Source organism: Amborella trichopoda, chromosome 13, assembly GCF_054954075.1.
Source record: "Amborella trichopoda isolate Santa Cruz 75 chromosome 13, AtrichopodaSantaCruz75HAP2 v2.0, whole genome shotgun sequence".
Lineage (NCBI taxonomy): Eukaryota > Viridiplantae > Streptophyta > Magnoliopsida > Amborellales > Amborellaceae > Amborella > Amborella trichopoda.
This window is the reverse complement of record NC_142348.1, coordinates 7895311-7998740: the sequence shown is the minus strand read 5'-3', so window position 1 is coordinate 7998740 and position 103430 is coordinate 7895311. Positions and strand designations below refer to the sequence as shown.

Genomic DNA, 103430 nt, shown 5'->3' with positions numbered 1-103430 from the left:
CAGTGCTTATGAGTATGGTTACTTGTTCTTCAACTGACACATATATTTTGCAGTGTGGTCCTGTCTCTTATAAGCCTACAAAGTTCAATGATGTTCCATACACAATAGAGCAAAGCAATTCCACTCATGTCCATATAATATACGGGCAATAAACTCCGGACCTGTGAATGGAGCATTGTGAACTCTCTTCTTCATTAAATATGTATTGTAGTACCAAAAGGTCACACGGCATATAAACCACATAGTAATGCATTGAATCTAAGCTGCTCGAAATGATCCATATCATCCATAACTAGAAATTAAAGTTGAGAGGACATATATAAGTTCAAAGATGAAAATTTCACTTTCTACAAAATAGAAAAACACAAACACACATGTCAATCATTTGTCATCAAATAGATAATATCACATTTTATACAAACGAAAAAATAAAATAGTAATATCATATTTTCACCAAATAGAATTACCTATGTATATACACCACACATAAACATAATGTCAAGCATTTTCATTAAAAGGACGTTTCATTTCATCAATAGAAAAATTACTCCAAGACATGAAGTTCATTTCATCCATTCATAAATAGTTCAAGACAAAAAAAAGAAAGAAAAAAAAGAGTGCTTAAACTGCCAAAAGTAAGCTTTTATGAGTCCAAATAAAAAAAAAAAAAGCCCAAATAAAAATTTCACACCAAAACATTAATTTGCCATTTGCTTTATCTCCTCCTCTAGAAACGCCCCTTGGTATCCGAACGGCAAGGCTAGGAACATATGAACCTTAGATTTATTTTGGAAAATACAGGTAGCCTTCAACATAAATGGAATGTAACGACATAAGGATCCATAATAGCTATTTACATATGTTCGACCCTTCCCATAACAAATTGTACATAACCCTATTTCTTCCGGCCTGGTCTGGTATGGAATGAACTAATAATCTGATGATCGAGAGCTTCTATTCGATTTATGAACTCCTTGCTTACCTTATCCTTTTTTGTTCATTTGTAGAAACCCAATGACTGTTGTTGAGCAATTTTTGGATATCAAACGACCACCCTAGATGGTATTTTTAATTCACATTTCTTATATAGCTCATCAAAAACATCCAAGTATTAAACTTTATCTCAGGCTAAACGGGAGCTTCGAGATTCATCATCTCTGTCATAGTTTCCACTAATTTAGTTCAACTTTGAGCCACTTGTTTCCACTAATTTAGTTAAACTTTGAGCCACTTGTTCAGTAGGAGCACCTTGCCTTTTTTATTTTGAGACACCTCAAAGAGAGTATTAGGGTGGGGCTTCTTATATTGCCTAGATTCCAACATCGACTATGAAATTTTGAAAATAAAAAAGTTAAAAATATTAAAATGAAATACTTATTTTTACGTTGAATGGACAGTTTAAATAATGTGTTACAATATAATAGTTAATACCGATGATTTTTCGGACACCTTAGTTACAATTTTCTAGTCTTGAAGTGAGGCTTTACTTATTTTGATATGGCTGCAGCCAAACCATTTTTCTTTTATAAATTGAAAGTTGTTTCATGCGTCGTTGACTTACAAACGTGATGAATCTAAAGTGTACTAAAAAAAGTTATGGATGGTGCAGAAAAAAAATACTAAAAAGTTATATATTTAATTTTAAAAGGTTTATTTTTATATTCATTTATCATCTTGGCCTAGATGATAGATCTACAAAAAAAAAATAGAAAAAAATAATCTAAAATGAATTTTAGTATGGGGTCGCATATGTACATGTGAGTCGGCCGACTGATCCCCCCAGCTCTATAAATAAATCGAAAGGGACTTTCATCTCTTTGCATAACTTCATAACCAAGATTACACGCCCTCTTGTAGAGAAAGAACATAAAACGCCCCTCTCTCTCTCACTGCAACTCTCCTCTCCCTCTCTACTCGGGAACTCAGAATTTGCAGTAGCAACGAGCTATGAGTCGAGGAACAGGAGCTGGATATGATCGCCATATCACTATTTTCTCCCCTGAAGGTCGACTTTATCAAGTTGGTATGTATCCTTTCCCATAACTGCAACTGATCAGGAGATATGGCCTTGGAAATTAGGTTTCGTGAACTGGGGCTTGGAAAATTAGGGCTTATGGAATAGAACATTCCCTTCAAGAACAATTTTTTGACACGAAATTCCCATGAAGTATTTGTTCTTATATTCACAAAAAAGGTGTATGCGTTTCATGTTTGCTTGTATGAAGAGATTGTGCTATTGACATTCTTAGGTGTAGCTACACGCAAAAAAATAGTGTTTCCAGGGAGAAACCTTTGTTTTAATTGTTTTACCCTTTATGGATCTGTATAGGGAGTCAGTTTCTTATTATTGGTATGAAGTGACTTAACTTTGAAATTTGATATTCATTGAGGGTTTTAGTATGGATCATGCAAGAATTAGGGTTTAATGAAATCAAGGTTTCTCGTGGAAAGCATATATTTTTTCCTTGGGTTCTGTGGTAATTTTATACCGATATTCGGTGCTCTCGTGATTTGTCACTTATGATATACCCTCAGGGCTGTAATTGCGGCATCTATACTGTTTCATTTTTTTGGGAATAAGAATGCATCTATATTGTACCTTTAAAAGTAATGCAGTTATATCAATTTTGACCTCCTAGCAGCTGAAAGTGAAGTACGAGTTCCTAAGTACTAGGCTCCTTTTACTTTCTTTTCTTGATGGTTTAATTAGTGCGATTTCTCTGACATGAAATTTGTCTTTATGGTTATAATGTGTTTATTTATGTGTTCACTGTTGGTGAATTTATGTGTTCTCCAATGATTCATGAAACTGGAGGGGAAGTTTTATAGGACGGCTGTAGGACCAGCCATACTTAATGGGACTGAATGTAGGAGAAACATCATATCTATAGGATAAGTCACAAGTGTAACTGAGATAAGGATGCTGAGTTGGATGAGTGGCAAGACAAAAAAATATAGAATTCGAAATGAATACATATGAAGGAATTTAGGGGTGGCTCCAATTGGCGATAAGATAGGAGAAAGTAGACTTAGGTGGGCTGGCTATGTGCGGTGTAGACCTAATACAACACTGGTTGGGAGGGGCGATTTGGTTCAAATGGAAGGCTCTAAAAGGGCAAGGAGAAGGTCCAAAAGGACATAGATAGAAGTAGCGAAAATAGATATGGTGACTTATGGCCTGACTGAGGGTATGACCTTAGATAGAGTATACTGACAAAAAAGGATTCGTGTAGCCGACCCCAAATAGTTGGGATAAGGCTCAGGTGATGATGTGTTTACCATTGATGGTTTCCTGATTTTATTGTGAAATGATTCATCTAACATATAACATACTTCTACAACCATGGAGTATGGATGTGTGCATAATACAGTATGGCTGCATAAACTTAGGATTTCCTGATTGTTAATATAATGCTATTTGTGTACATAATTGATGGTTATGTTGCACTTTGGCTAATACATGGTAAGTGCGAACTCTTGTATATGGAGATCAGGTTATGATGATTGCTAATATGAAGTGATTCTGGTGCAGAGTATGCCTTCAAGGCTGTAAAGGCAGCTGGCATTACCTCAATTGGAGTTCGGGGCAAGGATTCTATCTGTGTTGTTACTCAGAAGAAGGTCCCAGTAAGTGATCTATCATCATATTTTTCTTTGCATGTTTGTTGTTATTTAAAACTGAATATGATTGAGGTTTCGTTTTTTCTTCATTTGATTGGTAACTAATTGTGTTTGAGTTTATTGTCCCAATTATGCATATCAGGACAAGCTCTTGGATCAGACCAGTGTAACCCACTTGTTTCCCATTACAAAGTATCTTGGATTGTTGGCCACTGGAATGACAGGTTTGCTTTAATAAGATGCCATACTGTTATGCTTATCAAATAAAAAGATGGCTTATGTAAGATGAATGGTTTTCTTTTTTTTCCTTTTTTAATAATAAAAATGAATGGGTTTTGAATGGACCCTCCGGTTTAATTCCACTGTAGATCTGTTCTGGATCTGGAACCTATACCTCCTGACCCCAGCAATGCTGGCCACTCTGGGCTAGTCATCCATACACTTTAATAGAAATGTTTTATTTTCAATCATGAAATGATCTGTGAAGATATTCTGAACATGAATAGCTTATATGTCTATTGCAATCTACTAACAAAGTGAAAGTTGCAGTTTTCAAATGAAATGAGAAGAAAGACTTTACTTATTAATATTCCAATTTGTTTCATCAAAGTGTCATCTTTATGCTTATGATCCACCACGGATATAATTCTGGAGATGGCTACAAGATCAGTTTTTTTTAAGGTTTTACATATATTTGTGAAGTATCCTACATGGGTACTTCACAAACATCAATTCTTCTAAGGTTTTACATATGTTTGTGAAGTATCCCACAAGGATACAACCTCTATTTTGAAGTATCCATGCATCATAACTTCATATAATTGGACTTAGAAGGTACTTCATGATTTTTGTTAGGTCCCATGTCTTCCATATGTGTCGTGTCATTTCCTGTCATGTATTTGGAAATCACTATGTTTCGCTATTATAATCATGAAGAAAGAACCTCAGTGTGATCTGGAAGCGAAGTGAGATTCTTTGCTTTCAAGAAAACAGCCATTGATTTCAATGTTAAAGTTTTGGTGACTGTATCCCAGGGTGTACTATTTGGGCATGGATTGAACCCGCGGTGTTTAATTAATTATTTGTTGGTTTCTTCTTCCAGCTGATGCACGGTCATTGGTCCAGCAAGCAAGGCATGAAGCAGCTGAGTTTCGTTTTAAATGGGGTTATGAAATGCCTGTTGATGTGCTCGCCAAATGGTATGCTACTTTTGGTTCAACTGATGATTTGCCAAATTTCTTCTTGTTTATAAACATTCTTTCTTATATACAATATGCTAGGATTGCTATTCTTAGGTGTAAAACTTCTGTCCCTATTTTGTCTGGGACTTGGTGGTTATAAATTTTTTCTAGCACTGTCTTCGTATCAGTTTCTGGGGATAATATGTGTGAGCGAACTTGTTATTAGCTGGCCAAATTTCCCAAAAAAAAACTTGTTATTAGCTGGCCAATCATCTTCAATGTATTATACTCATTGTGATCTACCGATTACAATCCTCTAGCGAAAACCACACAAATCTGTCTGGAAACTATTAGTGTACTTTCTTACAAACATTTAATAGATCATGCTTGGGCATTTGATGTGCCTTTTGTGCACCCATACATATATACATGCATTCAAGCAAATGTGCGTCCAGACATACATGTTTTTATAGAGGCTCCCGCATATGCATATGCAAGGCAACATACATAACTACAAAGTCCAAGTACATTATCCATATATTTTTTCCTTTTCTTATAAATGAGTGTGTATTTTTTCTTCTCTGTAAAAAAAGTGTTCTTTTTAGTAATAAGTATCCTTGTTTTCCTTTCAAATAATAATTTTTTAGTACTTACAGATATCAAATCACGGTTTGGTTTTAAGGGGTCTATTAATGATATTGAATACCTTTTAAGATCTTGCAGATATCAATCATTTAATCTGGCATAGCTAGTCTCTTAGGAAAAGAGATGAAATTAACCATTAGCTTGCTGGTCGCATTTACAGACATGCATGTGCATTCAAATTCGATTAGCATCTTTTGCTTTTCAAGAATCCGTTAGAGCTTTAATGCCTTCTTCATTTCCTTTCAATGCTGACTTCTTTAGAATTTGACCTTTCTTCATTTCCTTTCAATGCTGACTTCTCTAGAATTTGACCTTTCTTTAGCGTCTTATTTAGATCAATTATAGTATCAACTCTCGCCATGCTGAGATTTCATACTTTTCTCTTGATGAGATCCTGAGATATTTACTCTTTTTCAAAGCAGAACAAGAAATGCTTCTTCCCTTGTCCCATTTTTGTTGGCAGTCTTTCAACATATACACCCAAAGTTCCTCAGCCTCCCTTTTCTTGTTGGATTGCTATTATTTTCTACCTTAATACTTCCAATTTATTTTTTCATTATTTTAAAGATCCTTACCTGAGATTGGACATTGGACCATGCCAGCTTATGATTCATAGCTATTTTATAGGTATATCTGTTGTTCCACTGAGGCAATTTGTAGTATATGTAGTTTATTCATGCTAGTTACCAGTGCAAATATCGTGTTTCTTGAATGGGATTTGGCTCACCCTATCCCATAAATTGAAGACCATCTTCCCCCCCTCTCAAAACACACTAACAAAACAAAAAGGTTGACTCATTGTATTAAGCATAGAAGATAAGTGTACAGCTTTTACAAAATTTAAGCCTCTTTAATCAAGGTGACTGAGCTAATTACAAAAATTTTGTTGGATGGCACCTCTTTGGCGAAGGCATCCGCAGCTGCGTGGGTTTCACACCATATATGTTCAAATGAAACATGCAATGGTCTACATAACTCGAAAATACAGCCAAATTGATTCCAGTCTGATGCATTGGGTTTTTTTATTTTTATTTTTTAATTTTACTATTTTTTAATTTTACTATTTTTTAATTTTACTATTTTTTAATTTTACTATTTTTAGATTTAGGTTGGGTTTTTAGTTTTCTTTAAGGATATTAGTGTATTTTTTTGAGGGGTATACATGATATTTAATTTAGAATTTTAGGTTATTTGTTTTGTTTTTGGGAAGCTTATCATGTGTTTAAGGATGTGGGATTGATAGTAGGAGTTGTCTTAGTTAGAGAGAAAGAGTAACGTTAGCTTAAAAGGAAAAGTCCTATTTTTATGGACTTGAAAAGTCGGAGTTATCTTTTAGTTAGAGAGAAAGACCTATTTTTATGGACTTTAGAAATTTAGAAAAGATTCCCATGGAGAGATCGATGTTGGATTGAGGAGAGAGAAGATAGGAAGAACTAGAGATTCATGTGAGGAGAGAGAAGATAGGGAGAGCAAATAATAGGAGAGAGAGTTGTTTTTTTGTGGGTTTCTATTTATTTATTGTTTCTTTTAAAGTGTATTCAAAGGGAAGATGTCCCTTCTTTGTTAACAGAGTGATTGGTTATTTAGTAAAGAGTTTGATCTCGTGAAAAGATCTTATGGTGGAATCCCTTACAGACCCAAAGAGGGTATAATCTCTCAATATTTTTAATTTTATTTTAACTTCTGGTCTATTATTATTTTTTTACCTCCATCAATTGGTATCAAAGCCTTGAGATCAAAGATCCATATACCATATGGAGCGTTTGGATCAATTTGATCAAATATTTGAGCAATTGGATCAACAATTCTATAGACACATGGAATACTTTCGCATATCAATACAACAATATCTACAAGATCAACTTTGTACGTTGCAAAAAGAGGAACAAGAAAAGATAGATCTCTATACAAAAGATGATATCGATAACCCAAACATGCAAGAAATTTTGAAAATCAATTGTAAAGAAAAAGATAAGTGTGTTGCAACTTATGAAATACCACCCTATGAGCCTGAAGGAGAAATCAAGATTCAGTTTGGTATTCTAGAGCTCGGTGTTTCAGACTTCTGCTACAAATAGTGTTAGATCATTTGTTTATTTGAAGAAGAAAAAATACCTAGAAGAATTGCATCATCAACTTTTGGGAAGGCTTCTAAAAGATTTGAGTTCAACAAGCTCGAGGTCGAGTTTCTTCCAACCCTTGGAGATGATGTAGTGGGTTTTTTATTTTATTTTTTTAATTTTACTATTTTTGTATTTGTAGATTTAGGTTGGGTTTTTAGTTTTCTTTAGGGTTATTTTTGTATTTTTTGTTGTAGAGATTTGAGAGGTATACAAGATATTTAATTTAAAATTTTAGGTTACTTGTTTTGTTTTTGGGAAGCTTATCATGTGGGGGATGTGGGGATTCATAGTAGGAGTTATCTTTTAGTTAGAGAGAAAGAGTGACGTGAGCTTAAAAGGAAAAGTCCTATTTTTATGGACTTGAGAAGTAAGAGTTATCTTTTAGTTGGAGAGAAAGACCTACTTTTATGGACATGAGAAATTTAGAAAATATTCCCATGGAGATATTGACATTGGACTGAGGAGAGAGAATATAGGAAGAAATAGAGATTCAAAGAGTGAGATAGAGTTATATTTTTGTGGACTGTTTTTTATCTATTTATTTATTGATTCTTCTAAGTGTATTTAAACGGAAGATGTTCTTTCTTTGTAAACAGAGTGCTTGGTGATTCAATAAAGAGTTTGTTCTTGTGAAAAGATCTTGGGGTGGACTCCCTTGCAAACCCAGAGAGCGATAGAATCTCTCAATCCTTTTAATTTTATTTTGATTTCTGGTTTATTATTATTATTTTCCCTGCATCAGAGTCTCCAAAGTCCAGACATGGGGATGCTCTAGTTGCCCACATAGTTACGAGTTTTTAATCCCTTCAACTAGAAGGGCTCGACCCAACTAGTGTTGAACCTTTTTAGGCCCTCATGAGGTCTTGTGCCTCAACCATCTTGGAATTTGGTGCCGATAGAAGTGAAATAAGACAGTAGCAGTTGTGCGGAGTCATATCTAGAAACACTAGCTATACCCGGTGGTTCTGGATATTCAAGTGAGCAAACATCAAAGTTGAGTTTGATGGTCCCTTTCTTTCATGGCCTCCAGTGGCTTAATCTTGGGATAAATAATTATCCAGATCCAGTTACTTTCAAAGTCAGTTGATGAGAAAGCTCAGAATTGTTTATGTTTACACGCACAAAAACCAACATTGCCGTGATTTTCCTTCCTTAGTGCTTCTATTCAGGTTTCTCGATCCTCAAAAATACGGATGGCCCATGTCTTGGCAAGACTGAGGCTCGCCGCAATAATAAACAAAAAGAAGGGTAAGGGGGTGAAAAGAGCTCTGTGAAGTGCTTTTGTACCAATTGTGGGGTCACCCAGACTCATTCAAAGCTTTGGATCATGCTAGATGGCAACTGGCTAGCCTCCAAACAGTGGATGAAAGATGACTGATGGTTTCCTCTGAAACTTTGCACATAACACATTGATTGGATGGGTGAATCCCTCGTTGCTGTAATTGGTCAACTGTGAGGACTCCGTTGGATATAACTAGCTGATCAAAGGCCTGGATTTTAACACGCTAAACCATGCCTTATTAGCTGCAACCAGGGAATTAGAACGGGTTGATAAAAGAATTAAGAACCACCCAGACGAGGCAGGTTGATCCCTTCCAACTCGAGAATTATATTCTGACTTGAAAAGCTCCAGCGATGCCATTATTCGTGGTATCTCCGACTCTGCTAGGTAATTTGGCATCCAAACTACCTTGTTACGATTGGGCTACAGTGGCATTCTGGTCTATGGCTAAAGGGTATAATCCTGGTAAATTTTGTTCCAGGGCACACTCACCCACAAATGGATCCCACAACAGCCGGACCCTATCCCTTGTTTCACCGTAAACCAAGGTTTTAGAACGGTAGGTCAAACTTGAATTGCCCTGTCTGATCCAGGGCAATCTGGATCTAGGGAAGCCCAGAACAGCCTGCTTACCAACAGTTTTCAGATTTTGTTTTTGAAATTTTTAGTTGTATCCGTACACCGATTTGAATCAGTGAATAGCCGATCAAAGAAGGGCAGGATGACATTGTTCTTTTCCATGCTTTAGAAGCCTGAGCATTTGCAACATCCTTGGGTAGCCAGCCGATCTCGTCAAGACCATGGTTATTCTGGAATGGATAACTTGCTGCCACATGACCATTTGATTTCGCAAAATGCATAGTTTTCGAATGCGATTGCATCACAAATTCTGTAGCTGCATTGAAACGGATGCTCCCATGGGCGTACGCATCCCGCCTATGCAGAATTTCTTGATGTGCCTCCATAATGGGCACATCGACTGGATATGCAGGGCCATTGCATGATGTGTTATGCACATGCATGTGCAGGTGGCTGCTCATGGGAAGAAAAATACCCCGGACTATAGGCATTTTGGTCATTCCCCCATGAAAAGGAAAAAAAAAAACGAAAAAAGAAAGTGGGGGGGAGTTTGGAAGGGATACCCCCAAGAACCTTTTCTATTTTTACATGGATTAAAGGGGACTAAATTGTGGAAATTGCAAATCATAATTTTTTTTTATCAAAACTCAAAGAATAAGATAAAATTTGGGCATTTTTTGGGGGACCATTTGAGTTTGTCTTTTGCATTTGTTTGAGGATCTCGGGCAAAGAATTACCAAGTAATTGAGGTGTCAAGGGGCCAAAAGATTAAGACCTAGAAATTGAAATCTCTTTCCATTTTGGGTTGATAATCAAATTTTATTTTATCTTTCATGGACTTTTGGTCTTTGGAGTTTGGATGTTATGTACTTATGTAGTACTTTCGGTCTTCGGATATTGTATCAGGCTATTTACCATTTTGGGTTTTGGTTTTATGCTACAGCCTACAGTGTAACAGCTTGGTTGCTCGATGCTACTAGATTTGTGTGGTTGGTCACTTGGTGTATATTTTATTTAATAATAGATACAGCAAGCTGTATTACTCCTGGTCATGCTATCAGCGACTTAGACGATGGATGTATTACAGACATTCTAAATTTAGAGTTTCTACCATCACATAAATCATATATATTATCCTTTGCATCAAACCCCCCTACTGAATCGAGTCTGCATCTTGCATTTGATGACACTGGCAGAGTGCCACCACCATTCCGAGCAACACTGTGTGACAATTCCTGGGATTTATAATGCCCATGCCTCTGAATTTTTTGGTTTAGAACAGTGTTAGCAGACTCAGGTGAATTGACTCGGGCTCGCCTAAGTGACTTGGGCTTTGCGGGCTGCCAAGCCCACAACACCATCCAACTCAAGGGTCTATAAGCTTTTTAATTAATTATAATTAATTATAATTGGTGTATAGTTGATTTAATCTTTGACTATAATTACAATTTATTTATATTATGTATATGTTTTTATGATTTTTAATGATTTTTTCTTTGTTTTCTCTGTTCTTGAGAAAATGATCTTTGACTAGTTTTGTATTTCATCTATATTTTTAGAACTTTTTCTAATCTTTATATGGTTATGTTGTTTATCATTTTGTTTGTTCCCACGATCTCTACTGATTTTCAGGATTTTTGTCAATGTTTTTGGGTTTTTTTGCTATTTGGGCAACTTGGTGCGGATTCGGGTGAGTACTCGGACTCGCTGTCACTTGGACCACCAAGGTCCAAATTTCACAGCCGAGCTGTGTTTTCCTACACTAGTTTACACTCTGTCTCATCTGCGGAACTTATGTGATTGAACACCGGATGACAAAAAATCCCTCATCAATGTCTCTAATCTGTTCATTGTGTACATCATCATGCTGAACAAAGATATCTGAAACACTCGTGTGTTCAAGAAAGTGGCTTTTATAAGAGTAACTTTTCATCCTAGCTACAGGTATCTGCCTCTCCATGCACACAGCATCCCATTGTTATTTTCCGGGGTGCCACGAGGGAGGCCCAAATACTTGGTAGGTGGGGAGTCGGTTCCACATGTTTGTCAGCTCCAATTCAGTCTGTGGCCTGACTCATACCTGTGGAGACTTCAAACCATCTTAGGAACAACCAAAGGTCACTATTTGCTGAAGGTTTTTATCGCAAAGGACTAGAGTGTCATCTCCATATTCTAGATGAGAGATAGAAGGCCCCCCAGAGGAAAAGCGACTTCAGAGATGCACAGTAGATTAAACATAATATAAGTCAAGGTTCCTATACTTCTAAAACAATTATAGTCGTTAAATTTTGTTCCTTTGAATAAGTAATTGGTATTTGAAGGTTTTTTTTTTTTTTCTGAAAGTGAAATGGTATTTGAAGGTAGTGTCATTTATTGTTGTGTGAATGTTTGTATTGCATGATCTCTTTCACTGACACTAGTTGTCCTTTTTGTTTGTATAATTAACCCCACTGTATGTATATGTAGGATTGCGGACAAATCCCAGATCTATACACAGCATGCATATATGAGACCCCTTGGAATAGGTATGCTACTTCCGCTTCTATTGTGGATTCTTTTTTTTGCATTTCTTAATTTAAAACTCTGGGTTGTGAACTTGATGTTTTCCTTTGGTTTGGTGGTACTGTGATTGAACTTCATTTGTTTGTTCTTGTTTTTATTTTTAATTTGTCCAGCTGCTATGGTTTTGGGTATTGACGAAGAAAAGGGGCCTCAACTTTTCAAATGTGATCCAGCTGGCCACTTTTTCGGCCATAAGGTATTTGAGTACATCATTGTTCTCTGATTGAGATACAGTTTTTCCATGTCTGAAATTTGCTGTTTCTTTTTCATTGGCACCTTTAGGGACTAAATTCCCTAATAGGCACCAAGGATAGTAGATTCATCTTTATTGACTTTGTCACCATCATTCTTGTTGCCTTCAGTATGAGAATGTTATTGCACATTTTTTCTCATGTCTTCTTTTTCTTGTAAAAGCTATGGGCAATTCTAAGGATGAGATGGTTCCTTGGGATTCACTGGGTCATGGTTTTATTGAGAACCATAATCAGTTATTAAATATTTCTTCTTTTCACTTCCGAGCTGCTTTAAGATTGTTAGAATCCTTTGTGCCTTGTTATAGTTTTGTGCCTATTTTTCTTATTGTTGCTCATGTGACCCAATACATACATTTGTATGATGTCTTGATGTCTTTCTTTGTCATCTTTCAGAGCTGAGCTTTATTTTTCTTTCCCCGTTTTTTGTTGCCTTTTAAGTAGGTCCTTCACCAGTTTTGAAATTTAATAATGGATGGTATCTGCAGTTCCATGGGGAAAATTGTGGTTTCATGATTACCTGTAGCTTTTTAAATGATCTGAGTTTCCATTCATAAGTAGTTGATCGAAGTTATCTGACTTATAATCCTTTCCCTTTCCATTTTGAAACTTAGATTTGTGCCTAGCCTATGGGATTTCATTCTAGAGTTTGATTCCTTGGTATATGCTTTAGGATAAGTTCTAATTTGTTATTTGCTTCATTTTTCAAGGCAACAAGTGCCGGCTTGAAAGAACAAGAAGCAATTAACTTTTTGGAGAAAAAAATGAAGAATGATCCTGCCTTCTCCTATGAGGAGACTGTACAGGTAAGGCTATGTTTCCTTGCTGACTTCTCTGGATTGTTTTGAAGTTTTAACAAGTGTTCTGGTACCTTTCAACTTGAAATCACAATCTATGCTTGTTTTTGTAATCAATGAATAAAAACGAGAAAAATATGTACATTGTTTGTTATTATTTTACATTTATTGAAAACTTGATGGTGTTTAAGTTTATATTATGTCAATTAACATTAGGCGGTCCACATATCACTGCAACCAAAAGTGCTTGTGCATAAGATAGTGAATCAGATCATTCATGTTATGAAATAGCTAAATAAATTGTAACAAGGGGACGGATTGTGACTTATAATGTCTATTCTTTTAGGAAATTTAATTGATTGTATTTTTCAGTGATAGTCATGCTTTAGAAGTAGAGAGATTGTCGTGAAGAAGTTTAAGGCCTTTTGCCGAAAGGGTCATAGGGGTTTGATATATCATTGAGATGCTTTAATAATGTAGGATATATTCTAGAATCAAGATTAAACATAAAGGTGGCATATTTCAAGCCTTCAACTTGTTTTTCTCTCAGAATCTTTTTAAAAAATAGAAAAGCTCATTCAGAATGGGTTGATAGGTACTTATGAAAGTATATGAAACAAATTTTCTTCACTTGGCAGTTGGCCTTATTTTGGCACTAATCTGGGTTCAAATTGTCATTGTCAACAGGCTTCATAGCTCAGATTTGATGGTCTGGTTTGAGGAAAGAAAACTAAATTTTCGTACACTATCATTTCGTTGTTATTATTGTTGTAGATTTTTCCTTGCAAAGCAATAACCCTTTACTGTATTGATAACACAATTTCATTAATAAAGGAACCTTTGAAGATAAGAGCAAAAAAAAGTGAAGCAAATTCCGGGGTGGCAATGGCATCACAATGAAGGGCTACCCATCCTCAATATCCATCTTTACAAATGAAGACTCCATTCCCTGCCTGTTATCTGCCAAGGCAACCAACTTCCACATTTCCCCAACATAAAATCAAAGCAGGTTAAAAATTACATTTTGAGACTCTGTGTGTCAAAATTTCTTCCATTGAAGCTGTCAAATGCCAAGGAGGAGGAACTTCCTTCTTAGCCCACTTAAGGCAGTAACTGTCAACGGTGATAGACTGCCCGAACTGATTAACACATCCTTAATCCTATAAACAACTCTTTTACTTCTGCAACCATGGAATTACAATCAGAAAGGCCCCAAATACCTTGGGTTTCCTCACCTCTGCATCTCTAAAGATATCTGATGTAGTTGGCCCTTGGTGCCATGTGAACATTCTTCAAAAGAACCAATAAAAAAACTACATCCTTCAAAGTAAGCAAGATCCTTCAGATACAGATCGGACCAAGTCTTTGATGGATGAGCACCCTCTTAGGTTCCAATTTTTCGATAAATCCACTGCCCTTGCCCATCTTGAATCCTCTCTCTTAGAACATCGACTACAGTGCATTCTTTTTACACTTCAACTAATATTTAGGAAGGAAAACCTGTTGGATACCCTGGTGTTGGGTGGTTTTTTGAATCATCCTAGAGTTCTAAAGAACTTAAAAGGAGCTTAAAGAGCCTTTGCTCAAGTCCAAATGTTGAAATTACTCTATATCATCACAAGTGCAGGTCTAAAACCTTGAGACAAGCGGATGTTTGATCAATAAGGATTGAGACTGTAACTTGAATGGCAGTCTCACACAATGTATCAGATTCAGACCGGATTTGGCTTCAAACTCTCTAACCGCCTTCAAAATGTGAAAGATGGCTCGAGTCAAATGGTTTTCAGAGCGCAATGAACTCTAAAGTTGATCCAATTTGGATCAAATACGTCATAAAGATCAAAATGCACAAAGTTGAATGACTTATTTAGATGTTCTGGATTAAAATTGCCAAGTCGAGGCAAATATCGTGGGGAATTTATATATGATTTCATCCATTTGATTTGCAAGGTAATAATTTTTTAAATTGATGGAAATATGATCACAATAATCAATATTATGTTCGAAATACTATCTGTTTGGATCAAAATCACATCATATGCTATGCTTATCCACGTATTGGGTATCTTTTATGGCATTGTCTACAAAGGGCCCATTTATTTTTTGTACATGGGGGTCACGATTATTCTTGTCCCATAAATTTCAAAATGAGTGGTTGTAAGAGTGCCATTGAATAGACACAAAATTCCAAAAAAATAATTTCTCAGACTTTGTGACTCATCCCAAGCCATCCAATTTGACATCTAATGAGTGGGAATGATTGTGTGATTGTGACCTCTATGTATAAAAGAAACATGGTCTCTTTGTAGACAATCCAATTTTTTATCTACCAAATCTGATATCAGTTTTTGATAAGATAAACTCAAATATAGAGAAATCCAATCCCTTGCATGCAAATGCGCTATTGCAATCTCTTATGCAGTACACAATATATTTGGAGAAAAAGCTCATAAATATACGGATATGTGAGCAGAAAACTCATGAATATGCATCATACCATAAATAGACTCAAACTTTGTCCTACCGCAGTCAAAAGTTGCGAAAGGACATTGTCATAAAATCCCAAGTATAGGCATGAATATGGCATATGAATATCCTGAATATGGCATATGAATATGTCCTAGGGAATTTTTGTTATATTTTGGACACTCTTTGACAAGCGTCAACATGGGGTTAATCCATTTAATCGGGGAGCGCTATTCCATTTGGCGGGTGCTTATAGTTGGAAGTTTATCTTGTTTCCCAATGAAGGAAATCTAGTGTTGGACATTTCAATGTAAGCACATGTTGAATAGTGATTTACCACATTCATTGGACTATTGGTGCCAGACAGTTGCGGCAGTTTGTAGGCCATTCTCTTTTATGAAGCAAAATTTTCAGTAAATTTCCCACTGGTATCTTGTCTTATTGAAATGATAAAAAAAAATCTCCAGTTCTCATTTAAGTTTTCAAATATTTAGACGTGTTGGTTGATATAACTTGTTTGATCTGCACCATGCAATGTTCTATACTGGTTGAAATATGTTGTTTCTTAGGATATGACTTCAGCTATTCTTTGGCTACTTCAAGCTGGTAATGAATCTTTGTATTGAGTGTTTATCCCTTTTATCTGGCAGAGAGAGCATCTTCAATTTCATTGTCAAATAATTGGGGTTTGTACAAATTGTGATATGCATCTCAGAACATGTGTCGCTAGGTTAACATCATGATATTATGTAATATGCTCACTTGATAGTTTATGATATGCATTTGAGTTTTAGCAAATGGTATGTTATCTACGCAACTTTTCAACTGCCTGCTTCCCATGATATTGCAGTACGTACTTCTCTGACTGCATCAAATCTTTTAGTGATTTATTTGAAGATTCTTAGCTCTATACATGCTTGTATCTTGCAGACTACGATTTCTGCCCTGCAATCAGTTCTCCAAGAAGATTTCAAGGCCACTGAGATTGAGGTATCACCCTTCACCTTATCTTCATTTGTCCAATCGTTCTTTCCTGTACTGATATATAAGTGTTGAAAAATGAGTGATGGTACACATGTGACTGATGAGTGATTGCTTACTGTGTCCATCTCTTTATGTTGTTCAATGTATTAGTATGAGAGGCAACATGAATTTTACATACAAATGGAGACATCTCACACCTGTGATGCACAGATATATGGTTTCCATGCAGCTAAAACACCATAATTAGCTGTTTTTTCATACAGTTTCGAAACATCTAACAAAAATGTGGAGCTCAATTTGAAGTATTCTTGCATCTTAGTCCTACACACTCAAGCCATTGTATGCAGGGTGTTTTGCAAATCAGGATAGCACTTTTTCTTTTATGAAAATGCAAACTCACTGAAACCATCCTAAAGACTGTCTGATATATTGTTTTAAATAATAACAATAGTAATCATCAAAGCCTTTTCCCAACTATTTGGGGTCTGCTATATGAATCTTAGTCTGTCATTTTGCCCCATACCCTTAATAAGGCCATAAGTCCCTAATAATAATAATAATTATTATTATTATAATAATTATAATAATAATAGCAACAACAGCAACAACAACAACAACAACAACAACAACAACAACAACAATGGTAGTAGTAGTAGTAATAATAGTAATAAAGCATCCTAGAGCTCTATTGCTCTAACAAGTCAGCGACTTAGTCCTTTTATAAATTGTTGAACTAGATTTTAAATTGCAAGATAGATTGGGTCTAATAAAAAATAACTGCCATCCTCCATGGTCCTATTATGATGGTGTTCCTTTGAGGAATTTTATCCCCTATCTGCACATGTTTGTACTCAACCCACCTGCGAATGGTTGGTACCAAAGAATTTCTTTTTTCCCCTTTATGGGTGTTTGAATGTTATTAGAGTCCCTGAGCAGTGCGTTGTGACCCTTCCACTCTTTTAAAGCAATAAACAACATGGCCTTTGATGCCTTGAGCCTCAAAATCTCAAACTTTAGGATTCCACACTACGTGTTTCGTCCACAAGTGTTTCCTGCAGCCCTCTCACACCCTTACCTAATACCCTTGTGACGATCCTATTCATGAAATATATTGTGCCCTCGAAGTCCTATTTAATGTCCTATCCCCCCTTATTTCAACAACCTCCTATGCCCTAGGTATACTTATTTACTATAGTCCTATTCCTACTCTGAAGAGAAGCCCCAAACTTCATCATCATCATCAACATCATCATAACCTTTTTCCAATTAATTGGGGTCGGCTGCACGAATCCTGGTCCACCATTCTGCTCTATTAAAGGTCATACACTCAGCGAAGCCATAAGTCTCCATATTTTTCCGAACTATTTCCAACCACATCCTTTTGGGCTTACCCCTTACCCTTTTAAGTCCTTCCACTTGAACTAACTCGCACCTCGTAACTTAACATGTGTTTTACTTGGTTGGCGACACATGACCAGCCCACCTAAGTTAACTCTCTTTCATCTTATTGCCTATTGGTGCCACACCTAAATTCTCCCCAATGAATACATTTCAAATTCTATCTCTTCTTGTCTTGCTACTCCTCATTTCCGCTGCACTCGTTCTATGTGTATATTGTTTTTTGTCCACCCTACATTCAGCCCCATAGAGTTATTCCCTATGCTTAACTCCCCTTTAGCTTACAAGCATCCCAACTAAGTGAGTTATTATGAGAACGAGAACCCTCTCTAATCTAGGGCAATATTCTGCATAGTCTATCCAGCTTCCTTAGAATCAACTCATCAAGATAGTTCTATTGATAACACTGTCTGTCCGCATTGGGTCTTTATCCTGTGTTTTAGAATTGATGAAAGTTAATGAGAAAACTAATGTTTTGAAGATATGTGAGCTGAGCCACTTCACCACTATCTTGTGGTTCCTGGAGGTAGCCTTTATATGGTTGGTGCCTTGTCAGGATATCCTAGAGAGGCCCACCGGCTACACATGCAGGCTTGCTTGGACGCATAGTGGTGGATACATCTTTGTACTGCCTGGTCTGGAAAATCAGAATTGTTGCATATATATGAACTTTTAAATGGTTGTGCCATATGATTGCTTGATTCATGTTTCATTTTGTCAGGATCTAGAAGTTCTTTTTTCCTTATGGAAAAGTGTTCGGTGTGTTAGGAGATGCAGTTATGAACTGCCTCCCCTGACATATGAACCGTCTAGTTCCAATGGGTGGTGCAGATTGCATGCGAATCTTGATTTTTGGGCATGATCTGCACCATTAGATTTAGGGTTCAGTCCAATCGTGCTGCATCCCCTGACACACCAAAAGCGGATCTTTTTCTTATTAGGCCCACATTTGTTTTTTTTTGAAAGATTTATTAGGCCCACACATGTACATAACAATGCATCTTCATCTCTATTTTGACTATATGTGGACTTGGCATTATAAAATTTGAGGTTTAGGGAACTATTTGAGCAACTAATAATTTTCTGGTCTTGGGCAAGTGCTTGGGCTTTAAGGTATTTAAGTATTTTGCATTTTAGGTCTAAGGACCATGCACATGAGGAAGTGCAATAATGCATGAGTGGTTTTAATATTAGAATATGATGGTGTAATTCAATTTTATGCTCAGCAGGAAAAGAGGTTTTCATGTGTGTGTGTGTGTGTTGTTTTTTGTCCAACACCCCTTTAATAGTTAGCTTTGCAATGTGTGCTCCAAAAAACGCATAGGTTGTTTTGTTTTTGGGACAAACTTCAAGGGCATGAGTCCTTGACCGCCCTATCCCAAAGAGGTAAGTCTACCTCTCAAAAAGGGACTGCAACATGTGCTCCAAAATCTTTGAAAGATGTATTATTGTGTATTTTTGTAAAACTATTTTAGGTACGGGCACTCTTTCATTAAGAAAGATAAAAAATGGCTGAGATTTAGGCAATGTTGGCTTGCAGAATAACTTGCAACCTTCCCCACTAGAAGATTGCACGAATCGTTTCAAGTAAAGATATTTAGTCAGTGAAATGCATTGAGGGTTGCTACATGTAAACAGAACAAATTATCAATGATTGTTTCCCAATATGTTGCGCAGGTAGGAGTCGTGAGAAGGGAAAATCCAGTTTTCAGAGTGTTGTCCACAGAGGAGATTGATGAACATTTGACAGCCATAAGTGAACGTGACTAAATTTGCTGGTGGCCCAATACTTATGGGACCAATGGTACTCCATTTCTCCTTCTAGTTTTTGTTTTTGCCTTTGACAAGTGATCTTGGTACTTTTCGATTCAATGGCCAGTGGCCCTTTCAAACTTGATTCAGGTTGAAGAGCTTCAGATTGATATATACATGATCAGGCATTATGATAGTTGTATTTTTAGTGCAATTATGATCTCATCAAGATCTCCCAAAACAGACTCATTGTTGAAACTAAAATTTCATCGTTTCAGTTATTTATTTCTCTGATCAATGAAATAGCTGTCTTGTGTTTCTTTTGGTTAAAAGAAATCTAAATTACAGGCAAACCAATTTGGTGCAGAGGGAGAATTTCCTTTGATTAATGTTTTAGGAATATGTTTCATATAATGGATTATATTTTTACAAAGCTTCAATTACTCCCGACAATCCATTATTTAGGGTAAAGTTAAGAAATTATTGCCGTTTAAAAGATTTATGGTGGGCAAATGTGGTGTTCTTTGTTTGATATCATGAGATAGTTTAACACAGGCTGGAGAATATTCTGATTTTGGCCCCCAAAGGTTCTCTCATTTGGGGCATGTAGTCCTCAAGTATTGACACAGCTATTCTGTGAATTCCAACTGTCCATGTTAGGTCTCTTACCCATACTAAGCCCGTTCATTTCTCAAGGCACCAATTGTGTATGGTCAGGGAAACACTCCAATTCATTTTGGCATTTTATGACTTTTTCATATTCTATTAACTCATTTGCAAAGTGGCATATACGGAAAAGAATTAAAGCTGCATTTGAAAACCATGTCAAAAAATGCATTTACTGAAAACTTCAATTGGCAGAAATAGATTTTAAGACCACAAATTTGTGTAGCTGAAATTGCATTTTCTAGTGGGGTTGAGGCTGGGCTGTACTTTTGAGGTAATTCGTGGGCCTTGTGCGAGATACACCCTCCATTTTATAGGCCTGAAGCCATTCAACGTCGCATGTCAATATGTGTTAACACACACTTCTATATATATATATATATATATATATATATATATATATATATATATGATTAAGGTGTAGTTTGTATAAGGTTGCAACCTCAAACAATCCAATTAAGACACGCATCTAAATTATATCATAAATAAAATTTTGATATAAAAAATTATAATGATGGCTTGAGGATCCATTTTCATCAATAATTGTAAAATTTTAAACTCCAAAAATGGTTCAAACCAAGTAGATCTATGAAAACATGAAAATATTGAAATTGGGTGGTCCAGATAATGTATTGTAGGATACACAATTTTACGGACTTTGAAATGTTTATTTCTTCACATATTCATACATCTTGATGTCAAAATGATCAATTAGAGGGTTTTTGAACATCAAAATAATCTAATAGTTTCCGATGGATTTTTCCTTTATGCAGCACCGTAAACTTCAATGCTGAAGTGGGGCTTCCATGAGCTTTTGTTAGTGTGGTCGCGCACTGTCATGAGCTTTTTGGTAGCTTCGGTGTAACACAACAAACCATAAACAACTACAACAACGTCTCCGAGGGTTGTGAACCTGGGACTTTTCTCGAACGTCTTAAAATGACGACCCCAACCATCTAAATCTCCGGTAACAATCCGCAAGTGATTCAATTACTTACAACAAAATTAGTAGTACACTTCTTCCCAATACTATTACTACTCGTGAAAAGGGAAAATGTAAAAATTACGAGCCCAAGTGAGACTTCCTCCTTCCCCATACTATTCGTGAAAGGGAAAATGTAAAAATCACCGGCCTAAGTGAGACTTACCATATCTATGTGCATCCCCAATTTATTTGAAGGAATTATTCTTTTATTGATGGCTAATAATAGTGGAATCAATTATGCAGAGTCAAAATGAGATTATGTTCTATTGATGAATAGATCCAATGAATCCACTTGGAAAAAAAATTGTAATTTTGAGTGAAATCAGAATGTATCAAGCTTGTACCAAAGATTCAAAGTTACCACATTGGATGGTATCAATGGGTCTGTTGCTCATATGGATATAGTAAGAGCCATTGTTTTGTAGCGTTTTATAACACATTAAGGATGTACGATCAAAAGATAACCATCGATCACATACCTTTCTCCTTATTTGATCTAAGCCATAGAGTGAAACAATTAGAAGACACTCTATTACAGACATCCATAAAACTTGAAAATAGTTGTACAACTATTTTTTACCTTCCATATTAGACATTCTAGACATGCGAACGTGTTGACATGAATGATGAAGATGTCAACAGGCACGCAGCCTCGGATTCTAAGCATGTGAGAAGTAAGTGTCTGCATGGTCTTCGCAACGGGCATTCATTTTTGTAACACTGTCCGATCTTGAACCCTGCTTAAGGCTGTAAACGGGTCTCGTCAAATCATCCGTGCGGTTTAGATACCCCATGGGTCGCCTGCTCTACCATAGTTAAATAAGTAAAACCATTGATTTTAAAAATGGATCAGTGATACAGATCAGACACCCTAAAAACCAGTTCAAATCGATGAATCGACGGTCTGGATTACTATTTTACTGTGCAAAAAAAACAGTGAATTGACAAAAAAAATGTCAAAAAACAATGAAGCAACCAAAAACTAGTTTGGATCGATGAATCGGAATCCAGATCATCATTTTACTATAGAAAATCGTTGTTTTACTATGTGGAACTGCCAATCATTTTCCTATATATACAAAGAACCCAAATGAGGTGGACGATTCTCAGGTCAAACCAGATTATTCCATGCCGACCCAATGTTTTTTAAATCACTAAAAATACGATTTTTCAAAAAAAAAATTGATATTTGAAAATCCATTAAGAACTCTTTTAAGTCTCATGAGTCGAGCTATTGTTCTCTTGTTCCCTCGAATCCATGGAGTAAGACATTGATTTCTCAATAAGATCAATTATGCATGATGAACTCCCCTTAAAAAGCATTGGCACGTATGTAAACGAGGTGCTCATTCTTCAAAAGATTTTCACAAACTTGTCTTTTGAAGAGAACAGATATAAATTATATTTTATCTTTTTCCAAAACATCTTTTTAAAAAACTACTTCCCCATCCATTATTTTCAATGAGTTGATAATTTGAATTTTAGTTTTTAGGTAACCACATTAAAAATGGGATTTGGTTGTTATAAACATTTATTTCTAGAAAAAACCTCTTTACATAACCCACAAAAGGCCTCTCTCGCTTCGACTCTCTCCAACCTCTCCTCTCTCCTGCAAAACATGGTGCCCCGACTCACTCCATCTCCTTTTTTAGCATTCCCCTCTCTCTATTTGGCTCACCAAGAAACGGATATACTCTCCCCCCTCCACTCTGTCGAGAGAGACTCGAATCAAAATATAAACTGGAACTTCAAACCACCATCAAAATGGTGTTTTTATTGCAAATAATTCACATAATGTGAATACAAAATTCGCCTCACGTCTTAGAATACAGCCTCAACAATTGGCATTTTAAATTGTACATAAATGTTTGGTATGCCGGGGCAGTCACTTGTTTAACAACTCTAGAATGCAAAACATCTCTCTCTCTCTCTCTCAGCCAAAAAATTATCATTGTAAATATACACCTTAGAAATGCATTCCACCCATGCCGCTGGCGCCCATGGCTGGGCTCGCACTCTCATTCTTTGGAAATTCAGCAACAACTGCCTCAGTCATTGTCATCAATGATGAGACACTGCATCCACGGTGAAGAAGAAAAATCAAGGAATAGGATCACTCAAAACTACTTCATTCAAAGCATCTTTTGGGGTAAGAGGCTCGATTTCTCGACCTCAGGAACAACACACTTTAAGCTATGAGACCTAAATAAGATGTTCTTTAAAAGGAAAATGTGAGCACATAGAAGGGGGTGATAAATGTTCCTTCGGCTTCAGCTTTGTGGTAGACATCACAGCTTGGGGGATGGAGGTGAAAGGTTCCAACAATTTCATCTTTTGTGCCAAAACATCAAATAAAATTGACCTATCTTGTCCTAAAGGAAAAAGTTTATATAGAGCCGAGGCTCTAAACAATCAAATTAAAGCCCACCTCAAAAATTTCACTAGAGGAGAAGAGGTTGATTTGATGCCCAAATATCCATAGACATGAGAGAAAAAAAATAGATTTCAAGTTTTGGAAATAGTGCATCTTGTAATGCATTTATGGACCGTCAGTTTTCAAGTTTTCATAGATCTGACCAACCTTCACTATTTTTTAAGCTTTAAATTTTATAATTAAAGATGAAAATATGAAAATATATTTTAAGGCTATTACAAAGATTTTCAGTATTGAAACCACCTTTCTCGACACTATTTGAAGGTGCGCTTTACTTTGATTGTTTAGATCCTCGGCTCTATACAAACCGAACCCTTTCCTAAATACTGCTTAATTACCCAAAAAAGCTGAAAATCCTAAAAACCATAAATTGAGAAAGGGCGAAAAGCCTGTTCCTCAAATATGAAGGACAATTCTTCATTACAAATTTCAACATATATCTATTCTAAAATAAAATAGATTGACAACCAAAAACTATAAAAATAGTAACAACTATCATAATCATCATCAAATACTAAAAAGTGGAATTTACCTTGCCGCATCCACCAAGGCAGTTCTGATGACCTTCAATGGATCAATTATTCCAGCCTTCACCATGTCCACATATTCCCCTGAGTTATATAAATTTTTGGTTTGTAAAGGTTAATCATACGAGAGAACTAAATGGCGAAAATTCAAACTACATTTGAAAGCAAAAAGACAAAAATTCCCTTTAGCAAATAATGGATAAGCATATATACCTTTGGCTGCATCATAGCCGAGGTCGGGGTTATCCTGCTCAAGTAATTTGCCCACAACCACAGCACCTTCCACACCAGCATTCGCTGCAATAGTCAGTGCAGGTGTCTGCAAGAAGCCAACAATTTCGTACATTAGGACCAAGAAATCATAAAAAGGAATAAAGGAAAGGGGCCTAGATGCCGACAAAATGACTAACACACATTTAGCTTAATACTCTCTCTCTCTCTCTCTCTCTCTCTCTCTCTCATGCTTATACGCTCATGTGCGTTCATATATGAGATATCAACTCAACCACCACTGTCACAATAATCAGTATCAGAAATTCATCAGAAAGACTTTGGAGGCATGGAAATTATTAACTACGCATTTCAAAAGGCAAAAAAGTCATAGAAATTCCTTGTTTTAACCAATCTAGCTCATATATATGTCTCAGATAATTTTCCACTTTTTATTTTTATTTTTTTACGAGTGAGTAGATTTTGAACTTTTTTTGTTTCTTTTTTCTTATCAGTGAATTGATGTTCTTCAAACCAATTTATTGGGCCTCCTGATTAATTATTAATTATTCATATATCAGGTTTTTTCAAAGGGTGAGCTTGGTATAAGTTGCCCACCTTATACTATACAACTAAAGCACACTTCTGAATTTTCCCAAAAGATGTGGTTCCAGTTTCAGAGCCTTTAAGATGGCTTAAAAATCCTTGTCCAACATTAATTCTAAAATTTACAATTCTAAAAATGGCGCAGATTGAACAGAACTATAATAACTTGTTACAAGATGCACCATTTTTATGACGTGAAATTCTTTTCTTTTCTTTATATTTTACAGATTTCAACATTAAGATGATCTATTGGAAGGCTTTCCAACTTCAAAACACTCTTTTCCAATGAATTTTTGAAGTGCGCCTTACTTCTATAGTATAAGGTTGCAACTTCACAAAAACTTTTTGCTATCCCTAATGTCATAATTTAGGCAATTTAAACAAAGCAGAAAATTATAATAGGAAAACTATCTTCTAACACCCTATTTTGAAGTTTCGTTTCCCAATAGACCCAGGGTTTGAAAACGTTTCTGGCGGCATAGAGATCCCACAAAATATATATTCTAACACTTTGGACAACTTTACCCTTTTTGACCACATATTTTTAGCCCAAACAATATTAAGAAAGATGCTCGCGTCTATTCCTTTTTAAATCCCTCTCTCTCTAAAATGTCCAAGCTTTGTTTCTTTGGAATTGGATTGTAAACTTTTTGAAGTAATTTAAAGTTCAAACAATTTGTGCTGAATGGTTCTAGAGAGAGAGACTTGTTATAGAGAGAGGGATTTAGAAAGGAAGACATGCATCTTTTCTAATATTGTTTGGGGTAAAAAGGGGTAAAGTTGGTCTAGGAGGTTAGAAGATATACTTTGTGAGATCTCTATGCCACCCGAAATGTTTTTAAACCCTGGGCCTATTGGGAAATGGAACCTTCAAATAGGGTGTACAGAAATATTTTCCCAACATAATAACCATATTCCAAAGCAAGAACATTCATTACCTTGAGGGCATTCTGGATGATCTGAACTCCAATCTTCTGGTCAAAATTAGCAGTTTGAAGCTTTTCAAGCTCCTTTGTAGCATAAAGAAGTGCAACGCCACCACCTATAAAAAAATAATTGCCGCAAGCTATGTCACACAGTTTTGGGTATTTCCACAACAGAAGAAAAGAATCTAAGACAAAAGAGAAGGATACTCAGGAAAAGGAGAATAGGAGTGAAAATGGCAATCATAATTACAATTAGATCTCATCAAGAAAGTGAACGAATGAAGCAAAAAATAAATAAAGATAAAGGTAAAGGTAAGTATATTATAATCAAATTGACTATGTTACTCAAAAGACAAATTCCAATCAACTACTGGATCCATAATCCATAAGCATAATTATGGGAACCACAGTTCATCACGATAACCCTGTTCCACGACACACTAGACTGATGGATGCCAGACTCATGTGCCTTACAATTAGGTCCCACTCACCTATCACTGTCCCACTTTCATTTGACAGTGATGACCTGATGGATTATGAGTGTACCATAATCTAACATATTCCAATATACTTGCCTGAAGAGATTGACATGACAAGAAATAAGAAATATGACTGATAACTGTTCATTGGAGAATTGCATGCATTTTCATGGTTTTTGCAATCTCAAGCAACCTGATAAATTAAGATCAGAAAAGCAAATATAGTAATGCCAAATATATAGGTCAATTGGGAAGATAATGTTGCACTAGAATAACCAGAATCCAAACCCATGCACTTAAACCAAAAAAATTCTAGTACCAAGAGGTATGAAGTAGGGGATACAGGAATGTGGCTTGATGGTCGCCATGTAGACAAACAGCACAACATGACAATTAGGATCTCACAGCTAATCTAACACAAAATTATTTTGTTTGTGGGGGGGAAGAAAAAAGAAAAATGTTTAATACAATGGCATACCTGGTACAATGCCTTCCTCTACTGCCGCTTTGGTAGCATTAAGAGCATCTGTAACTCTATCCTTCTTCTCTCCGACTTCTACTTCACTTGCTCCACCAATCTACAAAGCAATAACTAGTTCATTTCAAGCCCTTTTTTTTAAGGATAGTTCAGTGGTAGGAATCGAACTTGAGACGTAATGTTGCAAACATCAGCTGCTCCACTGAAGCCCAAGCCCGATTCCTTCTTCTTTTTTAAGTCCTTCTATGGGGATGAAACACCATAACCTAGGAAATGGGTCTGCTTATTTAGGCTGCAAGATCATATTTCCAGCCAACTGGTACAAAAATGGAAGGAACTAAACTTTGAAAGAAAGGAAATCAACATACAACCCAAAGAAACTATGGAATGTTCTCTCTCTCACACACACACACACAAAAAAAAAACCCTAAAGAGAACCCCCACAACTTCAATAGAGATAGCAGTGGTTCTATTTGCAGTAATGGTTCACAATATGGTGGTTTCTTCTGGAACTAATGACAGGCCAAAAGATTAAGAAATTTATGCAACCTTGAGAACAGCAACTCCTCCTGAAAGCTTTGCCAATCGTTCTTGGAGCTTCTCCCTATCATAATCCGAAGTGCTCACTTCAATAGCAGAACGCAGCTATTACAGACACGAAATGTCAGAATTGCAGTACAACCCACAATTTAAAGAATGAAATTCAATAAAAAATGGCATGCAAAAAATGAAAGAGAACATATAAAAAACTTTTTTTTTTTATAATGTACATATAAAAAACTTTTAAAAAGAAGAATATCAATGGACCTGCTACTTCACTTTTTTAGTACGTTTGAGGAATTTTGAGAAGAACCAACCAACTCAGAAGAAACAAACTAACATAAATTTCATTTAAGATTAAAAAAAAAGGATCAGTCTTAAACAGCTGGGTTGGTTATCCTGGAAAACTGAACATCTAGAAGAAAAAAAATTATAGCATAAATATCTCCGAAACAGTGGAACACAAATTCCTGAGACAACCAGATCTTAAATCTTTCTATTATTTCAGGTTAAACTGATCCAAATAAGTGAACCCACTGGCTAACGAGCGGCTTCAGCCAGTTTAACTGCTACATATCAATGTAGATACTGATCATGAAAACCTCAGCTTAGCATGAGTATGGGACAAACCTGCTCACATCTTTCTTCAATCGCTTTTTTGTCCCCAGCTCCATCAAGAACAACAGTATCATCCTTTGATACAGTTACCTAGTAATAAAAAAAAAATCCACAACAAGTTTATTATTGTGAGCCAATATAGTCAACCTGCACTGAACCAATTTCTTAGATGAAATTAAATACCACAAGCATATATAAAGACGAGCTGAGGATTGAATAGAAATCAAAGTCCCTAACTCGCTTACTCAATCAGTGTGATTCTCAGCAGATTATAAATGCAAGAACCAAACTGGGAAAAAAGGTATTGAAGATTCTCTCGAGGCACTGGATGTACAACTTCATAATAGCAAGCTCAATACAATCTAGTATACCTTTTTAGCGCTGCCAAGCATCTTCAAGTCCACCTTCTCAAGGTTCAAGCCAAGCTCTTCAGTGATGACCTGCAGAAGGAGAAATATACCACATAAGTGAATCATGTCAAAGAAACCCAGCAGCGAAACTTGATTAATAACTTAAAAGACTTAGAGAGAGAGAGAGAGAGAGAGAGAAAGAGAAAGAGAGAGAGAGAAGGTCTAACCTCCCCCCCAGTAAGTGTAGCCAGATCCTGCAGATAAGCTTTTCTGTTCTCTCCAAAACCTGGTGCTTTAATGGCACACACCTGAATAAAGATAAACAAGGAAGCATAATTAGCTCCATGACAAACCTTGAAAATAAAAATGCCAGCAGCATGTGAATTGCACGAAATGAGGAAGAAAAAAAATAAGAAAATAAGAATATAGAGAAACAAATGACATAACTTAATACTGTTTTCTTATGAATAGGTGTGCTACACAATTGTACCTTCACACCTGCACGAAGCTTATTCAGAATAAGGGTGGCTAATGCATCACTTTCTACATCTTCTGCAACAATCAGTAAAGGTCTTTGCTTCTGAAAAAGTAAAACAATAAATGGTTATATGCAGTACATTTCAGATTTTTATGCAATAGATTAAAAGTTATTCACCAATAACATAATCACAAGAACACCATGAACCTCCCATGTAGAAGTACCTTCAAAGCCAGCTCCAATACTTTGACAACTGCATTAATGCTCGATATCTTCTTCTCATGTATCAAAATGAGGGGATCCTCAAGTTCCTGCAAGAATGTCAAAATGAGTAAATTGTACAGCACTAGTGCCTAACATTAGGAAAGCACCAAGGCAATAATTATTTGAAGAGACAAAAAGAGAGGGAGGGAGGTAGATGAGTTGAGAAGAGGTGCTTGACTAATGCATTTGTCTGCTATGATTATGAAATGTGCATTAACGTCACTGCTGTATAGGAAGACAGAGAAATTTAGCAAGATAAGACTGAATTACTAATAGGCTTTGGACTTACACATTTTTGAGTCTTTTGATTGGTTATAAAATATGGTGAAATATAGCCCCTGTCGAGCTTCATTCCTTCAACAACCTCCAATTCGTTAAACAGTGTCTTCCCATCCTGCATTGGTGGGCCAATCATAACTAAGAACTAAAATCTGAACAAAGGACAACACGTAGAAGCCTCTCCAAGCATTAATTGACCCACAAGAAACGCCAGAGAAGCAGATCAACAGTTAGCTTACCTCAATAGTAATGACTCCTTCTTTGCCAACCTTTTCCATTGCCTTTGCAATCAACTCCCCAATTTCCCTTTCACCATTTGCCGATATGGTACCTACCTGTTTAAAATGCATTCACAGGCAAAAAAGGGCAAAATCCAGAAGAAGACAAGTTAGGGAGAAGGATATTCCAAATACTTAGACAATATCCAGAGCTCTTCAAATTTAAAAGGATTGATACCAATTAGTCTCCACAATATGACTTGTTTAAGCCTAAACCGTTGCCAAAATTTGGATGAGGAGAATCGCATGAGCCAAAACAAGAAAGCACTGAAAAATTATTTATGACATCCATTAACCAAAAGTACACACGTAAGGGGAATACAAAAACCAACGGAAAATAGCTCAGGCAATATCACTCAGTTTTTTAGTTTATTAATTTTTCTGTTTAATATTTGAGTCACTTTTATATTAAACAAAATATCAAGAACAAATCATTTTATGCTGTAAATGATTGCTTGAGTACTTAAAGGCATGCAGTGAAATATGGGGAAGTCAAAAAAGTTCAAGTTGTATCCCATCAAGGAAACCAAAGGAAAGTATGACCTACAGTGATTGACTTCAGATCAAGCCGTAATTGCTACAAAGGAGCCTGGATATGTTAATGTTTTTAAAGAAACAACCTCAAAGGAAAGTCTTCATAATAAGGCAATCATGATCGATAATTAATCACTACAACAATAAATCACCATGGCTTGGTATCTTCATGATATATATAACTAATCATAGAATCCAGCATGGTTGTCTGAGCACCTGTGCAATTTCCTCAGATGTGCTGATCATTCTAGCCCTACTCTTTAAGTTGGTTACAACAGCATCTACTGCCATAGAAATCCCACGTCTTAAGTCCATAGCATTCATGCCAGCTGCAACTGATTTACAACCTTCTGAGAATATTGCTCGGGTAAGAATTGTTGCACAAGTGGTACCTGCAGGCCAAAGACATACACATATAAAAAAGCAGTGAGGAACTATACTCTCATTGAAAAGACATCTAATTCAATGTATATGGCAAAAATAAAAAAAGACAGATGGAATATGATATTTATCAGAATTGAATGCAAAGGGCCTCAACCACTAAAAGTGTTCAAATTTATGTAAAGATTGTTATTGAATAACTCAAAAATGAAAAGAATGGAAGAAACATAAGCTTGCCTACGCGCATGCATACACACACAGAGAGGGGCGCCGGAGAGGAAGGGAGGGAGGGAGGGGGGTGGAGAGAGAGAGAGAGAGAGAGAGAGAGAGAGAGAGAGAGGTATATCAGAAATCTAGAATGCAAGGTTAAGGAAAATTCATTCACTAACCATCGCCAGCTACATCATTTGTTGCATTGGCAACTTGCTTGACAAGGCTTGCACCCATGTTCTTAACTCTATCCTTAAACTCAATACTTTTGGCGACAGTGACTCCATCCTTTGTTACTTTTGGTGCCCCAAAACTTTGCTCAATAACAACATTGCGACCCTAATAAATTCAAGTGTTACCAAACACAGATCAAACAGCATAAACAGGAAACAATTTTCTTTAAGGCTCTAGTTTGTAAGCACTTGATTCAATCAGGAATTCCCAGCTTGAACGATTATGTCCCAAAATTTCATTGAAAGAAAAAAGTGTAAATTAATATAAAAGAACAATGACAAAGATAATCCACAAATTATATAGCTAAAATGTGCCAGATTGATTAAAGCATACACTTTAAAAAGAATACCAAGATATCCATAATTTCAGACCAAACAAAGCAGAACAGAGTTCCCCTTTTGAGCACAAGGTACATTCACTTCATTTCGGCTTAAAGACTTACATTTGCTGGTTAATTAACTGATGATGAGAAATTCATTTATCTATTTAGAGACGCATCATTTTATAAAAAACCACCACTCATCCATTCCAATAAAATGATTCATCGAACTATGATACCATAAAGAGGATGATGGGAGTAAACTAGAACATCCTACATACTTTATTCAGTTTTGCACCATCTCCATCAAAAGAAGTACAAATAGCAAGTAAATGAGAGAGAGAGAGAGAGAGATCTTTTGGGAATGGGAATAGATGAGCTACCTTTGGGCCCATGGTTATTCTTACAGCATCAGCTAAGTCTTCAACACCCTTGAGCATTAAAGCTCGAGCATCAATGCCAAACCTGATATCCTTTGCAGCATAATTCCGATTCCAATTGACTCTACTTCCAATCTACCCACACATGAGAACAAAAAAGAATAAAAAAACCCATGAAACACTTACCCAAATTCTAAAATATCCATTGAAAACATACACACAAACAAAATCGAAACCCATGAAACACTAACCCATATTTTAAAATATCTATTGAACACACACACAAACACATACATATGTGTATATGTATATGTGTGTGTGTGTGTGTGTGTATATATAGATACACATATACATATATATGGATATGAGTCACACTATGAAACTGTGGGAGAGAGTGATTAAGCCTAAGGCATGAAACGAGTGCATCAAAAAACCAATTCAATTATGTTAGGGAGGTTAACAACTGAGGCTATTTTCCTCTTTAGCCAATTGATTGAGAAGTTTAGGGCGAAGGGTAAAGACCTACACATGGTCTTATTGACCTAAAGAAAGCTTATGATAGAGTACCAAGATATTTGATTTGGTCGGTATTGGAAAAGAAATGAGTTTCCAGACACTACATCGACTTAATGAGATATATGTACGAGGGAGCACTAACTAGTATATAAACAACTAGTGGAGAAACGAGTGTGTTTTCAGTGACAATAGGTCTACATAAGGGGAAAACATTGAGCCCATACCTCTTTGTCTTAGTTATAAACAACTTCATTAGGCACCTACTAAATGAGATATTGTGGTGAATATTGTTCGTGGATGACATAGTTTTGATTGATAAGACTCGAAATGGCGTCAGCACAAAGTTAGAACTTTGGAGGGATGCTTTAAAGTCTAAAGGTTTTAAAATTAGCCAGACAAAGACAGTTTATGAAATGCAAGTATAGTAATAATAAGAGTAGAGACGAGGATAGAGTTAAGATTGACGTCTAAGAAATACCAAAAAGAGCCCACTTTCAATATCTTGAGTCGATAATCTAAGAAAATGGAGAGATTGAGGAGGATATCACACATAAAATTAGAGTTGGGTGGGTGAAGTGGAGAAGTACAACCAGAATTTTATGTGATCGTCACATACCAATGAAGCTAAAGGGCAAGTTCTATGGGATAGTTGTGAGAACAAGTTTACTTTATGAGGCAGAATGTTGGGCGGTCAAAAAACAGCATACCCGTAGAATAAATGTAGCTAAGATGAGGAAGTTGAAATAGATGAGTGACAAGACAAGAAGGGACAGAATTCAAAATGAATACATTCGAGAGAACTTAGGTGTAGCACCAATAGGCTATAAGATGAGAGAAAATATAATAAGATAGGATGGCCATGCGTGGCACAGACCCAGCATAACATATGTTGGGAGGTGCAAGTTAGTTAAAGTGCAAAACTCAAAAAGGGCAAGGGGCACAAAAGGATATGGCTGGAAGTAGTGAAAAAATATATAAGAACTTATGGCCTCACTGAGAGTATAGCCCTTAATAGAGCATAATGGCGGACCAGGATTCGTGTAGCCAACCCCAATTAATTGGGAAAAGCTTTGATGATTTATATTAATGTATTCATACATATGAGTATTTTCTTATTATAGTCAACATTTTTTTGACACTCAACACCCTTAACCCACCATGTAGTAACCTTTTTGTCTTGACAGAAAGAATAACATTTATTAACTATAGTAACATCATGGAGCAATGATTACTTCTTAACCACTAATAAATGCCCTTTGTTTTTTATAGAAATATCCAGTCTACACCTTTAAGGAAAATACCCTTATTCAATAAAATGTGGACAAAAAAATTGAATACATAACATAACTCATATATATATAGATCTATGCTTCAGCTATAGCATAGAATATCTATGCTTCCCCTATCATCCAGCCGTCAGATTTTGATCAAGAGAGCCACTCACCGTTTGATCTTAGATCTGACGTCTCAAAGTATTTTATGTTTAGTTTTTATATAGAAATTTTATGAATATGAAATTTGGTAGCTGTCATCTTCTCATTGGGGCGCCCCTATAAAAAATATTAAAAAAAAAAATTCGGTAAAATATAATGACCAAAATACCCCTTGAAACTTTCAAGGGTATTTTGGTCATTTTATTCCATTGGAAATATTTTTTATATTTTTTGCTAGTGCCAATTTAATAGAGGATTGGATGTCCAAAATTTGGTGTCAAAATAGTTTATAAAAAAAATTTAAAAATAAAATAGTGTATATATATATATATATATATATATATATATATATATGGGCAAGCTTTATGTGCTACAGCATAGAAGTTCTATCCTCCTCCTTATCCAACTATCCATTCTGAATGGAGGGCCAAGATTGCCCCAATCACAATGTCACATCTCTATACTATTTTTTTTAAAATTTTTTCTATAAACTATGTTGACACCAAATTTTGGACATCCATTCCTCTATTAAACTTGCACTAGTGAAAATATAAAAAAAAAATTATCAATAAATAAATTGACCAAAATACCTCTGAAAGTTTCAAAGAGCATTTTGATCATTATATTTTATCAAAAAATTATTTTTAATATTTTTTATAGATGCGGCCCAATGAGAAGATGGCACGTACCAAATTTCATATTCATACAATTTGTATAAAAAAATTAAAACTAAAATACTTTGAGATGTTGGATCTAAGATCAAACTGTGAGTGACTCTCTCGATCAAAATTGGACGGTTGGATGGTAGGGGGAGGATAGAACTTTTATGATGTAGGGGAAGCATATAAACCTTTCCCATATAATATACACCACATATCCTGAAATACAAACGACTCAATAATATCATTGTTCTTAAACCAAGTTTAAGAAATATGCAAAAATAAAACATAAGAAAATATTTTTCATTTTTTTTTCTCATTGGTTAACCCTGTTTTCATTTTAATTATGAGAAGAGCAAGAAAATAAGCGGTGGTACCTGGCTACTGGTGTTTCTGATTCTGCATAGAGTAAATAAATGAAGAAATTAGGAAAAAAAAGATCGATTTGGGAGCAAAGTGAAACACCAGTAGTTTAAATTTGAAACAAACTAAACTAAAGAAAACGAGTATTTCATAGAAAAATGCAGATAAAATAAAATAAAATCAAAATGAAATATTAAAGAAACGGCGGCCAACCTGGATTTTGCGAGTAAACCAGATGCGAGTCTGTACATTTTGTAGGAGAAACACTAGACTGTGGCTTGTTAAACAAAAGGAAGCTGCCGCTTTTGTGAAGCAGAAAACCAACTGAAAGAGAGAGTGAGAAAGAGAGAGAGAAAGGCTTAAACCCTTTATTAGGGTTTAAGGCGGATACGGTGTCTAGAAACCTCTCTCTCATTCTACCTTTCTCTCTCTAAGCCACTCGCCCGTGTACGTTTTTCTTACCCTCCCTTATCGGCGCCTTTGGGTACGTGATGTCAAGAAAAGCCTTGGCTTTGGTATAAATTACCGAAATGTACCTTTTTTTTTAAAATTAAAATATGGTAAAAGTTTATGTATATAGAGCTCAAACTCTAAACAGCCCAATTAAAGCCTATCTCAAACTTTCAAGAGATTATTTTGATGTCTAAATATCCTCAAATTAATCATCTCGATATCAATGTGTATGTACATGAGAAAAAAAATGGATTTCAAATTTTAAAAATAGTGCATTGTGAGGTATTTTTTTACCATCAATTTTCAAGATTTTCAAATTTTTATAGAATAAAATACACTATTTTTGGAGCTTCAAAATTTATAATTAAATAAACAAATATATTTTAAGGCTATCATAAAGATTTCCAATATTAAAACCATACTTCTTGACATTATTTGAAGGCGCGCCCTAGTTTGATTGTTTTGAGCCTCGGCTCTATACAAACCGCACCCATTTAACAATGAGGTCCCTTTCTCTTAAGTTTGTTTTATTTTCGATTGGCAAAGCTACTATCTTAGGCTCAAGTCATACAAAGGATAGGGGCCCTCTCCCAATGACTCACCCCGAAAACAAAGAATAGTCGTTCAAACCTTTGAGAGAGTCTCCTATTACCAAGCTAGAAGTTAGAGTAACAATTTTTCGCACCAAACCCTTCAAAAACCGGCTTTCATCAATAATCCATATGCTAATTCGATCAAACTAACAAATTGTTAGCACCAGCTTAACCCTTCAAGGGTCGAATTAGGGGTATATTTGAAAACAAATTTTTCTGACAAAAAAAAAAAAAAAAAAAGGGCCTCTATGTCAAACAAAACAACTTCAAAAAAAAATCAATATTAAAAAACAAAGGGATCAATATATTAATTTTCCATATGCATATCAAAGGAAATGTATACAAAGGGATCATTTATTATTAATGCAAGGAGGTCATAGTCACTCTTTTATTAGATTTCAAATCCAGTGGTTGTAAAAGCGTCATTGACTAGATTTAAAGTTCAAATAAAAAGTATAAGATTCATGACACACCCCTAGCCATCTAGTTTGATATCTAATGGCTAAGAGTAATTGTGACCTCCTTGTAAGAAATATAAATTGTCTCATTTATAATCCCGATATAAAAAGTAAATTCACTCTTCTATACTCTGCTAGAAATAGGACTTGGGATGGGCCAAGCTCTAGAGATGGCAACCCTGGTCCAAGCCTAGCTAGGACAGGCAAATGGGCCCTAGGCTAGCCTTGGCCAAGGTTAAGCAAGGCCTAATAAATTCAAAGGCAAAAAAATTGAAACAAAAAGACACAAGACCAGTGCCTAATAAATTGAATGAAAAATTGAAGAAAAAAGGGAAAATACAAGACCGAGTTTGGTCGCCCCTACAGTGAGGGAAACCTACGACCACCCCGGCCCAACCCTTGGGTCATAGTGGCTTGGCCCTTGGCCCATATTTGTGGCCCAGAACCAAGTTTTTAGGACAAGGCCCCTTGGCCCATTCCCAACCCCAACTGGAAATTTGGTACTGATCATATTGACCTACAATTGTAGACCTAAAAAAAATGGGTTTTAATCCATCTAAAACAACGATCTTGATATCATTATAAATTCAAAGGCAGTTTATTCTCAAGTGCTTTTAAATCCATCAGATATGTACCATTTTTTGAGCTTCAAGTTTCATAATTAGGATGATATCATTATAAACTCAAAGGCAGTCTATTCTCAGGTGCTTTTAAATCCATCATATATGTACCATTTTTTGAGCTTCAAGTTTTATAATTAGGATGACAATAGATTTTCAAGTCATTATGGAAGTTCCATATGCTAGAAAAGTACATTTCTATTTTCGAAGCATTCCATTACCTTTCCACATAAAGCCTAAATCTTATGCAAACCACATCCAACCGTTAATGAGCATGATTGGCGTATAAGTTATGTTACAACTTTAAACTTAATTTAAAAAGTATATTATGTTAAAACTTAATTAACAATGTACATTATATACATACTGTGTACAAAAAGGTCCATCCACCGTCCATCTTTAGTGATGAAAGGTCCATCCACCATAAATCGTGACGAATGGTGTATGAACCTTTGTTATACTACACACACTATGGATGGTGTATCCATGATGGAGCTTTCTAAGTATTATTTATATGCATTGTGTATGGTTTCAATTAAAAAGGTAAAATACAAGCCGTTACCCATTTTGGAAATAATCAATTTTTGACACTGTTAGTATGAACGGAGAGCGTGACCTTTGATTGGGGCTCATGTGGTACTACCACCACAACCCCAACCCCATTCGTAAAGAGTATTGAATATTATTAATATAAGAGAATTGCAAAGTCAATCGCATAAAATATTACATGGAGCCATGAACCACCATGGCATCCCCCCAGTTTAGCAATAAGATCCACCTCTCCATTGGCTTCCCCATACACACGATTGAAAGCAACCGCCCAACCATCTAGTAAATCGGGAAGTTGCACCCATATGACCTTAACCTCTGAGGGACTCTTAGCTCATTTGGGCATTAGTGAACCACATTTTGCAAATCCCCTCCCATTAATCGTATGTGCTTACGATTAGACTTGCAAAAAGCCTCAAACCTTGTAATACCATATGCATGTAAGCTTCATTAGCAGTGACAACCACATTGCCTAGGATAAGATAAAATAATGTGCCCCATAAGATCTTTAATTAATATTACTACTCCTATTAGACTAGGGTTCCCTAAAGAAATGCCAACAAATTTTAATTTCAACGTACCATTAAGAGAGGACACCCAAAAAAGTAGGGGTGGTCATTGGCCGAATGCCCTGTTAGCTCGGTCTAGTCAGCCCTATAGGGACTAGGCTAGGGCTGGGCTGGCCCATATCCATCCCTACCAAGAAGGAAGACACATATTTTTCTTTAAACCACTTTCACAACATTCTCAAGATGCAAAAAGATCAACCTTAGAGATACCAATGTATTCCTTCTTGACTGGCATCCAATTAAAGATGTTTTCTATAATTCTATACCTAATGGTAATCTCATTTAAGAATTTTCCCTAAAAAAAATTGGTTCCTTTCTTTCCAAATTTCCTATAAAATAGCAGCTTTGAAAGCTTTGAAAATTATTTTCCCAATTTTTGGTTGACAAGTTTAATTGGTCTAAAATGTTAGAGCACCTCCTTGACATATTTCAAGAAATACCCATCATCCCAAAGGCCAGTTCCGTAGCTCCTGAGAATTAGTGCAATGGAAAAATAGATGATTCCATTTTCTCTGTCATGGATTATGCAAATATTCACCAATATTCTCCATCTTTTTCTCAGTTGATCAATTGTTAACAATTTTCCCATAGCCATAAATCAAATAAAAGTTTGAATCTTGTGAGAAGTTGGCCACTTATAAAATTTTAGCTCTTCTAGGTTCCAACCATCTCAAAAAATGATGGAAGGACAAACTATAGAGAGATGCACTGACAAAAACACCGTCTGTTGCGTGCTCCCAAATTTTGTCCCCAACCCCAGATGACAAATAAATGTTCTTAAATTCTTGCAAAAAAGATGTCAATTGCTCAATTAAAATATCTTGAACACTATTATATTTGCATTAAACATTTCATATGACCCCAAAACCATATCTTAAAGCTCACCAAACACCTTAATAAATTTGTCATTAAAATCATTAAAGACATCCAGCTAGCAAACTTTTAAGGGAGCATCACCTAGCCACTTGTGAAACCAGAATAGTGTTTTCTCACCTCAACCCATGAGCCATCTTGAGTTTCTCACAACTAACCCCTAACATTGAACTATATCTTTCCAAAACATAGAGACAAACTTCTCACTCCTCCCTCCATCGATGAACAACTGATTTCTATCAATCCCATATTTGGCAACAAATACCTCTTCCCAAAATTGTAAGTCTCCTTGACCGTTTCTCCACTACCATTTGGACAAAATAGCTTTATTCATCATCCACGACCTCCTTATATCAAGGCTCTCCTCCATTTTTGGTGTGTAGGCTCTCTCCCAACCTGTGTGCAATCTCATTAGGCATGGTGATTAGAGACATAAGGTATATGGGTAAACTAAAGAGAGTTGATTTAATTATTGATATATGATCACCTAAAGAGAGATATTTGACCTTCCAAAGATCCAATTTCACAATAAACCTTTGCACTATAGATTCCCAAACTAATCTCGGTAGCCTACCAATCAAAATTGGAGTACCTAAGTACTTAATAAGAAAATATTTTAACTTGCATTCCAATAGTACCGCTAGACTTTCAGTAACACCACTTGGGTAAGCAATGCCAGCCAAAACAATTGTCCCAATTTACATTCATATCCAAAACTACCTCGTAGGATATCATAAATCTTCTTAGGGAAATGATTTAACGAGCTTTAACATGATAAAAAAATAATGTATCATCGATGTATTGAAGATAGATAATGCTTGGACCTGACCCTGAAAATTTAAAGCCTTGAAATGAACCCTTATCTTCCACCCTACCAAGTATAAAACTAAATGCATCCACCATTAAAGTGAACAAAAATGGAGACTAAGAATCTCCTTGCCTCAACCCCCTACTAGCTTTATAGAAGCTTTTGGAGCTTCCATTGATCAAAATGGAGAAATAATAATTGGATAGACAACCTTTTGTCCACATCCTCCACTTTAGGCCAATGCTCATAACCCGCATGATTTCACGCAGCACATCCCATTCAACTTTGTCATATGTCTAATCAAGATATAGTTTCCACATAACACCACATTTATTACTAAATTTGCAACAGTGCATGCAATTCTTGTTTAATTAAGATACTATCTTGAATAACGGTTGTTTGAGTACCACCAATAGTCTTAGGCAAAGCAAATTTTAATCTCGTAGCTAATTGTGTAGACTAGTAAGAAGGCTTATTAGGCACATATCATTTAAGCTTTCCATATCGGATTTTTTCAGGATCAAAACAATATAGATGAAATTAAGATTTGTATTTATTACTCCCCTCTTAAAGAACTCCTTAACCATGAGGATGATATCAACCTTCACCACATCCTAAAATTTTTGAAAGAACACCAAGAGAAAACCATTTGGTCAATGAGTCTTATCCCCAACCATTACAAAAACTGCTCTAAAGACTTATCGGTTGGTTTCCAAACTTCTCCAATATTGTTGGAGACACATAGTATGGCATGGGACTATAGGTCCCATGGTTTGGTCTCATATTAAGATGTTTTCGATAGATTTTGAGTAGGTCAACTGTTAAGTTGTGTGGGTGACAAGCTATAGATTTTCAATGTATATTGGGGGGGGGGTTAAGTTGTGTGGGTGACCAACTATAGATTTTCAATGTATATTGGGGCCTTGGATAGCACATCTTGATTATATTACACCCCATGTATGATATCTAAGGTATATCTTATATGCATATCTTGAAATCATATATATTGACCTCTCATAGGGTTCCTTTTTTTGTGAAACCGTTTGATCTTGATCTTCGTAGTTCTTGAATTGATCTCGACAATTGATCTTATGCATTTACTATTACACTTGAGTGTCTCAAAATTACACCCAACAATAGGTAAATTGGTTGATGTAACCACTTAATTGATTTTTTTTGAGGTGGTTTAATCGATTTATAGATATTTGATACCTTCTTAAAGAAAAAATTATATAAGGTGTCAACCTTATACTATACAATTGAAAAGTTCAATAGAAAAGGTTGTCTTGAAGATGGAAAATCCTTTGGTTGAACATTGTCTATGGATATAGAAAAAAAAAAAGGATTTCAAGTCCTAAACCTAGTTAATCTTGTAATATATTATCTAGACCATAGTTAGCAAATCGGGCAATTAATCGTCGATTTTTTCAAAAAATCAGAGGTTTTTTGAAAAACGGTTAAAATGGCATTTTTTTAAAAAGTTGATAAAAAAAACGTGTTTTATTCATAATAACGTTAAAAACACATTTTATTCCTAAAATGAAAATTTTTATCCTCACTGGATTTATGTATTGTTAGGACTTAGGGTTTATTATCTTAGGGTTTATGCTAAAATTATGTTCTTCTTCAAAACCGTATTACAGATTGAAGGTATGATTTTCTTTTCTTTTTCTTTTTCTTTTTAACTTAAACATGTCAATATAGATTTCAGTAGTTATTGTGCAAATAAAATACTGTTTACTTGCAAATCATTGTGTAAACAGAATTATTATATAAGAAATCATATAGATGCAAAAACCAAATTTTTGTGATTATTTGTTGGAAGAATCTATAAGATTGTTGAGAAACATATGGGCGTATTTGTTCAGGGAATAAAACTTTTGAATAGAGCATCACATGCTAATGGACACATAAAGGCCATGTCAAAGGATCATGAGAGATTCTCCTAGGAAACATATACATTAAACCTTGAATAGTTATGGCATTCCTAAATGAATACAAAAACTTAAAAGAAAAAAAGCTTAAAATCAACAAACCTAAATAGATTCTTCTTGCAATCCAGAGTAATTTTAGGGTCTTGCAAATTACAGAGAAAAACCCTATTGAACCACAGTCTTCTTGCTCCTGCAAATTAAAGAGAAAAACTCCATTGTACCACAGTCTTCTTGCTCCTACAAATCAATTTTTGTATCCCCCATTTCATTTTCTCTCTCTAAAACTACAGGTAGAATTTAACAAATAGGTGCTAATTACAGAGAAAACCGTCATTCCATTCTTCTATGAATCTTACAAATGAAAACCCAAGAAAATGAACCGAGCCTTGTTTCTCTCTTTAGAATTAACAGTAAGGAATAGCCTCTAAAGGTGAAGTGTTTTGTTGGATTATCGTAGTTGTCTTTGAAAGCTCATGAGAATAAGGAGCTCTGTTCCGATTGGAAATGGAGCGGGGTTGAATTTCAGTAAGGAACCCTCTTGGTCAAATTATCGATCATTTCCATTATCACTGACGAGTGGCTTTTCATCAATTTCTTTTGAGAAGCTTCTGGCAGGAGTTAAAGGGGCAGGCAAAACTGGATTGGATGATTTGCAGAGGGAAATTAATGGCTTTGAAAAAATTTGGATGAAGCATGTAGGAAATCTTCGTGGAGAACCAGAGGACCCAAGCTACGATCCCCTGTGTTTCTCTCTCTATAAATAGAGGACCCAAACTGCATGTATATAAAATATAAACCCTAATCATTAACCATAATTATAAAGTGACTATACCATAGTTAAAACATCTAATGATAAAAAAAAATTATGCATTTTTTTTGGTATGTAATTAACTAGGTGTGATATTTGCTAAAGTATTTAATGAGAAAAATTATATGGTACATGTTTTTGGCATGTGTTTAAGTAGGTTTGATATTTGTTGAAGTATTTAATGTGAAAATTATATGGTGTACTCTTTTTGGTATGTATTTAAGTAGGTGTGATCTTTGTTAAAGTATTTAATGTGAAAAATTATATGATGTATTTTATTTTTTTATATGTACGAAGTAGGTGTGATGTTTGTTAAAACATTTAATGAAGAAATTCATATGGTGTATTTATCATGAACTTATTACTTTATTTTTTATAAGGAGCATGAACCCCAAATGTGTGTATACTTATATATTCTATTTATTTATTTTTTATTAAAAAACTAGAAAGAAGATACAATGGTTAGGTCAAAAGATCCATTTTGGGATTATTGTGAAGAAAGATGACATAAATTGTATTGCAATTTTGCCGGTGATTTAAATATCACTTGAGAATGATATAAAAGTTGTCTTCAAGTACCGAATGATATACAAGCTTTGGATGTTTCTGTGACACACGAGGTATGTTTTAAGCCTCCAAAGGAAAATAATAAAATTACCTCATATGTTCAAAATGTTTATCAATGTTCGATAAACTTAAGTACCTTTACTACTAGTTCATGTTTGTAATAAAGTTCTTTACTGTTATTGTTGAATAAAAAAAATAAAGATTGCGTTGACAAAGAAGTTGCTCGTACATTTATTATGAATAATATTGCATTTAATGTTAGCAATGCACTATCATTTATCAATATGATAAATACATGTATCAATTTTGGTATTAGTTACACAATGTCAAGTTACCCATCTGTTCGTAATAAATTGGTACATGAACTTAAAACAAATGTCGATTTATATGTAGCTCCAATAAAAGAGTAATGAGTTCAATCAGGATGTACTTTGATGTCAGATATCTGATCGGATATGAAAAATCAGTCATTTGTCATTGTTGTTGCATCTTGTCAGAAGGGATCAATTTTTGTAAATGCATTTGAGGTATCTGAGCGTAGCATAATTGTATTATTTCTTGAAAAGATTTTTGTTCAAGTCATTGAAGAGTTAGTACCACAAAATATCATTCATCTTGTGACTGACAATTGATCAAATTATGTACTTGCTGATGATCTAATAGAATTGAGATTATCTTATAGTCATAAAACATTGTGAGCTTACCAATGGGTTAAATTTGCTCCTAAAAGACAATGATAAAAATATTATTTAGGTGCAAAATGTCATTAAGGATGCTAAGTTTATAGTTGATTTTATGGATTGGCATACCATTGTTTTATATTTAATGAAAAAACATACTAATGGAAGTGAATTGAAAAAGTATGGTAAAACTATATTTACTACTAACTTTTTTATGATTCAATATGTATCACAAGTAGAAGAGAGTTTCTGAGTGATGGTTGCATCATCTGAGTGGAGAGTTATGAATTATCGCAATAGTAAAAATGATACAAAAATCACATAAATAATTAAAATGTCCAAATTTTGGAATGATGCGACAGATGCAATCACTATATTAACGCCTCTTATCAAAGTGCTTCATTTGGGTGATAGTGAGGAGTCATGAAGCAATGGAAAGGGCAAGGGAAGCACTAAAGAGAAACTGTAATGACAATGAATTTAGGTATATTGAATTGGTGAATATGTTTGAAAAGAGACGACAGGGAAATATAATTCACCTTATTCATCCTGCTACTGCATTTCTTAATCAAACTTTAATGTATGGTGGGTTTGTTAAACTTAATAATACTTAAGTGAATAATGGCTTTACCTTGATTTCAAATTCAATGCTCCAAGTAAAACTAAAAACTGCATTTTTTTTTAGAGTTGTTGAAGTATCATATACGGGATTCAAATATATTTGATGGTGTTGCATTGGGATTATTGTCAACAACTCATCCTCATAAGTTTCTTAATTAATTATTAACTTTTTGTATCTTCTTGTATTATTTGTTTTTTCAGTATTTTAAGAAAATAAATTTTATCCCATTTTCAATTGTTTTTTGAGTGTGTGGCTAAAAATTTCTCATTTATGTAGGAGTTTAGTGGGAAGTAGGTGGATAAAGCATTCCACTAGTTCAAATAGTTGCCATTTGGATTTTGAGCCAACCATATAGCTCATCGCGCGTGCGAAAGAAATTGGAATGCTTTTGAAACGACTCAAAGAAAAAAAATGAATAAATTGACACCAACTATGTTTAATCGACTTGATTTACATACGAGTGAATTCGAAGATGATGGCCGCATCACGTGATAATGAAATTCGAGATTGTAATGCAATTAATCTTGAACAACTTTGTTCATTACTATAAGAGGTTTCCAAACATGCGGAAAATGAGGACACATCTTCAGATGATGATGATCATGATGATGATGATACATGGCTACATGACTTGGGGATTACACCTTCCCGATCTCATAACTTTTCTTTGACTCTACCATACCTTATGCTTAATTTTGAATATTTCTAGTTAATCTTGTATTTAATATTGGATGAGAATCATGAGATATCTAAATTAATTGACTTAATTATATTAGTTTAGTAAAGTTTTTATGAATGGATTAGTTATTGATAGTATTGACATAATTTTTATTTTTTAGAATTTCAAAATTTCTAACATTTTAACTTATCTGATTTTTTTACTCCGATTTTTTGAGCCTAATCCAATATATTGGAGATATCTTTACATGAAGTATTTTGCCGATCCATGAATTTTTCATCTGACTTTTAAAATAAAAATGATTTATTTTTTTCGCTTTTATGGTAAGCCGATTTATTGATAGTCCCCGACTTGCTAACTATGATCTAGACAACCCCTTTTGAAGATTTTAAAGTGCATTTAGATCTACTTGATTTGCATTATATTTGGAGTTTTGAATTTCATAATCAAGGCTAGAAATGATTTTTCAGGGTACCATAGGGTTTTTGTGCCAAATATGCATTTTCTTGGAGGATTTGGAGGTACACATTACTTTGATTGTTTATAGCAAATGCTTATATGAACTACACCATTTTAAGTAGGGTGTGATTTGTATAGAGCCTAGGCTCTAAACAATCAAATTAGAGCCTACCTTCAAATAGTATTGATAAATATTGTTTCAATATTGAAAATCTTTGTGATAGCCTTAAAATATATTTTCATCTTTATTTATAAATTTTAAAGTTTCAAAAATAGTATAGATCGATGGATCTATGAAAACTTGGAAATCTTGAAACTTGACGGTAAAAAAATGCATTACACTATTTTCAAAACTTGAAATCCATTTTTCTTTTCATGTCTATGCATCTGGATGTCGAGATGATCAATTTGATGATATTTAGGCATCAAAACAACTTCTACTAGTAAAATTTTTGAGGTAGGCTAAAATTTGATTGTGTAGAGCCTTGGCTTTATAAACTTTTCCTTTTTTAGTAGAAGTTATATATTTGAAGCATCATTCCCTTTAAGTAATATATTTGAAGCATCATTCCCTTTAAGTAATATATTTGAAGCATCATTCCCTTTAAGTAATAGGTGGAAAATTGAATCATTTATCATGTCAACTCTAAGTTGACAATAAAATAAAAATTAAGAATCACAATTGAAACATGTAAAAAAAAAATAAGAAATAGGAGGACTCCCTTTCACCCTTTCCTAAAATTTCAAATCTCTCACTTGAACTGAAATTGATAGTTTTTTTTTATAAGTAATATATTTATTAGAATGATTAAAAAAATACAAGTGTTTTTAATATTGCAGATTGTTTAAAGATAAAAACATGTCCCTTATTTTTCCTATTTTATGCACATGTCCCTTTTTCATTTTTTATTTTCCCCAAAATACCACTAGTTTGGGATGCCAAGTTCGGAACTGATGCTTTTTTTTTTCTCAACCGAGGGATTAGTTTAAAACTTCAAGTTCCGAATCATTTGTTTTGTGAGCCAATTGGTTTGGAAGTTGAAATTCTAAGCTAGTTATTCAACCAAAAAAATTGTGTCACCTTTCGGAACATGAAGTTCCAAATCCCTTTACTTATCATTTTTTGGGGTGAACGAGTGTTTGGAACTTTAATTTTTTTGAACTCTGCATTCACTCAAAGGAAATGAGAAAAAATTAAAAATATGCAATTTTGAAGTTGGAAACTTCTTTGGTTTATGCGATCTTCTTTGGGCCTTCTGTGATCAGTGCTTGGCCTTCTTTGCGATATATGAATTCTCTACGATTTGTGAAATCTTCTATGATCTCTATTTGGTCTTCTGCGACCTACCCGGACATCTCTAATTGGTCTTCTATGACCTACCCGGACTTCTCTGATCTCTGCTGGGTTCTTGCGGAAACCATTGATGTCGTGCTCCCTCCGATGCTAGACCTTTGGTGAGCCGAATTTGAAATTGCCTCTAAATCCACCTCTAAAAATGGCATATGAAAATAGTCGTTCTTCGACTATCTGCCGAGTGGTTATTCAACTATCTACCGAGTCGTTATTCGACTATCCGTCGAGTCGTTCTTCGACTATCTGTCGAGTCCTTCTTTGACCATCTGTTGAGTCCTTCTTCGTCTCTCTACCGAGTCCTTCTTCGACTGTTTGCCAAGTCCTTCTTCAACTCTCTAAAAGAGTCTCTACAAAACAACCTTTGTCTTTGTTCTGAACTGCAAGTTGCTGAATCTGTCTCGGTTCCTTACCGAGTTCTGTTGGCTCTTTCAAGTACCATTCTATACTTGTTCTTCAAGTGAGAGACCACTGCTTCTATTAGTCACACCATGCATGTGAAGACTTAAAGATCCAACTCATTTGTTTATGCAACTTATTGTTTAAACTCCAACTGCTTTGTATAAAAACATATTGAGTTTGAGGGGTAGTATTAGAGTATGTTTTATTGATATACATCATTATGAATATATAATGAGATATGTATATATATGACATACATCTCTTAGTTGTATCTTGATTATGATAAGATTAGTCAGTAGTTATCCATAACCGTTGGTATTTATCTTTTATGGTTACTAACCGTATATTTATACGGATCTTGTATATTCTTGATCAATCAATAAAGAGATAATTCCATGGGGGCTTAAGGTCCAAATATATAGAAATACAATTTCTTATCATAGATCTTGAAGTTTTGAACCAGCTGGTTTAAAATAAAATCAATTTGAAACTTCAAATTCCAAACATTCTCTCAATCAAATAAAGAAATACCTTAGTTGGAATCTTGGAGTTCCAAACTGAGTATTTTCAAAAAATAAGAAAACAAAAGTGGACAAAGTGTAAAATAGGCAAAGCAAAAAAAATCCATTTATATAACAAAAAAGTAATGGATATTTATAGTAACTTTCTAAAATAAAATAAAAACAATAATTATTACAAATAAATGAAAATAGAATAAATTCCATCTATTAGTAGTAGCAAACGTGCCAATCCTTAATCAACTGCAAAACAAAAAAAATCCATTTATATATAAAAAAGTAATGGATATTTATATTGACTTTCTAAAATAAAATAAAAACAATAATTACTGCAAATAAATGAAAATAGGATAAATTCCATCTATTCATTGTAACAAACGTGCGCCTTCCTTAATCAAACCTCAAACAATCCTTCGTAATATTCTAGGATTTGTTCTTTCTTAGCCTGGGCCTTTTACGACAAGTCCAACTCTCAAACTCTCGACAACGTACTCATCCAATCTCCACCGTTTATATATTTTAGATATAATTTAACCCTAATTTTTAGAAAATATAAAATGAAAAAAATAAATTGAAAACTAAACTTCGAAAAACCTTTGGACCACTGGTTACAATTGTTTTTAAATAGGCCACCTTTTTACATCCGTTTTTAAAATGGATGCACACTCCGGACAATATATTGTAGAAAAGAAAAAGTTTATATAAGATTGCAACCTTACCTCTACAGCTATGGATCTACCTCAAAAATCAGTTGGAAAAGATAGTTTTAATGTTGAAAAACCTTTTGATTGATCATCTCAACATCGAGATATATGACCATAAAAAATAAAAAGATTTTAAATCTAAAAAATAGTGCATTTTATAACATATTATTTATACAATCCATGTTCAAGATTTTCATTTGTTTATAGAACTACTTGATTTTAATTATTTTTAAAATTAAAAATTTTATAATTAAATAACAAAATAGATTTTGAGATTAAAAACATTTTACATCAAAATTATACACCATCATAAAATTTGAAGGTGAACCTTACCTCTACACCAACGGATGCATCCGTATGCCAACTGCACCGCTGTAGCCATGCGGTCCAGTCCCGCATGAAACAATTGCTCATTAAATTTTTTAATATTAATTACTTTGCATCACGCTGCAAGCTTCGCCGATTCGCCCCTTCTCTCTCTCTTTCTCGAAATCCCTCCTCTCCTTCTCTTTCTCTCTCTATATCCCGCCTCACGCTCTCTCTAAATCCGTCGAGAAAACCGAGACAAAGGATCCCCTCTCGCTCTCTCTAGTCCCTCAAGAGAAAAGAAACGAAGGATCCTCTCTCTTTATCTCTCGCCCTTTGGCTCACGGATCAATCTTCACAAGAAGGTAAGCAAGAATCCATGGAAAGTCCCATTAATTTTTTTTTTATCTCATTTTATTAGATTTATAACTCTTAATCATATTGTCACAAATGTCACAAATCAGGTCATTTTAGGTGTGGCTCCTCCTTTAAAATTATTCGATGGAGTGATTGGATTTTTGAGTAATTTATTTGATGATATTTTTCCCCTTTTTTTTTTTGGGGTTATCAATATGTGTAAATTGCTGTGAATTTCAGGTTTTTGGGGGTAGAAGTTGTTGCAATTATGGGTGATCGATTAGTTTATGTAGTTTGTTCATGTTTTTGGTTTGGTTTAGGTCTGCGAAGAGTTTGCCTGACTCTGACGATTTCGGTAAACCAAAATATTGTATTAGTTTGGGTATTGGAAACATTCGGCCTGAATATCAGGAATTAGGTCAACTAAATGCTCGATGGTTTATACCTACGGTGTTCAAGCCCGATAGTACAATAATTTATGCTGAATTCTTTTCTTTTTTATTTTTTTGGTTTCTGTTATGTATGCTGAATTCTTTTCCTTTATGGAGAAATGCTCATTTGGTTTGCAGGTTTTTGCTGCAGGATGTGTGGGGGGGGGGCGTAACTTGGTAATCTCTTCAAAAAAAATCAATCCCCAAAGCTAGCAAAACGAACAATATTTTATCAATTCTACATTGAATGTCCATGCAGTTTATAAACCGCCGATGAAGTTCCGATCTTGCAACGAATTTCACAAATTCGGATAAATTTTCTGTGAGTTCATTAATCTGATTCATGGATTTGAATGCTTATCTTTAGTATTTAAGAATTGGATCAGGCTTTGTGCTGATCGACCAAAGAAAAAGAAAAGGTTTAATTCCAACCTTGCATCTGGATTTGGATAAAATTCATCATTTCAGATCAAAGTTTTGTATGAGTCCAACTAATTTATACAATTTTTGTGCCTTCACCAGATTAGCTCTTATTGCAACCGTATAAATAAATATAAAAGGTCTAATCCCCCCCCGCCAAAAACATCTGGTTTAGTATGTAAGGATAGGTCGAACTAAAAGTCGGTTGTCTATGGCGACGGCTACCATGGCTACAGCGGCTGGGGCTGCCGCCCTTCTTTACTATACACTAAGCCGAAGATTAGCCACTGCATCAATGCGAGAAGACAATGAAGATGAGAACTCTGATGCCTCAAGATCTAATCGGTCAGGAAGGATCACGTCTGTGAGGCGCCCTGCACAGGCACCTGCTACATGGTTTGAGGCCATATCGACGCTTTCGGAGACCTTGCGGTTCACTTACTCTGAAACACTGGGGAAATGGCCAATAGGGGACCTGGCTTTTGGCATCACTTTTCTATTGAGGCGACAGGTGCATGCTATGAAACCATGTTTTCTGATTTCCTTGCCTAAAAAACTATGTTTTTCTTTTCCTCTCACTTCGCCTTTTGAGGTGATTATCACTTTCTTAATCTTTTTGTTCTTATTCTTTTCTGTCTTTCTATGTGACAGATAAATGTGTTAGACCCAGATTCTATGTTCTCTCTCTAATTTATAGGGATTATCTGTTGAGTGTTTTTTTTATTGATTCAAGTCCTATACAATATACTAGGTGCAGTGTGAACAAATGCCTAAATAACCAAAGAATGGGTCTTATACTGAACAAAGGATTAAAAGAAAAATAAATGTTTGTTACAATGAAAGTGAAATAAGTAATGTCATTATTACCATCAGTTTTGAAAATTTGCGGAGTCCGACTCAGACTCGGGATGGTCATCCGAACCTCTCACCTTGGCCAATCCGAGTGAAAAACCGTGGGAACTCAGAACTGGAATCCCTGTTTCCCAAGTTTTATTTCACTGTTTCGAAATACTCGAGTTTGACTTGGGCTTGGGTGACTCACTTTGACCTGACAAAGTGCTTGCTCCAAGTGAAACTCCTCGGGGAGTGCCGAATCGTGCCTGCTGCCAAGGTTTATTTGTTATGCTTTTAAATACTTGAGCAAGTCTGACTCACTGACCCTGATCTGGGGCCCACCTGGTCCAGGGCTGAGTCTGAATTGAAAACTACTGTTTACAGTGGCTCCCTTGATGTAACGCATCTTTAAAATACCTCATTGGTACATGAATGTTGGACAATGTCAAATTTCCTAGAATGTGTTGTGATCTACGTTTTAGTCTTTTTAAAAATCAGAACCTACTAGCAAAATTCCACCTTTGAGTTTTTTGCATATCGATTCAGAGAAGATATCTGTGAGCTTGTCTTTGTGTTTTGACATGAGGTATTTTTGCGGTCTTCATCAACAACTTTTAGCATGTTAAGTGACAATCAACTTCATTGTACATGGTAGGTTAATAAAATAATAGGTTGGGAAGTGGAAATATTGCACCTGGTAGATTGATTTTCACAATTTATGCTCATAGAATTAGTGACTGGGTTGCCAACAAACCCCCACTTGTGCAAGTTAAAAAAAGAAAAAGAAAAGAGATAGTGATCTTAATGCTTTGGAGCACTGTTTTAAGCCATGTGTTTGATTTGTGATTCTATGTAACTGATCGCTTGACCGAACAACAATGCTATGTTGCTTACCTGCCACACCTTGTGGTGGATCTTCTATCTGCTGGGTAGCTGACCTAACTGCATTTGAGTATGTTAGAACGATTAGATGATTATGATTTTACACCAGGAGGGCCTTCCACATTGGATGTTTTTAAGTATCTCGAAATCCAAATAAACTATGTTTTTAAGTATCTCGAAATCCAAATAAACTTTGTTCATAATAGTAGCGTGTGGTTCATGCATTTTTCGTTTTAAGTTCTCGGTATCCAAGTAACTGTTCTCATATGAGAAGTGTGTGGTGCATGTATGTTTTGGTTCATATTCATGTCAAGATTGATATTTGGCCTGGTGATGTTGAGGTGAATCAGCAGGCCAGGCAGGTAGTCATTCTTTTACCATGGTCAATTCGCATGGTTAATTGAATTCACATAGCTCCTCATTCATTATTGTGTTGTGAACTTCAATTCCTAGGTTTCCTTAGAGATTATTAGAATGTGGCGAGTGATCCCGTCCATATTTCCACCCTAGTGCAATTGTTGGCATAATTATTGGGGTTTTAGGTCTAAAGTTACTGAACTATCAAACAAGGAAAAAAAAACTGACTATACTGAGTGCTTCTGTTTTATCTTTGCAGGGAAACTTACGTGTTGCAAGTGTATATGCGGGTCCTGATAGTATACAACTCACAGGAGCTGAAATAGTCTCTGAGCTAAGGCAGCTTTTGAAGTTATTGACTCTTTGCTTGCATTTCTCAAAGAAGCCATTTCCGCTATTTTTGGAGGAAACTGGCTATACCCTTGATGATGTGCTTCTTCAAGAGCCTAAAGCAGGGGTATGTTGTATTTCTTATTATTTTGCTTTATTGCATTTGATGTGCAAGACCTCTGATTTACCTTTTTAATCTATATATTGGGGACTTTCTGATAAATAAAATCACAAATAGGGATGGTAGATATCTTTTGGTCTTTGGATTGAAAGCTGATTCTGTTATTCTATACTATTACATTAATTTGGTTTGTTGATTATGTATTATTTTATGCAGCTTTTGAAGCCTGCTTTCACAATTTTGTCTGACAAGAGCTCAAAATGTTTCCTTCTATTGATTCGGGGTACTCATAGCATCAAAGACACTTTGACAGCAGCAACAGGTGGGGTTGTACCTTTCCATCATACAGTTTTACACGAAGGTGGTGTGAGCAATCTAGTTTTAGGTTACGCCCATTGTGGGATGGTTGCTGCTGCACGTTGGATCGCAAAGCTTGCTACTCCTTGTCTCCTTAAAGCTCTTTCTGAACATCGTGATTACAATGTTAAGGTAAACTACATTACTCCATATATCAATAGGCTTTCCTGACAATGTGAGCATTTGCTTTTGTCCATTTGGCCTGAGTAGTGGGGATGGCAGTTGATAAACTGTCTCAAAGGTGGAGCAGTCCAAATGTCTTGCTTTGTCATTCCGTCCAAGAAGTGTGATGGGAAGTATTTTTTTTGCGCTTGTTTGTATATCTTGGTGTCCATATCCAAGTCTTATCTTTAGTTGTCTTTATGGTCAATCATGAAAATACACATTTTCTAATGGTCATAATTAAGTGGAACAATATCCAAGTTTTCAGTGAGAGTGGTAAAAATGGTTTTTTATTTTTTATATGTATTTTCTTTTTAACCTAAAGCCGCCCAAGTGGGGTGTATTGGCAGGGTTTCACGATAAGTGGGCCTCTGTTATTTCATTGCATTGTGAAGAGTGGGGTGCCAAGCTGGCACACCACTCGCTCAGGCGCAACTATAATGCAATTTTATTGCTACGGCTAAAACAGGGGCTATCCAGATGGTCATAGCATACTGCTCATTTGTCTGATACAAATCTTGTTGGTGGCCTTAATGTAAAATTTTAAATCTACTAGCACATGTGGTTCCTCATATTTTATGGATTGGTCATATTTTGCAATAGCTAGAAATATTATAGTCATGAATGTCTATGGGAATCGCAGGATATGAAGACGGGCAAAAGACTCGGTTGAATTATACCATTTTTTGTATGAATAATATTAGATGTTGTTGAAGAAGTTACATGTGATGACTAATCGATTACATTATAACTTTTAAACATCAGCACCAATTGGTTTTATCCCAGCATTTTTGCTGGTTGAGAACTTGAGAGATTTGAGTATGGAGATGGGATTCCTATACACTATCAGGATCAAATATGATTTTTTAAATAACAGAAGATATCTCTATCATGTACCAAAAATGAACTACTGAAAAGAAAGTCCATATAGGTGAACAAAGGGGCTTCTATCAATGCATAATGTTGCTTAGAACTAGAAATGCATATCACAAAATTTTCTGACACATTTCATACCAATGCCAAATACCAATAATAATTCGACTGGTATATTTGACAAGAGGGTTCCTGGTCAGTTATGACTCTGGATCATCTTGAAGCCACCTTTCTCGAGCCCATTTTCAATTTTATAGGTTTGATATATAGGATATTTTCTTGTTGTTTTCATTTTCTTTTTGCCCCAACATTTTAAATGTAGTTCAGAATATTCCAAGTTTCTTTCTTACAGGCTAGATTGAAATCGTGGTTTTCTGTTGGGGTGGAAGTTGAATTTATGGGCATGTCTGGGTCTGATGGAAAGTAGGAATTTCCTAGGAATCACTTTATTTGGGCACAGGAACTCTAAAACTGGAGAAGAATTTGGTGTGCATGGGTCCTTTGAGTCTTCCATTGCTTGATTGAATGTTCTTATTTCATCGAGTAAATAACTGCTTTAACATCCAAGGTTCTGCGAGAATAATTAAGTGGAACTTCCTATGAACCTTTTGGTTGTACTTTAAAATTTAAGAGAATTCCTTAAAAAATTTTGTCATGGACATTCCATTGTCATGTGAGAAGGTTTAAAACTTGTTTGGATCTCGTCTTGTCCAAGTTGTTGCTGATTCTTGCATTGGTTGTTTAATGAAATGGAATTATTTGTTTAATGTTGGGCTGTTAATTTTTTATTGTTATCACCACTTGCAGGAATTGGTAGGTTTCTCTTTAACATTGAAATTAAAATGGATCTAACATGGTCTCCTGAATATATTTAGGTTGTTGGACACTCTTTGGGTGGGGGCACTGCTGCACTCCTAACCTATGTATTGCGGGAGAGGGAGGAGTTCTCTACCTGTACTTGTGTTACATTTGCTCCAGGCATGTATTTCCTTGAGACCTTGACTATTTATTTAATAATCTGATTGGTTAAATATTCTGACTGTTAATGTTCGTCGTTAATGTTTGTTGGGGAACTGGGTTTCCTTTGGATCATGTGTTGGATTTTCTGGCATGCCATCGATGTATTGATTCTTTTTGTTTCTTATTGTCAATATTCAACTCTAATGGTTGAACTAGGTAAATTTCACTATTGCCCACCTTTATTGCACTTCAGATCATATGACATGAAATGTTTAAATATGTGAACAAGCTTTTTGTTTCTCCTGCATCATTCTTTGAATTGTAATGTTTTGAGGGCAGACCTGAAATTGGGGCCTATGTCTGTGCCTTTGAAGGTTCAGCCTTGGGACTTCGGCTCAACTTCATGGCCAACCATCCATTATTGGTGAAGATAATCCTGTCAAGAATGTTTTTCTGTCTTACCTTCTTGTCGCCTTTGATGCTGCTATCATATAGTGTTTCTATTTTTATAATTTATGGGCATATAATTTTGTGCCTTTGTTCGTGTGTACGTCATCTTATCTTATTTTTTGTTTTAAGCAAAGTACATGCGAACGTTTTTGGGGTACATTTCCCTGAGCACTATGTGTTGTACGAGCTCGTGTCTCAGTGCTTCATTGAACTGCAATGCTGAATTAGTAAACTCTGTAGCAAATCAGGTTTCTAAAACTCAATTAATTTTCACTCCCTGAAGTACTTCTTTTTGGGGACAGGTTAGCATTGATGTAGGGCTTTGAACTCCATGCCCTAACTGCTGCAACACAGTATCTAATGTCCGAATCCCACTTCTAGCCTATGCAAAAAAGAAGAAGAAAAAAAAGAAAAAAAGAAAAAAAGAAAAATTAAAGGTTGTGGATTGAAGCTTCCATTTAAACATTAGCCACTAAGGGAATTCATCAAACCTTGTCATCTTCTAGTAAAAGTTTCTGATTGGGATTCAGAGTTACTTTTTGTTTCCCACCAGCATTCTTTTGTTAATCCTAGGGTTTTAAAAATCACCGATCCGGATTTCAATTGCCTAGTCCAGATCGAAAATTGTTGCGGCCGTTCTGTTCCCCATGATATATTGGGAACCGTCTGGTTCTTTGACATAATCAGTTGGTAAAGTCAGTAATTAGCCGGTTTTGTCAGAATAGAACTGACTTGAAATGGTCGCCCCATGTTATTTGCAATATTTGATTTTTTTTGAAAGTTGTGCAATTTTTTAATTTTTTTTTTTATAAACAAAGGGGCGGTGGCCCATCCCATATTTGATTACTTTTTCAAAGTCACTATCTCGTCAGCTGATCATTTCCCGCTCCTGCGTGAGCATAGCTCATCAAGTGGCTTGTGGTTAACGCTTACACCTTGCTGCATATGCCTTAGCCTTTTGTAAAGGCTTTTGCTTCTTTAAATCCCCGATGTGGGACTTTTTTCTTGCTTATTCAATCTACTGCATGAAACGACTTTTCTTGGGACATTTAGCACTATTGCACGGAACAAATAAATTTTGGGGTGTTGAATAGCTCTAGTGGTTCACTCATTTAGCACTATTGCTTGAAACAAATAAATTTTTGGGGTGTTGAATAACACAATTGCATGGGACATTTAAAACGAATAAATTGTTTCAAAAAAACACTGTCAATTTTTTTTTTTTTAGAATAGCAAAAACATGTCTGGTGAGAAAGCAAAAATGGAGGATCATAGCTTTTTCCCTGATTGTCATTTTGGTTTAATAAAAACAGGATAGCTCATTGTGAGGATCAAAGCTTTTTTCTCTCTATTAACTCAAAAGGTCCAAAGCTATTGTAGGATTCCTTTTTATTCACTACGAAAGTTTGAGTAATAGTGATCCATTTTATTGCAATGAGTTGTATTTTAAATCTTATTTTGACCATAAAATAGATGTAATGGATAGCAAACGCCCAGACACGAGACAAGTTCTTAGTATTGATGTAATACTATTTTTTTTAAACCGCAAAAACTAAAATTTTAAGAAACTATAGTATTTTTTGAAAATAATTTAATACTTGATCTTGCTGATCCGGCCAATTCTCCGATCCAGATCACCGATCCATTTATCCGACATGATTTTTGGGGTTGCCGATTCAGGTCACTGATCTGTTTTTTAAAACCTTGGTTGATATGAGTTTCTTGCTTTTGTCGCTTCTCTCACAGGGAGCTGATTAATTGGCTTGCCATTGACTGCAGCCATATCCTTTGGAAGATGTGCTGAATTGTCATCTACGAGAATTCTGGAAATATGGGCAGTGTAGAATCTTTAGAGGAAATTATTATGCTTTGTGACATGCTTAGAAATTGGATAAGGGCTTCCACCATTATTTGAAGCTAGTTATGGGGGAATTATATAATGTTAGGGTGGAGAACTATGCAAAAGATTGGAGAGATGTTTCACATAAGTCATGAGACCTATCCCTCGGTTCAATGATGCTAGATGGTACATTTAAAGGAAATCACAACTGCAGCTGCATTTGGAATGGGCCCTGTAGGAGTGGACTAACTTTCTAGGGACAGTGAAGGTTATGTTATAAAATGTCTTTGCCGGATTGGCTTCAAAGAGGTAGGTCTCTTATTGTGGAGGTGAAAGTCCTACTATCTGTGCCTTAGAGTTTTCTCCAAACAATTGCTGGGTTCTTTGATTATGGATGGTAATTTGTTGAATCTGATCGAATGGGTGTGCCAAAGAAGATAATCACCATCATCCCAGCCTTATCCCAACTGTTAGGGGTTTGACTATGTAGATCCTGTTCGACCGTTCTACTTTATCAAGGGCCATAACTTTAGTCAAACCAGTCACCGTATCTCTTCTCACTTCTTCCATCCATGTCCTTTTGGGCCTTTGCCTTGCTCTTTTAGAGCATTCCTCTTGAACCTTACTCCTCCCAAGCGGTGTTGTTCTAGGTCGATGTTGTTCATCGACTTAAGTTTACTTTCTCTCATCTTATCGCCTAAGTTTATTTTCTCTCATCTTATCGCCTATTGACGCTACCCCTAAGTTCCCTCTGATGTATTATTCCGAATTTTATCTTTTCTTGTCTTGCCACTCATCCATCTCAACATTCCTATCTCAACCACATGCATTTTATGGATATGTTGTTTGTTGATCGCCCAGCATTATATTCCATACAGCATGGCTGGTCTTAAGCCATCTTATAGAACATCCCCTTCAGTTTCATTGGTATGCGACGATCATACAAGACTCTAGAAGCACATCTCCACTTTATCCACCAAAATCTAAATCAATGCACGACATCTTCCTCAATCTCTCCATTCTCGTAGATTATTGACCTTAGATATCAAAAATAATATCTTTTAGGTACTTCTTGTCATCAATATTAACTAATTTTTTGTTTCTAATTCTATTATTACTAAACTTGCATTTTATATATTTTGTCTTAGTCTGGCTAATATAAAACCTTTAGATTCTAGAGCATCTCTTTAAAGTTTAACTTTGCACTGATGCTGTTTCTAGTCTCATCAATCAAAAACTGTCATTCACAAACATACACCACGGTACCTCATCATGTAGAGGCCTAGATAACTCCTCCATAACAAAAATAAAGAGATATGGGTGCAACGCTGACCCCTGATGTAGGCTTACTGTCACCGAAAACTCACTTTTCTCTCCACTAGTTGCCTTTACATTAGTTTGCTCTCCCTCACACATATCCCTCCATGTCAATAATATATTCTCTAGAGACTCGTTTGAACGTTTCTTTTCCAACATCCACCAAATGAAGTCTCTAGGTACCCTGTCGTATGCTTTCTCTAAATCAATAAAGACCGTGTGGAGGTCTTTTCTCTTCTCCTTATAAAGTAGCCTCATTGATTGACATCCCTAGCATAAAACCGAACTGATTTTTTGATACACGTTTCATGTTGTAGTCATTGCTCGATCACTCTCTCCCATAGCTTCAGAGTGTGGCTCATAAGTTTGATCTCTCGATATTGTGCTGCAGAAGATAATAATTTTTTTGCCCACTCTTCTTCCAGTAGTACAATCATTAACTTCACTCAACAAAAAAAAAGATAATAAATTTTTTAATAGATATCTAGAGAGTTTTACATGTCGAAAATTTCCTTTAGCTTTGCTCTCGGGGATGCCATTGAGGTCGCCCTCTCTGACTACAGAGGTGACATACCATTTGGATTGCCCTTCCCCTCCCATGACTTGACAAGTGGACAATGCATTGCTATTCCTAATCGTTATAAGTACCAGATGCTCTCTCGGTCTTATCGGTTGAACCATGAACTTGGCCTCTAACTAGTTTGTTTCTGTTTGAAATGGGTCAAAACTGTGAATTGGTTGGTGGACTGGTTTTGATTTGTTTTATAATTTTTTTTAATATTTTTCCAGATTGGTCTGACTGGTTAACTAGCTGGTCTGAATAGTTTGGATGGCCACCTGTCTGATTCTCAATCATTAGCAACCATTGCGCAAGACTTCTTAAAAATTAATCAGATGTAATTATTAAAAAGAAATATCATTTTTAATGATACATTTTTATGTAAAAAACCGTCATGTTAAAAATGAAAAAAACTATAAAGCCTCAAAATATTTATTCTATAAATTTATATACAGGCAATGATTATTTATTGCCCCATCCCATTGGGTTTCTTATGTTTCCATTGTCAGATCCTGAGACAATCTGATGCTCCTCTGTTGATGGAGAATGGCATACTTTCTGTTCATGGCTACAGATCTTCCCAACTGGTTGCAGTAGACGTCTGAGGTTGCATATGGAGTCCTTTATGAGTTCTTTGTGGCCCCTTTTAGGGGGTCGTTTCACCTATAGTACCAAGATAATTTGAAATTCTTTACGAAGAAGCCTAAAAATTAGTATTGAGGAGTCGTACGAAACGGGTCTTTAAAGTTGGCTTGTATATAGGTCCCTTCAATCCTCAGTTGCTGGTGTTACATTGAGCTTTTTTTGAAGAATCCACGTAAGATTGGAGGGGTTGCTGTAATGAAAAATTTGTGGGTGGTTAACCCTCGTGTAGGATTTTGTCCATACTTATTTGGTGAGGGCCTTTCTTTCGTTTCATGATTTCTTTAAAATGAATATGAGATTAATGCAATGAAAACCCAGTCTATCCCTTCTGAAAGTTTTGATGTAGAAATTAGTGTGGTTGATTCAGCTGGAAAGTATGTGAGGAAAAATTATTGGTTCCTTAGTGCAAATAAGTGATTATGAATCTATCTTATGATTATGGTCTAAGAAGAACTTGACATAAGAATGAACATGTGGAGGAGAGGAACTTGGCCGTTTTTGCAAGATCCATGGTCATGGAGTGATGGAGAAAGTCTTTGTGCCTTTTGATTGCTCACCTAGTTCATTGTAGTTTAGCTTCTAGGTATAGCATGTTCTCCAGTATGTGTCAATGAGCTGGTGGAATTCGTTAGTAACAGATAATATGGTCCAATTATAAATAAATGGAAGCTTATTATACAATATATTTGGAGGGACTCCTTGAAGTGGTGAACCCCTTTACCAACTTGCAAGCTGTGGTAATTGGGAACTGCATGAGTTTTGGGTCAGTGTACAATATTTAATTGGGGCACTGTGGGATTTGAGACCCTTGCATTGGGGCCTTTTAACTTTTTATTAGCTTTTGACGATATACATGTTTTGGGGTCTTGGACTATTCTCCTTGTTACTCTATAAAAATAAAAGAGACCACTTTCTCTTTGTGCTGCAATTTGCTAATTTATTCCTTTGGTGCTCTTCTCTTCATCTCCACCAAATACTACAAAATGTTACTATTATTTGGGTAGGCATGCTGTAAGCCATATGCATGTTTGTCTTCCTATCACTTTTGCTTTGATGGATTTATTCATTCTGGGGTTTTTCTATGTTCCTTACGATTAAGGTTCAAAATACAGGTGGATATAGGTCTGTAGCAGTGGGCTCTCTAACCATATAATATGGTAGTAGCTGATATATATCAGGGTTAAAACAGGAAAATCAAATATTATTATTTTTTAAATCTAAAGGTTTGATAGGATTTATTTGAAAATCATATTATGTAACAGAATTTAGGGAAATCCATCAAAATACACCTAACTTATCAACTATTTAACATTTTACTCATTTTCAACTATTCCAACTCATGATCATGCATTTCTTGGGGGGGCTTTGTGAATTTAAATAAAAAGAAATGGAAAAAATGTTAAAGGGTGCGGTTTGTATTGAGCCTAGGCTCTAAACAATCAAATTAGAGCCTACCTTCAAATAGTGTTGAGAAATGTGGTTTCAATACTGGAAATCTTTGTGATAACCTTAAAATATATTTTCATCTTTATTTATAAAGTTAAAGCTTAAAAAATTGTGTAGATCGACAGATCTATGAAAACTTGAAAATCTTAAAAATTGACGGTCCAAAAATGCGTTACAAAATACACTATTTTCAAACTTGAAATCCATTTTTTTTTCTCATGTCCATGTATCGTGTTGTCAAGATGATCAATTTGAGGGTATTTGGACATCAAAACAACCTCTTCTAGTGAAATTTTGGAGGTATGCTCTAATTTGATTGTTCAGAGCCTCGGCTCTATATAAACTTTTCCTAATGTTAAATAGGTTATCCTTTAGGTGCATTTTGATAAATTTCCCCAGAATTTGCATACGATTTAATGGTGTTGATCTTCTATTCGTTAATACGTTTAAAGAAAAAGTGTATATAACTCTTATTTTCATAGAGAATGGGTTTCACAAAGTCTATATCGCCCTTTTTTTTTTAAATCATAAAAAGAGGTTTATATATTGTTGAATTGATTTATAACAGCGCTCAAAACCTCAAAATCGCCAATATTTGACCATATCAAGTGATATGACTATATGGGGTACACCATCCCATTTCGGTTATGTATTACGGATCTGGTAAGGCCCGGTATGTTAGAAATGACTGCTATTTCTGAAGCCTTTTTCTGAATCACACTTGTGATGATTAATTTCTTATGTAGGGAAGTTTATTTGTTTGGTGAATTATGATTTGTATTTCATGAGGTTTATTTATTAGGTGCATTATGCTTTATATTTCATAAAGTTTATATATTAATGATTTGTATTTGATGAAATTTGTATGCGCAGCTGCTTGTATGACATGGGAGTTAGCAGAATCAGGTGTCTCCTTCATTACTTCCATAATCAATGGTTCGGACTTGGTGCCTACTTTCTCGGCTGCATCTGTGGATGATCTACGCTCAGAGGTGATTCTTGAGTAATTTATTTTATTCAATTCCAATTTGTAACTTGTTGCTAATTTCTAGGCTGTCATGATTCTTGAAAAATGTAAGGGCGGTATCTATAGCATGTTATGGGGCAAGGTTTAAAAAAATGCCGGGCGGGGGGCGGGAGGCAGGGGGCGGGGGGCTGCCTAGTGCCTAGGTGGCTGCTCAGAACCTCAGGTGCTGAGAGGTACGAGATATATACATATATGCATTTATGCGCTGTTGAAACGCACATATATGGCTATATATGTGTTGAATAATGCATATTTATGCATTTATATATATTCTTAACTAACTTTTTTGTACAAATATGCGTGAATGTTGAAGCACGTTCAAATAACTGAAAATTTTGCTACTTTGAATCACTAAAATGGTGAAGGGGGGAAAAAAAAAACACTAGTACTTAGTGTATTGGTGATTAAGTGTCTATACACCATACTCTATATTTTGTATGTCATACAGTCATAGTCAGACTCTATGTCTCCAATGAGACCAAATAACCAATACAAAATGATGTTTTACTTAAGATGCTATACAAATGAAAAGAAAGAGATCTCTAATTGTTCAATGTTTTGGATGTTTTATCCTCAATGTTTTGATTGCACTCAAATCACTGCAAAAGTTTTCTACGAACCCCTCATTTGAACCCTAAAATTGATTGTGAGAAGATATGGTAAGGTTTTGGATGATTCCACGAATTTCTCAAAATTTTTCCCATGTTGAAAAAATCACAAAATCCAATAATTTTGGGTGTTTCTAGGGCATAGGACGAGTTTTCTACTTTAGGCACCCAGGAACTTCTGCCTAGGCCTAGACAGGCGGCCTATGGCCTCTTGGGCACCTAGGTGGCTGCCTAGGTGCTGGGCGACTGTTTTTTGAAACAGTGATATGGGTTACAACCATAGGTTGCATTTGTTTGTGTGCATGCATGGGATTCTGTTTATGTAGACAGGTTAGACACTTGCTTTTCTACGATGTACATGCATCTAACTTGGTTAACAATTGAGTAAGTTGCGCATATCATTCTCATTTTGTTTTTCTCTCTACAGGGTAATATATTTTATTTCTTTCTAGTTTCTATGGTGTTACCTTAGTTTTTCTTCACTATTTGTGCAGTTCTTTACAAAGTGCTCTTGTTGAATGTCACTTTGAAACAGGTGACAGCATCTGCATGGCTAAATGATTTACGAAACCAGATTGAGCACACAAGATTTCTGAGCACTGTGTATCGGTCTGCATCTGCCTTGGGTTCTCGATTGCCATCCATTGCTAGTGCCAGGGCAAGAGTTGCGGGAGCAGGTGCAATTCTACGTCCTGTCTCCAATGGTACACAGGTATGCTTTACATTTTCCTCAAACACCAACAAACAATTTGATGTTCAATCTTATGCATAATAGAATGTCATGATATCTACCATTTTTGAGCCAAAAAAAAAAAAAAGTAGTTCCCTGCACTTCTTTTACGTAGATAACAATTTGAAACGATGAGTTAGTTTTATTCTAAGAAAATAGGACGGTAAAAGAAATGAAATGAATATTACCTCACTTATGCACTGAGGAACTAAAAAAAGGTAAAGTATATTGCTGTAGGACCCACGTTTGGTTCCTACCTGAGTATGGTAAGGCTTTGTGGGCGGATACCAAAGGTTTAGGGTTAGCAAGGTATAAAGGCAGATCATAGTTGTTGGAAATGCCTGAGATTCTGAATCTTTATAGGAATCGAAATCATAGATTCGCGGCTGGTTGGCAGATTCCTGTTTTTGCAATCAACGTCTGTAGGAAAGGAATCACAGGAATGGGATTCCTATTTTACATGCATCAAGTTTCGACCCAGATTCTGACCGCTTTGGAATCGAGTTTCTTAACCTATTGGGAATCGACCCATATAGAAACGAGATGCCTACATTTATGGAATCGTGAATCCAACATCTTTGGAATTAAGTTTTTGATGTATTTGGAGTCAAGATTCATACCAGTTTGGAATTTAGATTCATATTAGTTTGGAATCGAGTTTTGAGCCACATGACAATTGAGATTTGTAACTCTATGGGGTTGAGTTTCAAGCCCTTTTGAATCAAGATCCTTCATCAACTACATCTCGTGCTTTAACAACTTAGAACCTCATCAACCAATTGAGATCAGAGGTCTCTAAGACCTAAATAAGGGTTTTGTAGATATGAAGTCAGCGTATTGAGTTATTGACCATTGAGCTCAGATAGTATCAAAAATAAGGTCAGTTTATAGACAACTCATATTCCTACTGAGGAAACTGTCTACAAAAGATACAAATGACTTTGTGACATGGTGTCAGTTGTGTTGTAGTCCTATGTGAATGTAAAACTATCTTCCAATTGTATTTTTAAAAAGGCATCCAATTCTAGCACTCTTAGAAACATGATTCGAGCCAGTCCTAGCACCATTAGCACTATCATTAATGCTCCAACGGCTAGTTATACTTGCCTTTGTTGCTTGGAAAAGACATTAGAATCATACATGTTGAGAGTACTTGTTAACTATAAACATTTGCACTTAAAGTTGATTCGTGTTACAAATTCTTTATCACTGCGTTCATTGGATTATTATTTGAAGCACTTATAAACCATGGGAAACAACGTTCTCCAATCAAGTTCCCAACTAACTGAAATCAGAATCCATAAATATTTGAGATGAGATTCCATGTTGAACAACACCAATACTTGATTTTGTGGAATCAGGATTTAAACAAAATTTGGTGTGGGATTCTATGAAGGTGGAAGCAAGATTCTATGTTGATTGAATTGCAGTTTCCTGCACCTATGAATCGGGGTACTTGATGTTGTGGATTCTGGATTCAGAAAAGAAAAAAAAAAAGGTCAAATTGAGATTCATTATATGTGGAGTCGGGAATCAACAAATGTAGAATCAAGATTTAATAAATGTTGGAATCGAGATTCCATTGTTGGGATGAGATTCAGAAAAAGTTGGAATTGAGATTCCTTAAATAGGGAATCAAGATTCTTGACTTCAAAGGAAATGGGTTTTGTAAAGATTCTTTGATTTCATCACCGGATCGGGATTCGAAGCGCAATGGCAGCTTGGGCAGAGAGATTCCGTTAACTATGGGGTAGATTAACTCCTTTTGTATTAAGTAGGAGTGGATATTAGGAGGCTTAAAGAGGTAGGACTTGGGCTAGGTCTTTGGTGGAGGTGGAGACTTTGGTGAGATTAAAGTATTGGGTTTGAATAGAGGGTTTAATGGAAGCGAATGCAATGGAGGCTATGTAGGCTATTGTTCTTCTTGTCATCTTCCTAATTTTCTGGATCTATTAAAATTCAGCAATCCTAGAAGGATCTAGGGTTGAATTGGTGCAAATTGAGGGCTTAAACTAAAGTTTGAACGCTACGAATGGCTGAGCATGTGGATGGGCTTTGTAGTACTTGTGGTATTGACTGAATCCAGTGATGATTCTAGCTGTGGGGAGTCTTAGATGGGGTTGTGTTACACAACAGGGCAAAGGAATAGGGTGCAAGCTTACATGAGGAGAACCTCAAATCCACAAGCTAGAGTTTTCAAGGAAGCACGTAACCATATGAAGAAGAGGGGCTCTACCCTTTGGGAGATACTCCCAAGCTTAGGCTAGAGTTGTAGAATCACTATCTTTACAAAGACGGTCGAGGAATCTCTCCTCTAGCTTACATGAGGAGAACGTCTGATCCACATGCTAGAGTTTTCAGGGAAGCACTCTACCATATGAAGAAGAGGGGCTCTACCCTTTGGGGAGACACTCCCATGCTTAGGCTAGAGTTGTAGAATCATTATCTTTACAAAGAGAGTTGAGGAATCTCTCCTCTAGAAGTGTTCTCTCACCACAGTTGAAACCCAACTTTTTTAATTAATCTGATTGTTTTTTGCCATAGGCCTAAATAGGTATATATAGAGGTTCAAATCCCTCTCTATTTCACTTCGACAGGGGCTCAAACTATCTATGGTTTTTTTTTTTTTTTCGAGCAAGTGTTAAATGGTTGTGTTATGCATGGAGTTTTTTCAAAATTCCTTTTCATACATGGAGTTGTGATACAAAAATAAAGAATAGCTACCCACAAGCTGGGCGCTGTGTACATAGCAAAGAATGCTTTGTCAAAAATATCTTTACATCCAAAAAATCTGCAATAAACACGTTACATCCATGTGGAAGTGCAAAACATTCGGGTGCCATTGCTCAAGAAGGTGCTGATAGAGTTGTGGTTGTGTTTCTTGAGCTTCAAAATTTGCCCTGCGTTACGTATGATGAAAAAGTTATTGCATTTGCCCCAAGCTATATAATCCTAGACATTCTTCCTTATTCTTTCAAAATGAGGTTATTGGTTCTTTTATAGTTTTAGAAAATAAGATTTTTACAAAATATGAAGGGAAATAATATTTTATTCAAAATATGAAATGAATCTTCTGGACTCTTTAAGTAAAATTAGTAAACTAACTATTGAAACTAGGGCAAAAACAGCTTACTAAAACTTTAATGAGTCAACTTTCTTGTCTAGGGAGTGCACTATCTTCCAGAAGATTGGTCTTCCTAGAAGATTGCCTAGGTTCCCTCTCAGGGGTTTCATGACTAAGAAACAACTTAATACTCTTGAGAAAATACAATTCGCCACTAATTTTCCCATCACATTTTCAACCATGATTTATCTAGAACGTCTTTGGAAAACCATTGGATAAGGTTGGTAGATCTCAAAGAGATCTTCGATTTAAGCTTTGGATCATCCCAAATGGATATCCTGGTGAAAGGTTGTGTTCTAAGTTGACTGATTCACATATTGTAATTCATTATCATCGTCAGTTCCCAAATAATCGGGTTGGGCTACACAAATCCTGGTCTGCATTTTGCTCTATTGAAGGCCATACCCTCAGTGAGGCTACAAGTCTCCATATCTTTTTGGACTACTCATGTCCTTTTGGGCCTACCCCTTGCCCTTTTCGGTCCTTCCACTTGAACTAACTCCCACCTCTGAACAGGTGCTGTACTTGATTGGCACCACACATGGCTAGCCCACCGAAGTCTACCCGCTCTCTTCTTATTGCCTATTGGTTCTACACCTAAATTCTCCCGAATGGATTCATTTTGAATTCTATCCCTTCTTGTCTTGCCACTCATCAATCTCAACATCCACATCGCCGCTACACTTATTCTATAAGTATATTGCTTTTTTGTCTGCCCAACATTCCGCCCCATAGAGCAAAGCTGGTCTCACAGCTGTCCTATAGAACTTACCTTTTAGTTTCATTGGTATGCGACGATCACATAAATTTCCAGTTGCACATCTCCAGTTCGCACATCCAGCTCTAATTATGTGTGTGACATCTTCTTCAATCTCTCTATTTTCCTGGATTATCGACCCAAGATATCGAAAGTGCGGTCCTTTGTACTTCCTGGTTGTCAATCTTACCTCGTCTCAACTCCCATTATTACTAAACTTGCGTTCCATATACTCTTGTCTTAGTCTGGCTACTTTTACAACCTTTGGATTCTAGAGCATCCTTCAAAAGTTCTAACTTTGGTTGACGCCGTTTTGGGTCTCATCGATCAAAACTGTCATTTGTGAACAATATGCACCACGGTACCCCATCTTGTAGGTGCCTAGTTAAGTCGTCCATAACTAAGACAAAGAGGTACGGGTTCAATGCTGACCCTTGATGTAGACTTATTGTTTGTACACTAGTTAGCGTTCCATCGTACATATCTCTCACCAAGTCGATGTAGTGTCTAGAGACTCTTTCTTTTCCAACACCCGCCAAATCAAATCTCGAGGTACTCTATCATAAGTTTTCTCTGTATCAATAAAGACCTTGTGGAGGTCTTTTCTCTTCACCTGAAACTTCTCAATCAGTGCTCAAGTAGGAAAATAGCCTCAGTTGTTGACTCTCCTGGCATAACATCATGTGGAGGTCTTTTCCCTACGCCCTAAAATTCACATATTGTAATTAAATGGAATATTTTATATGGGACTCAAAAGCTTTCCACGTTGTGTACTCGAGCATTGATTTTTGATCAATTCTATTGGTTGAAGGTCCCTATGCGTATGGGCTTCATTTCTTCACTGTCCTTCACTGGGAACCATTTGTATTGTGTTCTATTTGAGCACTATAGACTATGACTTTGGATTATTGTGCGTTTTTCTCTACATTAGATTTATACACTTTCAGTGCATGGAAAACCTTTATAAATCTTTTTGGATCCGTGATGAGCAAATAAATGCCACTCTTGAAACCAACTTCTAATTTGTGCCCAAAAATCCATAGGTGGTGATGAAGCGTGCGCAGAGTGTGGCGCGAGCAGCATGGGCAGGCCCCACCCTTGGCCTCTCCTCATGGTCATGCATGAGGGCACGGCGAAGGCCCCCACAATCAAGCCCAAAGCCAGATGAAACTCTAACTTTAAATGAAGCCTCAACTGACCTAACTGAGAGCACTGAATCCCTTCTCATCTCCGAAAAAACCGAAACAACGATCATGGAAAACCCAGAATACCCCTGCTCTGACCACGAGATGATGACCCAAGAACATGATGAAGAAGAAGATGATGATATAAGAGGTGAAAATATGACCGAGGATGAGCTTTGGGAGCAGCTTGAAGAGGAGCTGCATAGAAGGTCTGAGATTGATGCCTCGGCTTCTGAAGAGATAGAAAGAGAAGAGGAGAAAGTGGTAGCTGAGAGTATCGGACCTGCTGGATTTTCACCAGAATTATTGTCAGAAAATATTGAGACCCACCGGTTTTTCCCCCCTGGAAAAATCATGCATATAGTGACTTTCGAGATGGAAGACGGTGAGGGGGAAGGAGAGCTTGATGGGGAACACAAGGTCAGGATTTTCAGGACGCCAAGGTCATTGTATAGTAAGCTACGGCTCTCAAAAACAATGATTAATGATCACTATATGCCGATCTACAGAAGGAAAATGGAACAGTTGATCCTTGAGATTGAGGGGGAGATTGAGGCAAATGATGGTTGCTGTGTCAAAGAGATATAGAATTTCGATTTTTTTTTTTAATTATAAAGTAACAGATGTTTGTTGTAACAAAGGAGCCTCGGCAGATGCATTTCTCTTCTTTCTTTTTTTGACTTTTTTTTTTGGTTTGGTGGGGTTTTGGGGATTTGAAATCCTGAATTGTAAATATAGGGGATGGCAAAGGAAAAAAAGGTAGCATTGCTGTACAGTTTCTGTGGGTGATTTATGGTGGACGAGTTTTTCACAGTAAGTTTATTGCCATTTTTATCTCTAGTCTAGTGGATTTTTATCCAACGCAAGTCTCTATTTACCATAGATGGCTTGGGACTGGAGTTTGGTTTAGTTCTGTTTTGGGGCTAAAATGGAGAGTGAAAGACAGAGAGAGCACATAAACCAATGGGAGGTGTTCTACTCTGCTTTGGCAAGGCATCAGATCCACTGCAAGTGATGATTCTGGAGATTTAAGTCGTCGGCCGCACTCTGGTTGATCTTCGCCATCCATCATCACAAATGAACAGTGGATGCCCCTTTGAAATGACAATAGCTGTAGACCATCGGAAAATTGTATGTATTTCTCGGTATATATGTTGTTTTCTCTACTGCAAATTTTCAGATGAATTCACCATATTACTCAAATAATGTCTCCCGAGATACTTCCGTTGTTTCTTAACTAAACCTTGAGAAAGTATGGACCAACTCCTTTGCTAGCAGCCCATGAACCCAGAACAGAACAACGCACTACCTGCGCCTCGGTCTAGGTTTCTATTATTACTAACACATTTGAGAAGTACTAACTATTTTTTTAAAAAAAAGAAGAGTAGGGGTTAGGTTTCCATTCATCATGAATCTTTTTAAAAACAAAAGTCTTCTGTCAATTTGTAGAAAGAAAAATTTGTCCTCTATAGGCAATCAGAATCTCTCTCTATATATGTATATATAGGGAAATGACCTTGTGAGACCATTTCACACCCATGTGCGTAGGATTTTAAAGGATCACCATTAAATTTGGTATGGATCTCTAGAAAAGTTAAGATCCACACCTATGCGATAATTTTTTTAGAGATATGTGTCAAATTTAATGGTGATTCTTTGAGATCCTACACATATGGGTGTGAGAGGGTCTTATAGGATCATTACTTATATATATATATATATATATATATATATATATATATATATATATATATATATATATATATAGCGCGGAGGCTCTAAACGATCAAATTAGAACCCACCTCAAAAATTTCACTGAAGAGGTTGTTTTGATGCCTAAATATCCTCAAATTGGTCATCTCAATATCAAGATGCATGAACATGAGAAAAAAAATTGATTTTGAGTTTTGGAAATAGTGCATCTTGTAACACATTTTTGGACCGTCAATTTTCAAGATTTTCATAGATATGTTCAATCTACACTATTTTTTAAGCTTTAAATTTTATAATTAAAGATAAAAACATATTTCAAGGCTATCACAAAGATTTGCAGCATTGAGATTACATATCTCGATAATATTTGAAGGTGCGATTTATTTTAATTGTTTAGAATCTCGGTTCTATACAAATTGCACCTATATATCATGGAACAGTGTAAGCCCAACGGCCCAGATTGAATCTGGATCGATCCAATGATCACAATTGGTACCATAATTTATTTCTGGTGTCGATCAAGTTGTAATTTTCCGACGAAGTTTGTGTTTAGGCTTCCCAAATAAAGATTGCCATCGAACTCTAGGGCAGAGGTGACAAACGTTATGACTTTTCCTGTTTGATCGTTGAATATATGGGAAATGCTTCCATCTGCCCCAACTTTTACAACAGATGCCCTCTTCTTGAGGTCCACAAACCAATCACATAGCCATGGGAATGTTGCAATGATGTGTTTGGCCACCTTAGATCGATGGATAGTATCTGTACCGTATGACCTCAGCTGAACAAGAAAAAACAGAGAAAAAATAAGAACAAGTTTGTTAGGGACTGTAAGACGTGAGATCAGGAGCTTTGTACCCGTTTTTTTGACCTACTAATTTTATAATTAGTGGTGGAAATAAATTTTAGAGCCATCGTGGGTTCGTATGATGAACTGTTTTTTGAATGAAATTTCAAAATAAGGCTGTACTTTTTTCATAAAGTCTAGGCCTTATAGAAGCAACATCTATTTCCTTTTTTTTTTTTTTTTTGAGGATCACAAGCGCCATGGAATTTTTGGCTCGCCATTTCATTGATTATCGGTTGCTTGTTCGGTAGAGCAGACCGAGTTGGGCCATTTTTTATTCTAAATTGTTGAGGAAACAAATAGCCGAGAAATTGATTTCTCCAAACTAGTCCTAAATATTTTGCAAGCAATATTGGGAAGTAATGGCCATATTTAACCATTGTGCAACCCCGGCTCATGACAAATTTTTATTTGTCATTCCTACTAAAAAAATTCAGGTAAATGATTACTCATACTAAAACCATGTAGTAATAAGAAGTAATTGTAGGTAGTTTCTAAATTCTAGTTGGACTTTGAGGGACAAAGGTAATTAATAAAGAAGCATCTATTTCAAAATGGTTTTTTATTCTTAGGCTTCTTTATTATAAATCATGACAGATTCAGTAATTTATAATATACAAGTATTAGAAATGGACTCAACCCTTAGTTGGTTAGGGTGATGGGTGCTACAACATGAAGTCTTGAGTTTCATGTCTACTATAAGTAGGATAACCCCTTTCTCACTTATATACCAAAAAAAGTTGACATACAAGTATTTCTTTTAGAGAGAATTAGCCTATTTATGGCTGGATGTCACCAATGATGCTTGAAGGAGAGTAGAGATTTGTAGGTTGCTCGAAAATAAGGTCCCAAAGTATGAGCCCTTACTCTGTATCCAACCCATAAGGTGAGACGAAAATGGTTAAACTGCATTTTTATTAATAATAACAACTTGTAATCAAAGCATTACTCATCACAATTACCATTATGGAACGTGTCAAGAATGTGTTGAGAACTGTTGAGTTAGAATAGTGTTTTTGATAGAAGCAATTTGTACAACTTGTTTTCTGATCAACAGGTCTTCCAAGCACTGCTATTGATTACAAGATATGAGAAGAGGTTTGAATAGGTAAATCAAGTGATTATTTTTTCCTTTGTACTTTTGAGTGCGACACATATTGTTAGATTTCAAAGGAGAAGAGATCTAAGCTAGATGCAACATCCAAAAAATGCATTTTTTTGGCTATGTAGATGGTAACAAGGAGTATAGATTGTGGAATCATACTTATTGTAAGATTATAGTTAGCTTAGATATTATTTTCAATGAAAATTCAGTGTAGAGAAAGAAAGGTGAGCCAGATACTAAAATTGTTGAGGTGAAATGCACCATAAGAACTAGCGAGATGGTGATCAGGACCAAGAGCCTGAAATTGTCCAAGAGATAGAAGAATATTTAGTTGCTATCAAATTAAGAAGACATGAAAACCTAGAAAGGCTACGGTAAAGCTTAATAACTATGTCTTGTCATATGCTTACCTATTAAAAAACAAGCCAATTTCTTATTGTCAGGCATATGAGGTTGACGCAGTCGGTCAATGGAGAGCATCCATGGAATAGAAGATGGAGGCCTTGTAGAAAAATAAAATATGGAACCGAGTTGAATTACCAGACGGGCGAAAGCAATTAGTTGCAGTTAGGTCTTTATAAAGAAGAAATGTTCTAATGATATTGCTAAAAGGTACAAAACTCGTTTGGTTGGGAAAACTTGTGCATGTGACTACTATTTGAGTTGTTTTAGCTATGGCGATTGTTCTTAATTTAGAGTTGGAATAATTATACGTGAAAACTACTTTCTTAGATGGTGACTTAAAGAATAAATTTTTATGACCTAACCTAAAGGTTTTATAGATGAAGATAAAGAGAATTTGGTTTGTTTGCTCAATAAATCATTGTATAGATTATAAAAGAATCCAAGGTGTTGGTATAAATCCATAGATATGAACATTGTGCTTATTTTTGCGGTTATTGTTATATAAACTTTAATATATTGTTTTTGTATGTTGATGAGATGATTGTTGTAAGGCCAAATAAAGAGAATGTTGCAACACGTAAGCTTCGTTGGCTAGGAATTTGAGAGGAAAGATTTGAGAGCGGTTAATCAAATTATAGGGTTGAGTGTATTTAGAGACTAGAAACAATAGAAGAATTTGGTTAATTTAGAAGTGTTATGGAGAAAAGATTCTGCTATGCTTCAATATGCATAATGCTAAACCTATTAATACCCTACCTTTTGTGCATATGAGGCTATATTTGAAACAATGTCCTAGCATTGAAGCATAGAATACATAGATGTCTCGAGTGTTGTATCCATTAATTGTAGGGAGCCTTAGTTTGTTATGGTCAGTACTTGGCATGATACAACATAAGCAGTGAGAGTTATGAGCACGTACATAGAAAATCTTGGCCATGATCACTAGACTACTGTGAAGAGAATCCTTAGTTATTAAAAGGGAATTTGTAATGCTAGTATTCATTTTAGTATGAAGGATTTGAGAATTGCAAGTTATGTTGTTGTAGATTTTGCAAGTGAATTAGATAAAAGAAGGTCTACTATCGGGTGTGTTTTTTATGTTTGAGTGGTGGTGCAATTAGTTAGTTATTGAGGTTGCAATTTGTGGTGCATGTCTTCTACAAAAGCTGAGTATATGTTACTTACTCATGCATCTAAAAAACCAATTTGACTAATCAAGTTGGTGAGTTTGGAGTTGTGAAAGAAGGGATACTGCTTCGTTGTGATAACTAGAGTACTTTGGTTTCAGTAAGTAATCCAACTTTGCATGATAGGACTAAGCATATTGATATTTAGTATTAATTTTGTCCATGGTGTGGTAGAAGATGAAATAAATTTACTATAGAAAATTTATACTGACGACAATCTAGTAAATACATTGTCTTTAAGCCCATTTAGTAAGAGGGAGTTCACTTGGAATAAAATTTCATAAGGTCTTGTGGTTATTTGATGATTAGTAAATAGCAGGCAAAGAATTCTTGTAGCAGCCTAGTCAGAATAGAAATAATGCCTTCAAGTGGGAGAATGTTAGTACATGACTCCTGTTTATTAGTTGTAAGGAACTTAATATTTTTAATTATCTAGTGATAGCCTTAGGCTTGAGAAGATCCTATTACATAAGAAAGGTAAATCTTTTTAGATTTGGTTAGTTATTGAGGTTGCAGTTTATGGTGTATGTCTCCTACAAAAGCCGAGTATATGTCACTTATGTATCTAAAGAGTCGATTTGGGTAATCAAGTTGGTGAGTTTTGAGTAATGAAATAAGGGATACTGCTTCATTGTGATAACTACAGTACTTTGATTTTAAAAAGGAATCCAACCTCGTATGATAGGACTAAGTATATTGATGTTCAATATCACTTTGTCGATGATAAAGTAGAAGATGAAAGAAGGGATACTGCTTCATTGTGATAATTACACTACTTTGATTTTAGCAAAGAATACAACTTTGTATGATGGGACTAAGTATATTGATGTTCAGTATCACTTTGTCTATATATAGTAAATGATGGAAAATTTTTATTGTAGACAATTCATATTGACGACAATCTAACAAATATGTTGACTAAGTCCATTTAGGAAGAAGAAGATTACTTGGAGTAGAATTTCTTTGAGTCTTGCAGTTACTTGATGATCAATAAATAATGGGCCGCAATTTCTCGTAGTAGACTAAGTCCGAATAGAAATAATGTCTTCAAGTGGGAGAGTTAGTACATGGCTACATGTTTCCTAGTTGTAAGGGACTTGATATGTTTCATTATCTTGCGATATCCATAGGCTTGGGAAGATCGTATTACATAAGAAAGGTGAATCCTTTTGGATTTAGAAACTCGTGATTTCTATAGGGGAGAAATAGAGACTTTTCTAACTTGTAATAAGTGGGAATGAGATAGTTATAGCTCATGTAGGTATATTCTTGTGTTCCAAACTGTGTAGAGAGAAAGAAATGGTACAAAGATAGAGAGAGAAAAGGGTAAGCTCTTGGGGCCTTGGGTTGGTCTTTTCGAATAAAAAAAAAAAGAAAAAAAAAGAAAAGAAGAAAACAAAAAGAAACAAAAAAAAGAGAGGCTTGTGAGAGAGTTTGAAAACTTTATATTCTCTACACCTACATGTCGTTTTTCTAATTAGTAGATAATAAATTTGTTGCTATGTGGATATAAGCGATTGTCGCACTATGTAAATCTTTGTGTTTCACTCTTTTAATTTTTTGGAGAGTTTTTTTTCCCTTTTGTTTTCCCAAACATTGGTTTTTACTCTTTACAGGGGTGTTGTTTCGTATTATTTGTTAACATAATGTAGCTTTTTAATATAACTATTGATAGTTCAATATATGCTCTTGATAAATTATTATATATTTTATGACACTGGCGGATGCATATTACACTTTTTTTGCGTTTAATGAAAATTTAGAAGAAAATATTTGTCAAGTAGGACCCAGAGTGCTATAAATCATCATATTCGTACGAGTGTTTTAAAAATTGGTGTGGTCCGTATAAGGTTGATGCTCTAAACATTTAAAATAAGGTGTATCTTCAAATAGTGCCGAAATATGTTGTTTTAGTGTTAGAAATTTTTATGATAACCTGAAAATTTATTTTCATTTTAATTATAAAATTTAAATATTAAAAAATAATGTAGATAGAGTAAATCTATAAATACTTAAAAAACTAGAAAATTGACGGCCTAGATAACTCATTATAAGATGCACTATTTCCAAGACTTAAAATTTATTTTTTCTCTTGTCCATAAATCTTGAGGTTTAGATGATCGAATTGCGGATTTTAAAAAACCGGGACAACATCTTCTTATGAATTTTTAAAAGGTGTCTTAATTTGATTGTTTAGAAACTCGCCCTTATATAAACTTTTTCCTTTAAAAATTGGAATTGAGTCGCTAGAGTCAAAATCATTGATCCCAATCCAAATTGGCAATCCCACTAAAATTATAAGAAAAAATAAACAAACTAAAAACAACATAAAAACGTTGGATTAAAAGAAAAGGTGCAGTTTGCGTACGGATGCATCTGTAGATCTAGAGGTAAAGTGTACTTCCAAATTTTATCATGGTATATAATTTTGATGTAAAATGTTCTTAGAATTATCTCAAAATCTATTTTTATTAAATTTTAAATTTAAAAAATGGTTAAAATCAAGTAGATCTATAAACATATGAAAATTTTGAAAACGGACGGTGTAGATAATATGTTGTAAAATGTACTATTTTTAAGACTTAAAATATTTTTATTTTTTATAGTCATACATTTTGATGTCGAGATGATCAATCAAAGGGTTTTTCAACATTAAAACTACCTTTTCTGATGGATTTTTGAGGGGCATCCGTATTTCTACATTATAAGGTAGCATCCTTATATAAACTTTTTCCTAAAAGAAAATGCTTGTTTGATTGAAAAACAATTTCACGACCTCGTCAAAAAAAGGATTTGATTTAAGTATTTTTTCGATTCAAGAAGTTTTTATCGAAAAAACATTTAATATTTGCTAATTGGAATATGGCCAAAATTTTGTTGAAATTAGTTGAAATTTAATTAAAAAATGAAACAATTCAAAATATGATTGATTCGAAAAACATTTTTAGGGCTGATTATTAGCATTTTGGCAAAACAATAACTTTCACCAATATTTTGGGCTGATTTTGACCCCATTTTGGGTAGATCTCCCAATTTTTGGGAAAAAATGGACATTTTGGCATCTATAAACACTTCAAAGTTTGCTTTGATTATAAGCTAGGTTGATTTCCTCCTGATTCAAAATTTCCGTCAAATTGTTAAAACATTCAGATACAATTCAAAAAATCTGATTCAAATGTTCGAATCAATTTTGCCTTACTCAAAATGCGATTTTTTAAATACGATAATTTTAAAATTACTTGAATCAAATTCATTGTGTCTAATTTGAAATGTTTGAATCAAAATGTCTAAATAATAAAATATGGTTTATAATGCTCTAGAAGGGCTTTTGTAAGGGAAAATTTTAGTTTAAGGGATCAAATTACCTTACAAAATCATATGAAAGTATCCTATTTCACATTATTTAACATTAAGGGTATACCTTTTTAAGTTTTATCTCACTGAGATACTTTTAAAATAGGGTGCGCTTTGTATAGACCTTCAAATAGTGTCGAGAAATATGGTTTCAATTATAAAAATCTCTTTGATAGCCTTAAAATATATTTTTATATCTAATTATAAAATTTAAAGCTTTACAAATAATGTAGATCGAGTAGATCTATGAAAACTTGAAAACCATTTTCTCATGTCCATACATCTTGAAGTCGAGATGATCAATTTTGGGATATTTGAACATCAAAACAACTTCCTAGTGAAATATTTGAAGTGCACCCTAATTTGATTGTTTGGAGCCTCGCACTTATATAAACTTTTTCCTTTAAAATATGCTTGCACTCATTGGGAGTGGGAACCTTGAATAACCATGGGTGAGGTTTGTATAAGGTACCCACCCTATACTATAGAAGCAAGGCACATCGCAAAATTTTACTAGGAGATGTAGTTCTAATGTTGAAAACTTTATTATAACTTGAAAATCTATATTCAAGAAATTTAAAATTTTAAAAATAGCACAGTTCGGACAGGTTTATAAGCACTTGAAAATCCAAGAAAATAGATGGTCCGGATGATTTGCTACCAGATAGACTATGTTTAAGACTTAATTTTTTTTTGGTTTATTTCAATACATCTCGAAGTCAAGATGATCAATTGGAAGGTTCTCGAACTTCTAAACGCTCTTTTCCCATTGGATTTTTGAGGTACACTTTAGTTTTATAGTATAAGGCTGCAACATTATATAAAGCTTTTCCTTTTGATAATTTGCCCTCATTTACCTAAAAAAAATGACGAATACCCATGGTTGTTTCGATTTAGCAACATGGAGCCAATGTTTACAGTGACAAATTGTGATATGTATTGCTGACCCTGAACAACCAGGGTATTATCATTATTTGGCGATTCATGTTGTTAACACTGAACAATTAAGGGTATTTTTGACATTTGTTTAAGGCTATTTAATTAGAGAAATTACCAAAATGTGCTTACTTTTTAGTGTTAAAAAAATCGTAATAAAGGCAATTTTGTCAATTTTTTATTATATATTTTTAAGAGCTAGTTGAGTGAATAGAACTTTAAAATAGCACTCCTAGTGTTAATATTTTTAAGAGCTAGTTGAGTGAATAGAACTTTAAAATAGCACTCCTAGTGTTAATCAGGTGGTTCGACACTTCGAATGATTTTGTAAGATAATTTGACCGCCCTTGATACTCTGTCTCTCTGGGTAACTTTGGAAATGACTTGTTCTATTTAGTGATCCAGACAATTCATGCAATTCATGTGAGCTCGGCCAGTTCCCTAGTCCGATAGTAAAAATGGATAGGAGGTGACCATTTTGATCCAATTCAACCGATTCCGAGTTGGATCAATGATTGTTAAACCAATAAAAGGAATTATATTCACTGAATTTATTGTATTGATAATATCATTCCCTCTGCAAATTATACTTCATAGATGTAATCAGTACTTGCCCAAGTTTTTTTACTCCATTTAATATTCATAATTCGCTACCTTATCTAATTTTCCTCTAGTTTTTCACCACCAATTTAGACCAAAACCAATTTAGCACAGTTTTTCGATTTGCCGATATATATTTGTTCATTGATCTTGTAACTATGTTCTCCACTTTAAGAAATGACAATATATATAAAGCGACGGTTTATTTTTAGTACAAGGAGGTCACAATCATTTTGTTCGTCAGATCTCAGATTAGGTGGTTAAGAGTGTGTCATTGACTAGAATCACAATTCAAAAAACAAAAATTTATCGAATTTTATAATATACCCCTATCCATCCAATTTGATATCTAATAGCTATCAACAATTGGGACCTCCTTATAATAAAGATAAATGATCTCATAGTATACAATCCCTTTAAAAAATTCATACCTCTAATAGTGCAATCCAAAAGGATCCATCTTCTGCCAGGTTGATGTTGTCAGGGCCTCCAGGTAAATTCTCAACGAAAACCTCGGTGGGTCTGTCTTCATTGAGCCAATGTTTGAGGCACCGGAATCTGACACACAAAAGGCCCTCCAGCTTAAATAATTTCATCATATTTTTTCGATTCCTTGTGGTAATAAAAAGTTCAATTGAAAATCTACTTATGCTATCTTTTGGAATTCAGCTCAAATGGGACATTGGCGGTAGTATTGACAAGCCCTATGATGAGTTCCCTTACTCTATTCTCACCAAAAGATAGGGGCCCAATTCCCACTGACTTATAACATTTTTTTAGAATGGCCTGAGGCCTTGACGGTAGTATTGCCAAGTCTCATGGTGAGGTATTTGACTCGATTCTTACCAAAGGGTAGGGACCCAAATCCTAATGACATATCACTTTTATAACCATTGTTTTATTTGTGTTCTTAGGAAAGGGGCTGGGGTCGTGGTGGTAGCATCCCCACACCCAGTTACCACATTCCCAATTAACACTCTCAAAATGTAACTCCCTAATCTATTAAAAAAATGGTTTGAAGCTTGTCTTCCCCATTGAATTACTAAAAAATAATAAATTCAAAAGACTGTGGTTCTAAGCATCAATATGGGTCTTGGTTGTTTTGAAATGATAAATATTTGGTGCGCGTGAAAGTACTTCCGTGACAGTATTCACATAAAAAAAACGTTTTCATGTGACCAAAAGGGTTTTTTTTGCTCACAACATATTTTTTAACACAAATTAGCATCCATTTGATTCTAAAAAAACTCCCATACCAAACTATGTGAAGGAGTTTTTTCACGTTACCGAACGTGCCCAGGGGCTCAAAGCTATTGCTTTGTTTCATTTCATTCCAACACACAATATTTGGACAATAATAACATCAAATCGTCAGTTATTTTATATATTTTTTTTAAAAAGAAGAGTATAATAATAATAATAATAATAACAATAGTAAAAAATATTATAAAATAATAACGGGAAAAATATGAATGTCTTTGATAGCTCGACTTTAAAAAAAAAAAAACTTTTTTATACCACAATTGACAAAATTGTGTGCTCATAATCATTTTTCCAATTTCCACCACATCACCTTAGCACGGCAATTTATCTATGTTGTGTATGAAGGAGAAAAAACATATAGACACGACTTTTGCTCTCAAATGGCAAGTCATATCTTAGATAAGACTTCCTTTTAGATAGGCTTTTGCCCTTAGAAATCTCTCAAGAATCAAATGATAGCCGGTGGAAATAAATAAACTGTTTCAGTTATTATCCAAACATATTTTCAACAAATAAACTGTTTCAGTTATTATCCAAACATATTTTCAATAAATAAACTACAGAGAAGAAACAACAATAAGAATAGTTAAACCATAGAAAATAAAAAATGAGAATAATTAAACCATAGATAATAAAAATTCTCATATAGTATATAAAAATAATTTGAACAAAATAAACTAGGGAGGAGAAATAAGAAAATTGAAAATAAGAAAATTGAAAACAACATTTAGAAATATTTCTATGCTATAAGTTAGATAAGAAAATCCTAATGTTGAAAATAGTTACATAACTTTTTTCTCAACACAAATGACATCCAAGGAATAGGGTTTGGGCTTAATTGGTTTGCAGTTGGCGTCTGCAATACTACATCCTAGATTCCATTCCTACTATTGAAATACCCCCAAGGTATCTGTGTCCAAAATCAATTAGAAAGCATTCAAAATTCAAATTAAAAAACAATAATATGAAATATTAAACATGAGTAGAATTAACGACAAATTTTTTAGAAAAAAGTATTTATTATTAGTTCATTTGAATTACTCATCTTAGTTAGTAAGTACTACTTGGATCCATCTATTTCTTATGGTAGATACATGTCCAATGGTTTGTAGATACTTAAAAAGTGTTGTCTAATGAGGCTGTTATTTTTACCCAAAAGTTATGAACTCCCCAAGCCATTAGATGTAAAATTGGACAACTTGATAATATTTTTGTGCACGAGGTCTAAGGATTATTTATTGAACTTTGGACTGCTTGATAATATTTGTGTGCACGAGGTCTAAGGATTATTTATTGAACTTCATGTACAGTCAATAGTAAACCCCTAGTTGCTTAATTTCACGTCTGACAAAAAGAAGTTAATCATGATATTTTTGTACCAAAGTTATGTTATTTTATAATAGAAGTTCGAGAAACTTTGATTCGATTCATCTTATTATCCGACTTTTAGAATACCAATTAGAGTTGATACAAGAACAACTTCAGTCCCATCCAACAAAACTTGAACTACATAATGAAGAAAAGAAACTCATAAGGGAGCTATCCAAAGTTTTCAGTAATGAAGCTTCTTTTTGACATCAAGAGTCAAGGAAAACCTGGATAACTCAAGGGGATTCTTGTACCAGGCAAAGATCGATAAGAGGTGCGTTAGTAAGAATCTCTTGCTAGTCCCTACAGGCACACATGCCACCGCGGTTAAGGTACAACGACTTGACTTGGGTGCCTCAGATATTGACTGCTAAAGCATAATGTTACATGACCTGCCGCTACGGGGCTAATTCCAAATCTGACCTGTCTACCCCGGGTAGGAGAAGCCCGTTGGATGGGTCGCGGACTTGACCTAACCTAACCCAGACCAGGAAGGGATTTCCTTAATCCGGGTCAGAGTATCAGACAATAATAAAAAGGATCCACTAGTTTCCACTACAACCTACTTGTCACCATACAACCTATTTCCATCTTATCTAAAACCCCCTATGAGTCTCAAATTTCTGAGGATGAAAACATGTTCCTTCAAAGAGATGTAACTACACAAGAAATTTTCTTAAACTTTCATGAAAAATGAAAAAAAGGGAAAATATAATTGTAAAACTGGGGAGCAGACTTACTTCCATGTTTCACAAACAATGAGAAAATCATTTCTTGGTGATAGAGCAATCCCATTTGCAAAAGCCAGATCTTTGAGCACGACTGATGTTTTTCCAGTGTGAGGGTCAAATTTCAAAACCCGGCCGTGAGGCTTCGCTTCAAGGACATCGAGAAACCATCTGTGTAGCTCAAATTTGGTACTTGCATCAGTGAAATACACCATCCCATCTGTGCTTTCCACTACGTCATCTGCAAACCTTATAATCAAGACAGGAGTCATATGTTTATGCTTTTTTGCATTTTTTGGTCATTTTCTATTTTGTTATTGGAATTTTTGTTTTGCTTAAATGAAGTTTATTTCTTCTCTTGGTCTTAATGTTTGTTTAGCTTTTCACATGATTCTTATATTCAGAGAATTTATTCTCCCTTATGATCATATAGCATTTTAATGTGTTTGAGTTTGTATGATTTCTCCTATTTTTAGTAGAAATGAATGGAAAAATCATAAAAAAGGCAATAATATTTGAGAAGAAGAGGTAAACCTGATCTTGGAACCATCCACTTCATCAGCAAGAAGGGTTACACCATCTTCTCCGGCCCTTAGCAATCCCTGTGGATCTCGAAAAAGAACATAATTATATAAAAGGAAAAAAGGTAAAATTGAAAAGGCAAAAAGAAAAATCCCAAAAAACTCAAAAGAAAAAAGGAAAATTAAAGTCCCAAAAAAGGTAAATGCTAGAAACAAGAGCAAATAAAAGGAACAACCAAATTCATTAATCACATGAAGGTGGCATAGACACCAGACAGACAACATTATGATCTTAACAACAGAGTAGAAACCAATGATTGATAATTTGAAGACAATTCAACCAATGCTGTAAATATATGGAAAATTTTCATATAAGGTTGCAACCTTAAATTGTAGAATTAAAGATGCACCTCAAAACTTTATTGAAAAAAGTTGTTTTAATATTGAAAAGTCCTCTAATTGATCATCTCGATATCAAGATATATTAATATGAAAAAAAAAAAAAATTTTAAGTCCTAGAAATAATGCATCTTGCAACACATTATCTAGACCGTCAATTATCAATATTTTTATATTCTTATAGATCTCCTTATTTTTAACCATTTTTGGAGTTTAAAATTTTATAATTAGAGATAAAAATAGATTTTCAAATATTCCTAAGAATTTTTGACACAAAAATTACATGTTATGATAAAATTTGGAGGTGCGCCTTAATTCGATTGTTTAAGGTTGCAACCTTATAGAAACCATACCAATAGAAAAAAAAGGATCTCCACAATATATATAAAAAACACACATATGCTTTCGGAAAGGGGTTGGGTCGTGGTAGCACCCCCGCACCCTATTCACCACATTGTGGTTTCCATTCCTGCCACTAACACCTTCAAAAGACTAATTCCTAATCTACTTGATAAAATGGATAGGGCCTGTCTTCCCCATTGAATTACCAAAAAAAACACACACATATGCATAGACATACTCGCACTCCCCCTCTCTCTCTCTCTAATTGAGCACTGCATCTCTCTCTCTCTCGTTATGTGTTTAGAGACCTAGAGCAGTTCGGTCTCGAAAGGAAGTGAATGGACAATACTACTATGCTATTTAGCGTGAGTCGACAATGATGTCATAGATTATTGTCACTCTTACATTTTTAGAAGCTTGTCTGCGACTTTCCAACAAAATCAGATTGATGTTAGTCCATAACTAATATATGACATTATTATTCGTTGGCTCACGGCAACCATTCAATCAAAGATCAAACCGATGTATGTCTCTCACATTAGGAATCAGGCTTGGGCTTTATTGGTTAGCAACTAACAATGTTATATTTCAAGTGTGATTCTTATCATTAAACTACCGAAAAAAAAAAAAAAAAAAATCCAACATGATAAATTATGTGCTTGTAAAATTCTCACTCTTCTCTCTTTCTCTCTACTTTTACCTTCTCGGCATCACAAACAAGGAGATGGCCATCTTTAGAGATGGTGAGTCCTAACAAGCCTTTGCCCCCAACAAATTTCCAATTTTCCCAAGACTCATTGCTATTATTATTAAAATGCATCCGCTTAATCCAACCGTCCCTGCTCGTTGTGTACATTACATTATTCTTCTTGTCCACTGCCATGTCTTCTGGCCCTTCTACCGATCCTTCTCCAACCTTAGTAATTGCCTGTCAAGAAAAAGAAAACTCAAGGAAGAAAATATGACAAATACGAAAGAGATGGAATAAAGATGAGAGAGAGGTGTTACAGGGGTAGCAACGGATCGGGTCGGATCCGGCCCCAAAACCAGACCCAAAGTTATCAGACCTAAACCTGGACCTCGACCATACCATATATATATATATATATGGTTTGTACATAACTGAGGCTCTAAACAATGGAAGTAAGGGGCACCCTCAAATACTGTGGACAGATGTTTTAATATTGAAAATATTTGTGATGGCCAGAAAATTTATTTCCATTTCTAATTATAAAATTTATAACTTCATAAATAGTATAGATCGAACAGATCTACAACGTTTAAAAATCCTGAAAATTAATCGTCTAAAAATTAATTGCAAGATGTATTATTTTCAAAACTTGAAATTATTTTTTCTTTATCCATGCATGTTGAGGTCGATATGATAAATTTGAATGTTTTTGAGCATCAAAACATCATCTTACAGTGAAGTTTTTGAGGTGTGACTTTATTTGATTGTTTAGAGCCTCACCCATATACAAACTTTTACTTATTTAAATATTATAACTAAAAAGTTTGATTGTTTAGGCATCACCCTTATACAAATCTTTTTTCATTTAAATATTATAATTAAAAGGAAAATATATAGTTATTATATTCATTTAAATACTATTAAAATATTATACATAAAACATTATTTAAATAATATCAAGTCGTTTCCGAGAAGGTCTAGATAGACCTGGACCCAAGCCCAAATAATGTTCAGGTCTAATATTTGGATCCGAACGCTACCCATCAGGTCCAGTTGTTGGACCAATACCTGGACCCGGGTTGGGTCCTATATATATAATAGTGAGAGAGAGAGAGAGATATTGGTGATTGGGTTCTCTCACAGCTCTATGATATGTACACCTGCCAATCTTTCTCTCTTACACTAATAATAAGATGATTCATTTCCATAATTCACCTGAAGACGATTGTTGTTGGCTGAAGTTGCAAGAAGAGGTGGGAATAGCAGGAGATGAGGTGAGATGGGAGAGAAAACAATAATTTGAAATGCAATTGAGAGAATAATCACTAAAACAACACCTCCCAAACCCATCTCTTCTCTCCCAAGTTTCCACAAAAGAAGCTTAGGATTAAGAGTTCTTAAGGACTGAGCTGCACCATCCCTCTCTCTTCTTCACTCTGCTGCACCATCCCTCTCTCTTCTTCACTCTTACTTTCTCTCTCTCAACCAAGTCCCCGAGTGTCTTCAAGGCCAATAACTAGATGTGCATCAGCAAATGTACGGTGGAGATAAGAGTATTCTCAGTAAAAGAGTTGTAAGGACTCGGGTCGAATCGTGTGGTCATAAAGGCATGGGACCAAGAGGTCCGTGGCGTTTTGTGTTTATTGCTTGCGTCAATCTAGATCCCCTTTGATCATCACACACAAATTTCAAATTTCAACATTTAGGTTCTGTTCGGTATATGGATTTTAAGGCATTGATTTCTAATATTTTGGATATTCTCCTTATCCATCGTTTCGATTGTTTAATGACTAGAGCACTTAAAATCAAAAAAATCAAAATTATAGAAATATGATCTATTTTTTCATGATTTCATTTCCGCACAAAAACTTGTTTTTTAGCATTTCCAAGGCCCATGGATTTCATTCATTAGCTCCTTTGACCCAAAACATTGGGAATATTTGGTATGTATGAAAATTTATAGAGAGAAAGTACTTTAAGTTTTTAAAGAGCAACATCTCATATTTTTTAGGGAAAACAATTATCTCAAACTTTAACTTTTAGAGAGAGAATGTATGTTAAATTTTTAGAGAGAAAAAGTATCATTTTTTTAGAGAGATGTACTATTTCAAAAATTTAGAGAGAGAAACTATATCAAATTTTAAATTTTAGAGAGAGAAAGTATGTTAACATTTTAGAGAGAGAAAGTATGTTAAAATTTTAGAGAGAAAAATTACTAAAAAACATTAGAGAGATAAACTATCTCAAAATTTTAGAGAAAGAAAATACATGTAAATTTTTAGAGAGAGAAACTATCTCAACTTTTTAGAGAGAAACTATTTCAAAATTTTTAGAGAGAGAGAAAAACTCATATTTTAATTTTTAGAGAGAGAAACTATATCAAATTTTAGAGAGAGTACCTAAAAAGTTTTAAAAATAGAAACTATCTCAAAAAATTTAGAGAGAGAAACTATATCAAATCTTAAGTTTTAGAAAGAAAAAGTATTCTTAAAATTGTAGAGAGAGAAAATATTCTTAAACTTTTAGAAAGAAACTATTATAAATTTTATAAAAATAAACGGCTTAATTTTTTTTAGAGAGATATATCTCATTTTTTAGATAGAGAAACTATCTCAAATTTTTAGTTCTAGAGAAAACTATCTCGAATTTTGAATTTTAGAAAGAGAAAATATATTAAAATTTTAGAAATAGAAATTATATCAAATTTTAGAGAGAGAAACAACCTAAATTTTTTTAGAGAAACTATCTCAATATTTTTGGAGAGATAACCTATCGCAAAATTTATGTTTTAGAGAGAAAAAGTATATTAAAAATTTCGAGAGATAAACAATATCAAATTTAGAGAAAGTACATTAAATTTTTAGAGAGAGAAAGCATCTTAAAATTTAAGAGAGTAACTATATCAAATTTTAGAGAGAGAAAGGACATAATTTTTTTTTAAAAAAGAAACTATTGCAAAAATGTTAAAGAGGAATTATTTCAAATTTTAGCTTTTAGAAAGAGAGTATCTTAAAATTTGAGAGAAAAACTATATTATATTTTAGAGAGAAAACCTATTTCAAAATTATTGAAGAGGGGAACTATCTCAAGCTTTAAGTTTCAGAGAGAGAGAGTATCTTAAAATTTTAGAAAGAGAAACCATATTAAAATTTAGAGAGAGTAAAACACCTAAAATTTTTAGAGAGAGAAATTATCTCAAAATTTTTAGACAATTTCAAATTTTAAATTTTGGATAGAAAGTATATTAAATTTTAGAGAGACAAACCATATCAAATTTTAGAGAGAAAAACTATATCAAAATTTTTATAGATACACTATCCCAAATTTTGAGTTTTATAAGGAAAAAATATTTTGACTTTTAGAGAGAGAAAGTACATAAAAATTTTAAACAGATAAATTACATCAAGTTTTGTTACCAAACAATGAACATAGAAGTGATTGCACAGAATCCATGAATTTTATATAGTATATCCAAACAAGAGATTTGAGAAATCCATGACAAAAATCCTTGATATTGAAAATCCATAGATTTCCGATATCCAAAATCATGCTTTGCATACCCGGGATATCTTGTATACAAACATGTTTGGCAATTTTTTTGGACTTTTTTTGTTACATACCATGATTTCTGTAATCAAGAAAGTGGGCTAAAACATGTGTAATCAAGTAAAAAAGAGGGCCAAAAACATGGTACACAACAGAAAAAATTTGGGTTATCCAAAACATGGTTTTGTGTAAGTATGAAAGAGGGAATAAAATGTAATACAACGGATGATAGTACTATTTTCACATACCGGAGCTGCCTACTTTATTAAATACACCACTTTATTGAATATAATTATTTTTGCCAAAACATCCCAACAAATTAGTGAGTATCTCAAATTTTAAGTTTTAAAGAAAAAGTATTTTAAAATTTTAGAAAGAGAAATTATATAAAATTTTAGAGATAGAAAGTACTGGGATTTTTAGAGAAACTATTACAAATATTTAGAAAGACAAGTTCTCATATTTCAAGTTTTAGAGAAAGAAAATATCTTAAAATATCAAAAAGAGAGAAACAATATCAAATTTTAGATAGAGAAATTACCTAAAAAAATTTAAAGCGAGAAATATTCTCAAAAATTTTGGAGAAAGAAATTATATCAAATTTGAAATTTTGGATAGATAAAGTTTTTTAAAATTTTAGAGAGAGAAATTACCCAATTTTTTTTAAGAGAGAAAACGTATATTAAAATTTTAGAGAGAAAAACTATATCAAAATTTAAAAAAAAAATTTACTTAAATTGTTTTTTAGAGAAATAACACGTACTCTCTCTCCACGTATCTCTCTCGCTCTCTATCAAAAGATAAACATGGTTTTTACCGAGATAAACATGATTTTTCTATTAAATATTTTTTCCTATAATCTCCTCTCTCCCACTCTTTCTCTCCCTCTCTACAATTTTTATAAAAAGATAAAGGTGATTTCCCTCTTAGATATTCTTTCATATTATCTTTTCTCTCCCCCATATTTCTCTCTCCTTCTCCACGATTTTTCTATATCTCTTACTCCTTTCCTATAATCTCTCTCCCTCTCTATAACTCTTTCAACTAATCTCTCTCCCTCTCTCTCACATTCTCTCTCCACACATCAAATTCTCTCTCTTCTCTCTCTCTCTCTACGTATTAAATTCCTCTCTCAAATCCCGTATTTTCTCTCAAAGGTTTTTCTATATCTCTCACACCCTGTTTTCTAAAATCTCTCTCCCTCTCTCTCTAACTCTTTCCACTAATCTCTCTCCCTCTCTCTCCATCTCTCTCTAACTCTCTCTCTTTCCGCACATTAATTTTCTCTCCCAAATCTCTTATTTTTTACAGAGATAAACATGATTTTCCTCTTCTTATGTATAGAGGATTTTTTTTGACAAATATTCCTAACTTTTATTAATAACTAAGAAAATGAAATTACATTATTAGAAATAACAAGAGAAGATAAGGACGAACCATCCTTAACCAAAGGGTCGGCTACATGATTCGTTTCACGATAAATATGGGTGAAGGAAACTGAGAATGAATCTACCAAATCCATAACCTGCAACAATATAAAGTGTAGCTCCTAGGGAAGTTTTTGCTCTCTATTACACCATTTAATTACATTTAAGGAATCCCTTTTTATTTAAGAGTTATTACCAAGATTCCTATTAACAGTAGAGCACTTAGTTCAGCATAATTGACTCTTTGAACACTTATTGGACCAACATAAGGAAAAAGAATGTTACCCGAACAATCTCGTAAAACCTTACCAATCCCTGCTAAACCAAGATTTCCAAACGAGCTAACATTAAAGTTGAGCTTCAAACAGCCATTTGGAGGTGCCATCCAAATGCTTCTCGGTTTAGCTTTAACACAACCAAGGAGGACAAGGTTACTAAGATTAGTCATAACATTGACTTTGGAGATACCCCAACCCTCCTTTGTCACAGACAACCAAGACCAGACAAAGAGTTTGATGATATGTATTATCCTATCAAAAGACATAAAATTCCCCTCAAATGTCTTCTTATTTCTTTCTTTCCATACCTCTCAAAGGATAACACCTTTCACGATTTTCCAAATACTTCTCCCTATTTTAGGCAGGTGTGCAAGATCAAATTGTGAAACTATCCCTTTTGCTGATTGGGGAAGCACCAAATTAATCCCTAAAACTCCAATTAACCAATACCAAATTCTTACAATGAAAGAACAATGAATAAAAATATGCGCACCAGATTCCCCATCAGCTTTATATAGCAAACAAACATTCGACAAAACCTTCTCCTTTTGATCAAATTATTAATAGTCAAAAGTTTATTCATTGTCGCCAACCAAATAAAGACGTGAATTTTATGCGGAATGGGCCATTTACAAATTTGGACAACATGAGGGCAATGCCATCTCTATCGATCATGAAATAGAAGGTTATAGCATGGCTTAACAGAAAATCCCGTCACTCTCAATTTCCCATATCATTTCGTCCTCTGCATTGAGAGTGATATAAGCTTTATCTAGCAATTCTATCAATGCACACCTTTGGGAAAGTTGCACATTGTTTTGGCGACTGTAAGCCAGGAAAATATTCCAAGATAGAAGATGACCCCTTCTTTCTACAGCCTGGATAACTTTCATATTAAGCCTTGTTACCATCGCAAAAAATTTAGAAAATACTGACTTCATAGGGCATTCCCCAATCCTTTTATGATGCTAAAAAGAAACTCACATACCACAGCCCGTATTTCATCTGAAATAACCCGAAATCATAGGCTTACAGTAGAAAATAGCTTTCCACACATGAGAGGTAGCATTACCTCTTCCCCCCCAAGCCATCTATCCATCCCGTACTTTGCTAAAAGAACTTTGAATCATAGATGATCATGCAAATGAAATCTACACCACCATCATTTGCACAGCAAAGCCTGATTAACCATTTTAATATTCCTTATACCCAGGCCCCCTTCTCTCTTCAGAGTACACACTCTATCCCATCTTAGAAAATGGAATTTCTTCTGTTCATTACGGGAACCCTATAGAAAGTCCTACATTATTTTATCTATTTTTTTTGCTACCGAAGCGAGCATATTAATCAATGACATCTGATACACCGGAAGATTAGATAGACAAGATCTTACATATAGTTATATAGGATTTTCTTTCCTCCATTTTATTTCATATAGTAATTGTGAATCAGATCTTACATATATTAATTGTGAATCGAATCTCACAACTAGAAAGGATCACATATTGATAGAGTCAGTAATATTTCTCACTTTCCAACAAATTCTCTCTATTTCCCTATCTCCCTCTTTCCTAAAGTATCTCTCCCTCTTAACAGGTCTTATCGACACTCTCCCTCTTATTTATATTGTCGCCTTAAATTTCTCTCTTCTCTCTAAGGTTTTTTTAAATTATGTCCCTCTCTACTGATTTCTCATTCTCTATTTCATTGTAGGTAAAGAATCTTTTTGGTTGCTATCAATTTTATTGCGACCCACCCATCCAAAGGTGATGCAGCTTATATTGCATAACTTTTTCGATTATTCTTAACATTCAATATTTTTGCTCACCCAAGCTCACCCAATAACTTTTTCTGTTAGAGTCCTTTGCAGGTATTTAAGATTTAGGTTTTTTTTTTTAATATTTTTTATTCCTTTGTCTTTGTGAGCTTCTTGGTTATATCTAATGCTCTGGAAGTTTGTCTTAAATGACTTTTTAATTACATCGCAAATGTAGGCAACTGCTTTGGACTTTCCATGTTCTTTTATTATTGTTGTTGTTCTTGACTGGTTTGCATGTTACTGTGGACAATGCAGTTGATTGTGTAATATGAATGGTAGTTATATTACCAGATCGTGTTAGGGTGTTAAGGACTTTGAGTCCTGAATGATGATAGCCTTCTCTTAGAGAGAGAGTTGCTCTCTCTCTCTGGCACCTGTGATTTAAATTTCCAACTGTGTAGGATTTGAATATAAGAAATCAATGTGTTACTGTGTTTTGAATGAATTTTTTGCATTGTATTTTTATAATAATTGTAAAAAGTAGGTATTAGAAAGAATAATTTATTTTTATTGGAATGATACCCATTATAATTAGATTCGATAATTGTAATGACAAAGTATATTATTTTAAAAAATTTCATTTATTATTTTTTCATGCATACTCTCTCTCCTCTTTATCTTCATGAATGGATAATAAATATAATATGCCTATTATATTTACAATTATTATTTTGTAATAAATAAATTATAAAATAATGTAATGTAATTATAATTATAATAAATAATAAATAATAAATTCAATTTACATAGAATAATTTAGGAAAAATATCTCTATATCTACTATGTTTATGTTTCATTTCTTGATAAATCCAAGGTTTCAAAAAATATCTTCTAACCCCCTAGCTACTTTAAACGTATTTTTTAATATAAAAAAATATGAGAAAGACATTATTTTTAAACCTAATCATTTCTCTCACTTCACTTATTTAACCCAAACTTATTTGTTTCTCTCTCTTCCTGTGTCTCTCTTACTCTCTCTCCTCCTGTGTTTCTTCAAACACCTCTCTTTCTCCTCTCAATAACCTCTCACCTCCATGAAGCCCTTCTCTCTCTAGATGTTTGGGAGGACGGCTTTTAGAAAAGATAGATGTCTGTTTAAATTCGTTTGGCCTAAAAAAACATGTTTAAATTAGCTAAGGTTGTTAAAAGAAATACAATCTACAAATTTTATGCCCCAAGATACTTTTTTAAACCTTGGGTCTAATGTGAAATGGAAGCTTAAAATATGGGGTATGGAGATAGTTTCTCAATAATTTATTCTTAGAATATTATATTTATATTTTTCCTTGATTCCCTCAAAGTCTAAATACAAATTTTATGATTATTATTTCTATAATAATTATAAAAAATTAGATATTGGTAAAAATAAATTTTTTTTTATGTTCAAATCTTATAATTATATTATAATTATAACATGTTTCTTTTCCCCAAAAAGTGATTAAAAAAAAGAAAGAAACCAAAACACCTTGCTACATGAAAGGCTCTATAATAATTGTAAAAAGTAGGTAGTGGTAAGAATAATTTATCTTTATTAGAACGTTACCATTATATTTAGATTCTATAATTGTAATTACGAATACTATTATTTTAAAATTTTTATTATTTATAATTTTATTATTTTTTCATGCATACTTTCTCTCCTCTATCTTCACGATTGGATAGTAAATATCATATATATTGTATTTACATTTAATATTTTGTAGTAAATAAATTGTAAAATAATGTAAGGTAATTATAGTTATAGTAAAATAAATTAAATTTATGTGAGAATAATTTATTCACATTTATAATTTTTCGTTGATTGCCTAAAGTCTAAGTATTTTCTATACATATATATTTCTACAATAATTGTAAAAATTAGATATTGGTAGAAATAATTCATTTTTTGTTCGAATTTTACAATTGTATTATAATTATAACTAATTTTTGTCCCCAAATAGTAATTAAAAAGTTTTTTAAAAAAGAAAACTCAAAACCTTGCTATGTGACAGGAAGAAAAATAGATAATATTAACCCTATAAATATTTTATTGAAAATATTTTTCAATAATAAATATATTTCAATGATTAAATATCACGCACATGCATATTATTAGTATTACTAGTTGAATTATACTAGTTGATATAATTCAGTAGGGGCGCCACTCAAATCAAAGAAACTTAATTATATCATGTCTTAGTCTGTAGTAGGTATTATTTTCTCCCCATTTTACACACTCTAAATTTAACAGATACCGTGTCAATACGCTCGTCAAAAGTGTTGTGCACTGGGGATTGAAAAATCGGGCGTTATAATATGAACCACCCGGTAGCCGGTTCTCGTTTCAGAAGTTTTGGTGACCGACGATGTATATTTTTAAAAAAATTAAAAGTAATATATAAAATTTTAAAAAATAAGGGATTTTGTTTGTAATACTTTTTTTTTTTTTTTTTAATATTTTCATTATTATGGCAAAGATTGGAAATTGTTTTGGTCATTAATAATTATTTTTATAGTTTCCCATTTTTTTTAGAAAAATTCAAAAGTAGCCTTGGGCACAAATCGATTATTTAAATTTTTTTCATTAATTTTTAACTTTATTTGGATGTACTTTTTTTAATCATTATTTAAATATATTTTTCATATTTTATTAGATTTATATTTTATTTTTTTATCACTTTTTTTATTACATGGGACTTGTCCAGTTAGAAAGATTGGACAAGCCGGTTTACCAGTTAGGCCACTTGAACCACTTGCTGGCTCATGTCCGGTTAACCGTTCCAGTTCGATTTTTTCTACATTGAGAGGAACGTCATCAGGGATCCACAAATCTAATTTCCAACTTTAAAATCATTATTGAATGGTGGATTCCCACGAGACTTCATTGCTTAAATAACCTATGATGCAAACATAATAGATTTTTCATTACTCATTCTAATAAGGGTGCGCTTTCTATAAGGCCACCTCCAAATTTTATCATAACATGTAATTTTGTTGTAAAAAATTCTTAGGATTATTTTAAATTCTATTTTCATATCTAATTAGAAGATTTTAAACTCCAATAATAGTTACAATCAAAGAGATCTATAAATATATGAAAATCTTGAAAATGGACGGCCTAGATAATGTGTTGCAAGATGTACCATTTTTGAGACTCAATTTCTTTTTTTATATTCATACATCTCGATGTCGAGATGATTAAATAGAGGTTTTTCAACATTAAATAACCTTTCCGATATATTTTTGAGATGCATCTGTAATCCTATATTTAAAGGTTGCAACCATATATAAACTTTTCCCTTCTAATAAACCTTGGCCAGTGCTCTTTTTTGCTATGGGTGTGGTTTGTATAAAGTTGCAACATTAAACAATCCAATTAAGGCACACGTCCAAATTTTGTCATACTATATAAAAGTCTTAGGATTACCTGAGAATCTATTTTCATATCTAATTATAAATTTTAAACTCTAAAAATAGTTAAAATCAAGTCGATCTATAAACATATAAAAATCTTGAAAATGGACGGTATAGATAATGTGTCGCATAATGTACTATTTTTGGACTCAAAATCTTTTTTATTCTTTATTTTTTTATTTTTTTTCCATATTCATACATCTTGATGTTGAGATGATAAATTAGAGGGTTTTTCACCATTAAAACTTTTTCCGATGGATTTTTGAGATGCATCCTTAATTGTACATAATAAGGTTTCAACCTTATATAAACTTTTTCCGAATTTCTTAAAATATTGGGTGTCTTGTCACTTTGAAATCATAAAAAGAATACGACTTTGTCAAACGGGGAAGGAGTCTCGTAATAATTATTTGTAGATAGATTTTCCTCTCTGTTGTACTTACGAAGCTCTGCTCCTTTATTTAATGAAATTACTAGTTAACATTAAAAAAAATAAAAATAATTATTTGTAGATAGCAATATAGACAAGGACTTGTATCTAACATTGGATATGGATGCCAACTGAGAATGTTACGGTAGTGTAATTGATAGGGCAGTGAGTACATAATGTGCTTTGCTGGTTCACAACATTTTACAAATTTTCGAATTTCTAATAGACTCGATCAAATCTGCTCGAACTGAAGTCAGGCTTTGAGACCCCACCGAGTCATTACCTAAATCTTTGTTTTACAACCCTGCTTTCAAGGATTAAATATATGAGTTACTTTGATAATTAGGAAATAGAAAAGTGTACAAAGAGACCACTTAGTTTTAGTACAAAGAGGTCATAGTCAGGTTCATCATTTTAAATCAGGTGATTGTGAGTGTGTTATTGACTAGACTCAAATAGGGGTTGTAATGGGGGTCCAGCTAGACCTTGACTCAGATCCGAATAATATTAACTAGGTTTTGGACCTGGACCTACTCTGTCAGGTCCAAAAGTTGGACCTATACTTGTACCCGATGGGATAGAACCCTGTTGAGTCACGGATCTATCCCGTCAAATCCCAAGTCTCGTCGGGTCCATTGCCACCCTCACTATGAGTTTTTTTTTTTTTTTGGCCATTCTTTTACCATCAAATACCCGTATTATTAGCAACAAAGTCACAATCACTCGCCATTAGATTTCAAGTCATATGATTTATTGTTTAATAGCTACAGATGAATATGGGTTTTTATTATATACGATCCTTAATACACCCAAATGAATACGGCTTGAAGTATTTTATCTCCAGCAGTTTACGAGTATTGGTAAAGTCCAACCATACCCGGAGCCAGACCCAGACCCAAATAGTGTTTAGGTCTAGGTTTTGGACCCATACCCGGATCCATGTCAGATATACCCAATGGGTCCTAGGTCGGTTCCATGTCCATTGCCACCCCTAGACTCAAACTTCAAAACAAATTTTCTCGAACTCTATGACATACCCAAGCCATTCAATTTGACTACTAATAGTTAGTTTTGTAACCTACATAAGCCATCCAATTTGACATGTAATAGTTAATTGCAACTGTGAACTCCTTATAACAAGGACAAATAGGCTCATTGTATACAATCCGTTAGAATATACACCTGCACATATGCACATGTGTGTGTGTGTGAGAGAGAGTCCATATCAACCAAATCATGCCAATTCGTGCTGGGCTTACCTTGTTGGACCACCAAATGGACCCCATCTATAGTAGCACTAAGTAAGACCACCTAGGGTATATGTGACTCAGGGTAGTACACCCCCATGGAGGCTGGGTACACTTTTGTCCAATTGTAGGGCCAAACTCTCCTCTTTTGCAAACCACCAATATCTATAATGTTTTTAAGGAGGCGAACACAGTTGTTGATTGCTTGGCACATAAGACGGTATCATTAGCAGAAGCAATCGTATGGCGGGTTTGCCCCCAGATGTTATACACCATTTCATCCTACATAATATTTCCAATGTGCCATTAGAAAGGGATATTTGATGGTTATACTTGTAATATTTTTTATTGTTTAGCAATGTGTAGGGGTTCATCATCCCCATTGAGTTATCCAAAAAAAAAGAAGAGACTGCCCAACTTGATTTTAATTTATTAAAGAGTAATAAGCACTCAACTAATTGCCAAAAGGCATTCTTAAAAGAAGCCAGCTGAAAAGGCTGTCACATGTAGATTTTGACTTTGCAATAGTTGTTGCTTCTGAAAAGGCAATCCATGAGAACTTTACTTTCACAATCAAATGAAAATAATTGACCTTGGTACAAGCCAATGAGCAAAGTAAAGATCATTAGACTTTACCTGGACCATGTCGGGTATACCCATTGGGACCCAGGTTGGGTCCACGCTCATTGCCACCCCTTCAAAACAAATTTTTTCAAATTTTGTGACAGACTCACGCCATTCAACTTGACATCCAATGGTTAGTTTTGTAACCTACATAAGCCATCCAATTTGACATATGATGGTTAATAGTAATTGTGAACTTTATATAACAAAGACAAATAGTCTCATTGTATACAATCTGTTAAAATATACACCTGCTCTCGTATGCATGAGAGAGAGAGAGAGAGAGAGAGAGAGAGTATAGATCAACCACATCAGGCCTATTCGTGTTGGGCTTACCTTGTTGGACAACCAAATGGACGCGATCTATAGTGGCACTAAATATGACTGCCCAGGGCAGAGTCAAGGGGTATCTGTGACTCAGGGTAGTACACCCCCAAAGAAGTTGTGCACACTTTTGCCCTTTGTAGGCCAAACTCTCTTCCTTTACATACCACCAATGGCATATCTCTCATGTTTTGTAGGCCAAACTCTCCTCCTTTGCAGACCACTAATGACATATCTCTCATATTTTAAGGGAGGCAAACACGTTTTTAGGGAGGCGAGCACGGTTGTTGATTGTTTGGCAAATAGGGCGGTATCATTAGCTGAAACAATCGTATGGTACGTGTGCCCCCTAGATGTTATACACTCAATAGAAGCAATCGTATGACATGCTTGCCCCCCAGATGTTATACACCCTTTCATCCTACATGATATTTCCAATGTGCGATTAAAAAGAGATATTTGATGGTTTACTTGTAATATTTTTTATTGTTTAGGAACGGGCAGGGGCTCATCATCCCCACTAAGTTATCAAAAAAAAAAAAAAAAAATGATTGCCCAACTTGATTTTAATTTATTAAAGAGTAATAAGCACTCAACTAATTGCCAAAAGGCTTGCCTTAAAAGAAGCCAACTGAAAAGGCTGTCACATGTAGATTTTGACTTTGTAATAGTGGTTGCTTCTGAAAAGGCTATCCATGACAACTTTACTCTCACAATCAAATGAAAATAATTGGCCTTGATCCAAGCCAATGAGCAAAGTAAAGATCATTAGACGTCCCTAATCTCATATGGATATGATATTAGGAAAAGCTTTCACAATCTCCACATTTCCTTTGAGATCTGAACCTTTAAATTTGCTCAATAAATAGCTGGTGGTTAAGAAAATAACCAGCCTCTTAATTAAGTTTCAAAAAGTAAAGAAATGGAAGCCAACTCAACTTTCCATGGCACTAAAGACAAAGCATTTATCCCAGGCTACCCACCACAAAAAAAAATAAAAAATTAATAAAAAAATACAAAATAATAAAAAAGGCAACTCCACTTTGGATCATATATGTCCCTCTCTTAGATGTAAGATACTCCTTTTTAAACTCCATCTGACCGCTCCCTCCCTAATAAACGTGGGGAAAATTTACTCAGAGACACAAAATTTACTCGGAGACACAAAAAACTAATGAAGACACAGAAAGATTCATATTTTCTCAAATATTATGCAAGGGTCGGTGTCTCGAATTTTTTTTTTTCAATTTTTTTAGTTTGCCAGTGGATCCAATGTTATCAACATCAGATCGACTTTATTTTTACTCTTTTGTTTAAACATAGGGTTGTGACCTTAGATTTAGGTTAAATCTGGACCGGTCCATGTCTAAAATATCAGACATCCCTAAAATGGGTGATATCCCGTAATATCGAGTTGGTAAACATTCAGTTCGGTTCGATACTGCAAAAAAAGAAAGAAAAAAAAAATATATTAATTTTCAAAGTAATCTGATGTCACAAACATCTGACCGGGCAATGAAAGTTTTAAACCACAACATCAAATGGCCCTTTTAGGGAAATCCGATATTTTGGACATTGGACCGGTATAGAAGTGACCTAAATCTTAGCTCACAGCTCTATGTTAGTAAAACCTAAAAAGTAAATAAAATCAGTTTTGTGTTGGTAATATTGGACCTAAGGGCAAACTGAACAAAATAATACGAGGGACCAACCATTCCTGTAATATTTGGGAAAATATGGATGTTTCGATATTTTCCCATTAAATTTTTTTCTCCATATGTATTTTTTCCTAAATTTGGATACTTCATGTAAAAACTTATCAAAAGATTCTATGCTCTCGCAAGAGCATTTCTTTGTCTGCCCCATTAAATTTTTTTCTCCATATGTATTTTTTCCTAAATTTGGATACTTCATGTAGAAACTTATCAAAAGATTCTATGCTCTCGCAAGAGCATTTCTTTGTCTGCCCTTCCTAGTAAATTCCAACTCTTGCGCGTAAATTTGGGGTGTTTTTAACCTAGCGACCAACCTAAAAAACAAGAAAAAAATAAAAAAATAAAATAATCAAAAGTACTCTTTATTTGGCTTCAAAAAATAATTACTTGTAAATTTTCAAACAATCATCTCTAGAATTTTAAAATTCAAAATCTTCTTTCTTTTAAAGAAAATGTTTCTATACTTCCTCTACAGCATAGAAGATCTATGCTTCCCCTACCATCCAGCCAATAAAATTTGGTACGTTCCATCTTCTCATTAGGGCACACCTATAAAAAATATTAAAAATAATTTTTCGATAAAATGGAATGACCAAAATACCTCTTGAAAATTTCAAAGGTATTTTAGTTTATTTTATTGAAAATATTTTTTTTATATTTTTCGCTAGTGCGAGTTTAATAGAGGATTGGACATACAAAATTTGGTGTCAAAATAATTTATATAAAAAAATTTAAAATAAAATAATGTAAAGATGAGACATTGTGATTGGGGCAATCATAACCCTCCATTCAAAATGGAGGGTTAGATAAGGGGAAGTATATAAGTTTTATGCTGCAGAGGAAGTATAGAAACCTTGTCATTCTATTAAAGAAGTAATTCTCAAATGGTTTTCAAAATTTTGTATAAAAAATTCCTCGTAACACTAATCCCTGATGAAGTAAGTGAATTGTATACTCCTATTGGAGCATGTTAGACACCCTCCATAGACATTTAAACACTTGCTTTGGTAGTCATTGTTGTCCGCACGATGTTATTTCTAGGTATATAGAATCAAAATTCAATTAGATATTCCACTCTTAGAAGTTTGGAATTATTGACATTTCATCTACAATTTTCAGCAAAGAGAATGGTTGATTATATGGTTTGTTCTCAATATCGATTTTATGATTCTCTCTCTCTCTTTTCCTTCCCATATAGTAAAATAGATTTGGCTTAGGCCCTCTCATGACTATGTTTTTTTTTTAAGGTGAATATCCTCTTAGGAATAGATGATTGTGAGGAGGGGTGGCAATGGACCCGGACCGGACCTGGGATCCGAGGGATAGACTCGATCTGGGTCCGGCTATGGGTACACAACTCCGACCATGTGGGTCGGATCCAGGTCCAAATCTTAGTCCCGAACAATATTTGGGTCTAAGTATATTTAAATATAGTCAAATACATAGTTATTTTAATTTTTGGGTCGGGTCCAGGTCTATTTCCGGTCTCACACTATATATTTGGGTTCGTGTCCAGGTCTGGGTCCCCACACTATATTTTTTAGTATAGGTCCCACGAATTCGAGTTTGGATCCAGGTCCCATATCATTTTTTCGGGTTTGAGTCTGGGTCCAACCAAGCCCGTTGCCACCCCTTACTTATGAGATTGCATATTTCTACCTTATGTATTTGTATTCGAAGATGACAATCTGTGTCTCTCTCGAACTATGTATTACGAGTTTTTGTTTTCTTTTGGGGTAGGTGGACAACGAAAGTGAACAATTTCATAGTATATAATGTATATTTGTGCTGATGCATTTGCCTTGGTTTAAAATGGATTTACTTCTCTCTCTTTTGTTTCTTCTTTTTTGTGGAACTAAGAGATTACTTGTAGGCTTCTATGGCATCGTGAGAGCTGAAAGTGATAGGCTTTGACATTAGAAATTAAGTTATAATAATATGAGCACGACCTTTTGGACACATGTGTACTCAAAATTCTTTTTTTTATAGGACGAGTCGGTTTGTTAGAAGGTACGTGTTCCTTGATAAATTAGGGCGGTTTGGATACCTGAAAATATATGTACTTCGAAATATATTACTAATGTAGTTTATTACTACGTAATATATTACTTGTAAATGGATTGTTATTGTTTGGGTAGTATTTAGATGCAACTGAAAAATGCATTATTACTGTTTGACTATGTTTGGAAGAAATATGGGAAATACATTACCAACATTTTACCAACACTTGCTTATAAACTATTATTTCTTTTTTTTTGTCACAAAATTTCACTATGAAATGCGGAATTAAAGTCATCATCACACCATTTCAAAAAAATATTTTCAAATAATAATATCATCACCATTCCAATTTTTTTTTTTAATAATAATTTGTATCATTCTAAAATCATCATCACACCATTTACTACTTATTTCTTTGGCACTTATATGGAATCACTGGTCTTTTAACATGATTAGATTTTGGTTTCAACATGATAAGTCATTGGAATAATATGATTGGAATAACATATTTTTATTGTGATAATAAGCCTTTCAAATATCTCTATATAATTTCAAATAAGCAATAAATTTGTGATATAAAATTCAAATTTTTTATGGTAAAAGTTAAAAAATGGAAAGAAGTTTGATTAGTAAACGAAAAAGTTTCTTAATTGTTTTAGAAAATTTTGAGGCATTAGAGGAAACTAAAGATGTAGGGCTTATCCATACCAAAATAACTGGTTAAAGTAATAAGAAGCACTATGCAAACCGAGCGCGAGAGAGGGCGGGCTGAGAGAGAGAGGGATCACTTTATGCAAACTAGTTATTAGGGCTTAGAGAGGATGGAGCATGTAAACTAAGAGCAACCATGCAGACCCGTTATTATGGCCCATCAATTCTTAGAGAGATTATTATTGCTCAAGAAGAAAGAGAGAGTAGGGCTTATTAGTAGAGAGAAAAGAGTTAGCTCGCATTTTTTTGAAAGATTTACCAAAAATTACCCGTCAAGCGAGCGATAGATTTTTCATTGTACATTGTGCATAATTGGTTTCGTGATTTTTTAGAAAATCTCGGGGATCTCTTTTCATTTCCTTAGTATTAAAAGTATACCCAAACAGTGAAAATGTCATATTTCCTTGTAATCTATTGTCATGTAATAGATTTCCAAGTGCCCAAACGTTCTCTTAAAGTTCTTTTTAAATCTGATTTAGGATTCAAAATACATGCCAAATCTAAACAACCCTATTATTGTGGAGATCTATAGATTTAGATATCAAAATATAATGTGTACTGCACTATTTAAATAGGAATTAAAAAGTAAGCAATTGATAGTATTTGAAGTATTGAAAAATGGGTTATGTTAGGGATAGTATTTGAAGTAATGAAAAATGGGTTATGTTAGGGATAGTATTTGAAGTATTGAAAAATGGGTTATGTTAGGGATAGTATTTGAAGTATTGAAAAAATGGGTTATATTTGAATAAATTGAAAAATGGGTTAGTTGAAAATTTCAATCAAAATTTTGAAGTTTCCTGAAATTCAATTTATTCAAATATGACCCTACAACAAACATTTCGGCTTGATCAAGATTGAAATGAAACAAGTATAAATGGGTATTGGACTCGAGCTTTCCCATACTCGTCGAGAAAAGGTACAAGTATAAGGGTGTGGTTTGTATAAAGCGGCAAACCTTAAACAACAACAATAAAGACACCTCTAAATTTTGCCAAAAGAATACAATTCCAAAAAGCCCTTATGTTGACCTAAACCTCTATTTTCACCTTTAATTATGAAAATTAAAAATTAAAGCTTAAAAAAAAGGTGTAGATCGAACGTATCTATAAACTTATAGAAATTATGAAAATGGATGTTTTAGATGATTTATTACAATATACATTATTTTTATTTTTTATTTTTTTATACCCATAAATCTCATGGTCAAGATGATCAACTATAGAGTTTCTTTAGCATCTTAACAACTTTTTCTATCTGATTTTTGAGGTGCACCTTATTTCTACAATATAAGGTTAGCACTAGTGATATAAGGTTAGCACTAGTGATTTTAGAAATGTCAGGTTGGCATGAAATCGTCCAGTCCAACTCAAGAATCGATCATCCCATTTCAATTCTGTACATATATATATAAAATAACCGAGTCTAGACGGGAACCGGTGGATCCACAATGTAAAATGACGATTCTCTACTATAAAAGACAATATATATCGGTTTTTCGTCGATTCACTATTTTTTCACTTGTTTTCTCGCTTGTTCACTATTTTTTTTGTACAGTAAAACGACGATCCAGACTACCAATTCACCGATCCGAATAAATTTTTATGATGCTTGATCCAATCACCGATCCATTTTTTTAAAATTACCGGTTGGCACCTTCTACAAGCTTCTTTCTAAGTATTCAAAACTATTTTCAATTATTAAAGCTTAAAGATCTGGTTTTTTCCCCAATATTTTTCTCCCAAATTCAAGACGAGGGAGATCGAGACATAGGACGGATGAGGTCACCATCACCTAAACCCACATTAATCACAACAAAACGAAGGTTTGCTTTTTGGGACTTATCCACCATGACTTCTACATGTTTGATCGATAGATGTTTAACCAAAACAACTTACGTATTTATTAAAATTTCCAAAGGACCCTTGTCATTGATTTAATGTG

General features: G+C 34.5%; 4 protein-coding genes and 1 long non-coding RNA gene across 8 annotated transcripts; 2 read left to right on the top strand and 3 right to left on the bottom strand.

The window, feature by feature from the left end:
- The first annotated feature begins 1925 nt into the window (after window positions 1–1925).
- PAA2 (20S proteasome subunit PAA2) lies at window positions 1926–19977 on the top strand. Its single transcript, XM_006842643.4, has 9 exons — window positions 1926–2023; window positions 3533–3627; window positions 3764–3845; window positions 4724–4820; window positions 11898–11956; window positions 12107–12189; window positions 12955–13050; window positions 16438–16497; window positions 19567–19977. Exons 1-9 carry the CDS (start codon window positions 1948–1950, stop codon window positions 19657–19659), a joined length of 741 nt encoding a protein of 246 aa, XP_006842706.1. The 5' UTR covers window positions 1926–1947; the 3' UTR covers window positions 19660–19977.
- Window positions 19978–23033: 3056 nt separating this feature from the next.
- On the bottom strand, window positions 23034–35215 carry LOC18432542 (chaperonin CPN60-2, mitochondrial). 3 transcript variants are annotated; one of them, XM_011624458.3, is made up of 18 exons: window positions 35002–35215; window positions 34803–34824; window positions 31821–31952; window positions 31064–31223; window positions 30510–30685; window positions 29721–29816; window positions 29492–29596; window positions 29163–29249; window positions 28951–29040; window positions 28688–28768; window positions 28482–28550; window positions 28123–28200; window positions 27502–27597; window positions 26953–27052; window positions 26008–26111; window positions 24467–24572; window positions 24259–24337; window positions 23034–23367 (listed from the first exon to the last, which is right to left on the bottom strand). In XM_011624458.3, exons 1-18 carry the CDS (start codon window positions 35037–35039, stop codon window positions 23259–23261), a joined length of 1728 nt encoding a protein of 575 aa, XP_011622760.1. In that variant the 5' UTR covers window positions 35040–35215; the 3' UTR covers window positions 23034–23258. The 3 variants fall into 3 exon arrangements, with proteins under 3 accessions (XP_011622760.1, XP_088713229.1, XP_088713230.1); XM_088857103.1 differs by lacking the exon at window positions 34803–34824; XM_088857104.1 differs by lacking the exons at window positions 30510–30685; window positions 31064–31223; window positions 31821–31952; window positions 34803–34824; window positions 35002–35215 and adding an exon at window positions 29938–30026.
- Window positions 35216–48584: 13369 nt separating this feature from the next.
- LOC18432544 (uncharacterized) lies at window positions 48585–69346 on the top strand. Of its 2 annotated transcripts, none has more exons than XM_088857102.1 (9): window positions 48585–49106; window positions 49668–49851; window positions 50052–50460; window positions 52282–52479; window positions 52690–52962; window positions 54741–54843; window positions 61956–62074; window positions 63253–63429; window positions 68372–69346. In XM_088857102.1, exons 3-9 carry the CDS (start codon window positions 50161–50163, stop codon window positions 69098–69100), a joined length of 1899 nt encoding a protein of 632 aa, XP_088713228.1. In that variant the 5' UTR covers window positions 48585–49106; window positions 49668–49851; window positions 50052–50160; the 3' UTR covers window positions 69101–69346. The 2 variants fall into 2 exon arrangements, with proteins under 2 accessions (XP_088713228.1, XP_020521883.1); XM_020666224.2 differs by having other exon boundaries at window positions 48742–49106; window positions 49681–49851.
- Window positions 69347–70580: 1234 nt separating this feature from the next.
- On the bottom strand, window positions 70581–85458 carry LOC18432545 (protein STRICTOSIDINE SYNTHASE-LIKE 4-like). The gene is made up of 6 exons (XM_088857101.1): window positions 85187–85458; window positions 83981–84208; window positions 82553–82620; window positions 82031–82267; window positions 79091–79217; window positions 70581–71006 (listed from the first exon to the last, which is right to left on the bottom strand). The coding sequence occupies exons 1-6, from the start codon at window positions 85319–85321 to the stop codon at window positions 70728–70730; spliced, it is 1074 nt and encodes a 357-aa protein (XP_088713227.1). The 5' UTR covers window positions 85322–85458; the 3' UTR covers window positions 70581–70727.
- LOC110007109 (uncharacterized) lies at window positions 72273–72679 on the bottom strand. Its single transcript, XR_002280650.2, has 2 exons — window positions 72588–72679; window positions 72273–72475 (listed from the first exon to the last, which is right to left on the bottom strand). It is a non-coding gene; the product is annotated as an uncharacterized LOC110007109 (long non-coding RNA).
- Window positions 85459–103430: the final 17972 nt, after the last annotated feature.

Excerpts from the sequence above, each read along its gene's own strand:
- PAA2 (XM_006842643.4), top strand. The coding sequence starts at position 1,948 with ATGAGTCGAGGAACAGGAGCTGGATATGATCGCCATATCACTATTTTC. Across the intron at positions 11,957-12,106 it reads TATGAGACCCCTTGGAATAG|CTGCTATGGTTTTGGGTATT; the intron begins GTATGCTACTTC and ends TAATTTGTCCAG. Across the intron at positions 13,051-16,437 it reads CCTATGAGGAGACTGTACAG|ACTACGATTTCTGCCCTGCA; the intron begins GTAAGGCTATGT and ends TGTATCTTGCAG.
- LOC18432542 (XM_011624458.3), bottom strand. The coding sequence starts at position 35,039 with ATGTACAGACTCGCATCTGGTTTACTCGCAAAATCCAG. Across the intron at positions 27,053-27,501 it reads GAGGAGTTGCTGTTCTCAAG|ATTGGTGGAGCAAGTGAAGT; the intron begins GTTGCATAAATT and ends ATTGCTTTGTAG. Across the intron at positions 23,368-24,258 it reads GCCTTGGTGGATGCGGCAAG|TGTCTCATCATTGATGACAA; the intron begins GTAAATTCCACT and ends CCGTGGATGCAG.
- LOC18432544 (XM_088857102.1), top strand. The coding sequence starts at position 50,161 with ATGGCGACGGCTACCATGGCTACAGCGGCTGGGGCTGCCGCCCTTCTT. Across the intron at positions 50,461-52,281 it reads CTTTTCTATTGAGGCGACAG|GGAAACTTACGTGTTGCAAG; the intron begins GTGCATGCTATG and ends TTATCTTTGCAG. Across the intron at positions 52,963-54,740 it reads ATCGTGATTACAATGTTAAG|GTTGTTGGACACTCTTTGGG; the intron begins GTAAACTACATT and ends GAATATATTTAG.
- LOC18432545 (XM_088857101.1), bottom strand. The coding sequence starts at position 85,321 with ATGGGTTTGGGAGGTGTTGTTTTAGTGATTATTCTCTCAATTGCATTT. Across the intron at positions 82,621-83,980 it reads TTGTTTGTGATGCCGAGAAG|GGATTGCTAAGGGCCGGAGA; the intron begins GTAAAAGTAGAG and ends CGAGATCCACAG. Across the intron at positions 79,218-82,030 it reads ATTGTTTGTGAAACATGGAA|ATTCCGGTGCCTCAAACATT; the intron begins GTAAGTCTGCTC and ends TTTGTGTGTCAG.